The sequence below is a fragment of the Musca autumnalis genome, unplaced genomic scaffold, assembly GCF_047663935.1.
Source record: "Musca autumnalis isolate F117 unplaced genomic scaffold, ASM4766393v1 scaffold_2, whole genome shotgun sequence".
NCBI classification, from domain to species: domain Eukaryota; kingdom Metazoa; phylum Arthropoda; class Insecta; order Diptera; family Muscidae; genus Musca; species Musca autumnalis.
The window spans coordinates 5676188-5812573 of NW_027411755.1; the positions used below are offsets into that span (position 1 = coordinate 5676188).

Genomic DNA, 136386 nt, shown 5'->3' on the forward strand with positions numbered 1-136386 from the left:
TTGACAAAATCACTTTGTAAAAAAAGGGAAGAAGTATAAGTCGGCTTTGCCCACAGAGATATACCCTCATCTTGTGTGAATTGAAACACAATTCCAAAAATGTATGTATTTAGAGGCATTTCAGAATTTTGGGTGTATGAAGTTGCAAAAATATGGATTTGGCTGGTGCGTAGCTGGTGGTAAAATTCGAAGGTGGTGCTTGATGGCCGTAGGTGTTTTTTACAGTTTTCGAATTATTTTGTCAAGAAGTATGGACTTGCCACACAAAAACTTTGTACCATCGTAATAGGGGCCTTAAGTGCACCCTGTTGCACCGACGTAGCCAGAAATGATTTTCGTTTCCATAGGCTATAAGCTTATGTTACACATTTTTTTTAATTTTTGGTTAAAAATTTTAAACTTTTAAATTTTTCATGAAATATGTAAAATATTTACAGGAAGTATTACAGAGAACTATTTAACTACATTGGTATTACTGTCCAACATATTTGAAAGTATAAAAATAATGAACAGTTAGGTTTTTTGAGCAATTTTCTGCATAGTTGTTGTTAAGTTTTATGGTGTTGTTTAAGCATTTAATCGTAATTTTAGGCTGACTGTAAGTGTTACTGGGTAGAATATTACGTCCAATACTTTGGCTTATAAACAAAAACCATTCTTGCGTGTTTTGTTTTTGAAATTTTTGATAAGAGCAATTCAACAATAAAAGATAAAATCTCTTAATATTTGTAGTTTTAAACTTTTGTATACACATCCAAAATTTGGAGACATTATCTGTTACGGTATAGATGCTATATCTCCGGATCAACGCGGAATTTCAGACATTTTTTAGCCTATGTTACTTTCAGGCCATGTAGTGATATACTATGAGAGTTTCAGGAAGATCGGATCAGCTGTTTTTGAGTGCATAAACATTAAACAAACAAACATTTTTCTACCGCAGTGTCGTCCGTTGAGATTATTTGAAACTGGTCTCTTGCTACAAATTAGTAAATGTCTATTGTACAAAAAAGGATTTTTCTGTCGATTACTCTTTAAATTGTATTTTGGAAAGTACTTTCAATGGATGCACATTACTAGAAATGTTCCATTTTCCTTCTACGTCAAAGGACTTTGTGACGGCAGGTGAAATAAAAAAACCGATGGGAAACAGATTCTTCTTCGTCAAAATCTCAACAAGTATCAGTCGGCTTTGCGGACAGGAATATACCCTGAGCCTGTGTGAACTGAAGCTTTCATCTATGGATAGAACGAGTAGTGGCTACACAACCAAAATCCTTTAACCCAAAGCTATGCATTAGGAGATTTTCAGAATTGTGTAGCCATTTTCGGACGTATGAACTTTCGAAAGTTGTCGTGCGCACCAGCCACTACACATGATGGCTCCCAGAGCACTTGTTGCAAAAAAAGGAAAACGTTTCCACAGAGGTATTTTTATTTATTTATTTCATATTTTTACTTATAACTAAATTATTAGCATATTAGTCTTAAGCTTACCCAGGTATATTTACTAATTATCCAGAGACGTCTTAAACTGCACTTCTCTGAAAATTTTTGAAATACTCTGTGGAAGGTTGCCGAAAGAGTGGATCGATATGGTCCATCTTCAAAGTTGATCAAAATTTGGACAAAATATCACGAAGGCCAAATTTTAGACCGCATCGGTTGATCTGTTCCAACTATCGTGTTCTCCAGGCAGCCGCCCAGACGGACAAACATAGCTAAGTCGTCTCCAAGTTTTCTGAAACAGATTACTTCCAAACACACTTTGACTCTAAAATCATTACTTCGATGAGGCACATTTTGACTAATGCTGAGAGTATAAAAGAATGTATACATGTATAGACCTTGGATTGAACGCCAGAAATTCCTTTTAAAAGAATTCAAGACATGTTGCCAGAGTTTTCCTTGTTCCTGATTCATTTATGAGAAGAACCACTATAGGAAACCAGAATTTCTACAAGAGAAGTCAAACGATTGGACGCCAAAATTAGTCTATACCAAGATGCACGATTGGGCGACAGAATTAGTCATTTACATACCCGCGATTGGGTGCTAGAATTTCATGATGGACATCCTCACTATTGCTCAGCATTAGTTCTCTATCAAGAAAATCACTATCGGCCTTCAGAAATTCTTTGTGATAAGATCTATGATTGGACACCAAAATATCTTTACGGAAAAATAATTGGGTTCATTGAACACCTGAATTTCCGAAATTGAAAAATTTACCGCATTCTGACACCGCAGCGTGATAAAAGACCGAAAAAGAAGACAAGCGTCTCGACGTTTTTCCCCTTTATTTATATAACTCCTAAATTCTATAATCAATTATATATCAATTCATAAATCAATTATCTACTAATCCCATTTTCCTTCCAAAAATTCCTCAATAAAATTGGAGTGGAAAATTGGAGCCGTGATTTTGAACCCTTGTGAAGTAGGAAACAAAGGAAAGGTCCTCAACATTCCATGTAAACAAAAAAATTAAATGTTAAGATATTTCTAAGGTTTGTACTCGTATTCTCTTTCTTTTGGTCATACCGAAGTGATATCACTGAATTACATAACATTCACTGTAGTTGTGAGTTATTTGATAAATGATACACCCAAAAATATATGAGATTATTAATATAAACATTGTTTTGAACATATATTAACCCTGATATATTGTCAAAAAAGTTCTGAAAACAGGAGGAAATTGACCAAGAAGTCTTACGTCATTTTAATTAAAAATAGTAATGAAAATTATTTAATCAGTAATATAAGTCTAAAATAAGGTTTACATCATTGCTAACTAAGAAATTTTCGCTAACATGAACTTTCAAAATTTTGGTCAGTTGGCCCAACTCCCCCCCGCCCCCCGAAATGAAATCCTGGCTACGTCCCTGCCCTGTTGCAAGAAAAATCAAAACGATTCAGAAGAAGGTCTAAACTGCACGTTTCCGAAATTTTGTGTGGGAGGTACCCGAAGGAGTGGACCGATATAGCCCATATTTGAACTTGATCTATGTCTGGTAGAAATATTACGATGCTCAAAGTATAGAAGAAATCTGTTGGAGGGTCATTGACAAATAGACGGGCGGACATGGCTTAATCAACTCCAAATTGTCTGAAAAGGATTTCGTCCAAACAAACTTGGGGTTTAAAACCAATATTTCGATAAGCACATTTTGCCCGTATGAAAGTGTGTATACCATCGTTAGCATAAATGCTGAGTGTATAATAATTAATTTGTGAACATTTTCGTCAGATCGATCAAATTGAATCCTTGTATGTAGATAAAGGACAATCCCATAGCACTATGAAAAACTGGTTTAATGAATTCAATCGTGGGCGACAATCGCCAAAAAATGGAAGATCATCATGTTATATACCGTAAGACAGAGACATCCTTGAAGAAGTTTATAAGATGAATCCAGGTTAGGAATCATGGCACTATGCGTATTAGCCCGAAAAATTTGAGCAATCGCCAGAAGATGCAGCGTTCAAAAACCATGTTTTGGAGATGTCTCAATCGCTGTGGAAAAAGTGCTTCAAGAATTGGTTTGAGCACATGAAAATGTGTATGAATTATGCTGGAGACTACTAGAGAAAACAATAAACATATTTTTGATGGTAAATATTCGCGTTTTCATTATTAGGCCGCAAAATTTTCTAGTTTCCCTCATATGATTGCCCGCAAATATTGGCTAACAAACGGCAACGGATCTCCAACTACCAATTAACTCAAGCAATAAAAACAACAACAGAACAATTCAAATAGCAACAATAACAATAACGTATGAATTAAATATTTATACAAAAAATACAACAAATCTTTGCCTCCTTTAAACTGAAAAAAATAAAAAAACGTCGAGGACACCAATTCTGTGGGCAAGTGTGTTTTTATTATTTTGTGTAGGAGTCAGTCAATTTGTGGGTGTTTTGAGAAATTGGTTTCATGTTCCTGCTTTTTCCTGGCAATCCGTTATTTTTCTTGGCTCAGTAGTGCGATCCTCTAAACGTTTTTGGTGCTACGGACAAAAATCTTTAAAACTAGAATGCTTATAATTTCGGTAATTAACGATTAGCGACCAATAAATTTCTACCGATAGCAACGGTGTTGTCAACTTTCATTTGAACTTTTCATTCAGAAATTTGCTTTTAATGTTACCGATTTTTGTCGGTAACTCAAAAATGTGTTAGAGAAACGCACTATAGACCACCTTCGTCTTCGTTAACAAACCACCAGACTTCATAACCTCTGAGCTTCGACGTATGAACCCAAAAAACCAAAGTATCAGTAAACTTCCTCTCGATGTCAACAGTATGTAAACTTAAGCAAAAAAAGTATGATTATGTAAATTTTGAGCAACGGTTTAATTATTCACGAATCCTGGAAAGATAGATGATAGAACGGCTGACAGAGACAAATTCGGAAAGGTGTGTTATTTTTTAACGGCAATTTATAGAACACCCTGAGAGTGATAGGGCACAGAGGATTCTGATACGGAGTATAGAGCGCTCTCAGTGGATGGCTACTCAGTACAAGAGCTCTCTTAGTCGATGAGGTAACACCACACATTACGATGAGCGATATTGCAGATGTCATCCGAAACGTGAAAGCAAACAAAGCGTTGGTCCCCACACGGAATCCCAATGATAATGGATAATCAACAGGATTAACTAGGAATTGAGTATTTGATAAGTGTTCTCAATTTATAGTTAGCCACCCGCATTGTACTAGAAACTAAGCAGGCTGGTCCCGATTATTGAATCCAGACTGGGATGTCAGTAGAAGCTAATCGTACAGACCGATTTCCCTCCTGTATGCAGTAGCAAAGATTCTGGGGCACTACTCTTACCCATCATGAGAAGCTCAGTTGCCCAACATTAATATGGATTCCGGAAAATGCACAATATCACAACAGCAATACACGTCATATCCACACATATCAGAGTAGGACTGAATTATAACAGGTTTTGCGACCGAACAGTTCTGACGGGTCTTGAAATATCGAAGACCTTCGATACCGTCAATTTGGTTGTTCGACGGCACAGACAAGATTCCCCTTCGAGTCGTGTTTGAAACGTTGGATAATCACCTATCTGCTCTTTAGATATTTTTGAGTTTTTGTCGGCTTTGGCATATATATAGTCTCAACTTACCTATCTGAGATGCAGATCATGTGCAATCATTCGCTTTGAAATAGTTTAGGTTAACGAACGGAATGATGTTAACAAGAAAATATAACGAAATGTTTTCATCGTTCATTTGTCTATACTATGACATTTCTCTTTTTTAATGTAAGACCTGAAGGAAGTATATTCACTATTTTAAGCTATTTATCTAAATAGGTTAAAACGAACTGAAAACAAGCAAAAAAGTATCAGTCGGCTTTGCCGACAGAGATACACCATCAGCCTGTATATATTAAAAAAAAAATTCCAAAAAACGTAGGGGTTTTTAAAAATTTTGGGAATTTGAACCGACAAATATGTGCGTTAGGATTAGAGATCAACAGTTTTGCGGAGGAGATACTAAAAGGAATGGATCTACATTGATCATTATGAAAGTGGTTCTCCAGCCACTACATATGGTGCCATAGGGGGATTTTACACCCTTCCCCTGAAAAAACTTTTACCATCGTAATTGAGGCAGCGAATGCAAGTTGCTTCAACAAAAATAAAAGTGATTCGATAGCAGGCCTTAAAGTGAACTTATCCGAAATTTTGTGTGGGAGGTACCGGATGGAGTGGACAAATATAGTCCATATTTAAACCTGATCTATATCTAGTAGATATATTAAGATGTGTAAAGTATGGACCAATGCGGCCACTCCCTTCAAGAGTTACCGTATGAACAAATTTTCCGAGCATTTTTGAACTTTTGTGGGGGAGGTACCTGAAGGAGTGGACCGATAAGGCTTATCTTCAGACTTAAACTATGTTTGGACAAAATATTACTAAGGCCAAATTTTGGAACAAATCGGCAGATCAGTTCTAGAGTTACATTGCGCTCCATCCACCTCACACGGTGTCATAGGGGTTTTTTGCAACTTTCAGGCTATTTTCTCAGGAAGTATGGAATTGCCCCTAATTAAACTTGTGCCGTCGTATGGAGGGCAGTGAATACAAGTTGCTAAAAATTAGGGCGATTCGAGACATGGCCCTAAACTGAACTTTTCCGAAATTTTGTGTGGGAGGTACCCGAAGGAGTGGGCCGATTAAGTCTATATTGAAACATTATCTAAGTCTGGTACATATTTCACGATGGGCAAAGTATGGACAAAATCCGTTACTCCCTTCAAGAGTTATTGTGCCCATAAATTTTCCGAACATTTTGGAACTTTTGTGGGGGAGGTACCGGAAGGAGTGGACCGATATATCTCATCTTCGAACTTAAACTAAGTTTGGACAAAATATTACGAAAGCCAAAATTTGAACCGAATCGGTTCATCCGTTCGAGAGTTATCGTGCGCACCAGCCTGCCAGACAGACAGACAGACGGACGGACATTGCTTAATCAACTCCAAATTGTCTGAAACACATTTCGTCCAAACATACTTGGGGTCTAAAACCATTATTTCGATGAGGCACATTTTGCCCGTATGAAAGTGTATATACATACCCTTTCTAGCCTAAAGGCTGAGGGTATAAAAAGATAACCTTCGAGAGTTTTCGTGTGCATAGTTTTGCAAAAAATTTCGAACTTTTATGGGAGAGGTACCCAAGGGAGTGGACCAATATGGCCCATCTTCGAACTTGATCTATAGTCCGGTCAAAATAGACATTGAAATAGCAAAAATTCCCACAGAGCTGAATTTTGGTGGAGAGCTAGGGTTTGCCATTAGAAGCAATGTCCTAAAAGTCCCCATCGATCCCATGTGTGCAAAAAAATTTATTCGGGGTCAAAGGTCAAATTTTAAGGGTTTTTAGGTTTTCGGAATTATTTTTTGAAAACGGTTGATCTAATCAAAAAGTGACTAAAGTAAATATTGTAGACAGAAAAATTATCTACAAGTTTGACCCTTATAATTTTTTTCTTAGAAGGAACCATTCTTGATATATAGCTGTTCTAAAAAACACATGATTTTATGATTTTATGCACTTATAAGGGAAATATGCACATATTCAGACGAACCGGCTAAAATAAGCGAAGTAATCGGGTCTGTCCCCCAAAAATATATATATTTTCTTGAAGAGCGAAATTATAGCTATCTTCTTAAAAAATTCCAACAAAATCGGAGTGTGTTAAGTACAGTTATTCAATGTTAGAGTCATTTTATGCAAAAATAGCCCATTTAACCCACATGTATAATCGAAAGCCCAACGGGAACGACCCCAACGAAAACTCTCCGATTTTTTTCAAGTTTTGTCCGAAGGTAGGGTTTGTTGCGCTGATTACGGAAATGTATAATTTTTAACGGTTGCGGATCCGGTTCGCCGGTTATTAGACCCGAAATGCCAAATTTAAAAACCGGGTTAGACCCGGTTCTACTGAACCGATTACTGCAAAGTGGATATCGCTTGAAAGCTTACGGAAGTATCTAACACATAGTGTCGTTACTTTAACCGGTTCGCCTCACAATGAACTTACGCGGCTAATTTTTTATTTTTGCCCTTCTATGCTGTTCTATCTATTGCAAAACGATGATGTTTTGAGTCGTGCCAAAATGGGCACACTGAAGATAACCATAACCGTTGTAATTGCTTCCCTCATTTGTTGGACTCGCTATTATATCATTGTAATGTGGTATTGGTTCGACAAGACATCGGTCAGCAAATCCCTATTTATATTTGCCTGCACGAATTCATGCATGAATCCCATAGGTTATGGAGCATTCAATATCCGTCGACGTATTGGAAATAATGCGTTAAGTTAGAAAAATGCAAATTTCCAAAGGGTTTAAGGGAAATAGGGAAAAACCAGCATATCAATCATCATAGTATGTACAGTGAGTGTCAGAAGGGAATACAGGGAGGAACCAATTTTACGATTTTTTCTCTTTAATAAAGCTTCAATTAAAATCCGGAGCTTTTTTGTAAAACCAAGAGGTCTTTAGTTAATAGGAATATTTCCAAGAGGTCTTTATAATTGGATATCCCAAGGACATTTTTATTAGGAATATCATTAAATTATATTGATAAATTGAATACCTCATTTTGTCACTCAGTGTACTTCTACTTCTTATTCAGTTTGATGGATGTGCGTTGACAAGTGTGAACACAGCTTAAAGAGAAATATGATACGCAACCGTTACAAGCTATTCGAAGAGTAAAATATTTCAACTTCCGTATACATATGGGTTGAATTTTAGGACTGCTATTTGATACTTAAACTTTCAAATATTTATTTCTAATGATATTTTAAATCCCTCTTCCAATTTCTTCCTTCATTTCCAGTCAACAATGAGTAGTCGTTATACGTCGCTCTATAGCAGAGATGAACACGTTGAAACACATTGAGAGCATTTGTCTAGAGAATTGTATTTTAAATTTTAAAATATAAAATAAAGGTGCGAACTCATCATGTTCATATTGCTCAACATTAGTGAGAGTAGTGCAAAAACTGGCAGAACACTCATTAATTACTCAGATGTGGCAGTAACGGACACCTCTCTAAATAGCGGTAATTAAAATTTCAGCTAAATTACACTGAAAAGTTCAGAGATTAATACTAAGGTCGATGGGATTACAGGCTCACCACTTATATGCATAATGTATTTATTGTTATATAGCAACAGGTCATCAAGATCATAAGCGATCAAAGCAAATAGTATGCTGCTCACCTATTAATTAACCTATCTATACAAAGTGTCAATACAATTTTAATTAATATGCCGTAATATTATCAAAGATTTATCTAGTTGTCTGCATCTCAATTGATGAAGGTAAGCATAGTGTTTTATGCTGGTAAAGAAAATTTATTGGCGGCACTTGGAACTATTGAGAGATTTTGTCGACTTCTTTCAGGGTCAGTTTTAATATGTGAATGTTGAATAAAATCCATAATCCAGTCCATAAAAAAACAAGTAAGAAAGTATCAGTCAGCTGTGCCGACATAGATATACCCTGTGAAAATTAAAACTTTCATCAATTGACAATATCGAATTTGATACCGGCTACGCAGATTTAGTAGCCCTTTTTGGAAGTATGAACTTGCCGACAAAAATATATTTCGTTTAAAGCTCAGAAGTATTGTGGAGGATGTACTTGAAGGAATGGATCCACATAGTCCATTTTGGAAGTGGATCTAATTTTGGGAGTCATTACTTTCGGTAGATATTGTGCCCGCCAGTCATAACTTAGAGGTTTTGGGCCACTTTGTTAGGAAGCACGAACTTGTCCACGAAGAACTTAATATCGCTTAAACAGGACCACAAGGAGTAACATCGGTATAATTTTCCAAAGGATATTCGAATATAACAGTACTGGAAAGGTCTTCTGTTCAATAGAAAAGGTCTTCTGTTCAACATATTCTATAGATTACCCCTGTGTGGTCTTCCACTTCATAGAAGACCCTTTCAGTGATGTTCTATGCCATGTTCCTCCCCAGCAAAAAAGTCCTCCCAAAATCATGGGTTTTGTAAGGGATTTTTGGCAGCCGTAACTACTCGCAAACCACCTTTCTTCCCCATTATTTTTACAAGGGCATGTCGCACTCAGTTTGTAGTTATTTTATGACCACTAGTTATTCTGTGGCCACTAGAAGTTGAAAAGTAAGTTGAAAAAAAATCAATTTTTAGAATAGTTGATGTGGAGATTTTTTTTTTTCAACACACTTCTTACTTTCATTTTACTTTATTTTAATTCGCTGTCTGCCCGAATTGAACCCACGAACCCTCTGATTTCTGGCCGAAGACACTACACACTGTGCCACGCACACGAACATTAAGGGTTGCTTAAGAACTTAAATGTGCAGTACACATGTGCACCACGAACTGTTATTTTTTAATTAAAAAAAAAAAAACTCGCGTGCCGACAGTGAGCGTTGAACACACAACCCTAGGATTTATAGTCGGACACATACTCACTGTGCCACCGTCCTCATTACTTAGTGAGGAGCAAAGTAAGTAGGTTTGCCTTGTAATTTTTTTAAGAAGTATCCCATTACTTTTCAGATTACTTGTAATGGGAAAAGAAGCTTGTTTACATTACTTTGTAATGGGTTACGTAATGACTACCGGATCCAAATTTTTGCTGGGTCTAGTTGTCTTCTATTCCATAAAGGCCCTCACAGTGGTCTTCTATTACACAGAAGTCCATGCCAGCGATATTCTATTTCATAGAAGATCCTAGAAGAACCCTTGCAGTAGTCTTAAATTTTGTAAAAGCCCTTTTAGTTGTCTTCCATTATAAAGAAGACCCCTCCAGATGCATATAGAAGACCCTTTCGGTTGTATTCTACGGTATTTTCCAATGCTCTTCTAGCGCCCTCTTTGATTCCATAAAAGACACTTTCAGTAACCTTCTACACTTTCGCCTTCTTTCCGTCTTCCATCCTAATGAATACCCTTCCAGTGGTCGTCCGTCCAGCCGTATTTTATTTTACGGAAAGCTATTGCAGTGGTCGTGCCTTTTGTAGAAGACCCTTGTAGTGGTGCAAGACCGGTACAGTGGTCTTTTATTTTAAATACGATACTTCCAGCTGCAATCCATTTTTTCGAAAATATTTTCAGTGGTTTTCAATTGTATAAAATACGCTTTTATAGCAGAACTTTCCAATGGTCAATTATTTATTATACGCGTAAGACTCTGTTAATATTGAGCTATTCTTCCTTGCAGTGGTTCTATGCTTCAGGTCGGAGATGTTCTTTTTTATATGAGAGTCATTTCAACGGACTTCCTTTTTATGGAAGGCCCTTCAAAAGAATATTATTTTACAGTGCTCTTAAATTTCAAAGAAGACGCTGTTTGCTAATTCTATAGCCAAACTTATGTGGAGGCCGCTGAAGCTTTAGATAACCATTCAATATAAGGTGTGTTCGTTTACTCAATAATTTGTACAAATTCGTACAAGTCCAGTAACTTCTAGCAATCGAATAAGCTTTTTGCTTTATACTGTAGAGTAAACAAACAACATCCAGTAACAATTTGTACAAATTTTGAGTAAACGAACACACATATAATATTTTTTCTATAAAATATGGTAAATTCTATTGGGGATCTTTACATACGTTTTCTCTATAGGACTACCTTAATTTTTTTGCACTTTCTATAGAAAACACCTTGTGTTCTATAGAAAACCATTCAGAATTTTTTATTCAGTGGGATAGACTTAAAAAGACATTATATTTATTAAAAAACTCATCTGGATGACTACTACAAGGCACTAGAGTTGCGTCGTTCATGAACGAACCGGCTCAAAGGAACGATTCCGTAAAAAGAACGAACGGATCCGTATCCAGCTCATTCTTTTATATCGTTCATTTAGATACCCGATGGACGAGTCATTGCTACTTACAAAATTAGCAGCATTGGTTTTGCAGTCAAACTCTGCTGCGTTAGCGCAAGCAGCACAAATTTCCACACAAAACAAAAAATTATTCAGAGAGCTACTCTCGCTCAGTAACTCACCTCATTCAGTAGCACATCTCGGTCATAACTTTCTTTTGCATCATTCGTTCATCTGGTTCTTTCATATCAAAACCACCACCACTACGTTCAGAAACAAAACCACCCCCATTAGCACACAAACAAGCACGTAACACAACAGTTGTGTCATTCGTGAACGAACATTTTCAAAAGAACGATTCGGTGAAAAGAACGACGGAGTCATATGCAGCAGAGAACGAACGACTTTAAAACAGGCCTGCTCAGACACATACAAACACATTTTGTAATTGTGTTGGTTTTGAAATACACAAATTTCAATTTTCCTTTGTCTCTCTGTATACTGTGAGAAATATCGTAACAGTTTTTTTTATTTTATATTTCAAAATATAGAGTAGAATAATTATTTTATTTTGACCAAATGTGACTGTTGATGTTATAATTTGTTGCAAATCAAGTTCGTGACAAACCAAAGTGCGTTGACAAACCAAACACTCTAATTTGCCGTAAAAATTTTAGGCAAATAAAAATTCGTATTCAGTATCTTCATTCATTTTTTCAGTGTACGCATATAAATTCATAGACAAATTCGAAAACAGAACCTTCCTCATTGAATGTTCAATAGAGACTGATTTTTAATTTTGAAAATATTCAAAACAAAAACAAAAGCTCTCTTTTTAAATTGTGTGTGTGAGAAAATTGACACACACCGACAGCTCAGGTGCGCACCTTGAGCAGGCCAGCTTTAAAAGAAAATAATACAGTCAAATGTATTGTTGAACGAAAAAGAGCCAACGAACGAAGTAAACGACCCGGATCTTTTTGGTGAACGGAATGAAAAAGATCGATCCGCTCAATGAACGAGATTGCCCAACACTACAAGGCACTTCCGTAGGTAGGTCTTTTGACATACTAAATATTTTTGGGAAAATCTTTCGGAGATCTTCTTCGACTTCTTTTGTTTCTTTTCGAATCACTGTATCCCATCACTTAATTAAGTTATTGATTTGATAACAGATGATGATGTTGATTATTAATTACATTGGTCAAATGCCTAACAAATGTTCAAAATCGTGACTTACGTTGGACGGATGATGTTCTGTTGCCGGTAACGTTTAATTTAATTAATGATGAATGTGTACAACAACAAGTATTAGATAGGCATCATGGAAATGTTTCTGTATGTGTGCTTACTCGTAACACTTTTCATTTTAATCATTTGAGTTTGTTTTCTTTACATTATCAGCTTACGGAAATTGTAATAAGAAAACCAACAGCAACAGCTACAAGACGCCATCAATACTCATTTGGAAAATTACAGCAGCAGCTCAATATCAAAATGTAGCAGTAATAAGATAAGTCGCTGGATTAAGAGGAGATGCCGTAGAGTGTGAAAAAAGAGAGTGACTTACCCAATAAGAGTCTTAAACTTACTTCAATGGCCTTAGTTGGAAATTTCTCTTTCAAAAGAAAAAAAAGGTTTTGAGATACTATTTACATTTATCTTTGGGATTAGACGAATTAAGAAACAAAAATATGACGGCGGCAACAACAATAACATTGGCATTAGTATTAGGAGGAAGAGGGGCTTTATTCGCGTTACTTAATTGAGGCATTCACATACACACAGACATTATATTAAACTATTAAATGTAAATAATATGTAATTATCATAATTTAGATGTATTAACTTGATTATATATCTGCTACTATTTCACCTTCCTTCTTTAGAGCTTTCGCCTCCCTCCATCTCTATGCAAATCATGATTATAGAACTCTTGCCAATGATGCTGTAGCTGCTGCCGCTCGTATCCATGTAGTTTAACGCCGCGGTCCAGTGTTTGAAGGCACACGATTTTGTTTGTTTTCCTTTGTATGTAGTAGTTTTAGTTAAAATCATTCAATATATAATTTTAGATTTATAAGCTTACAACAGCAACAACAGCTAAAACCAAACAACAAAATACTTTTTATATTTCAATAAAACAACAACATAGTACGAACAAACAAGCAGAATGAATGTTTCCATACATGGACATCATGCAAATCACATTAATTAAGCAGTTTTTTTCAGTTGATCGCTTTTTAATTTGTTTATAGATAGTCAATCGTTTCTTTTAGAGATTTGAAATAAAATTATAATTTTTAAGTTTTAGGCCTCTGATCTTATCAGCAGATTCCAGTCGGAGCTGTATACGTTTGCTTTCTGTGAGTTTGTTTTTGGCAAAAATGCATAGTAAATACATATATGAATGTGGTCAATAGCGGTGGCGGTGCGAGATTCTCATCATGAATACAAATTGTTATTTAATTAATGTTTATTGTCGGGTGTCAATGATATTTAAAAACCCTTTTCCATCGATTGACCGCTTCAGGCCACACAGACACCGAAACAAAACTGTCATATTTTAAAAATTTAATTGAGTGGAGATGTTAGTTGCGTGAAGGAACAAACGATGGAGTGAGCCAAGATAGGGGGAAGGGCATGTGCCGTTTGGTGTTTGGAATGATATGCTTCGGACTTGTTGAAAACACCAAGTCACTTTTAATTCAAGTTATGCGATGTTGAATTTCTAAACAAGACAGGTCGTTACATGGGGTTTATTTATATTCTTTAAGGTACAAATATTTTTTATTAATCATTTTAGCACTTTTTGATGTTTTTTAATTTTATTTGAAAAACAATTTGAGATGTAATGTATAAGAATATGAAATATATACACCTTTTGAACATTTTGCTCCCATATTTGTTCTAATGGACCCATTTCTATACATGTTGGTGTTTGGGTAGTCTTTTATGCTATTGGAGGTAAATTGGGTGTAATTATATTGACGACCTGTTATATAAAAGAATCTCCCCAATGCTTCTCTTCTCCAAAATACCAAAGCGAAAAGCTTCTACTCTGCAGAAGGCATATCTGAAAGACTATTTTTTCCTTAATTCTTCTTATCTCAATGTCATTCCGGAGGTATTCTATTGAACATAGATCCGAATGTATTTTATTGTATTCTACTAGATAGACGATTTTTCCGAACTTTCCCTATATCTGAAAACAGAACATTTATGAAGTATGTCTTCTACTTAAAAGAAGACCCGTCAGTCCGGAGGTTCTCTATTATATAAATTAGCCTCCGAAAGTTTTCTATTCTTTAAAATACCTCTAATGAGTCCTTCTGTTCTATTTGATAGAAGTCTCATGGGTATTTTCATTCCACTAGCGAAAAATCCCGGCTTTTTGAAAAAATATTCTAAAACAAATCCACGGTAATTCGAAACAAATTCTTAAAAATATTTACGGTCATTGAATAAATATTCTTAAAAACTCCACGATTTCCGAAAAAAAATATTCTCTTGGAAAAAAAAATATTAAAAAAATCCACGCTTTTTAACAATTATTCTAAAAAAAATTCCGCTATTATTCGAAAAATATTCTTAAAAAAAATCATTGAACAAATATTCTTAAAAATCCACGATTAATGAACAAATATTTGTAAAAATTCCACTATTATTAAAAAATGTTCTTAAGAAATCCACTATCATTGAACAAATATTCTTTAAAAATGCACTATTATTGGACAAATATTCTTTAAAAGTATTCTTAAAAAATCCACGATTTTTGAGAAAAAAACATTCTTTAAGAAATCCACAATTATTAGAAAAAATATTCTTAAAAATCCACGGTTTTTGAATAAATTGATTATTAGGAAAATATTCGTTATAAATCCACGATTTTTGCGAAAACTATTTTTTTTAAACTACGACTTATGAGTAAGCTATTTTTTTTAAAAATCTACGATTTTTGAAAAAAATATTCTTTACATAATCTACAATTTTTGAAAAACTATGTTCTAAAAAATTTATGGTTTTTGAGAAAACAATTTAAAAAAAAAAAATATGATTTTTGAGAAAACTATTTTACGATTTGTAAGAAAACTATTTTTTAAAATCTACGATTTTTCAAAAAAGAAAATTATTCTTTAAAAAATCTGTGATTTTTGAGAAAACAATTTTTTTAAATATATGCGATTTTTGCAAAAATATACTCTTTAAAAAATCTAAGATTTTTGAGAAAAACTATAATTTAAAAAAATCCACGATTTTTGAAAAAAATGTTCTTTAAAAATCTCCGATATTTGAAAAAATTGTTCTTTAAAAAATTTTGAAAAAATTGTTCTTTAAAAAAATACACGATATTTGAAAAAATGGTTATTTAAAAATCTCCGATATTTAAAAAAAATTTTTCTTTAAAAATATACGATATTTGAAAAAATTGTTCTTTAAAAAAATCCACGATATTTGAAAAATTGTTCTTTAAAAAAATCCACGATATTTGAAAAAAAATGTTTCTTTAAAAAATCCACGATATTTGAAAAAAGTGCTCTTTAAAAATCTCCGATATTTGAAAAAAGTGCTCTTTAAAAATCTCCGATATTTGAAAAAATTGTTCTTTAAAAATCTCCGATATTTGAAAAAATTGTTCTTTAAAAATCTCCGATATTTGAAAAAATTGTTCTTTAAAAAATCCACGATATTTGAAAAAACTGTTCTTTAAAAAATCCACGATATTTGAAAAAAGTGCTCTTTAAAAAATCCACGATATTTGAAAAAAGTGCTCTTTAAAAATCTCCGATATTTGAAAAAATTGTTCTTTAAAAATCTCCGATATTTGAAAAATTGTTCTTTAAAAAATCCACGATATTTGAAAAAATTGTTCTTTAAAAAATCCACGATATTTGAAAAAAATTTTCTTTCAAAAATCCTCGATATTTGAAAAAAATGTTCTTTAAAAAATCCACGATATTTGAAAAATTTGTTTTTTAAGAAATCCACGATATTTGAAAAAAATTGTTCTTTAAAAAATCCACGATATTTGAAAAAATATACTTTAAAGAATCCACGGTTTGTGAAAAAAATATTCTTTAAAAAATCCACGATTTTTGAAAAAAATATGCTTTAAAAAAATCCACGATTTTTTAAAAAAAAATGTTCTTTAAAAAGCCGAGGTTTGTGAAAAAATATTCTTTAAAAATCTACGATTTTTTAAGAAAAAAAAAATGCTTTAAAAATACACGATTTTTGAAAAAAATATTCTTTAAAAAATCTACAATTTTTGAAAATATATGCTTTAACAACAGCCATCGGCCCTGCGATTTGTTCGTTGTTTTCGTTTCGTTTGCTCCTTGCGATTCGTTCGCTCTGATACTTAACTGTTCCTTACAGAGTATCATCAATTTATCATCAACGAACCGAATCCCATTCAACCAAACGTCACCCAAACAGCATCATCCATCCGATCGTCACACATCCGAATACCTTTAGTCAGCCAAATACCATGACTCTGCCGACGGTCGCCCAGCCGAATATTGTATACATGACCTTATTCTCTTACTGCTGTAACCTGATCGTCGGCAAGCCAACCACCTAAATACTCCCCTCCTATCATCATGCCCGAACAAACCGATCCGATCACAGAACCTAAAACCATCGCTGTATTGACTGTCAATAATCCCGATTACCAGCAGCAGGATTCCTCGACCACAGCAGAGGCTGTCCCACAAATCAAACCAACACACGCTACAAGTTCACCTAATCTCTAAACCACTTAATACTCTTATTTATGCAATTGCATAAGGTTTGTGGGTCCCTAAGTCGACCCTTGCACAACTGATCCAACCTCAGCCCCTTATAATACCATTCGTTATACGACATATCTAGAATAGAATTTTATAGGTAGAAATTTTCCTACCCGAAAATCTTATTTTCTGTAGAAGACCCTGATGAAGGTCCTTATATTATGATGGCCTTCTATTCGATAGTATGCACTCCCAAAAATATTTTAATCTTTAGATGATCCATCCAAAGGTATTTTATTCTATAGATGATCCATTCTGTTGAAGATACATCCAGAAATTCCTGGAGTCTTATAGTCCCTAGGTGAGCATTCGGTGGTTTTCGATTCTATCGTTACACGTTCGACCGTATTTAATAGGCGATTCCTGCATATGATTTATTCTGAAGGCCTTCTGTTCCATCGAAGATCATTTTGGTGTTCTTCTTTCCCCTCGAAGCCCCTAACGTTGAAGACCCCTTTTTATTCTAAAGGCCTGTTGTGCTATATGTTTCTTGTGTTTACTTTTCTGTAGATGTAAAGAAAACTCTTCCATGGATCTTATAACATTTAAAAGACCCATGCTGAGATTTGCAGATGAACTCTTCCTTGTAATAATGTGTAATATTCTATATAGACCCATTCGGAGATACATATATAGAAAGCTCCTTCGCTGATCTTATTCTGCAGAAGATCCATCTGGAGGTCTTTTATTCTATAGAAAACCCTTCCGGAGGCCTTCTTTTTAATCGAGACCCCTTCCTGAGAGGGAAACCCTTCCATAGAATTTACACTCTGAAAAAATCTATTCTGAAATCGATATAAGACTCTTCCGTCTTACATTCCATAGATATATCCGCCTTACATTCCATAGATATTATATTCTTTAGGAATTGATCTGGAGATCTATCGAAAACTCTTCCGTTGGGTGATCTTATTCTACAGAGGACTCATCTGGAAGTCTTTTGATCAAAAGGAAATCCTTTTGGAGGTATTCTTTTTAATCGAAAAGGATTCCAGCTGTCCTTTATAGAATCGAATCTATTGTAACACCTACCGAAAATCTTCCACTTTATGTAAGACCTTTTCCGATGACTTTTATTCAGCAGAAGACCCATCAGGAATTATTTTATATTGTAGAAGATATATCTGGAGATGAATATACAATTCTTTCGGTAATTTTATTCTATAGGATACTCATCTTGAGGTACTATAGAAAGGATATAGGTATTGTATCCTATTAATAAAACTACGGAGATCTATAGAAAACTGTTCCAGTAATCTTTCTTTACAGAAAACTTATCTAAAGGCCTTTCGTTCTATAGAAAACCTTCCAGATATATTCTATATAACAGGGGACCCTTCCTGGGGTCATGTATGTAATTTAAGACCCTTTTGGATGTCTACTAATCTTTGGAAATCCCTTCGAAAAGTCGTCTATATTATGGAAGACACTTTCAGAGGGCTATTGTTCAACAGAAGACCCTTCAGAAAGTCTTATATTTTGTAGAAAATACATCTGGGAATCAATAGAAGACACTTCTATTCAATGGAAGTCCTTTACGGAGATGAACAAATATATTACAAATTCTTCCGAAGGTCTTCTATTCTATCTAAGACCCTTCCGGAGGCATTCCATTTCAGAAGCCTTTTATTCTATATATATCTGAAATTTCCAGAAATGTTCTAAACCTTCCAGATCTTCTATTCTATAGAATACCCTACCGTTAGAAAGGAAATTACGCTAATTTGAAACAGTTTCTATTGTCTATGTTGGAAGTCAGCTTAAAAGCCAACAAAAGTGAGGGATACAATCAGCTTGAAAGCAGAAAATGTGAATCTGGCCTCTGTAAATCATTGAGTAATGTCTTGACACGATAATTCATGTATTTATTTAAAAATAATGACTATTTATTTATAAAATATAATACGCTTAAGAACATTAAAAGTATGTGTTAAGAAAATGTCTATTGTTGTATTGTTTTATTTTGACCTTAGCTGTCACCATTTCTGTTTTCATCTACGATTAAGAAAGTTGTTGACAGATTTTTTTGTTTATCATTTGACAAATGGCAACATAGTTCTGTTAACTAGGCGTGTGGGACAAAGAGGAAAGATCTTTATGATTTGGTCATTGTAAGTATCTACATGTGTATGTATGTATGTTCATTAATTTAACACAAACTTTATAATCTAGGCCAAAACATCTAGTATTTGGACCCATTTGACCAATAACACGGCATGAGTCATTCAATGATTAGAAAACAACAAAAGTGTGGTTGGATTATTTTTTGCAAAAACGAAAAAGAACGAACATTAATTGCAAATATAAAATGACAATATTTTTTCGATATTAACGCCATGCCATTAGCCACAGAAGAAATTTATTACCCCGTTTATTTCATGGAACTACGCCAATAAGAAAAACAATTAAGTAAATCATTTTGAGGTTAAATGATTTGTTAATTGTTCCTGCTAGACTGCCAACACATGACTGCTGCTGCTATTGCCTCAGACACACCTGTTGTCATTTTTGTTTTGCTTTGGTTTTTAGTGGCAATTCAACAAGTGTCAAGTCTGCACATTAATACATTTGAATTGGTGAGGGGACATTTCTCCACCAGCTACCGCAATTCAGTTGTCTTCCACACGTGTCACCACACACACACACACGCATGCATTTTGTATGCACGCCACAATGCATTTTCCACGCACACCAGAGATGGTCTGTATGACGATTTTTTAGGTTTTCGATGGTAAGAAAGTTGTAAACGTCGAAAACGTCATATACCCGTAGAAAACGTATAAAAAGTAGTAAACGTCATGAACCTCAAAAAATTTATGTTAGCATCATATTTTTTACTTAATATTAATTCTGCAAGCCTGTCTTTGTTATTGAAGAGCGTCCGCACATTTTTTGAAAATTACAGCATATTTTTATTAATATTTTAATTCTAAAAATAACTGAAATAATTGAACAATAAATTGGATTACGCACTTAGCACGCCATCTAGAATATATTCCGAACAGTACCACTACTTTACGTATGATTCAAAGAATTTGCAGGTGAAGTAATAAACAAACATATGTATAATGTCCATATAATATAAAAGATATATATAACATGTAAAGTTTAAGCTCTGTTCCTTTATGAGCAAGAATCATCAAGTTTTACAACTTTTTACTCGAAAAGCGTTCCTTTACTTCAGACACCATACAATTCATATGGAAGTAGATTACAACTTTTGCTACTTTTGCCAGTTTCACCATTTTCAAAAGTAAAGGAACAGACCATTAGAGTGAAATCTTTTTATGCCTGTTTTTTAATAAAATAGGATCTCAAAAAAAAATAAATAAATAATAAAATGAGTTCTATTATTATGAAAAAACATCGTTTTTAGGCTATAAAATTAGTTTGTTTATTCTGTCAAAAACCTCGTTTTGTTTGGCTAGGTTTACGACGTTTCCGACGTATGTAATATACGTCAGAAATGTATGTCAGATACGACATAATTGCAGACAGACCATCTCTGACGCACACACGTTCTCCACCACCTCCTAGAGAGGAAGATTTTTCATCATTATGTCGCATTGTGTCACAAAACGTTTTGCAACTAATCAACAGCTAGTCAAGATTTTCTATATGTTGTTCTTGCTGCTGTTGTTGTTGTTTTTTGGGCAGCATAACTAAAATGCTTAGCATTGGTCGGCTAGAATGGTTGTACTTAAACTAGTATAGCCTTGAATGAGGTAGCATAAAGCATTTTCTTTTACACTTCAAGAAATAAGAGCATAAAACCTTACCCTTTCTTTCAGAAAGGGTCTATAGAAGCACCCTTTATTTTAGAAAGGGTCTTTAGAAGCACCACTTCTTTCAGAAAGGGTCTATAGAGGCACCATTTCTTTCAGAATGGGTCTATACTAGCACCATTTGTTTCAGAAAAGGGTCTATACTAGCACCCTTTGTTTCAGAAAAGGGTCTATAGAAGCACCCTTTGATTCAGAAATGGTCTATAGAAGCACCCTTTTTTCAGAAAGGGTCTATAGAAGCACCCGTTGTTTCAGAAAAAGTCTTTAGAAGCACCCTTTGTTTCAGAAAGGGTCTAAATAGGACACTTTGTTTCAGAAAGGGTCTAAAAAGGACACTTTGTCTCAGAAAGGGTCTAAAAAGGACACTTTGTTTCAGAAAGGGTCTAAAAAGGACACTTTGTTTTCGAAAGGGTCTATAGAAGCACCCTTCGTTTTCGAAAGGGTCTATAGAAGCCCCTTTTTTTGAGAAAGGGTCTATTGAAGCACCCTTTGTTTCAGAAAGTTTCGACAGAAGCACCCTTTATTTCAGAAAGGGTCTATAGAAGCCCCTTTTTTTGAGAAAGGGTCTATTGAAGCACCCTTTGTTTCAGAAAGTTTCGACAGAAGCACCCTTTATTTCAGAAAGGGTCTATAGAAGCACGCTTTGTTTCATAGAGGGTCTATAGAAGCACGCTTTGTTTCATAGAGGGTCTATAGAAGCACCCTTTGTTTCATAGAGGGTCTATAGAAGCACCCTTTGTTTCATAGAGGGTCTATAGAAGCACCCTTTGTTTCATAGAGGGTCTATAGAAGCACCCTTTGTTTCATAGAGGTTCTATAGAAGCACCCTTTGTTTCATAGAGGGTCTATAGAAGCACCCTTTGATTCAGAAAGGCTCTATAGAAGCACCCTTTGATTCAGAAAGGCTCTAAAGAAGCACCCTTTGTTTCAGAAAGAGTCTATAGAAGCACCCTTTGTTTCAGAAAGAGTCTATAGAAGCACCCTTTGTTTCAGAAAGGATCTATAGAAGCACCCTTTGTTTCAGAAAGGTTCTATAGAAGCAACTTTTTTTTCAGAAAGGTTCTATAGAAGCAACTTTTTGTTTCAGAAAGGTTCTCTAGAAGCACCCTTTGTTTCAGAAAGGGTCTATAGAAGCACCCTTTGTTTCAGAAAGGGTCTATAGAAGCACCCTTTGTTTCAGAAAGGTTCTATAGAAGCACCCTTTGTTTCAGAAAGGGTCTATAGAAGCACCCTTTGTTTCAGAAAGGGTCTATAGAAGCACCCTTTGTTTCAGAAAGGGTCTATAGAAGCACCCTTTGTTTCAGAAAGGTTCTATAGAAGCACCCTTTGTTTCAGAAAGGGTCTATAGAAGCACCCTTTGTTTCAGAAAGGTTCTCTAGAAGCACCCTTTGTTTCAAAAAGGGTCTATAGAAGCACACTTTGTTTCAGAAAAGGTTTATAGAAGCACCCTTTGTTTCAGAAAGGTTCTCTAGAAGCACCCTTTGTTTCAGAAAAGGTTTATAGAAGCTCACTTTGTTTCAGAAAAGGTTTATAGAAGCACACTTTGTTTCAAAAAGAATCTATAGAAGCAACCTTTGTTTCAGCATGGGTCTATAAAAGAACCCTTTTTCAGAAAGGTTCTAAAAAGGACACTTCGTTTTCGAAAGGGCCTATAGAAGCACCCTTCGTTTTCTAAAGGGTCTATAGAAGCACCCTTCGTTTTCTAAAGGGTCTATAGAAGCACCCTTCGTTTTCTAAAGGGTCTAAAGAAGCACCCTTCGTTTTCTAGAGGGTCTATAGAGGAACCCTTCGTTTTCGAAAGGGTCTATAGAAGCACCCTTCGTTTCCTAAAGGTTTTATAGAAGCACCCTTTGTTTCAGAAAGGTTCTATAGAAGCACCCTTTGTTTCAGAAGGGTTCTATAGAAGCACCCTTTGTTTCAAAAAGGGTATATAGAAGCGCCCTTTTTTCAGAAAGGGTATATAGAAGCGCCCTTTTTCAGAAAGGGTCTATAAAATCACCCTTTGTTCCTGAAAGAATCTATAGAAGCACCCTTTTTTTGTGAAAGAATCTATAGAAGCACCCTTTGTTTCTGAAATAATCTATAGAAGCACCCTTTGTTTCTGAAATAATCTATAGAAGCACCCTTTGTTTCTGAAAGAATCTATAGAAGCACCCTTTGTTTCAGTAAGGGTCTGTAAAAGCACCCTTTGTTTCAGAAAGGGTATATAGGTGCACCCTTTCTGAATGAAAGAGTCTATAGAACATTCCTTTCTGAATGAAAGGGTCTATAGGTGCACCCTTTCTGAATGAAAGAGTCTATAGAAGCTTGCTTTCTGAATGAAAGGGTCTATAGAAGCACCCTTTTTTTTCAAAAAAAATCTATAGAAGCACCCTTTGTTTCAGAAAGGTTCTATAGACGCACCCTTTCTTTCAGAAATGGTCTATAGAAGCGCCTCCTTTTTCAGAAAGGGCCTTTCTGATAGAAAAGGTAATCCCAAAGATAATATGACGGTAATATCTCGTAAAGGTCTTGTAACGATAAGCCCTTCTAGAGAACACATCCTATCAATCTTCTATCCCGTAATAGACCTCCTATCGGTCTTCTATACCGACATGAGACCTCTTATCTGTTTCTATAATGATAGTATTCCACCTATCGGTCTTCTGTACCGATAAAATTCTATAGTCTTCTATATAGATAGTAGGCCTCCTATTGATCTACTATAGCGCTAGAAGACCTCCTATCGGTCTTTTGTACCGATAGTCTTATGTATAGTATACTGCCTATCTGTCTTCTATACCGATAGTAGATCTCCTATCGGTCTTATATACCGAGAATAAACTTCGTATCGGTCTTCTGTACCGATAGTGGATCTCCTATCGGTCTTCTATACCGATGGTAGACCTCCTAGCGGTCTTATATACCGATAGAAGTCCCTCTATCTGTCTTCTATAGTGATAAAAGTTCTCATGTCGGTCTTCTATACAGAGAAGACCTCAAATAGGCTCTTAATAGATAGAATGCATCATATCCTCTTTGTCATTAGTCTTAAATATACGACTTCTAAGGTCCTACAGTCTGAGACATATTGGTCCCTCTACTGCTGAGATTTTCCATTTTTCCACGTGTATTTCTTGCAAAACTTTGACCATTGTTGATGATGAAAAATGATCATAACGACAGTTTTAGATGCAACACCTCGGACAAACGTTCTTTCTTCAACGGCCAACAAGTTTAATTTCATTCTTTCTTACTTCCTTTTATTCTTGTTTCTCTTATCATAAACAATGATAAATTATGCCCTCGTAGAATGATGATGTGGGTCTGTGAGTGAGTGAGTGTGCGTGTGCATGGTGGAAAATCGTTTAAGCGTTTAATTAACATCAGTGATTTGCTAAACTATACAACTTTGGCCCATTGTCAGAAGACAATAACAACGACAGCAACGAAAAGAAAAAATAAATAATGAAAAATATACAATTTACGTAAAAAGAACAGTCTATAAGAATAATACGACACATGTTTGTCAATCATACTTATCCAGCGTGGAGAGGTGAAACATTGGCAACGTTCTGTTTGATGTCTTTATCATCATCACCATAGCCACCAACAATAACAACAACAATGTGGCTGTCATTACAAAAACCACTTGTTACCCTTACAACCCCACCCCATGCCATATCTTTCTTCATATATCCCCATTACCCATTCCCATTGTGTGTAAGAAACAATACGGCACGATTTATAACAGCAAGCCTGCCGCCCACAAAATGCCACACTCTATGGCTCTATGTGACGGAACTTCATTGCATTATACGCTCACTCATCACAGGCTGTCATTATTCATCATTGCCAGCAATAGCCGCAGTACCAGCACCACCACCAATCACCCGGTAATATTTTCATTCATTCATCCACTGCCTCAACAAGTCACGGCATAGCCTACCGAGAATCAGTGACTTTAAGGTGACACGGGTTGTTTGTCTTTTTGCCTTTGTGTTTTTTCTACCGCGTTTATACCAAAAAAGATCGTGATTTAATTTGTTTATGGAATGGCATTCCACATTTGATATGATATGATTTTATTTGATTGGATTATTAAGTTATTTTTTCTTTTCGTTGTTTTTGTTGTTATTAATTTTGTGTGGAGTTTGAATCACCCAAAAGAAAAAAAGAGGTTGACATTTAATTTAAGAATGAATGCATGGCCGCCAAAATTGGAAAATCAAGCCATAGATCCCACCTCAAAAAACGAAAAAAGATGAGGGAGATCATTTGAATAATTTTCTCTTTTTTGATATTAAAGAGACAGTTTTGTAGAGACCATAAACGTGATTTTATTTAATTAACCCGCTTGCTTTTGGGAGCAACAACAAATTCAAATTCAATTTGAAACAATAACCGATCTATCCAGCAACGGAGTTGCCAGCCAGCAACCAACCACCATCACCACCTGGGGTGAAATATAGGTGAAATACTGTCATTAAATGGAGCAGTGGGGGTCGCCCACTTGTTGTCAATGTCATCAAAATGCCAATGTGACATTTTATTGATGAAAAGCAGCAGCAGTCTTTCGTAAACTCCGCACCCACGAAAGGATATAAAATAAATTAAACCACTTTTTCTAAGAAAAAGACAGTTATTGAAAGTTGGATTTGAAAGAGCTAAGAAATTAGGCAATTTTCAATGACAATAATGTGTAAGTGGTATTTTAGAGATCTTTTATAAAAAGAAGAAGATGCTTGAGGTCTTACAAGTATAATTTAATTTATAATGTACTCGTAATAAGGCTGTGTTCAAAATATGGAGATAAAAGCATCTAATAAACATAGCACATTTTAAGATGTTTTAAAGGGGCTAGAATTACCGGATCTTCGGGGTAAAAAAGAACTTAGGAAGCCTTGCGAACACATAGAACTTTTAAAATTCAATAGTGAGAATACCTCAGACAGAATATTTAGCAGAGTGAAGGTAATTTAAACGTACCTCAATAAAACAAATTTATTTGATCTTCTATTTCTGGAAGAGCCCTATACTCTTTGTAGTGCATAGAGTAGAGTCCATGTATAAAGTTATTGCAAAAATATAAGGTAAGATACTCTAAAAATAGGAGAACACTTATAGGTCTCCCATAGATATGTATAAGACAATTTTAAGGCTGTCTTAGAAGATATATATAGGGTTTTTATATCTGGAATATGATTTTTAAGAGTTTTCGGTCGCTAATTTGGCCTTAAGAGCTGTTCACGACCCATTCATAAACAGAACAACATCTCAATAAGACCCATCAGACCCATTTGGCTATACAAATTAGAATACCTTTAAGAGTTCTTCTATAGATAGAATGTCCTGGTTCCTTGAGGTCGCATATGTCTTCTACATATAAAAAAAATATTTTACAGTTTTTTGCCCATGATATCAGTAGTTGACAAATCATTTAAGATAATACCTTTATTAACATTAATCTACACAGACACAATATAAATGAAGGCTCATTTATCTCTAGCATACACTTATCTTGCTTCTTCACTTTAAGCTGCGCTTAAATTAATTTGTGTGTGGGGAGATATCCATTAACTCATAATTAAATATTCACGAAGTGAGGTTTAAAACTAATTCAATTCTTGTTTTGATCAATAAAAAAATAAATATTTGTTTAATTGAGAATATCTGAGTTTTTGTTGCAATAACGCTAATCAAAACATACTATTGTTGTAATGGCAATGAATTCTCGAAATTTTAATGAAAAAACTTAACAAAGTCCACTGTCAATGGTACATTTCAACTACACTGGGTTCAATAGACATTTAAGGGTGGAGCTTAGTGCGTTTGGCTTTCTAAAATGTGGACTAGTAGTGCTTTATTCATTTACAATTTTAAGCATCCGATGGTTTATGTTCAAATCAATACCTTGGCACCTAGGTGTTAAAAAAGCCTAGGTTGAGCGAAATAAGTTGGTACGGGTAAAATTGATATGTGATGAAGGTATGGGACCCACTAAATCTTTCTATAGTAAGGACTAGTGTGGGTAAACCCACAACTGAATGTGTGAATATGTCATGTTTTGTTTTACTCTGATACTTGCGCAATCCATCCGTAATATCATAAATACCTCACGGGTATTTTCTATTCTATTTCGGAAAATATTTACTGGACTCCTAAAATGGACCTTGTGGTCTACTTTGAGAAATCCTACTGATCTTCAATAAGAAGACCAACTCGTCTTCTTCAAAAGTTGAACCAATTTTTAAAAAAAGTTCCATTGGTATCTAAGAGAGAAGAGCTTCTACATGGAGACCTTTTTATCAATGAGAAATTTTTGGTCTTATTTTATAAGAAAGACATGTAATTTCCCTACTGAATTTCCTACTGAGCTATTCTACTATAAGAAATCCGGCTGTTCATCAATATTAGTCCTCTATATAAATGTTACAGAATTAACATGTCCGTCTTGGTATCAGGTGATGTCATCTTTCAAAGCAGAAAGAGCTTTGCGGGAATACTAGAGTCAGACATAGCGTTAAATGGGGAACATGTTCCTCTTGCCATATAGTGCCGACTAGTTGATGCGTACTAGTTGATGCATATTAGCGGGTAGCTTTCAGTCTTGAATAGCCATCGGCCTTATTATACTCTACACCACACTATTTGGGCAGGGTATTATAAGTTGGTTTTGGCCAAAGAGGTTTAACATATCGAAATATCGAAAATGAATGCATCGACGAGCTAAGTCAATGTTTGTCCGCTGTCCCTCTGTCCATCTAAACCAGCATCCGGCAAAAAGGGGCACACGTGCCCTTGATGAGAATAACAACAGAACAACCACCACTCAGTCTTCGTTAAGAAGTCAATGAAGAAGGTTCTATTGTATTAGTGCCGATAACTGATCTAAACCTTGTAATCACGCTACAGGTCGCAATTTTGATCTGATCGTCACCAAATTTTGGTTGATGATGGTGGTCTATTCATTTTAGTGGTGGTCGGATAACATTCCGGGGTCGGAATGGGAAAATAGCTTATTTGGAGAAAAAGTCAACGTTTTATTTCAAAGCGTAGAGAGGAAGAAACTTATGTGGAGAAAATTCAACGTTTTATTCTTATGCGAATATCTCCGCTTTAAGTAGGAGTATTCCCAAAGCAAAGTCCGACAATGGAAATGATCTCGTTTGCATCGATGCAAAGTAGGTTGGCGTAGGTGGTCTAACAACGGAAATATCTCAATAGTCGGTAAAGCATTCAGTTTTTTAATTTTTTGTAATTTCGCTACATGCCGCAAGTCTGATCGGATCATCTCAAAATTTTATAGTCTAATGGGGTCCAAGGGAGGAAGAAGCATATTGTGTTTTGTGATGGATATTCAGGGGCCGTAATGGGCAAAATCCTTTTTTGGTTAAACATTTAAAGTTTTATTCCTATGCAAATATCTCCGCTTCTAATGGGGGTATTCCAATGGAAGAATTAAAGGTCACCTTTAAAATGGTGCAAAATAGGTTGGCGTACATCCCACTGTTCCATTTTTTTTTTTTTTTTGAATTGTACTCACGAATATCCCAGCTTTGATTGGATGCATTTCAGCAAAAGTGACCTAAATGGAATGAAATCAAGAAGCTTGCAATCAGTACCAAGTGGATTATCGACAGTAGTAAAATATAAATAAATATAAAATATTGGTTCAGTTAGCCTTAAGTCACCTGGTATATAAACCAGGGTGACCGACAACTTTAGTATGTTCCTAAAATAATTTTTTCCATAAAAAAGCTTATGCACATGGGTAGTGGTGTAGGGTATTACCTAGTGCCGACTGTAGCCTTTGCTCACTTGTTATTCTTCAGCCGTTCTATTAGACTCTCTATCATATTCTGGTAGTGCGGTTAACACTCATACCATCTTGCATCACAGAGGTATTTTCGCCGTTTTCGTTAGCATTGAACTACAACAGTTTGGCAAAATGCACTTTCAATAACCTGAATACACTATCTATATCTGTTACCAGATTGCCTTGTTTGTTTCTACAGGAGGATGTGCCTGCACCAAAGCCACATACCTATACCACATTATTCCCTTCGAGCAGCCCGACACTTCTGGTCATACCATGGGTTCATTGGTGAAGGACTCTGGTACCCAAGTATGAGTTTTGTGGCTGTTTGAATGAAATGGACAATACTTTGTCACTTCCGGAACGAGGAGTACTTTCATTCAGAAATTGGGCCAGTTGAATAATTTGTAATTACAACATTTCGCTATTCATTTTTCGCGTCGTGTCTGTTCGTACTTTATATGCTGCGTTTAATCGGGTACGTACCTTTGCTGCAACAAGATAGTGATTCGAGCCAATGTTTGCTAATCGGATCGGGTGTACTTCCAACAAACTCGATGAATGTCTTTCATCTATCACTACGTGATCAATTTGTTTTCCAGTTTTTCGATCTGATAATATGTGTCGAGATGCTTAATTCTGGTGCTGCAATCTATCAATCTCAGTCAGATATTTCATTACCAAAGATATTCTCCTATCCGATTTCGTAATTAAAATCGCATAGAATAATTTAAATGTCATAGACAGGACACCGGTAGAGTTGTGCCAAAGGAACTATATGGAACTTTCTAGTTCACTTCGCAGTTCCAATGGCCCACATTTTTTCTTGGAACAAACTGCGTATACTTAATACCACAATTTACATTTCATGATGTTACTCATACATTTTGGAACTAGTACAAGGAACTAGGAAATAGATTACTCAACTCTATACACCGGTCAGCTAGAGTTGTGCCAAAGGAACTATATGAAACTATCTAGTTCACTTCGCAGTTCCAATGGCCCACATTTTTTCTTTAAACAAACTGCGTATACTTACTATCACACGTTATATTTCATGATGTTACTTATACGTTTTGGAACTGGTACAAGGAACTAGGAACTAGATTACTCAACTCTACGGTCAGCTAGATGTTTAACTCCGACTAACTACAAATCTGCAACAAAACTCGTGCTTTATATAATGACAGCTAGATACAGCGACCTTTAGGTGTGTCAGTTATCTTGGGTTTGTACTTTGCAAGTACATCCGAAAGTTCGTTAACTGCACCTGCTCTAAATGGACTGCAGATTTCTAAATGGACTATGATCCAATTTTAGCGAAGGCGTCAACTTAGAATGAGGTTTTTTCATAGTAGGGTGTTTTTTGTAGGGGTAGGATCTACACCGACGTCCAATCAAAGTTTTTATCATTATCAAGAGTGAAAGCGCGACACTCGTTAGCTCACTACCTGGTGTCTCTGGGAGACATGCTGTATGCCACACTGGCGCCGTATAGCTTACTGCTTTAGCCTGTATAACCACTTCTTCCGTTTGAGATCGCTACGAGACTGTTGACTTAAAGGGTAAGTTCCAAAACTAATGAATCTTCAGTTTCCATACGACGATGCATATCACGCTATTTTGTTACTGCAGTCGTATCTGCTGGGAAATTTTGTAGTACTTTGAGGTATTCGAACATCAGGTATATAGCGAGAGAATACATGCATAATGATGTCCTGCAATATTCTACCATCAAATCAAGGATATTAGGAACTAAACAGTTGTATTTTTCCAGCTTTTCATGGATGATAAAAGTACGACGTTCAGAGGTTACGAGTCGTATGATATGTTGACAGAAATGATGATAAGAAGATTGTTGAGCCAAGAAACGAAATGGTTTATCAAGGCACATTAGACCAAATGTCAAAATAGTGATGTCTGGCGAAATATTGGAAATTGTTTATAATCTTTTTGTGATAGGGTCGGCTCATCGTGGTGGAGCTATAAGCTCGTACAGCCCTGTACCCCCTGGTTATTACCTAAGCATGCGTATTAAAATTCAAAAGTTCCAGGCAGTTATTGAAAAGTATTTTCCGGCGGCATGTACACATCAATCATGCCTACCTCGACAGTTCGAAACATGGCAGATATCTCCATATACATATTGTTACGAATGTAACTGATAGGTTTAAGTTAATTTAGTTCAATTTCCGTTAATTTAAAAATTTTTAATTGTAACGTAAAATTTTATTACGCAGTTGCTTTATTTAAGCAACACAACAACCATGTAGAATTCTCTTCATCATTCTAGTTCTTACGTTACCTTTCATTAATGTGCTTTTGTTTTGCCATAATCATGTAATTATCGTTTAGTTTGCTACTTCTTTATTTCTTGCATTTGTTTGTTGTTGTAATCATTAGTGTCCTTGTCCACTTGTATTGATCTTCGCTCATGTATGTGAGTCTGGTTGTTCGCTTAGTGCGAATGTGCGTCTGTGTGTTCGTTGCACAGATTCGAGGTGTTGCCAGACGAATTGAACAGATCGGTTAAAGAATAGCTGCGTGCTTACTAGAGACAAGCTGTGTGCTTAGTAATTAAAGTCGGTTCCGAATAAGTGTAATAAAGTAAATAATGCATTGTAGAAACGTAATCTAAAATGAACCCTGTTTTATTTGGTACAAATCGTACTGGGGAATGAAACAACGTCTACACGGAGATTAGTTAAATCTAATTCCGTAACAATATTTTCCAATCCGCCACTCTAGTTTCCAGTTCCAGACATACATATTTTTCTGAATCGTTCGCCAATGTCTCGTCTCTAACTCGTTATTATAGCAAGAACCGAAATATGCGGATATACTGTATAGTACTGTACTGTTATACTTGCAGAATCTATTCAGGGTAGGATAAATATCTCAAGGATTATTTCTTTATGCGGCTGTCGATAGCTTGAGAACATAGTGAGATACCCGACTCTTTGTCCATCTGACTGTTTTAAAGTTTATAAAGCGACAATATAAAGATTGTAAAGGACATCTTATGACGGCACTCTTTTTATAGAAGTCCTATAGCATATGATATACATACATACATACATACATATGTATATAAAAACTTATTTGAATTCGTTTTAAATTGCTTTAATTTATCACTTAACATGTGCCTGTCTTCTAACCTGTTCAGTGATTTGATTTTTCTGTTTTTGCATGGTTTTCTATCTGATCTTAGACACCAGACATATCAAACAACCCGATTAAATAAATTGAAATATTTATTTGGATTACATAAAAAATCAATAGATAACAATCTGTCAATATCTTGTAGCACTTTACTCTGATTCGGACAGACGTCGACGGGCACTTCAGAGCAATTTAAATATAACAAATAAAAAATATTGAATTGCTTCCGTTTTGGACTCGTTGATGAAAAACAGACCAACATTGTTGATAAGATTGACAAATATGGATAAGAGTTAATTTCCTGTGTGTTGGGGTTTTTTTTGGAAAGACGCCACTCAATCAACTGTTAATCAACCTTAAGGTAAACAACAATTGTCTGTTGTTATACAAATGTATTGCAAGTTTCTTTCAAATAAATATTTATAAAATTTAGTTTTATTGAGGAAACAAGAAGGATTATGACTCAACGTTCTTATTACAAGTTAAAAGGTTCAAGCAAACTGATATTTTAATGGGATTAGGAGTTTCTATTTCCAAAATTCCCTCTAAATGCTTCATTACGTGCTGATCTGCTTCATTTCCTTTGTGGATATGAATTAGATCTGTAATTGCGTTAGGGTTTTAACCTTATACAAGGAACACTTGTGTCAGTTTGTTTACATGTCTCACAAAATTTCCCAACAGCAACAACAGCAATGTGACATAAAACACCTACCTTTATTTTATATTATTATTCTGACCTCCAAGTTATTTTTTACGCCTTTCCACCTTAACAACACCTTTTTCTTTTTCTAAGGTGACAGACAATTTTCATAAATAAATTTCATTATTGTTTCCCGCACAACTTGGCGGAGCATTCATTAACATCATCGTCATTAGCATCAACATCATAATGAGCATCATCATGTTGTTGTGTGTTGAAGTGACGCGTTGTTGCACGACGTTGAATGCCACTGATTGGCGCAACAAATTTGATTAGTCGGTAAACCGGCAGTAATCCAAAATCATAACACACAGATACACGCACACCACCAAGGCCCCCATATTCACGCATGCAACCAAGAATCTCAAGTGGGTACGTAAGTGCGAGTGTGTATGTATTAGCTTCCGCCGTAACTTAAAAGTTGGTTGACATTGCTTGCATTTTGCCTTATAAAATGACATACGACAGCCTGTCAGAGGATCTAGTTTTTTATTGTTGTTGTTTTTTTGCAATGCAATTATTTTACAGCCTCAACCTCTGCATAGGTGTGTGCTGCAGCATAAGAGTACTTAGTGTAGCTTAAGACTGGTTGTTGTCACGGGTTCGCTTCATTTAGGGCCATAGGAGCATAGTGCTTTGGAGTATAACAAAATGCGTCAAGAGAGCTAAGGAGGTATTCTATGTATAGAATTCTGATACCAATTCTTCTCTTTGTAGGGCAGATGGGACAGAAGAGCTTCCTGCAACCAGTCTTCCACAGATAAAATATGTCCAAAGACCTTTCAACGGTCCTTTATGGAACTCTATAGACACAAGACCTCCAACGATCTCCTACATATAGGAGAACCCTAAACGATGTTCTATAGGCTGAATACTCCCTTTCGGTATTTTTTGGTGCTCTAGAAGGCATCCGGTTTGCTCCTCAAATTATAGAAGACCTCTTACCGGTCCTCTAAACATGGAAGATACACTATTCTATACTCTATAGGAGACTTCCTATCAGTCTTCCACATCCTATCTGTCCCCTACATAGAGAAGACCTCATATGGGTCTTCTATCAACAGAAGACCATCTGTCGGCCATCTAAAGATAGTAGCATATACAGGTCTTTTATTCTATGGAATACCCTTTCAAGGGATTCATATTTTAAAGAAGAGCTTTGCAAGATTCTTATATACTATAAATAACCCTTCCAAGGGTCTTATAGAAGACGCTTCCACGGGTCTTCCATTCTATAAGAAACCATTCCAAGGGAATTATATTCTATATCAAACCTTCCGAAAGGTTATATATTCAGTAAAAGACGTTTCCAAGGGTCTTATATTCTATAGAAAACCCCTCCAAGGGTTTTTCTTAAAAAGAAGGTCCTCTCAAGGGTCCTTTATTCTAGAAAGGACCCAAGACCTTTCAAGGGTCTTATATCCGATAGAAGATCCTTCAGAGGGTTTTATATTCTTCCAAGAATCTAATATCCAACAGAAGACCCTTTCAAAGATCTTATATCCTATAGAAGACTCTTCAAAGGACTTTATATTCTACGGGAGACCCTTTCAAATTTTTTTTCTATAAAAGACCCTTTCAAGGTTTTTACATTCTACAGAAGACTCATACTAGGTTTATACATTCTACAGAATACCCTTCCATGGGTCCTATATCCAATATAATACCCTTCCAAATGTCATATTCCATATATTCCATAGAAGACCATTCCTAGGGTTTTGTATTGCATAGAAGACCATTCCCTGGGTCTTGTATACTACAGAAGACCCTTCCAAAGGTCTTATATTCTATAGAACATCCTTCCAAGTGTCTTCTATTCTATCGAAGACCCTTCCGAGTGTCTTATATTCTATAGAAAACCCTACCGAGGGTCTTATATTCCATAGAAGACCCTTCCATGGGTCTTATATTTTAAAGACGTCCCTTCAAAGGGGCCTTATATTATATAGAAGACCCTTCCAAAGGTCTTATATCCTATAGAAGACCCTTTCCAGGGCCTTATATTCTACAGAAGACCTTTCCAAAGGCATTATATTCTACAGAAGACCCTTTCGAGGGTATTATACACCAAAGAAGGCCCTTCCAAGGGTCTTATATTCTATAGAATAACCTTCCAAGGGTCTTACATTCTATCGAAAGCCCTTCTATGGGTCCTATATTCTATAGAAGACCCTTCCATAGGTCTTACATTTTAGAGAAGACCCTTCCATGGGTCTTATATTTTATAGAAGTCCCTTCCAATGGGTATTATGTTCTATAGAAGATCCTTCAAAGGTCTTAATTTCTATCGAAGACCCTTCCGAGGGTCGTATATTCTATAGAAGACCCTTCCATGGGTCTTATATTTTATAGAAGTCCCTTCCAAGGGGTCTTATATTATATAGAAGACCCTGCCAAAGGTCTTATATCCTATAGAAGACCCTTTCCAGGGCCTGTAGGGCCTATGTTCTACAGAAGACCCTTCCAAATTATATTCTACAGAAGACCCTTTCGAGGGTATTATACACCAAAGAAGGCCCTTCCAATGATTTTATATTCTATAGAATAACCTTCTAAGGTTCTTTCATTCTATCGAAGACCCTTCCGAGGGTCTTATATTCATTAAAGGACTCTTAGATAAGTATTATATTCAAGAAGACTCCTCCAAGCATCTTATACTCTATAGAAGACCCTTTCCAGGGCCTTACATTCTATCTTCTTATATTGCATAGAAGATCCTTCAAAGGGTCTTATATTCTGTTGAAGACCCTTCCGAAGGTCTTAAATTCTACAGAAGATCCTTCCAAGGATCCCTGGGTCTTGTATACTACACAAGGCTCTTCCAAAAATCCTATAATCTATGGAAGACCTTCCAAAGGTATTATATTCCATAGAACATCCTTTCAAGGGTCTTATATTCTATAGAACCTCCTTCTATGGGTTTTTATTCTCTAGAAGCCCCTTCAGAGGGTCTTATATTCTATAGAAGATCCTTCAAAGGGTCTTAAATTCTATCGAATACCCTTCCGAGGGTCTTATATTCTATAGAAGACCCCTCCATGGGTCTTATATTTTATAGAAGTCCCTTGCAAGGGGTCTTATATTATATAGAAGACAATTCCAAAGGTCTTATATCCTATAAAAGACCATTTCCAGGGCCTTTAGGGCCTATGTTCTACAGAAGACCTTTCCAAAGGCATTATATTCCACAGAAGACCCTTTCGAGGGTATTATACACCAAAGAAGGTCCTTCCAAGGGTCTTATATTCTATAGAATAACCTTTCAAGGTTCTTACATTCTATCGAAGACCCTTCCGAGGGTCTTATATTCTATAAAGGACCCTTACATAAGTATTATATTCAAGAAGACTCTTCCAAACACCTTATACTCTATAGAAGACCCTTTCCAGGGTCATACATTCTATCGTCTTATATTGCATAGAAGATCCTTCAAAGGGTCTTATATTATGTTGAAGACTCTTCCGAAGGTCTTAAATTCTACAGAAGGTCCTTCCAAGGGTCTTATATTCATAATATCCCATAGAAGACCCTTTCTAGGGTCTTATATTCAAAATAAGACTCTTGCCTCTGGTCGTCTGTAGATAGAAGACCTCCTATCGATCCTCAGAATCTTAGAAAGAAAGTATTTATCGGTCCTCTACAGATAGAAAAGCACCTACCTAGACATATAACTTTATATCGGTCCTCTACAGATAATACCTCCCATTAGTTTGTGGATAGAAGACTTGCTATTAGCCTTATATTTATGGAAGACTTCATATCGGTCCTCGTGTGGGTCCTCTATAAATAAAAGAGCTTTATATCTTAGAAGACCGCTATGCGAACTGAACTTCTCCCATGTGTCTTCTATAGATAGAAGGTCCTCTACAGAGAGAAGACAATTTATGGGAATTCAATTGACAGAAGTCGTCCTATTGCCTGTCTATAGACAGAAAACCTCCTTAGGGTCTTCTATGTACAGAAAACCTCCTTCGGGTCTTCTACTATGTACAGAAGACCTCCTATCGATCCACCTAACCTCATGTGGCTCTTCCATGGATAGAAGATTTTCAATGGGTCTTCTATTGATAAAAGACTTCCACTATCGGACCTACAAAGATGAAAGGTCCACCTTCATTTCTTCTTTAGGTAAAAGACTTCCCACCGGAAGACCACATATTTGTCTTTTATTGGCTGCAGACCTTCTATACCTCTTTTATGGTAGGTTGTCTTCTATGGATGGAATACCGCTTACGGGTCTTCTATTGATAGAAAACTTCCTATCGGTTATCTAAAGATGGAAGGTCCAACTGTAGGCCCTCTATAACTGAGTCTTCTTTTAATGGAAGATCTTTGTGGGTCTTTTATGAACAGATCATCTTGTGTGGGTCATTTATCGTCTTTCTATATATATAAGACCTCCTATTGATCCTGTAAAGATATGTATTCTATAGTATAGAGACCTCCCACCGGTCCTCTACAATAGAAGACTACATATGGGTCTTCTATAGACAAAAAACCTCGTATGGCACTTTTTTGGAGAGAACACATCTTATGGGTCTTCTATGGATGAAAGACATCCTATGAGTCTTCTATTTATAGAAGGCCTTCTATCAGTCTTCTGAAGATGGAAGGTTGACTTGTAGGTCTTCTATAGGCAAAAAACTTCCCACCGATCCTCTACAGAGAAAATACCACGTCCTTTATGGATAGAAGATCTCCAATAGAATAGAAGCCCTCATATCGGTTCTTTTATAGAAAGAAGATCTCCTATCTGTCTTTTAAAAATATAAGACTTTCTTTGGGTCATATTTGGAGACAAGACCTCCTAATCGAATTCTATATATAGAGTGGCTCCTGAAGGGGTTTCTTTGGATATAATATCTCAAATCGGGCTTGTATATAAAGAAGAGATCTCCAATCATTCTTAGGTAGTATACCTAAGGTCTATTCTCTCCTATACATATGTACACTAGCGGTCATCTGAATAGGTTTGATTTTTTTTCTTTTTATATGTTAAGGTATCTTCTGATGTGTTCGTATTACAGATCCATACTATTTAGTTTTTGAGAGTCCTATACTATATACAAAAAAATATAAATTTTCCGGATTCCTTACTGTATGTCGCTTGCCCCCAATAACCCAATTCCAAAGCACTGTGCCGCATATTTATTTGCTAAGTGATAAACAACAACATACAACAACATAAAAACTCAAATCAACAACACACACCGGAGTTAGGTAGTTTTGGCAGCAACAGAAGCCAAGAGTCTGCAACAGTAAATAGCACGTGGGCGTATGAAAATGTGTGCGTTGCTCTGAGAAACTGCAACTCTGATGAGAGAAATTTGTATCCAAAGAGGCTGTTGAAGATACTCAGAGACCAACAGAAATACAATGGAGCAACAAGTGTGCTCCAAAGAGCCAACTCTTGGACCAATACTTGGATCCATTGGAGTCAGCAGCAACAACCACATCTTGTTTGCGATCTCATGTTATTATCCCCACTCACATACACTCTCTCGCACTCACGAAGAAATAACTGTGACTGTTACATTTGATGTTTGCCAACTGCCGTTGTTCGTTGCTGTTCGTTCGTGTGTTTCGGGCACCTACCTTATTTCGCTAGGCCCTGAGTGTGCTGCTGTTACACCGTGTGTATGTCTGAGAGTGTAGTGGTGTGCTGTGTGTTCTTTTCGTTGGTTAGTTGATGTTGCTCTGTTTTGATTATTTGGCCGTAGAGCAAATCGTCAGTCAACGTTTGCACCTTGACCAAAGCAGTCCGGGTTCTGGTGGTGTCGTAAAAGATGAAGAAATAGAAAAAAGAAACGATTCTGGAAATTTGAATATCGAAGTAAATCAAAGAGTTATTAAAACACTTATTTTCTTGCTCGTACGTGTGTTTATGGCTTCTAAAGACTGTGATTTATAGAAAAAATAGACAAATTGACATTTATAAATTGCGTTTAATTACAACATTGTTGCAACACAACCAAACTGCAATGCCATCAATCAAATGAGAAGTGTATGAGTGACCACCCAAAATGTGACATCCCAGCAATTCTGTTGTGATAGCTATCATCAAAAGTCTATTTCATAGTACTTGGATGTCGTGTGACAATTTTAACAAATACCTTTCTGGCGATTTGGGTTAGACGACTCCTTATGTGGTTGTTGTTTTTATGTGTGTTTTTTTGCATGCGATGAGTGATGTTGCAATTGTCGCTGGTGCTGTGTGTGCGCCTCTTTAAAGTGCGTGAGTTTGGTGGGGTTGCCTTCTGGTTTTTAATGGCCCCCAACTCATCACAAGTGTCAAATGAAGAACAACAAAAACATAAAAGGTGCGTGCTTGCCATGCCGCTGCTGCTGTTGCCTCTTCTGGCCATTGACTAATGGAATATTATTTTAATTTTTATTGTTCTTTTAACGGATGGCTGGTGGTTGGATGGTTGCTGGTCAGATAGGCAGACAGTTGAGCGTCTAAAGATTTCACAAATCACTTTTGGCACTTTAAATAGGATCATCAGCATTAACATCAGCATCAGCTCTCATCGCATGGCAAGTATCCGACACAAAGAGTGGGTTGGTTGGTTTGGTTGCTCATCTCCATCCGTCCAGTCATTTGAAGTTCTGGTTCCGGCATTGAATGACGCGTGATTTGTGTGTGATATTTCTTCGATTCGAATAAAATAAAATTCCAAACACTAAACCAACGATATTTTATGTTGTCAAATTGCGAAATTCAAGAAAAATTGTGAAAAATTGGATAACAAAAAAAAAAAACAACAAAAAACTGATGTCAATGCCAATTAATAAAAATATCACCGGCCGCCAATCTATACAAATTTATAATAAACCAATAAGCCATGCAAAACATTTAATGTCGGTATCTGTGTGTGTGTGAAATTTGTGCAATAAAATCCAAAATAAAAATGGAAATAAAAATAAAATCACAAAACCAAAAAAACGATCTATAAAATATACTCTTCGTGTGATTTTTAACGGTTTAATGTTTTTGTATTTTTTTAGCAGAGTTGTTCACAGTTAATGACAATTGCATTGCGTGTGTGGAAGGCATTTTTTTAAGAAGCAGAAGAAGTGTTAACGAAGAAAATACATTTAATAAAAAAACCTCTTCAAATTAAAAGAACGCCACAATCGAAGGACATTCACAGTTAAAAACAACAACAGCAGCAGCAACACCAACAAATGTTGTCGGCAATTTACGAACTTGTCATTTAAAAAGGGTAAGTCAGCAGCAGCATGCATGCAAAACTTGTATCAAAATTTGATTTCTTCTTGATTAAATTCCATGGAAAAAATGAAAAGTGATTTTTGATGTTTGTTATGGAAGAATGTGTGTTGAAGGAAAGATATTGGAGGGTGAGGGTTTGAGGAACAATTTACGAATATGTGATATTTTATGTTTATTGGAGATCAAAAACATTATCACGGAATTATTGCTCAAAGGTTTTATGCACATACAACATCTTGTAAGGATTTGAGTAAATTTAGAAGTGAAAACTGCAAAGTGTTGCTTCTAATACACGGATAACTCTATAGTGATTTATTCTATGGGACGAATTCGAAGTCGTAGGAAATGGTGTAATTAAGTGTTTGAGCCTTGTATTACATAAGTTTATTCCGCGGCTTTGCAAATATTAGAATTTTTGTACAAATTGCTCATTGGGAAATTGTTGAATTTTTGCATGTGGTAAAAACTAAAAATGTTTTACAATCAATCAATCCGAGTTTCACCCTTACAAAATTCGCGAACTATTAACATATTCTATATAGTATGACTGTAATTCTTTAAAATTAAGTGTTTTAGGAGGGATCCCATAATGTCGACCATTAAAATTCATTTTCGTGGAAGCTGTGTTTGCATCAATGTAGAAAAATGGGTTGAAGCCACAAGTATTTTTTATGTTCCCTTCCGATTTATGGCTTAAGCTTGCAGTTCATAGACCTATGCCAAAAGAAAGACTGAAATAATACTACAGGGCAATATGATACTATCGTATGATTTTTCGACATATCCACTGCATCCACCTAAAATTTATGCTGACATTTTGAAGCCGCAATTTCGGGGTTATTTGAATGTTTATAATAATCCGGACGCGCAACAAGATAATATTTAGAATTCTTAACAGGATTGCAGAACTCGTGATTTTACATCGTATAATGTATATCTCATGAGTGTGCTCCATACAACATCCTAGTAATTGGAGTCTAAAGACCAAAATTTTATGTCTTTTTAATTTTCAAATATTTTGAATGCTTGTAATTTCAATATTACTCTTAATTTCCTATCCTTATAAGTTATCACAGTAAGCAACTAAGCTTTCACGATGGTAAACCATAATTCTTGATCAAGTTGTAGCAGTACACATTAATTATTGTATGGGATTTTAGCGAAATAGTTGGAGAACTCCTAAATATTTATACCCTACCCTATACACATAATGGTCGTAGACCCTTACTTATATATACCAATGAATGTCTCGACGAGCAGAGTCGATCTGGCTATGTGTGTCCGTCCGTCCGTCTGTCCATCTAAACCTTGTAATCACGCTACAGGTCACAATTTTGATCGGATCGTCACGAAATTTTGGATATTGGTAGGCCCGGAGGGGAAGAAGCCCATTGATTTTGGTGATGGTCGGATAATATTTATGGACCGGAATGGGCAAAAAACTTATTTGGATAAAAAGACAACGTTTTTTTCCAAAGCGAATATCACAGCTTCTATAAGGGGTATACCAAAAGCAAAACCTGACTGAGAAAGTAGAAAATCTTTAAAATTATGCAATTGGCGTAGGTGATAAAATAATAGAGATATCGCAATAGTCGGTAATACATCCCTTTTTCCACTTTTTCTGAAATCACACTACAGGTCGGAATTTTGATCGGATCATCACGAAATTTTCTCACAGAGATAGAAGCCTATTGATGTTGGTGATGTCGATAGTAGTCAAATATAAAATTAAATATTAATTATTTTGGTTCAGTTCACCTTAAGTCATTTGGTATAAAAGCCAGATAGGTGAAAACTTTCGTATCTCCCTAAAAGAAATGGTTTCGAGTGAAAAGATTATGCACAGAGGTAGTGGTGTAGGGTATCACATAGTCGGCCTCGTACTGACTATAGCCTTTTCTCACTTGTTTTATTATTTGTTAATTTTCCGCGAAAGTAATAATAAATTTAATAAATATTTGAACGTCTACGAATAGATATCGAATGCTGTTCACGATTTATGCATAAATTTTCTCATGACATCAAATAAGAAATTTTTAAATATTTTTTCTTTATATGAGGCTAAAAACCGTAATAACTTTTGCGCGCATCGTCCAATTTTGTGAACGCGTACAGATTTGAAACCAGAATTTTTTCCTTAACCTCTATATCAAAAATTGTAGATGTGATCGCAAAAAAAAATTTTAATTTTTTCAAATGTAATTGCAAACGAAATTTGGTTTTTACCATATGCAAGTTTTTTTTTTTAAATATGAAAACAAATATTTTACATATGCGAAATGAATCCATAAATTTGAACTAAAACTTAACCCTTCGACCAAATTAGACCACAATCGTAGAAAATAAGGACTGGATATTTGCATAAATCGAATATATGGAAAATATATAGTAATCATTTGACCTCAATTGGATCAAAAATACGAGTTCATAAAATTCCGCTATATATTGAGGAGAATATGACCGAAGGAAGGGTTGTTGTAAACCTCTATTACAATTCACCATTTGCTTAAAAATCTGTTTGTCTTCAAGGTCTGAAAATATTTTCGATCTTTTCCAGTAAAGTAGGTCACGTAGATTTATATGGGAAAAGTCTCCAAATGTTTATTCTGAGATATTGGAGGGAATTTTAAAATTTGTTCATCAAATTTTCGTGTTCACTTTATTCCACATAACCACTCCATTCCAAGAGGCGTTAATTATTATTCTTTTACTATGTACATCTAAAGACAAATATGATATGTATTTTGTATAAAAAAATATTTCCCACGAAAAGAAGATTTTTCTCATATCAACCGATTATATATTTAACTCAATGATATGGAAGCTCAATTTTATTGCCAATTTTATTGTGTGTCTAACGACTTGAAGAGAAACTTTACATGGTTGGAATTAAGCCAAATGGGTTGCTAAAAGTTTACTTGAAATTTTCCCAGTGGAATATAATGACGAACTCACTCTGGTATCCACAGCTCGATGACAAGAGGAATTCATACTTATTGTCGTAAATCCAACTGACACTAAGTTTTCCGATGATGGCCTTCACCATAGTGTTTTCATTATAAGTTTAGGTTTCAATTTTCGCATGCATCCTTATCCGTGATTTTTAGCCTCTTTCAATGGTGACTGTTACCGTTGGTAAAGTTTGAGATGATATCGATAGACTCATGTGTTATTATACACTCAGCCTTTAGGCTAACGAGGGGATATGCACTTTGATACGATCAAAAATTTGCCTCATCAAAATAGTGGCTTTAGACCAGGGTCGCGCTGTCTTTGCAAAGAAGTATAGTGAGGGCGCCCACTGAGTTGTTTTTGCATTTGCTTCTCTCTCTCACGTACAGTGTACGTGTAAATAAACAAACGATGAATATCACGTGGTTGTTGTTATACCCTCAGCATTTATGCTAACGAGGGTATATACACTTTCATACGGGCAAAATGTGCCTCATCGAAATAATGGATTTAGACCCTAAGTATGTTTGGACGAAATGTGTTTCAGACAATTTGGAGTCGATTGAGCAATGTCCGTCCGTCTGTCTGTCTGTCTGTCTGCCTGTCTGGCTGGCTGGAGCGCACGATAACTCTCGAACGGATGAACCGATTCGGTTCAAATTTTGGCTTTCGTAATATTTGCCCAAACTTAGTTTAAGTTCGAAGATGAGCTATATCGGTCCACTCCTTCCGGTACCTCCCCCACAAAAGTTCGAAAATGTTCGGAAAATTTGTGCGCACGATAACTCTTGAAGGGAGTAACCGATTTAGTCCACACTTTGCCCATCATGGAGCGTGTACCAGACTTATATCAGGTTTTAATATGGACTCAATCGGTCCATCCCGTCGGGTAACTCCCACATAAAAATTTGGAAAAGTTCAGTTTAGGACCATCTCTCGAATCGCTTTGATTTTTGCTTTAGCAACTTGTATTCACTGCCCTTCATACGACGGTATAAGTTTCATCAGGGGCAAGTCCATACTTCCTGAGAAAATAGCCTGAAAGTTGCAAAAAAACCCTATGACACCGTGTGAGAAGGTTGGAGCGCAAAATAACTCTCGAACAGGTCTGCCGATTCGGTCCAAAGTTTGGCCTTAGTAATATTTTGTCCAAACATAGTTTAAGTTCGAAGATAAGCCTTATCGGTCCACTCCTTCAGGTACCTCCCCCACAAAAGTTCAAAAATGTTCGGAAAATTTGTTCATACGGTAACTCTTGAAGGGAGTGGCCGAATTGGTCCATACTTTACACATCCAAATATATCTACCAGATATAGATCAGGTTCAAATATGGACTATATTTGTCCACTCAATCCGGTGCCTCCCACACAAAATTTAGGATACATGTTCACTTTAAGACCTGCTCTCGAATCACTCTGATTTTTGTTGAAGTAACTTGCATTCGCTGCCTCAATTGCGATGGTAAAAGTTGTTTCAGGGGCAAGTCCATACTTTTTGAGCAAACATCCCTGAAGTTGTAAAAAACCCCTATGGTACCATATGTAGTGGCTGGAGATCCATTCTTTTTAGTATCTCCTCCGCAAAACTTTTGATCTTCAATCCTAATCAACATTTTTGTCAGTTCAAACGCCCAACATTTTAAAAACTCCCTAAATAAATGCGTTTTTTGGGAAAAATTTGTTTCAATATACACGGGCTGAGGGTATATCTCTGTCGGCAAAGCCGACTGATACTTTTTTACTTGTTTTTTTCACCCATGCATACACATATGCTATAGTATTGATGGTAATATTATGGGCGACGCTGCTAAAGTATGTTTGGACGAAATCTGTTTCAGACTGTCTGTATGTCTAGCTGGCTGATGCGCACGATAACTCTCGAACCATCCGATTCATTCAAAAATGTGGCATTTGTAATATTTTGTCCAAACTTAATTAAATTCGAAGATGGGCCATATATGTTTACCCCTTCGGGTACCTACCCCACAAAAGTTCAAAATTTTTCGGTAAACTGATGGCCACGATAACTATCGAAGGGATTAAGCGATTTGGACCATACTTTGCACATCTTAATATTTCCAACAGACATAGATCCCGTTCGAATATGGACTTCCCACACAAAACTTCGGAAAAGAGCAGTTTAAGATCTCCTCTCCCATCGCTTTGTTTTTTTTTCCAACATATTGCCCTAGAAGCCCTTTTTACGAAGGTACAAGTTTTTTCAGGAGCAAGAAAATGAGGAATCACCGGAATGATGTAAAAAAACCTCTACGGCCGCCGTATGTAGTGACTAGTGTGCACGACAACTCTTGAATGGGATACCGCGTTAGTCCAAATTTTGCATATTTTAAGATGTTCCTTCCAATTTTAGATAATATTCAAAGATAGTGTTTATTGGTCCCCCCTTTCGGTATCTCCTTCACAACAGTTCAAAATTATTGTCAAAAATAGTACTCGTTATATTTCTTAAACAGAACAACTGATTTGGTCCAAAGTTTGGAACTGATAATACTTTGCCCAAACTTATTTTATGTTTAACCAGTAAGGAAAGGATCAAAGGCTGACTACATGACACCCTACATCACCACGATTTCAATATAATCTAGGTTAATTGCGTCGAATTTTCCAATTTTAATCAACATGTCTGTCCAATTTTGTATTTGGCCGAAAATATATACGGGATCTATATCCAAATCTGAACCGATTTCCATATAATTTGGAACATTTATTTCTAGACCAAATTCCGTCACTCATTCCAAATTTCATTGAAATCGGTGATATATAGCGTGTTTTGTAAGTAAAATACCTCAAATAGAGTGAAAATACATATGGGAGCTACATATATCCAAATCTGAACCGATTTCAATTTAATTTGGTAAACTTTTTTCTAGTGCAAATTCCGTCACAAATTGGACACACATAGTGTGATTGGTGCACCAAATATCTCGAATCAGGAGAAAATATATATTGGAGCTATATCTAAATCTGAACCGGTTTGCACCAAAGGCAATAGCGTTCTTAATAAGGGTAAAAAATCATCTTCCCGAATTTCCAGCTGAATCGGATAATAAATGCGACCTGTACGTTGCAAAGAAAAATACATGGACAGATACGACTCAGAAAGTGATTTAATGTATATCTCCAAAGGAAACTATAGGTCTGTCTCGCTTTTTTGCATGTTACATACAAATGCACAAATAAATAATACAAATAATACAATGTGGTGTAGGTTATAAAAATTGGACACATTGGTCCACTTTTTAGGCTTCCTCCCTCACGAAAGTTCAACATTTTTGTTTAAGTGTCGTTTAAAGTCTCTTCTGGCATCCTTTGGAAATTTTTACCGAAGGTACTGCTTGTGGTCCTGTTCACGGCGACAATTCCATGCTTCCTGATATGAGGTTCCAAAGCTCTAAATTTTACGGTGAAATGGTTGGTGGATGCGATATCTAACGCGGAGAAGGCGGTCCGTTCCTTCAGGTACCTTCTCCACAACACCTTTGAACTTTAATCCAAATCCAAAACAAATCTGAAAACCCCTTGAATACATTGCTTTGGTTTTGGTTTCGTAGCCGATATTCGGCTATTTATAGATGAAAGATTCAATTCACACAGGCTGAGGGTATATCTCTGTCGACAAAACAGACTGATACATGTTTGTTTGTTGTTCTTGTTGTAGCAGCATAGCAAATTACGTTGAAGCATAGGTTTGATGCTGGGTTTGCCACTGGGTTGGCCGCTGGCCGAAACACTATAGTTGCGGGTCAATCCGTTACGAAAGGATCCGCTGCGGTGGGATTGAATTTGATCTTGTGACTTGATCGGTTGACGGACTCTCGTTCTTATGAATATAGAGGTGTCTACATCTGATGCTGCAATGTTTATTTGGAACAGCCAAGCTTAATTCTCTTGTAGGAAGTATGTGGAAGCTAGTTTTGCCATGGTTGTGCCACAGAAATTTCACAGATATGTACGATCTTGTCGGGTGCACTTTCACATATAGAGACAGTGAGAAAGCTACTATCACGTAATTACACTTTTTTATTCTAAGTGAGCATAAAATACATTGAAATTTACTCTCACTGAGAGCAAAGTGCACACACTCTTTGTATTACTTGTGTTATATTCTCTCTATTCCAGCATCGCAAGATTGGGCGGACGTGTGCGCTCAGTGAATGTTTCTCTCTCCACATACAATTATAATATAATAATTGTTCCACAAACATCCCAGGACAAGGGAGACTTCTCTCATATCATTTAGTGCACCCCGATTCATATTAAGCTCAATGATATGGGACCTACAGTTTATCGCCGAGTCCGAACGCCGTGTCCTAAGACACCACTTGACAAGACACCACCACTTTACAGGAAATGTCACCAACATTACTGAGAGGTATTTTGCCACACTTGAAATTTTTGATGTTGCCTGGTCGGGCAATCGAACAAACGACATTCTGCGTGCAAGGCGGATGTGCATACCATTCAATTAATTAAAAAAGCATGCACTCCCACAATGACACCTTGCAAAGTATGCAAAAGAATAATATGGTGGTCATCCCTACCCTATTCACTGATCGTGCATATCGTATTGGCCACCAGTCTGGTAGTAGTGTCGACTACGAAATCCGACCTGCGACCTTTTTCTGGTGTAAGATAGACCTTATTCGCCTTACCAAGAGGATAGTGACCTGGAAACTCTTTGGAGCACAACAACTGTTTAGGAGCACTCTAAGTAGTAATCCAAAAGGAAAAATGCATCTGCGAATTAATATGGAGCCGATCGAGTGTTTGACTGTAAAGTTCTATTCCAGGAGTCACATATCCACTGGAAGAATTTTTCCTACATCAGTTGTATTTTATTTCGGAAGATCGATCAGTTAATAGTGGCTTAAAACGCTTAGGCGTTGGTAACATTTTCCCTTTTTTGAAGAGGATTTTGCTTCATACCCGAGATAGGGATGTAATCAGAGCTAAAATTAGATAGGAACAATTTTGCCAAGTTTAAGCATAGTTATTGGGTAGATATTCATCATTGAATACCTCAGTCGCTCTTAAGCAAAAATGCTCTGGAAATACCCCAAAATACCCCATTTTTTTGTATTTGTCCGCTGATGATGTTCCTTTTGGAATTCTGACACTACTCTAAAGCATTGGTGCTCAAATATTTTGTACATTAGCCTCTCTAAGAAAGTCTTTCCTTTGCTAAACAACGACAGAAGAGGGTGTGTTCTTGTTTATCCGATTACGTATATGGATGGCTGACCATAGCCGCTCTAAAGTCTGAAAAGCAAAAGTCGGTTTTCGCTATTTTGAATGTTGGCGAATGCGCAATACATTAAAAACATTGCTTATACGCCTAGAGACCAAAGCTTTAAACGACTTTTTTAAATGTTTTTAACCGTTTCTTTACTCTCTTAAATATAGTCAATCCCGATTAAGATACGAAGAGTACTGCCGCGAAATATATTTTCTATACTGAACCACGTCATTGTTAAATTATCACCTTATTCATGTAAAAAGTTGTAGTCCGGAATGACTAACACTTATAATTCAACTAATTTTTTGGTATCGAACAATTAACACTCATTATCCGGACGAAGTTTATTTTTAATATTTATTTTAATGTTCAGTTTAGAGACTCTTCCTGACATCTTACAACTTTATCACTACCCCATAGTAAGCAACCGTTAATAACATCAATATCCAAAGAATTCTCTTAATTAAAGAAATCGCATTTTATATCCACTTTCGAAATAAAAACGGAGATAGATCATTGAGTTATAATAAGGATGCAAACGTATTTCCTATACCTAATTGATTACATTACAAATTATTCCTGAAATATGTTTGTTTTTCTAACATTCTAATTAATGGCTTGCATATCCGCTATCTTTTCTATCCCCCTCATCTCCTATAATTCATGGCCATACCAACAACTCCTGCCCCACCCACAAATATTTGATAATGAAGTTCAAATTTATAGCCACCTATCAACACAATGCCTATTTATCTAACTAACCAAGCAGCCATATGAATTATTACCTTTATAATTTGAAAAAAGATTTTTTTCTGGGTGAGCTTTACATTCAACCAAAAAATATCAACACTAATTTATGCACATTAAATTAACTGGATCACTTCGTTTCCAGACCAACCATCAATAAATGGCCCTTATTCAAATCTTTTTTGTTAACCTTTACCCAGATACAACAACAACCAAATATAAATTAAGTTATAAATGTAATCTTGAAAGTTATCTCTCATATCAGGCGTTATTCTATAAAAAATATTTTTTAATTATACACTGATCTGGTGGTAAGCTTTTTCCAAGTGATTGGGGGGCCGCAACTTAAGTAGGTAGTGAGTGGAACCTCCTCTTGTTGTTTTGCTTGGCTTTGCCTTAATACTAAACAGTGACCCAACACAAACATGATCGATTTCAATATCAAATACGCCCTCTTGTTTATATAACTTTCCTTAGCCGTGGCGGCAGCAGCAGCCTGCCACAACAAATCCGCCGTATTCAAATTAATTAATGGCCAAATGAGATAATACAGCGTTGGAGAATAACAAAGATTTTGATTTGTTATACGAACGGAAATACCAAATTGATTGCTTGTTTGCTTGGCTGCTACCGCCGTTGTATATGATACACCTAAGCCTTATTCGAAAAACCGCAAAACCGCCAACCAACTCATTAACAATTAAATTGACTTTTAGAAAATATTCTAATATGTTATTTCTAAATTAATTTGTTCTGCTGCTTAATAAACAATCCAATAAATACTCAATTCAAACTAACTGGAAATTAAAGTGCGTGGGGGCAGGAATATTTAAATTATTTATTGGAAATAATATAAAAAATAAATATTCTGCTATATTAGTAGACGTTTATGAGGTGCGCTCATCAACATACATATGTATGTACATATGTGTGTGTGTGTGATAAACAAAGACAGTACTTGCTCTCTGTGGGCTGCTAGTAAAAAATTTGAAATGTATTTTTTCACATAAATATTTATCTTTTTATAGAAGAAAGTCTATAAAAATTCGTAAGAAATTGCAATGAAGTGGAATATGACGATTCAAGTTGTGAAGGCTGAGTAACGTAGCAGAAATGGACAGGTGTAACTTATATTGAAATGAAGTTAAAAATTTTGCCAAATCTTGCCGAAATCTAGATCTTCGCTTGACATGAAAAGACTTCTAAAGTAAAAATGTTACCTTTCCAACTTTTCTTCAAATGTAAATTGTTAGTACAACAACAAAACCAAACCTTACCAGGGTACCTCTCAAGATCACTTTGTTATGTTTGTTGTTCTTCTCAGCCTCATAAAGAAAATTCACCTGTCCCAACCTTAAGCCAGTGGGAGAAAAAATGTTACAAAAACCCATTGGGAATAAAACCTAAAATAAGATATTTTATTTGACATTGTCATAGAGGAAAGCAGCACCTCAGCACACATTAGATGGCCATGTTTATTATTGACTTGTCAAAATACTCTACACAAAACGACAAAAAGGCCTTAACCTAAAACATCAATTTTGACATAACGTTTTGTTGCAACATTCAAGGTCTCCGCCACCCCACCCCCAATGAAAGACAAGAGTCCCTTCCACTTTTCTAACAAAGAAAATATTAACAAACATGTGTACATACATATAAACATAATTACACATGTTATGAGATGTTGTTATAAATGTAGCTGGGCTTTTGGCCCGACCATTATACCGGAAGTTTATTGTTCACAAGGTGTAAAAAATAGACTGGCGGCAAAAAACTCACTGAAAGATGACCAAGAAACTTGAGATTCCAAGAAAGCGCCACCCATTTTGTTCAATATAAGTAAAAGCGTTTCATTTCTTTCATCTCCTCTCTCCACAAAATATGGTAATTATTATTTCAAAGTTATTTTTTTGGTTTGTTTTTGACACCAAGATCATGATTTTCTTCTTTTACAACAGCAAACAGAAACAATAAATAAGAAATCCATAGAAATTCAAAATATTTGTAAATTTCACAAAGCAATCCAAACCCACCACTTCTTCCACGATGAAGATTAAAAGAAAATCTTGTAAAGAATTTGAATTTTGTTCGCTTTGGCTGCCTTCGTTAAAGAAATGTTGAAATGCTGTCTAAACACATTTTACAGCGAAACAAAACGAGAGATTGGCGTGCGTAGGCGCCAAAATCTTTACAACTTGTATTTGGAGTCAAGTTATTTGATTAACAACGGCTTTAAATGAAATCAACTGGCTTCAGCAGCAGCTGCTGGCTGCCCGTGTGAGCGCAACATTTAGTTAGTGAGTGAATGCTGTTGTGCCTTTAGGCCAAAAAATGCTTGATACTACAACATTACTGACAAATGTTTTGCATGTATTTTATTTGTGTTATTGTTGTTGATCGGGGGGTTTCTGTGTGGAAATTGTAAAATTCTGTTATATTGGGCGCCTTGACCAATTCTAAAGTGAGAATATTACTTTGAATTGGTAAGGGTATGTTCATACTCCATGAAACTTTGTCATGCCTTTTTGATGACCCAATCCACCATCTTTGACAATTCGATTTGTCATCTCGTACTTGCAGTAGACAGACTATGATGTCATAGATAATAGATTCTACAATTCCCGGTCCACTATTTAATAATGGGGAACCCGATAATGTGCCTCATCGAAAAAATTGTTTTAGACCCCAAGCATGTTTGAACGAAATGTGTTTCAGACAATTTGGAGTCGATTGAGCAATGTCCGTCCGTCCGTCCGTCTGTCTGTCTGGCTGGCTGGCTGGTGCGCACGATAACTCTCGAACGGATGAACCGCTTTGGTCCAAAATTTGGCTCTCGCAATATTTTGTCCAAACTTAGTTTAAGTTCGAAGATGGGTTATATCGGTCCACTCCTTCCGGTACCTCCCCCACAAAAGTTCGAAAATGTTTGGATAATTTGTGCGCAAGATAACTCTTGAAGGGAGTAACCGATTTGGTCCCTACTTTGCACATCGTGAAATTTCTACCAAACTCAGATGAGGTTTCAATAACGACTCAATCGGTCCACGCCTTCGGGTACCTCCCACACAAAATTTCGGATAAGTTCACTTTAGGACCTGCTCTCGAATCGTTTTGATTTTTGTTGTAGCAACTTGTATTCACGGTCCCCCATACGGCGGTACAAGTTGCATCAGGGGCAAAACCATAGTTCTTGAGAAAATAACCTGAAAGATTCAAAAAACCCCTTTAACACCGTGTGTAGTGGTTGGAGCGCAAGATAACTCTCGAACGGATCTGCCGATTCGGTCCAAATTGTAGCCTTAGTAATATTTTGTCCAAACATAGTGTAAGTTCGAAGATAAGCCATATCGGTCCAATCCTACAGGCACCTCCCCCACAAAAGTTAAAAAATGATCGGAAATTTTTTTTGTTCGGTAACTCTCGAAGAGAGTTGCCGAATTGGTCCATACTTTACACATCCTAATATATCTACTAGATATAGATCAGGTTCAAATACGGCCTATATTTGTCCACTCCACCCGGTACCTCCCACACAAAACTTCGGATAAGTTCACTTTAATACCTGCTCTTGAATCAATTTGATTTTTGTTGGAGCAACTTGCATTCGCTGCCTCAATACGATGGGGCAAGTCAGGGGCAAGTCCATACTTCTTGAGCAAACAACCCGAAGTGTGTAAAAACCCCCTATGGCACCATATATAGTATGCAAAACTTTTGATATTTAATCCTAATCAACATTTTTGTCGGTTCAAACGCCCAACATTTTTAAAAACCCCTAAATACATACGTTTTTTGAGAAAAAATTGTTTCAATATACACAGGCTGAGGGTATATCTCTGTCGGCAAAGCCGACTTTTTTTTTCTTTATTTAAGTATTTATAAATTTCAATACTTAAACTAATGCTACGACTAGTCGCCTGGACTAACTAGTAACTTTACTTTAATTTGCATTTAATTTAATTTTAGACAGACTACATTATTAACATAATTAAGTTTGCCGGGAAAATCGATCAATGAGATCATGTGGTTTATACCTGTTCAGTATTCTGTGCATGTTTTCTGTGTTGAGAATTGGCAGCATTAGGCTATTTCGATGAGCTTGAAGTCTATGTTGGTGTTTTTTTGATTGATTAGCAATTTCTTCCTTGACTGAGGGCATTGCGAGGTCTCTTTGGAGGTCGCTATCTCTTATGTACCACGGTGCATTAACAATGTTCCGCAAAACTTTGTTTTGAAATTTTTGAATTTTATTTATCACACTACTTCTTGCACATCCCCATATTTGAGCTCCATATAGCCAAACAGGTTTCAGAATCTGATTATATATTAGAATTTTATTATGAATTGATAGGTTGGAATTCTTTCCAATCAGCCAGTTAATTTTCGAGTATTTTAAATCAAGCTCTTTTCTTTTGATCTTAACATGCTCCTTCCATTTTAACTTGGTGTCTAGTGTCATACCTAGGTATTTAGCTGTATTACATATGGGCACATTGACGTTGTCAATGTATATGTGTTTGTGGATTACATTTTTGTTTGTGAAGTATATAACGTTTGACTTTTGACTGTTGAGAGTTATCTTCCATTTCTTGGTCCAATTCACTATATTATTTAGTGATGATTGCAAATTTGTTGCTGATGCTTCTACAGTTTTTCCTGTGGAGAGTATCACTGTATCATCGGCAAATGTTCCAAAAACGCATGTTCGGTCAGTTGGCATATCCATCGTAAACAGCAAGTATAGTACAGGGCCCAGTATACTCCAAAGCCGACTGATACTTTTTTTACTTGATAATTGATTTTTTTGCCGATAAAAATAATTTCGATATTGACAATCGTCGATAAAAAAAATTAGTATCCGTTAAAAATGATTTTGATAAAGCAATTCTCATATTAACTGAGAATTTTGTTGAATTTTATTTTATTCAATCGATAAAATATTTTTCATATTAACAAAATGGTTTATCGATTTTTTCATTTTGTTGTTTTTAAAAATATTTGCTCTGTTCCAGAACCTGCAAGAAGCTACTGTTTTTTACTACAATAGCAATTTTTCCTTTATGTTATCGAAGAAATAGTAAAAATTAGTAGATTCTTGCAGTTCTGGAACAGATAAATTATTACATATACAACAATGTTTATCGATTTTTTAATTTAATTTTTTTAAGCAGTTACTTTTGTTTAAATTTAAGTTTAAAACTCCAGCCCATTTCTTCTTACTTTCCATGTTATTGATGTACATTTATTTACATTAGTTTGCTATTGTTTTTGTTGCACCCTTTCATTGTTTTCATTGCTCAGTGACGTCATTGCTGTCCTTTCGATTCTCTTGTATTTGTGGCCGTCTCGCCCGTATATGTGTGTGTTGTTGTTTGCATAGGCGGGTTGTGAGTCTGTGTGTTTGTTTGTTGCACTGTTGGTTTCGAGATGTTACCAGATCTTCTCGAAACATTGGCAGCTAGAAGCGATCGGACATAAATACCGGGGTATTGAGAGGCGGCCAGTCAGTAGTAAATTAGATCGCAAAATAAAAACGTCAGTAAAGGAAATCTGTGTGCTTAGGAATTATAGTCGGTTTAGAATAAGTGACGTAAAATAAATAAAACATTGTAGAACCGTAATGTAAACCAGTGTTAATCACCACTGGGCTCGCGAGCCGTGTCTGTGTGAACACACACAATCTAAATTGGGGTGAGTTTCTACGTTACTCTCACCACCGATCATCTTCTTTGTTTTAGCAAAGACACGAGATTATCTATCCCTCTCTAGATAAACACCTTGTGCGTTAATTCATTGCTAAAACAAAGAAGATGATCGGTGGTGAGAGCAACGTTCAAACTCACCACAATTGAGATTGTGTGTGTTCACACAGACACGGCTCGCGAGCCCAGTGGTGATTAACACTGATCTAAACCAACCCTGTTTTATGTGGTACACATCGTATCATGGAATAGGACAACAATTAATCCGTAACACTACTAAGTATTAAGTACAGTCATCTACTCCAATTTATTTGCTTTCTTGGATCAATTATATCTTCTATTTCAGAGTTGATGGTCTCCTGAACCACATAATTCACAGAAGATGGCTTCTTTGACCATCAACCATATAGTGAATAAGTTATTGAACCATCTACTATACCTTACAAATACCTTGGTCCATATATTCGTCTATTCTCTCGGTACGATATTCTATAGCATGGCCTGGGTGTATTTCTTATTCTGTCAATATTACTATAAATGAATATGCAACACAACAGGTTGCTATGCCCTGCCTTGTAGTGATTGCACCGTGGTCTATTTCCTATTCATTACTTTACAATAACCGTTAAATTGGATTAGGCCGCCTAAAGTAGACGAAATATTTGATCATTTATTTTCAGATTCCTCAGACCATCTACCTATAATCACTGGGACCCATACAAGACGTTAGGAGTATCTACACCACCGTGAAAGTTTCCTTGGTCCGTGGGGTGGCCTTAGGATCATCTATTTCATAGTTCGTTCTTTAATTGTTCCTTTGATGATCTTTCGATCTATGCTTAGTGATCTATCAAAGGAATGATTAAAGAGGGAACGATTACCAATCTAGAGCATTGTCGTTCTTTGGTATTGTTAAAGTTACGAAGTTTTTCGGCAATTCACACACACACGACCCGAACGCAACAAAAGAGCACACAAATGTTTTGATTTGTTTTTGTTTTGCAGCATGCGTGCATACAACGTTACTAACACACTGTCAAAAGTTGAAAATATTGAGAATTTTGTGTGCCCTCCTCTTGGTCGGCTGTGATCTAGAGAAGCAGGTCACGTGAATAATGGGAAGCCGTCGTTTCAGTTGAAAGATGCCTTTTTAAATATAATGAGTTTTTGATTATGTTTATGTCGACTGTTCTAGTTCATACGTTCTTTTCAAGGAATCGTTCAAATGAACTAGTTCGTTCAGAACTATATAAATTTACTTTAGGCGATTTGTCCAACAATAGATTGTATAAATAATCACCTATTCGAAAGTGGATGATCTTTTGAACCATCTATTCCAAACTAGATGAAGTTTTGACTGTTTACTCTGTAATAGGCGATCACTTACTTGTAGCACCTATTGATTTTAGTCCACAATAGATGACGCCATGAGCTATCGAACCCCAAAAAGTTGAAACAATGGCCTATTTATAAGACTATAGGTTCCCAATAAAGCCAGACACAGTATTTAGACCCATGATTCGTTCCATAGCAAAAACCCCTTGCACCATCTGATCTACGGTGGATGGTACTTTGGACCCTTGGTCCACAAGATATGTTCTTTTGGATCATCTTAACATCAATAGATGAATCAATCCATGGAGTATCTTCACAATCATATATTCCATACTATTTGAAGCTTGAAACTTCTATTCCATAGTAGATGTCCCTTGGTCAATCTGATTCATGACTCCTAATTATCTTTTTTTTGGTATTTGACAAACGGGTCATTCATTTCATTGTGGATATCGCTTGGTCCATAAAGTTCACAATAGATGGCGCTATGGACCATGTATACGACATACTCGGTCCGCGGGTAATTATAGAACTAGACAGCGGTAATTATAGAACATTGATGGCCAAAAACACACATTTGCAGATTATACATTGTGCCTGTGTGAGTATAAAAATCCGAACGACCACCATTAGTATTACACTAACAAACCAACGTTCTTCTCATCGACTGATTTGCAAAATGTAAACAACACCCCAATCTAACGAAGCCACACGAAGATGTTTACTCTATACGTGTGAGTACGATCGCTTTGCCTATGTCGGCGGGCGTATGAAATTTGTTGTTGCTGGCCATCTCCGTTATAGAACTTTAAGCACCTATTGCTATAAAACTTTGATAAATGATTCTACGTAATGCATATTATCTTTATAATATAGCATTCCTACTTCTTAGATCTTTCTCCATTACACTGTGCAACATTTTTAAGGTGATCTTGTGCAAACAATTCGAACTGAGGAGTTTTTGAAAGTACAGACCCAAACTACAAGAAACCCTAGTTGGGTTTTGTTGTGTCAGATCCAGCACGGATTTTATGGCCCCATCTAAACGTGGTTAAATATTGAGTTTTAAAAGAAATTCGGGGCTATATCTCTGAAACCAATGCGAATCTTCTTCTGACCTCTGAAGCAAATTTGTAGATAAAGACAAGAATACAATATTTGGAGCAATAATGAACTCGAGAAACTACATTTATTGCCTCAAATTTCAAAATATATGCAAAAATACCACAATTTTTATACATTTCGCACCGTATCTCCAAAACCGTTAATTTTTTCTGAATATTTTCCCTGGAATGTAATACGCATCTCTTCACAACATGTCATTGTTGTAAAATGCCTCTATCCCGTTGTTTTCAGTACATTTTTCAGCGTCGATTTAATAAAAATGTCAATAATGTAGTGAAATCCGAAATGCGAGAATAAATTGTTGGTGTAAACTGTGTTTGAAATACGTGCTGTAAAAGATATGATACAAAATACCGCAGAAACAACATGAAGTAGTCATTTTAGAGTTTCAGAATGTTCTAAAGAATTGTTGAGAACTTTATTTGGAAGATTTTTGCAAATTTTATAGATTTTGATGCCTTAGATGGAGTTTTTCTTATGTGGTTTCTTCAAAAGATAAGTTCTACTAGTTTAGGGCTACAATATTGCTAAAGACAGCAAGGCCAAATTCCTATTCTTTTCTGAGATAAAGGCCTGATAAATGCAAAAAAGTGTAGATTTAGCCCGGTTTAGATGAGGCCATAAAATCCGATGTGGATCTGACAGGACAAAACCCAACTAGGGTTTTTGTAGTCTAAATATGTACTTTCAAAAAATTCATACTAGAAGTTGTTTGCATTTTCAGTGTTGCATAGTGTTAGAAACCGATCAATAAAAAATGTTTATGGCTCTGAAACTTTCCATCAAATGAAAGAATTTAATGTGATTCGCTCTTTCGCCGCCGCTTTATTTGCCACAAATAACTTGGCTTTTATGCTTTCGAATTTCAGTTTGGGCGATTTAAAGTGGCGTAAAACAAAGAAACAAGCTTAAACACACAAACTGTATTGGAAAACCTATAAAAAACTCGTCTTCCTACACACTTTTTTAGCGTTAACGTTCGTTCGTTTCATGAAACTAAATCGTAACGTAACGCCGTCATATTGCCACGGTATAGCTCAACATTGTTTTTGCAAAAAAACGCGACAACCAATGAAGAAAAAATTGAGGTATGGAAAGTAGGAGACAAAAGAGCTAGCCTAGTAGTTGATCATGAATGTCAGTTTGTGTTTTCTATAGCGGCGTCAAAATGCACATAGCCGCCAGCCAGCTGCCGCTATGCAACAGAGTATTGGAAGCCCCAACCATCACCATTGACAACGCTCACACATTTCCGATGCTATGCAAAAAAAAAAAATGGAATGCATGTTATGTGTAGTTTCTTTCCATTTCTTGGCTTTTTGGTTGTATAGCGTTACAATGATACCGTGTAATGTCCGAAATAAAAGCTTCTGTCTTTTGGGATAGAGACCTAGCCTCCTAGTCTCTGGTGTTGGATTGCCTGGCTTGGCAGGCCACTCAATCATTTCGCCTGACAAATAATGAAAACATTTAACGACAGATTTTCCCCCCCTTCAGAGAGGATGATGGGAGATTACTGGTTTGGGAATACACAGAGAAGTTGAAGGGAGAAAATGATTGAAAATTGCAGAAAATCTAACTCTGTGGAAAATTTATTTAGTTAGGATAAAGCAATCTACGTTATCTCTATAATATTTAACTTATCTATAACATCCAATTTTCCAAATAAAGCGGATAATGTATTAATGATAACTTAAGAACGTGGATAAAAGGTCCTTGGTATTCCTTGGTTAAATGGTAGCCCAATTTTGGGGATTCCAATAATGCTATCTCAATAACGTGGATAATTTATCTGTGTTGCCTCAATAAAGTGGATAATTTATCTAATGAAATATGTATATATGACAATCATGTGTTGTGGATAATCCATTTATAGTGTAAAAATAAGATGGATTAGGTATTCACCTTAAAATGTAGCCTCTTCGATATCCCAAAAACTTGACTAATGTATCTATGACATTCCAAGAACTTGGATAATGTATATATGGTATGCCAAGAGCGAGATAGCGAATTTATGGCATCCAAAGAAGGTGGATGATATTTTAATAACTTCGGCAATGTGTTTATCCCAAGAACGCGGGTAATGTATCTGTGGTATCCCAAAAACTTGGCTAATCTGTCTATGGCATTCAAAGAACGTATAAATGTTTTGATAACTTAGATAATGTACCTGTGTTATCCATATAACGAAAGAAAGAGCATCTATGGTATCTAAAGACCGTTGATTATGTTTGGTAGGTTAGATAATGTATTTGTGGTATCCTAAGAACGTGGATAATGTATCAGTGTTATCCAAAGAACTTAGACAATGTGTCTATGTTATCCAAAGAACGTGGATAATGCATATATGTTATCCAAAGAACGTGGATAGTGTGTCTATGTTATCCAAAGAACATGGATAATGTATCTATGTTATCCAAAGAACGTAGATAATGTATCTATGTTATCCAAAGAACGTAGATAATGTATCTATGTTATTCAAAGAACGTGGATAATGTATCAATGTTATCCACAAAATTTAGATAATGTGTCTATGTTATGCAAAGAACGTGGATAATGTATCTATGTTATCCAAGGAACGTGGATAATGTATCTATGTTATCCAAAGAATGTGGATAATGTATCTATGTTATCCAAAGAACGTGGATAATGTATCAACGTTATCCACAAAACTTAGATAATGTGTCTATGTTATCCAAAGAACGTGGATAATGTATCTATGTTATCCAAAGAACGTGGATAATGTATCTATGTTATCCAAAGAACGTAGATAATTTATCAATGTTATCCAAAGAACGTGGATAATGCATCTATGTTATCCAAAGAACGTGGATAATGTATCTGTGTTATCCAAAGAACGTGGATAATGTATCTATGTATGTTATCCAAAGAACGTAGATAATGTATCTATGTTACCCAAAGAATGTAGATAATGTATCTATGTTATCCAAAGAACGTGGATAATGTATCCATGTTATCCAAAGAACTTAGATAATGTGTCTATGTTATCCAAAGAACATGGATAATGTATCTATGTTATCCGAAGAACGTAGATATTGTATCTATGTTATCCAAAGAACGTGGATAATGTATCTATGTTATCCAAAGAACGTAGATAATGTATCTATACTATCCAAAGGACGTAGATAATGATTCTATGTTATCCAAAGAACGTGGATAATGTATCAATGTTATCCAAAGAACGTAGATAATGTATCTATGTTATCCAAAGAACGTGGATAACGTATCAATGTTATCCAAAGAACTTAGATAATGTATCTATGTTATAAAAAGGACGTGGATAATGTATCTATGTTATCCAAAGAACTTAAATAATGTAATGTAATAATGTTCTTTGGATAGTATATACATCCAAAGAACATGGATAATGTATCTATGTTATCCAAATAACGTAGATGTTTCTATGTTATCCAAAGAACGTGGATAATGTATTAATGTTATCCAAAGAACGTAGATAATGTATCTATGTTATCCAAATAACGTGGATAATGTATCTATGTTATCCAAAGAACGTGGATAACGTATCAATGTTATCCAAAGGACGTAGATAATGTATCTATGTTATCAAAAGAACGTGGATAATGTATCAATGTTATCCAAAGAACTTAGATAATGTTTCTATGTTATCCAAAGAACGTGGATAATGTATCAATGTTATCCAAAGAACATAGATAATGTGTCTATGTTATCCGAAGAACGTGGATAATGTATCTATGTTATCCAAAGAACGTGGATAATGTATCCATGTTATCCAAAGAACGTGGATAATATATCTATGTTATCCAAAGAACGTAGATAATGTACCTATGTTATCCAAATAACGTGGATAATGTATCTGTGTTATCCAAAGAACTTAGATAATGTGTCTATGTTATCCAAAGAACTTAGATAATGTGTCTATGTTATCCAAAGAACGTGGATAATGTATCTATGTTATCCAATGAACGTTGGTAATGTATTTATGTTATCCGAATAACGTGGGTAATGTATTTATGTTATCCAAAGAACTTAGATAATGTCTCTATGTTATCCAAAGAACGTGGATACTGTATCTATGTTATCCAAAGAACGTTGGTAATGTATCTATGTTATCCAAAGAACGTGGATACTGTATCTATGTTATCCAAAGAACTTAGATAATGTGTCTATGTTATCCAAAGAACGTGGATAATGTATCTATGTTATTCCAAAAACGTATAAAGAGTATCTAGATATGTTATCCCAAGAACGTGGACAATGTGTCTATGGTATCCCAAGAACTTGGATAATCTCTCTATGGTATGCAAAGAACTTGGATTATGTTTCGATAACATACATAATATGTCTATGGTTTCACAAGAATGGGGATACTGTTAGCCCATGTTATGTTACACCAAGAAATGTATCTAAGATTTCTAAATAATATGATCATAATATTCTCTTAATGTAAATTATTTCACTACCGTATTTATCTCCATGGCCAAAAAGCATGACATTTCTCTCAGTGTAATTATTATTAATCTTTGTTTAAAAATTTCGCAATACAACAATCATTATATATTTGTCTTCTTGCTTGAAATTTTCAATAATTTTAAATTTTTTGGGGAGTTGGACTTGTGGTCTTTAAAAATTTACTTCACTACTGTAAAACAGACTGTGTGTGCAGACGTTTGTTTGTGTTAGTGTGCAGACAACTTTAACACTTCAAACTGACAAAATATTTAAAATTCGATTGATTGAAGACTCTTTAATAGGTGGTAGGCAAGCAGAGCCCATCCTCAAACTTGTGTGGTGCTGCAGTAGAGATGTTGATGCTGATGATGATATAATGTAAGATTGGTGTTTTTGGTGGGGGTGCGGGGGGTACAAAATAAGCGCCAATATAAACATATCATTCTTCAACAACAATCATGATGGACATCCATCATTACATTTCTTGAGGGTGTTGTGTTAAATTTTATTTACTTGATGAAGTATTCAATCAACAAAGTTTTGAGATGACCAAAGGTCTCTTCTTTCTTTCATTGTTGCTATTGAGTAAATTATAATTTTATGCCTGTTTTGGAATTTGGATCATAGCTTTGGAAATCAATTGTCCAGTAAATTGTTTCCCTTTTTCTCTATTGATTGATTGTTTGTTGACTTTTTGTCGTGTTTCAATCCGTTTTTCTTTCAATTGCCGCCAATATCGTATCAAATAGTATCAAAGCTTTTAATCTTGCAGTCCAAGTTATCATTTGTTCGCTTGTTTGTAAGACTTGTGTGTTTCCTTAAATTTTATTTAAGTTATCGCCTTAAAATAGCAGAATCTGAGCAAGTTTAGAACAGCATTAGCCTGTCTGTCATTGGCCACCATACCTGTTTCGTTTTGTCTGTCATTACTTTATGCTGTGTAAGTAAGTTTTTTGTTTTATTTGAATAAAAACAACAAATCTCATTCACAAAGTCGACAAAAGTCTCCGTTCCATGTGGGTGTTTCGGTTGGTGCCATGTTTCTATTTGCCGGTTTGACTGTCTGTCTGCCTGTCATATAAGTTGCTGCTATTAATTGCTTTGCGGTTGTTGAAAGCGTTTGCTTTTATGACCACTTGTATCAATCTGTACGTCTGACCGATCGAATCTCGCTCGCTATCGTTTAAATAGTTGTGATTTCGAGATTTTAACAATGATCTCGTTTTTTGTTCTTAACATCGACAATTGTTGAATATTGTTTCAATTATTGAATGAATATCCGCACAATGGTAATGAAGACCTTAATACCGCCATATATGTCGAAGAGACCTGTTCCACTTGTGCGCCTGCTTACATTTGAGATTGGATTTTAAACGTCAATTGAAAGGTAGCTGAGATGTGAAACGGTCATGAGAAGCAAATATATGTTTGTATTTCTGATATGCAATATTTTTGATAGCTTAATTTGAAAGCTATATTTTTATGTTCGAATCTGATATACCATTAAATATGATGTGCAGATTTCAATCATGTCGACAAAATAAAGTGTTGTGTATAGTGTTGAGTGCGACATGAGACTTTGTTGAGCCTTCTCTGATTTTGATACTTAGAATTGTGAAGATAATCTAGGACATCTCTTCAATAAAATGGTGATGGACATCTTCTTGCAGAATACTTAGTCAATGATGCAATGTCATTATAAGACTCCGCAATATGCCTAAGAGATCAGAAAGGACTGTCAAAGACAGTCATCTCTCGACCAAGCAAAATTTAAGTGGGCAGCAAACCCAACTATTTGCTTAGTCATTGTTAGGCATCTCTTGATGCGATTGACAAGGAAAGATAAGAATTAGGGATAGAATATTCTCATTCCACATAACATATGGCGTTTCATTACCATGCTAACGTTTCTATCTACCGTTTCTTTTCTAGTTTGCAAGGGAATTCTATAGACAAAATGTCATCTAAAGATCTTCTGTGAGTAGAAGCTCTTCCAAAGAACTTCAATTAAAATAAAAACCTCCAACATAGTCATTGTTAGGCACTTCATAATGTGATTTACAAGGAAAGATATGAATTAAGGAACCGAAATATCTAATTCCGGACCATACCCTAAAGCCACAAATCGATGTGCCTATTATAATTGATGTTAGGGAAAAGTAATATCCAATGATTACTTTATAGCTCGTAAAATCTTGTCCAAGAATATTTTGCGAGTAGAAGCCGTACCATAGACCTTCTATGAACAGAAAATCTTCCAATAATTTTTAATCATAGTGGACTTTCATAGAAAAACAGAAAAAAACATTTCAAAGATATTATCTAGATGGAATCTCCTCTAATAATTTTCGGCAGGAAATGTACCTCATAACGATAAATAAATGCAATAAATACAGATTGGCACGTAGAGTCTTCTGTAAGCGACAAAACAATGGTAGGGGTCGAACTACATATCTTGGATCTTTTCCAGGACTTGCAGTTGGTAAAGATCTGGTCAATTATGAAGTTGCCAAGTCTAAAGCCGCGCTGATATTGTCCAGTTATTTCATTGACCATGGGCTTCAGTCGTTTACACAGTATTCCGGACTCTATGTCAAGGCACTAAGTAGCAGACCCTATAATTTGAGCACATCATCTGCTTCGTGGACGGGACGTAAGATGCTTACGATTCAAACAACGGATACGCGTTCCTCCTTCCAGATGGTGGTAACAAGCTAATATATTCATTAGCTTCAACCTAAACCGCTCGGATGGTAAACCATCGACTCCTGCAGTCTTACTTTTCTTCAGTGTGTTTATTGCCGACTCATCCTGGTTCGGCGGTATGCACTCAATACCATCTTCTGGGATTGGATCTGTTGTATCTTCTTCTTTGTTTCTGTTTAACTCGGCTCTGGCTCTATTACCAGGTCTAGGAATGTGGCAACTTCTATAGGTTGTAACCACAGAACTACTGGAGTTAGTTAAGTAAGTTTGATAGGTCATTTGGAAAGATGCAGTGCGGGCCTGCCTTGCCTATAAGAATTAAGGGCATACCGAACGTAGTTGAACAAAAACTACTCTGGTTTGTCGTGACAGCAGACGTTCTTCAGATGCGATAGATGGTGGATCTACTACTAGGACCTCATTCATACGATAGTTGTTTATGGCATCTGCGACTAAATATGTGTGAATGTTATCCAAACCTGCTTAATAAGCTGGCTGATCTAGATCATGAAAATCACTCCCGACATGCCTGGGTAGAGGGAGTTCAATCCAAGATACGGTAAATGGGAGAACTCTCACAATAACACCAGAGCAAGTATTGAAACGAGAACATGTCATTGTATTGCCGTACTGGAAGGATCTTCCACTCTTTATGCAGATGATCCATGAGGACATGCAAAGGCAACCTGTTGAGTTCTCATTCTGAGGTATTTGAATACTGTTCTATCGCGTTGCACTTATGTTCGCGAACCAAACTGACACAGCTTACCACAGTCCAACATATCGCGTTATATGTGGTCAACAAGGTTTCTTTGTATACACCTCAAGTGCTACTGGCTAGGGACTTGATGCCCTTGTTTCTACATTTCAGCTTGTCGCAGATAACTGTGGAATGCGCGGACGACGTGAACGTACTGTCGAATGGTCAGATTTCTGTTATCATCGACCTGAAAATTCAAATGTATTCTCATATCCGCAGTCCATGTGGTGAACAGAGTGGCCATAGACTTAGAGGCCCATATTTTCATATTTCTCGCGTGGAAAAACTTGGTAAATTCGATCAAATAGGAGTTCAGCCTATCACAAATGCATTCAGGGAAGGTATCTAACAATTATCCGCATACGTAAAGATATCAATAATATATGGATGGGGTAGAATAGAGGAAGTGATATATGGATGGAGCAGAATAGAGGAAGGTAAAGGTTAAATAATTCCGGAAATATCACCTCACCTTGAGGAACTCCCTGGTTTACTCTACGGGGCTTCGACATCCTGAGTTCAACGTACGACTGACTGGCTTCCACAACATACATACAGTTGATTATCCAACGTTCTAATTTTGGCGGCAGGGTAGTCTGTTCGATGTTTTCAAACAGATTAACAGTATCGAAAGCTTTTGATAAGTCGGGCGCCACCAACACTGTCCTGTCGCATGTTCAAGTTGAGTCCTCGGCTAATATGTGTGGAGATGGCTTGCAGCGTTGCTTACGAAAGATCTATTGCATATCACCAAGTTTGAGTGTGGTGGTTGCGGTAGTGGCAAACGGAGCACGATCCAAATTGGTCTGGGGTTTTTCTCAGTCCCGACATGGAACAAACGAAGCCGGATCTGGCATTCCAGGATAGGCTGCTACCAACACAGAAAAACGATACAAATACAAACGTGTATGCTGTGGTGGCAGCCGCTGATGAAGTGTGGCTTCAGATCAATTTGGTATCGAACAACCAGCCGCCATCGTCTTGCATCTCGTGCACTGCGTGTTTCTACTGTTTTCAGAGTATTGCTATTTATTCTTCTCTTCGATAGCAGAATAACACTGTGGGTCATACCATAGGTACCTTAGAGGATGGTGCATGGAATGGACAAAACTGATATGCAATCGGAACGATTGGGCAAACTGAGTGGAGTAATGTTTGGAGACCAATCTTAAAAGTTCTTCAACCAATCCCATAGCTTACAAAGGCCAGATAGTTTTCTCATATAAGTTCAGAAGATCTTCTGATAAAAAGATGAAGCTAAATTATCTTTTACCCCATAATTTGTATTTTTAAGGAATTGGTTAAATTGGTTGAATTTAGATTTTTTTCTCCTCAAACGATTTTTTCTTCAACCCAAAATTTATCGTTGCTCATCGAATTTGTACATCTGGTCTGCATCTGGTCTGGATTTAGCATATACAATGTTTTCAACGTTTGGTGTATCATCAAATCGGCTTCTGATATTGTGAAAAAAAGCTCCAATGCTGTGTTGTGTTGTAAATTTTTCTCTTGGAATACTTCCGTGATGTATCTTATGTATGAAGCAAAATTATATTTTCCGTCATAATTTGAATTTTTTAAGGAATTGGTAAAATTAGATAAAAAAAATCACCACTGTGCTCTTGAACCAACACGATTTTGCTGGGAAACCGCAAGTCCTATCGAAATGGTCTTAGATAAAATATTATAGCTGTGAAAATTCTCTACAAGATTGAGCTTTATGATATTTTCGTAGGTTTTACCGTTATTGAGATATAGAATATCAAATTGGGACAAAGCACTGACTCTTTTGTATTTTTGTATTTTTAAGGAATTTGTAAAATTAGATTAAAAATCTGAAGATATTTTTATACTAGAAGACCGGAATGAATCATAGAATGTCAGAATCTTTTCTCAAAGCAGTTCCAAAGAAATTCTATTGTTACTCCCATATATTACAAATGTGGAACATCAGAGTCATTTCAATACGATCAATCAAGTTCCAAATTACTATAAAATTTCTATACAAAAGTTCAAACTTAATTCATTTCCGATTGACATTGACATCGATCCATAATCCGCCTCTTTGATATTTACCGCCCTCAAAAGATCTTCCGCTTTTCTGTTTGTTGTAATCATTAATTTTTCGTGTATAAAAGCGTTTTTTATATTACATCAAATATTGTCTTATCTTCAAATTTAATCCTTAATCAACTTCCCATTTTTCTGTGTGGTGGTGGGATTATGTTTTCAAGAATGCCAACCAAGACGCACGACGCATAACTCTGCATCTACCTAACCCCAAATCCGAATCACAATTTATGAATGCGTTCCGCAACCATTATCGATGCGGCGCTGTTGTTATTACAAAAACTCCAAATCTCCTCATAAACAGCAATCAAATGTGATCGTAAAACTTGGCTTTAAGCCATTTGGGGTTTGTCTCTCTCTCCCCAAAAAGACACTTCCAAAGCTTAATTAGATTAGATATTATCTTCGTTGTTGTGGTCGTCGTGGAAAATAGACGGGAGAAGACGCCAACTAAGAACGAAACTCAATACACATATAAAAGCTATAATCTTCAGCAAAAGATTCTTAGAAGAAGCAGCTGAGAATTTATGAGATTTTAATGTAACCTTGATGGGTGTGCGTGCATGAGTGCCTGAGTGAAGCATATCCATTGACACCTTGCCGGATTATGTTTTATACTTAAATCGAAAAGCAATAAGGGATCATCATCGAAGAATATTCCATGGACCCTTCTTATGTTCTAAGCTGAATGACAAAAATATTGTATTAATTTCAATATTTAACTAACTGTCAGCTAAACGACACTGAACTTCAATTGGAAAAAGGTGTCACGTTAACCATGACACTGATAATAAGATACCAATGTCGTTGATGATGGGGATCTTCTAAAGCAGATTAAAGCCATTTCAAGAGATGTGTGTGTCAATGTGTGTTTGGAAATTAGAAATTCAATAAATTTGACAGTTTTTGTGTAAGTTATAGGCGTAGAAATGCAACAAGAAAGAACAACAGCAGCAGCAACAACAAGAATGTCAACATTGCATTAAGGAATGCCGGTCACATTTTATAAGTCAGTGGTTTTTTGAGATGTGGTTGCCCGGCATCACTGGCTAAAACTTGATATTAGATTCTCAATTGTTGTTGGCGTTGTTGTTAATGTGGTTTTGCTTTTCATGATGAACAGTTGCATCGCCCAATATGGTGAACACCAGACAGATGATGATGATGTTGTTGTTAGAATAAAATCTTAGGCCTGGCTTATTGCTTAGACGACAACTACTTTATATGGTGGGCTTTCAACGAAGTTGTCGCCGTACTTGTCATCGTTTTGTTTTACAGTAGTATTAAATGACACATTATCCAGAGATTTAAACAAGCAAACAAACATATTATTTACAAAAAGAAGTGAAATTTAAAAGTTTTAAATTTCTTTGGAAGCTGCATTAAAAACCATTAATCTTAAATTTGAAAACTGGGTAATTTACACGATAAGATTTTTCCTAGTATTTTCCAAGGACTAATGGAAGGTTTAAAGATTATCTTGGAATCTTCAAAACCGCTGTGTCCCATTTTGTCATAATTTTTTATTTGGGATTGCCTATTGATATATCGTTAAAATTGTCGTTTATCAGTTTGTGTGCAACAACATCCATACGTACAAGTGTATGTAGGTATGTCTGTATGCACGCATTCGTGTCTTTGTGATTATCGTGTTCTTTAAGTATGTTGCCTGGATTTATATGGTCTAGGCTAATTTTGGCATTAACCACATTGTTCAGCCAACCAACATCCACATCAACCACCGACAATACCGGCTCAATAAAACAACAATTGGAAAAAATCCACAAAAACAACAATAATAATAACAAGAACATAACAACTCTTACCTCATTGTTTTGAAATCATAGATAGGCTGTGGAGTCATCAGAGTACTATGTCGCCGGTAGATAGATATCGATCTCGTTCGTCTCTCACTGCCATTGCGTTTCGTTTTTTATTTTGTTTTTCATATCAAAAGGAAGATTCATCCATCCAACCATAGTTTGTGGCTGCCACACCACATAGAGGTGTGATTTATTATCAACTGGGAAATTTGCCATAATACATATTTTTTTATCTCTTGGCATTTATTTTGTTTAAATTTCCTGAAAATAAAGGTGTTAACAATAAATATTTACTTTTAATTGTTTTTGTTGTAGTTGATGATTTAAAAATGGAATAAAAACAATTATTTTTTTTTTTGCTCGTGTACAAATGTGTTTATGTGTTATAGATCGATAATTATGTTGGAACCTAGCAATGGACGACTGACTATAACATCAGAAACATGTGTTAATCTAAAGGAAGTATCGAGTGTGTTTGTTTTTTTTAGTGTTGTCGTGATGGATTTTTCCTAAGAAAATTATCGGTAATTTATTGGAAAGGGGTTAAAATTTTTTTCTTGTTTTTGTTTTTTTTGTTTTTTTTTAAACAGAACACCAGAATTACTTATAATAAAAGAGGACTAGAACAAATTTTTAGAGAAATTCAGAAGAACTCATTAGCCATCGAAAGGTCTTCATATAGAAGGCAAAAAGGCCTTATAGAAAACAAGAAAAGACCAGAAGACTTCTTGAGGTCTTCTGTAGACAGCAGACGACCTCTTGAGATCGTTTTATAGGCAATAGAAAATCTCTTGAGGTCTGATCAGAAGACCAGAAGGTGTTCTTATAAAATGCCAAAAGGTTTTGTTATAGGAGACCAGAAGGTCTAATTATATAAGGCTACAAGATCTTTACAGTGAAGACGATAAGGTCTTACTACACTATGTAACACTGAAAATGCAAACAACTTATAGTATGAATTTTTTGAAAGTATGTACATATTTAGACTACAAAAACCCTAGTAGGGTTTTGTACTGTCAGATCCAGTTCGGATTTTTTGACCTCATCTAAACCGGGCTAAATCTTCACTTTTTTGCATTTATCAGTCCTTTATCTCAGAAACGAATAGGAATTTGGCCTTGCTGTCTTTAGCAATATTGTAGCCCTAAACTAGTAGAACTTATCTTTGGAAAAAACCACATAAGAAAAACTCCGTCTAAGGCATCAAAACCTACAAAATATAGAAAATTGTACATAATTGCCGAAGTTCTGGTCAGTATCGGCTACAGTATTGGGAGTTGAACCCAAGTAACCAAATAAAGTTCACAACAATTCTTTAGAACATTCTGAAACTCTAAAATGTTTATTTCATGTTGTTTCAGCGGTATTTTGCATCATATCTTTTACAATACGTATTTCAAACAAAGTTCACACCAACAGTTTATTCTCGCATTTCAGATTTCACTACATTATTGACATTTTTATTAAATCGTAGTTGAGAAATGTACTGAAAACAACGGGATAGAGGCATTTTACAACAATGACATGTATTGCTTTCCGGGGAATATTTTTCCAAAAGAAAATATTCAGAAAAAATCAACGGTTTTGGAGATACGGTGCGAAATGTATAAAAATTGTGGAATTTTTGCATATGTTTTGAAATTTGAGGCAATAAATGTAGTTTTTCGAGTTCATTATTTCTCCAAGTAGTTTATTCTTGTCCTTATCTACAAATTTGCTTCAGATGTCAGAAGAAGATTCGCATTGGTTTCAGAGATATAGCCTCGAATTTCTTTAAAAACTCAATATTTAAACATGTTTAGATGGGGCCATAAAATGCGAGCTGGATCTGACATAACAAAACCCAACTAGAGTCTCTTGTCGTTTGGGTCTGTACTTTCAAAAAAACCCACAGTTCGAATTGTTTGCACAAGATCACCTCAAAAATGTTGCACAGTGTTATAGAAGACAAGGGCCTCTCCTACAACAGACAAGGAGTTTTTCCTGTAGATGACAAGAGGGTATATAGGTATAAATGGCTTCTTTTAGAAGACAAGAATATTATAAAACATGACCTGAAGGTCAGAGTACGTAAAAATACTTTAAATAACACTTCCAATCGTTTCGTTTCGTATTTTCCATAGGAACAATACAAAACGAAACATAACCCTCGTTGGCCGAGCTCGCTGTTTAGTTTTGTTTTGTTTATATTCGTGAGTGCGAACAAAACGAAAAGCGAAAAGTACTCAACTCCACAAGAGCAGATAGAAAACGGAATAGTACTAAACACATGTGAATAAATCAAAAACGTTTGGTGGTTGATAAAATTCACTGTGGTATGCTGATTGGTGGTTGATAAAATTCACTGTGGTATGCTGATGCTATCTTATAGGGTTGTTAAGCAATCACATGTGTGTGTGGCTCAGTGTGTTATTGACAATACGCACGGCAAACGTTTCCCAAAAATACTTCTTGTTTCGGTGGTGAATGAAACAACTCGGCAAAGCATAACCGAAGTTACATTTCCGCAATCGTACGGTTTCCATCTTTTTACATTGAAAAGTTTGTGTTTTTGTTTTGGTTGTGAGAATGAAACGATTCAGAGAGGCTGAAAAGTTTGTGGCTTTGTGTGATTGGTTCGGGAATCGTTTTGTTTTTTTCCGTTCATTGCTGAAGGTATTTTTATAGAAGACCATAAAGTCGTCTAGTTGAAAAGGAAGTTCTCCAAAGAGGTCTTCTTACACGCAGAGAAGAGATATTGTAGGAGCAATCATATTTTAAGAACAAAATAATGTATTTTAAAAATCTGAAAATATATATTGTTGACCCAACAATATACTTTGTGTCAATATGGTTCCCGACACAAAATATATGGTTGAAACAACCAACTAATAGAAGAAAATGGGGTCTTCTTATAGAAGACATATGGATATAGATGTCTTCTACTTGAAGACTACAATAAACAAAACAGGAAGGAATTTTTATAGAAGACCTCAAGGCCGTCTAATAGATGAAAGGAGGTCTCCTTATAAAGACCAGAAGGTCTTCCCATACAAGACCAAAATGTCTTCTCATACAATACCTGAACACCAGAAGGACTTCTCATAGAAAACCATGGTTGGAGTGTTGTTCTATGAACATTGAAAAAGAAAAAATATGTTATTTTTGATTTTCATTGAAGCACAAATGGAAGACAGGAAGTCATAATAGACCAGGAGGTTCAAAATACACCAAATCAGAAGTTCTTTTTATAGGCGACCAGAAGACCAAAAGGTATTCTCATAGAAGTCCAGAAGGTTTTCTCATAGAAGAATAAGGTTTTCTTATAGATGACCACAATGTCTTGTTCTGGGAGATCACAAGACCTTATAGTAGAGGACTACAAGGTCTTCTCACACAAGGCCAGAAGGTATTTTCATAGAAGACTAAATGTTCTTTATGTACAAGACCAGAAGGTCTTCTCATAGAAGACCAAAAGGTTTTCACATAGACGTCCAAAGAGTCTTCTTATAGACAACCAACATGTCGTCACATAGAAGACAAGAAGGTCTTCTGATAAGCAAGGTCTTCTTCTAGGGGATCACGTGGTCTTCTCATAGAATACAATAAGGATTTATCATAGAACACCAGAAGGTCTCCTCATAGAAGGAGGTCTTCTACTAGAAAACCAGGAGGCCATCTCATAGAGGACCAAAAGGTGAAGCAAAACTTTCTCTTCCGTCATAATTTGTGTTTTCAAGGTATTGGTAAAATTGGTTCAATTTCGATTTTTTCTCCTCAAAAAAATTTCTTCTCTTCACTTTTCTTCAATCTAAAATAGATTGTTGCTTATTGAATTTCTAAATTCTATTGATCCATCCATAGAAGACCTGGAAGTCTTTTTATAGCAGACCAGAAGATTTTTTTATTGAATTATTTTTCTATTGAATTATTTCCGTGATTTTTCGGGTAGTTATCACACTGATCTTATCGATGAAGCAAAATTATATTTTCCGTCATAATTTGTACAGTCGAACTTCTCTATAACGAACTTCCCTGTAACAAATTTTTCTCTATAACGAATGAAAATTTAAAACACGACTTTTTTCAATCTATTTTCACCTATTTTAATCTCCCTATAACGAACTTCGCTACATATAACGAATGCTTCTCTATAACGAAATTTACACAACAAACGAGAAACAAATCACATCACCAACGTTATTTTTTTTTTAAATAAATTCTTTTAAAAAAGAATAAAAATGGATTCAAAATACAATAATTTTCTAATGACTTACTTAGCGGTATTTTACACTATATATCAATGTCATATGACACGAAATAAACACATTCCATATCTACCCACGCAGGCAATGTGGATACGTAATTTTATTACAATTTTTCTGGTGTGGACGCACAAAGTAAATGGCGTAAGGAAAATCCCCAATATTGCACATATTAGCGACTTTATAATGATGGGAAATTTCATGTCATATGACATTTACATATAGTGTAAACTACCCCTTAATCGAATATTAGACATCTAATGGGAAACAACAGACCATTGTTTTAAATGGCTGGTCTTTCTTAGTAAAGCTAGGAACTTCTGATACTGTAGAAAATAATATTTGTAAGACATAAACAGAATACAAATGTGGAGATGATAATAACATAGAATTCTATTTAAATAATTGATTCCGACATTTTAACAATGAATTGTACCTTTTTTGGTGTCTTTAAAAACTGCCCTTATCGTATTTGTTTTCCCATTGCTTATTGCGACGATTTTTTTTTTTTTTTGTTAAAGATATGTAATTGGCGAAATTAAAAACACTTTTTATTTCACTTTCAAATAAAAATTCAATTTCGGTTTATTCATCCACACACATTTGTTTCTTTTTCACTTATATTGACCTACATTTACCCATTTTGTCTAGGGTTCTCTATAACGTAATAATTTCTTGGTCCCCAACTGCTACGTTATAGAGAAGTTCGACTGCATATTTAACGAATCGGTAAAAGTGCATAAAAATCCAGAATATACTGTTACGAATGTAGCTGATAGATTTAGGTAAATTTAAATGAATTTTTGCTAATTTAAGAATTTGAATTGTAACGCAAATTTTTATTAAGCATTTCGTTTATTTGGATTAGCTTTGCAACAACAACTAATGTATTGAATTTACTACAATCATAAAAGTATCACCTATTCTTAATTGACACTGTTTACATAGCTAATTGTTTTCGTACTCTCATTTGTTTTGACAATGCAGTTATGCTTCTACATTGTGACGTCGTGCGTTGCAACTGCTCCTACTCCCTCTCTGTTATTACCTCTATCTCATTAGTTGTTTAAATGCATTTGTCTGTTTGTATACGAGTATGTGTGTTTGTGCATCTGGATCTCGTTTGAACATTGAAGAACTTCCCATATGAAGGATACTAGAACAGCCTACGCATACGCAAGCGTGTATAGATATGGGTCTGGTGAGCGAGTGAGTTGCAGTTCAGACCGCGACTTAAAACCGTCAGTGTAAGCTTAGTCAAGAATAATCTGAATAGAGTGCTTGGTACAGAAACAAAGAAGTAACTCAATAAAGCATTGTAGAATCATAATCTAGAACAACACCTTGTTTTATTTGGTACAAATCGTATCGGGGAAGAACATAACGTCTACACTGGTTTAACCCTAAGTCCGTAACAATATTTTTATAGAAGATAAGGAAGCCTCATAGAAGGCCAGAATATTTTCTCAAAGTAGCTGAGATGGTAATCCAATAGAATGTATTTTTATAAAAGACAGAAGTTGTGCTTGCACTAATCGAGAAGTTGTTTTATAGAAGATCAAAGCTTGACATAAGAAGACCTTGTATCTTTAGAAAAATCTAAGAATACAACACTTTTTTTAAGAAGAGTTTCTTAAGATGATGGTTTTCCATGGAAGATCTTTATAATAATAAGAAGGCAGCTGGTCTTGTTATAGAGGCACTCTCGTAAGTATTTGCATGAGATATTATTTATGATGAAGAGAAACTTCTTAAGAAGATTATGTATCAAAAAAAGAGCTTCTTAAGAAAATCTCCCATCTATAAAAAAGCTAAATTAAAAGATATACTATCTATATACGTTTTTAAGTAGATCATATATCGTGTAGAAGAGCTTAATAAGACAAACATATTTTTGGCTATGCACACCTAACAATACCTTGTTTAGATATTCGTTTATCTTTTCCTCCGTTCATCCAATTCGACCGACAACCCTATTTCGCTTTTCTTTGATTTTTTCCATCACAAATCAGGTCGTCTACAGTTGTTAAATAAATAAATTGAAATGTTCAATGAGAAAAAAATATGTTTTATTTATTTCTTTTTTCTTTAATGTTTTCTTTGCAGTTTTCGACGAGTAGATTATGTGGTGGTGGCCAACAACAACAACAGCTACATTAATAATAAACACCGCAACAAAATTATAAGCAGTTACGATTTATTTGCCATTGACGACTTGACGACGTTTAGCGAGTGCTGTGGTATTTTGCCGGCAAAATATAATTCGAGTGCGCCTTGGGACACACCATTTATAAATAAAAGCGAAAAGAAATAACAGCTTCAAAAATCATTATGAATTGGTTATGTTTTGGCATATTAACGGCACTGCTATGCCTCAGCCAAGTGGCGTCACTGTCTTTAGATCCAGGTAAGTCAAAGACCACGAAATAAAAAAACAAACAAATAAATGCAGAAACCCAGCATGACATGAGTCAATGTACAAAAAAAAACTCTGAGCTAAGGGTACTTGAGAATAAGAAATACTGAACCCATTTTCAACACCAAAAAAAGTCCCCACATGGGTGACGCCCGCTTTTGTGTGTGAAAATATTTCTTCAATTCTTATTTGCTGGTACAAAATTCGATTACATGAAAGATAGCAATGCCATTTAAATATTTATTTCCTTTGCTTTTTTCTCTGAGATGTAGAAAGATCAACATGTTTAACATTTAACGGTTTCTCCCATTTTTTTCTTTGCAGTGGCCTCAGCCGAATTGGAGCAACACATCAAGAAGGGCGACTGTGTAATCTCCATGCGTCACATAAGGTTAGTAATCCGGCCATAATATCAACGTTTAGTTGGCAATTTATTTTTGCAAGGGACAGGTTTTTAAGTTCAGTGTTATATGGGCGGAGGTTTCGCCACTTAGCACTCAATTTAAAACGATTAAATGGTTAAAAATTGCAGTGGGAAAATTATAAAATATTGAAGTAAAAACCGCTTCTTTATGTTTCCTAAAATATTAACAATGAAGGAAATTACTTTTTTATTAAAAAATAAATATTTCTTTTCCCTCTTTCGTAAGGCCCCGACGCAAATTACACATCCCCATTGAAGCCCTTTTCATGATTGATTTTCCCACGCTGAAACATAAAATGTCATTTTTCCTGGATCGCAAACAGCAACGTGTAACCTTGGATATCAGCGCTGGTGGTTCATTGAATTCGTTGCATTTCGAAATACCCCAGATTAATGAGACCAGTACCATCCGTTCATTGGCCCTACATTTCCATAAGAATCGTATCTCTCTATTGGTCGATTGCAAGGAGACTTCAGCCCATGAAATCGAAATGAATCTCACAAAATTATATACGCAGATGGATGATCCCATGGTGAAGTTGGTAAGTTTTGAACTCTTAAAAACATCTACTATTCATAGGAGACGTCTTAAGAGAATCTCCTTTAATAGAAACAAGGCCTCATAAGGGATTTGTAACAGAGAAAATTATAACATAAATGGGTATAATCAATAGAATGTACAAATTCAATAAGCAATGATCTATTTTAGATTGAAGAAAAGCGGTCTCGTATTTTCTATGGAGAGAAAAACTCTTAAGAAAATCTTCTACAGATAGAAGACAATTTAAAACAAATCTATAGATAGAATATCTTAAGAAATGATTTTCTTGAAATATAAATCCACCTAAGAGGATCTTCTATCATAGAAGACCTATTACGATAATCTCCCACGAAAATATGATATCTTAAGAGGATCTTATTTAAATAAACTTATGTCACCTATGAAGATAGACCATTTCTTTAGAGGATATTCAAGGAGTTTATACTATAGTTAGAAAACATTAGAAAGACACCTTAAAAAGACCTGAAGACTTCTGAAAAGAAATAACCTATCTACTAAATTATGAATTATATTATTTATATTACATTTATTTTCAGTTCCGTGAACGTAAATATCCTTTACATTTTGATGGCAATGTTGATGGAGCTTTGCAGAGAGCAAATTGTCAAAAAGGCTTGACTCGACGAGGCAATCGTCGCATGTTGAAAAACAAAATTTCGGAAAGAGGTAAGTAAACCCCTTGTATAGAAAAAATATTCCCTTCAAGCAAATCAAATGCTCTCAGAAGAATTTGATATTGACGAAATATTCCCCTTACTCGATTTTTTTATTTTTTTTTCTTGTTTTTCCAGAGAAGAACAAAAAACGTGATGTTCGCAATTGGTATAATCAAGAACCAGGCACCAGTGTTGAACATTATCGCCAGCAGGAGATACCCTTGGACATGGATCGTCGTGGTGACATACCCATAATGAGTGGTGATTGTGAAGGTATGTAGAAACATAAAACAACACCCAAACCCTTTACTCTTTATTAAAAAATAAAAGCTAATCAAGGCGATTCAAAATCATGGTGACACATAAAATGCAAAATAAATATGTATAGATGGGAATATGAAAAGAACGAAAAAACGACAGTAAATAGCAAACCAAGCCAGGTTAAGAGGAGCCCACAACTGTGTTGTATGCTGTTGCGTGTGGTGTTTTGCTTGAAATGAAAATGAATCAGCTTAAAATGTACCTTCAGATTAGCTTTACAATCAGCAACAACAACTAAACATCAGCATCAACATTATCATCGTCATCATCATAATCGTTGAGGTTTGAGCGCCGCCAAACATTGCCCCACACAACCTCACTCACAAATGCCACACGTTCATAACGATATCCATAACACTGCCACTAAACAATAATCAGCAATAACGACAAGCGAGTGCTAAAACCCCAGCCAAGAAAAACAAGAACTTAACATTGTGCGATAAATATTTATCCAGATGTGTAAGAGACATAGTTGTGTTGAGGTTATTGTGTATAATAGAGAGGGTCGCAGAAGAAATTTTTAAAAATTTAAAACTTCTTAGGGAGATTGTAGTTTTTTTAGAATGTTCATAAGATAAAAAACCTTCCTATAAAATAATACGTACAGTCGAACTTTTTTATAACGTAGTTCTTGTGGACCGACCGAATTACTACGTTATAGAGAAAATTCGTTATAGGAGATTATTTTGCGTGAAAACAACGTGCCTTAAAAACAACTTCGTTACAGCATAGACTAATAAATGTATAGACAAAGAAATCGTCTCAGTGAGAATGTTCGAATTGAGTCTGCTTAATATGCACTCAATTTTTAAAATAACGATAACTATAAATTTTTGAACTATTTATTCTAGTAAAATACAATATTTGGGTAGCCTTTGGCCGGATCTACATCCACATACAAAAATATGGTACAAAATCTTAATTAGCTCGCAAAAATTGTCTTCGAAAAATGTTGAGTTATTATGTTTGGTTTACATTCGGCGTCGTTTCGTGATTTCCAAGGCGTTTCGTGATTCCGCGCGAAATCAAGCAAAATTTATCATACAAAAATGAAATCATCTCATTTCGTGATTTCAGCGAAATCAACATCGAAATCACAGTACACAACCCTGTTTTTGCCTAAAAAAGTACCAGAAGTTGCAACACTTTTCACGTATCAGAATAAACAAGGTAGATGGTCAATTGCTGCAACAAAAAGTTTTAGTATCAAAATTTAAAAACAATGTGAAAAAAATAGTAAATTACCTTGTTACAATGCTATTTTTCATTGTGTTCCCGTATTTTTAATGGAATTGTCAAAAATTGCTTTCCCATACAAATTTCTTAAAAAATACGGGAACGGAAAAATGACGGAAATTGCAAAAACTTCAGCAGAAATTAGATGCCAATGAACATTCTGCTAGTTTCTACTACGCCAAATTTGTATGGCTAAAAACAGGAGACGAGGGCGTTATTCGGCGCAATTTTTTTAAAGAGAAGTGCAAGTCTTGCTGGATTTCGGAGTACGGGAACGCATTTTTTACACTAAACGGAAAAACTGCTGCAAGTAGTAATATTCTGCAAGTTCTGAACACAACTTTTATCTATCAAAATTTATTATTATGATGTCTCAAGGATAAAATCATTTTTTTATTTTTTCCTTTGTTAGTACTATAGACAATTAATACGATATATAGATCATTTTACATTAATTTTCGAAATAAAGTTGCAAAGTTCTATATTGTCATATATTTTTGGTTACTAATTCAATTTACAACTTGTTTTGAAAATTCCTGTTCGATCAGCTGCGCATATGCATCTACCTTGATTATTGTGATATGTTTGAAATCAACAAAAAAATAAGTGTAAACACCGGGATGTATTTCAGGATTTCGTGAAATCCAGTGGATTTTAGAGCACAAGTGTAAACTTGGCATTAGTATATGATTACAGGGAAGTTCGTTATTCTTCCATGTGTAAACATATTGAGGTCTTTTGAACTGACATAGAGGCAGAGCTCCGATTTACTCGCGAAGGAAAATTTGTGGGGAGGTGGTAATTTGTTTTGGGTGCAATATTTTTGGTTGGTTTGGGGCAAGTTTATTTGAGGGTGGGATAAGTTTTTGTTTGCCGCTGGGGAGGGGGCAAGTTGCCCCCCCTCAACTTGTTCAAATTCGAGAAGAATTTTCCTCGCGATTGAAATTCGAGCGAGTATTCGGAGCTCTGCATAGAGGAGTCGATTCTCATTGAAAGACCTTTCATATAGAAAATATATTTTGAACCTTTTTTAATTTTTGCCGATTAGGCCGAAAATGATTAAAAATTTATAATAGTTCCCAACTTCAATATAAAGAATTCCTTGCTCATATGTGATGTTTTGTTTTTGTATGGAAATCCCATCCGATCTTCTTCAAATACATAAAAATTGTTTAAGATTGTCTTCTATAAAAACAATGTTCGCTTTTATATGTTAAGAATATCTGGACATTTGTGGACCGATATTAAAAGACTATCAGCAATGAGAAGAATTTTTTATGCAACGATCTGGTCCTCTAGTGAAGACTTTCTGGCTTTGTATGAGAATATATATCTTCTGATTTCCTATGGACGGACATATAGGTATTTATTCCTGTAAGGTGCTAAGGCTAGTAGTATGGCAGGACTACAAGGTAGGTTAGGCTAAGATGACCGCTTTACTCAGATACATTTGGTCCATTGTGTCCACCCTGGATAGGTTTGAAGATTATGATTAAAATATTGTTTATTGCTTATTGAATTGAGGGTAAAGATTAAGAGATTTTCGAGATATTGATGTGCTCTTGATAGATAGTTTGTATTAGAACAGATAAGTGGCAAAAGAGAAATGGAGTAGTTAAGTGTTTTTGCCAAGCAAGACAAGGATTTTGTCAAAAAAGGATAATGGAGTCTATGTCTGATAACAAAGTGAGAGTATTTATTTTTTTATCTATGTATCTTCTGCATTCTCATTTAATCTATAGTATTCGAAACCTCTGCCATCCCATCTAGAGGTTAGATCCGTAATAAGTCTCATAGAGACCTATACATATTTTATCGATTGGGAGAAGGGAAGTGGATCTACGCTGAGAGATTCCAGATAGCTTTGAAACAGTCAGCGGGGCGCCTTGTTCTCAAGGTAAATCTCACGGAGTTTTCCGACTACAACGTAAATAAGGAGAATAACCGTGGATATTTAGAATAGACTTTCGGATTTTTGACGACAACAAAATCTTCTCTTGTATGAGAAAAAGGTTCGATGCTATGGAAGGAACAAATGGTGATGAGAACATGCCTTCCATGTCCTTAGAAAACGACGGTCTTCAATCTGAAGGTCTTCTGCGATGCCATATACTCTTTTTGGTTTCTTTTATATGCTACTCCGTCCTCTAAAGAAGTAATTTTAGGTTTCTGTGGAAAAACATAACACTAAATGAATAACTCTGATGTGCTACTCTTCTACCAGTGGTGGATAGACCTATTTCTTGTAAAATACTTCCTTCCCCCCTCCTATGAAAATCTTGTTGTCCACTGAAATTTTAAAGAATAACATGTAGGATTGATGTTCAAAGGGAATATATCTTCGCATTTAATGGGAAAACTTTCAAGTATCCTATTGGCCTCTGATCTTCTTCGGAACACTCTGTTTTCTGTAAACAAACGCCTGATCTTCAAATGTACGATCTCCTGATCTCTAAATTGTTTTCAATTTTACACCTTCTCCTTTTGGAAAGCTTGTGATTTTCTTTAGAATGGCCTATGGTTTTCTATAAAAATACTTTATACAGTCTTGTCAACTACGGGACAAACTTCTGGTACTTTACCTTTTAAAGATGATATCCTCCTGGTTGGAAGGTCTCTGATTTTCTCCATTTACTATTCAAAATCCTTCATATCTTCAAACGTTCTCTTATTTAAGTGTACTACCTTCTAGTTTTCTGATCGGAAAGAAAACTTCCTTGTCGTTAAGGGGAAAACTTCCTATATTCTAACATGTCTACAAAGTCCACGTCTTCCATCTGAAAAACTACTACGTCGACCTGGTCATCTATAGAGCGAACTCCTAGTGTTCGAAGTGAAGGAGACTTGATTTTTTTATAAAAAATCTAGCGATCGATATGAACGTATCCTCATCAGAAGACTTCTCTGGTATTCAAAAAGAAGACCTCTGATCTTCAAAAAACCAAGTTTTCCACAGAAGCCTTGAAATTCTGATACTTTTTGATTTTATGTAGAAGAAATTGCTGTTTATATGGTAGACTTCGTTACTTCTGGACAACCAAAGGGGCACACTTCTACTACTTATTGTCTATTTTAACTTAAAATTTTATCTCACATTTGTTAATTTCTTAATGAAGACATTTTGGTCCTCCATAGAAACAATTTAATAGAAGACCCTTGTCCCTTCGGGGATCTATGTGAGGACATGCTGGACCTCTTTATGAAAGCACTTTATCATCAATGAAAATCCATCTGATTTTCTGTTCTGTCCTCCAAAAATTTTAAAGACCAGTACTGCATCTTTGCCAAATAGAATTTAGGATGGTGCAGATCGTAGTTGAGCTAAAACTACTCTGCAGAGGCAACTGACGTTCTTCACCTACGTTAGATGGAAGATGTACATACTATAGCTATGGCATCAGCAACTGCATCCTGCCCTGTACGTTTGTTGATCTAGGGATTACATCTTGTAACTTCCTGACGCCCCTGCGGTAGGTCCAACTGTCACTTATGATGATTAGACTGACTGTCCAATGAGATACTGCGTCGAAACATATTATTTTGCTAAAGTTCCAGTATAATCTTCGTGTCCTTCTGTAAATGACGTTTTGATCTTCGGTAAACGACCGTATATTTGTATATTCCTAACGCAGAATAAGGAAAAAATGGCGATTAAATAGCAATTTATCGTTTCACAAATGTCATCAACATAGGAACCGACGCAAAGACCCTGCAATATCTATGGTGAAAATATTAATCTTACATAGAAAACTCCCTTTTTTTCAATCTTATTGTGGTTTATTCGATATTCTCCAACAGAGGGCATATTTGAAAAAGGAAACCTCCGATCTGTAAGAAACGCCCTATGTTATAATAAGAAACAGCTTCAATAAGAAACAACTTTGGTCTCTTCATTAGAAGTATTCGCATAATGTTTCTACAGTATCTTCCAAGACAAGATATCCACTTTCGGCTTATTGTTCCTTAAACAATCGTTTCAAACTAAGATTGGGGATGGTTTGCTCGATATCCTCCAAGAGATTGGAGTGGTTGAGGATATTGGCATCATCCGTTCTGGTTAAGTCGAGATGGCGGGCAGTGCTCTTGTTGTACTGTGCTGATATATTTAGAGTCCTTTATTGGTGGACTCAGTCCATGTCTCTCAGGGCAATATTGGCTTCTATTACCTTAGTATTTCAGTCAAATATAACTTTTTGACAATTGGTGTCGTAGTACGAGTATGTCATACACAACGTATTGACTGAGCGATAAAAAAGATCCGAAATCATTGAGCTTAAAACATAATTGGGCTTCAGTCATTAAAATAAAGGAACTCTACCAAGTCCCCTCGTTTCTCTCCCAAAAAAGTTTAATTCTTCGTTTTCTATTTATTTACTTTGTATCTTCAAGAAGGGGAAGTATAAAAATTATATTTAAAGACCCACTCTAATATGCATATTCTATTGTATTTGTATATAAAACTTGACCTTAATCTTGTCAGATTATCTCCGTATTTGTTTTAAGTGTCCTTCCACACTCATAAAATCTCATATTTACTCTCTTTCATTTGGGAGTATAAATTGTTCATCATTTTGAATGTTTCTTTAATTATCACACTTTCAGTTTGTAGTTATTTTAAGAAATGTAAAAGATGTATGTACGTCGGTATTTTCGTACCTCAGATAGTAGGTAGGCCGAAAGGTAGCATATGCTACCAACAACAATAAACACCACTATTTACTATTTTGTATTAATGTTGTTAGATGATTCGATGTTGTTCGGCATACAATTCAACTCAACCTACAAGTAAGGGGACCATTTTTTGTCACTGTTGCTAGTGGTGTTGCTGCAACTCTTGTCATTTGTCACCCAGGGATTGAACACAACATAATAGTGATTTTTTGGTTGTTTGTGGTACATAATGCAACAACCATATTCTAAACATAGATACGAGTATGTTTTCGGGTAGTCTATTCCTTTGCAATGCATTTACTAATCCTATCTTCTATTCACATCTGTGTTGAAATATTTACCAGCATATGTGTGCGTTTTTTGTTTATATAAATTTATTATTTTTGTTTCGTTTCAGACGCCCTCGCAAAATCCCTAAGCGATTTAATGGCTTTGGTAAAACTGCTACGTGAAGATATCGCCCACCAGCGCCAAGAAATTGCCTATCTGCGAATGCTGTTGGAGAATTGTGCCGGCTGTAAGGAAACCAAAGGTGACAATGATATACAACCAACATGCCGTACCTCAAATCCTTGCTATCCAGGTGAGTAAATGATAAATTAAATGTGGTAAATGGCCGATGTTGGGATTGTGTTTTTAATGAAAACAACATGTGTGTGATTTTCATGGGGGTTTCATTACAAAAATAAATAGCAAAACGAGATATTTTCTAGATCAGATATTATTAAAAATTTTGACAAATTCTTGGGTCTGGATTTGCTAATATAGCCAAAACTTACAAATTTACTCCTAAAATTGCTCCTAAATCAGCAATTTTCAATTAAAAATCTCAGAGATATTAGTGTATAAGTATTGAAAATTTATCAAAATATATTATTTCGGACATAACGTCAAAAATCTATGACATGACCTCACTCAATGGGTTAATCTTATTCAAAATTATTTATTTCAATGTTAATTTCATAATCGACCGCATTCGAATTTATTTCATAATTCTGCTCCAAATTGGGACAATTTATTTATTTCAATTTTTCCACCTTTCAAAAATTGGCCAAAAAGAACAACACATTCATTTATTAATGAATGTATGGCTGGTGACATTTACGCTGTGTTAGGAAATAGATTTGGTTGGGCGTTTGTAAAAATTTCAAATGTTATTGCCACTACATCATCGTTGAGCTACGGCGTGTGGTATTGTTCGTTGGTCACAACAGCGGCACAAGGTGATGATTTATGCCAAGATTAATTTGGTGCCCCACCATCGATGTACCCTTATGTGGGGATCATTGTCTTCGTGCATAATTAAAATTAAAAAAAAAAAGATTTATGATCTTCACTCCCAAAATGGATCATTATCAATGATTATCTTGAAATCCGTTCTGTCTTCGGGAGATAAACCCCTCTACGAAACAGTTATAAAATGGATTTTCAAGGCAAAGGTAAAAAGATGACTAATCTACGTGAAGAGATTTAAGTTTGTACAAGAAAGTGTAATTAAATGTTTTTGGGTAAAAGTTAACTATAAAACGAAATTGAATGAAATGAATAATAATTTGACATATATTAATGGTAAAATTTACGTTTTTATGGTCACATGAAATGGCCTTATAATCTCCTAAAGGAAAAATGCGAGATTAGTTGGTGATTAGTAGATGCTATAAAATCTCTCTCTATATATCTTAATATTCTAGAAGAGTACAGTATTTATGTTGAATAATCCCCAGATTTTAATGATTCAGCCGTTATGAAAATGCAAGTATAAAACAGTTGAAGTGAAATCTCAACGGTTTCTAAATGGTTTCAAAGCTTAAATGTAAATGGCTCTGAATTTTCAAGAGTTCAATATTTTTAAACTAAAATCATATATCCATCTGGGTAGAGATTTTGTAGTCTATTAACTTACGAGAAGATTTTGAAAAATTTATAATTTGAGTTTTAAAACATAGTTTATAACTTGAAATTAAATTAAAAATTGTTTTAAAAGTCAGGTTCTAACCCACATTCATTGTGTTAATATTTTATTAAAACAATTTTAGTTTCTTTGTGGGGAAAATTTGGCTAAAGAGAAGGGCACGACATACTAAAATTCGGAACTCGTCACAGATTTTCATCCGTTCCCTTTTTTTTTTAACAAAGACAATTACAGTTTTTATACCCAAGTGTCTATTGTTCGTCGAATAGATAAGTGTTCAAAGAAATAATCTCTTTGAGAATTTTTGGCACTAACTAAACTCAAGCAACTCCATTTGTAAACAAGGCAAATATAAATATATATCATAGCACGTGGAAGGCTAAACTAAACTGACCAAAAATTTAAAATAAAGGCGTGATCTGATTTTGGGAGAGGTTTTCTTAAATATGACAGACTGGTTTTCTAAAAAAATATACAGTTTTTCAATAAACATTTTTTTCTGAAAATTAGAGACCATTTTACTATCATAACGAAAGAAGCCTAACTTTACTATATTTTATGAAAAATAATATGATCTTTTCTATGGGTTTTCTTCTTTCGAAAAGACTGGGTTCAAGTCCTGTTTGGAAAAAATCTTCAAGTATTCAATGGTCTTCGCTCTAGTATTATATGAAAATATCAACTGTTGTACCATGAGCTGATTTCCAGTGAATCTATAAGAAAAACCGAATGTCAGGGTTCTGCATGAATGGTCAAGAAGGCACAATCATGTTTTTTTTTCCAAAAATTGAAAGACTTCGTGCCATAATAAGCACGCTGGAAAAACATGACAAAACCTACAAAATGATTTGATGTTAAGTGCTTATCGTTCGTTACTTGTTTTTTGTGGAGGTTATTCACATCATTCGCACATGCAGCGAATGATTCATACTATTCGCCACAAAATCTTTCCACTCGCTAAGAGAACCCCGTTTGAAGAATATAGCTAGTTCAAGGAGCTGATCAATTATTCTCGTTCTTTTTCTTAAAATGAACTAGCTCCTTAATATAGTTTCTTCGTTCCAAATTGGTCCAAGACATATATAGTTTAAAGAATCTTTTTCTTTCACCGTTCCTTTGGTTTCCTTCGTTTTAAATAGTTCCGACATCGGTATAGTTCAATGAATCGTTCCTAATTGTGTTCATCCATCAGATCTACCGTTTTGATACATGAAAGGTTGTGTCAGAATCTGAAAAATGAACGTAACGAACGAGAAAAAACTACGTAACTGCAAAATAAAAGGAACAAATAGAACCATATACACGGAAGTCTGGATATAGTTCCAGTAGTTCCTTTGACCTACTTCGTTCCGGAAATTCAGTGAATATTTGTATCGTGCAATTGAGCAAACTACTGCAATGCTAGCCATTTCACCAAAGGGACGAGTGCTAGCAATACAATTGTATCCCAAACCTATGAGAAGTTGTTATGAACTGTAGTGTTGGGCAATCTCGTTCATTCAGCGGATTCATCTACCTCACTCTGTTCACCAAATGGAACCAGATCGCTAATTTTATTCGTTGGCTCATTTTCGTTCAATATTACATTTCATTAAATGTGGGCTATCTCATTCATTGAACGGATCGATCCTCTTCATTCCGTTTACCTATAAGTATGTAGGTTATTTATAGTCCCTATGAAAAGAAATTCAGTAATTCTACTAGAGAAGTGGTTTTGAACTGAAGTGTTGGACATTCTAATTCATTGAGCGGATCGATCTTCCCCATTCTGTTCACCAAAAGGAACCAGATCGTTAATTTTGTTCGCTGGCTCATTTTCGTTCAATATTACATTTCAGTATTATTGGGCAATCTCGTGCATTGAGCGGAACTATTTTCTTCATTCTGTTTACCAAATATTAGTTTCTGTCGTTGTCTCATTTACGTTCAATATTACATTTCAGTCTTTAATTTCTATACGAATATCATCCTTCTCGAAAATATAATTAGAAAAATATCAATATTATATTAAAAGAAGATCTACAGATCTTCTGTGGGAAGATCTACAGATCTTCTATGGGAAGATCTACAGATCTTCTATGGCAAAATCTACAGATCTTCTATGAGACGATCTACAGATCTTCTATTAGAAGATCTACCGAACAGAATGAGTTTTACAGATCGTCTATGGGAAGATCTACAGATCTTCTATGAGGAGATCTATCGATCGCCTATGGGAAGATCTACAGATCGATCTTCTATGAAAAGATCTACACATCTTCTGGGAGAAGAGCTACCGATCTTCTATGAGAAAACTGCGGATCTTCTATGAAAAGATCTACCGATCTTATATGAAAATATGTACAGATCTTCTATGAGAAGATCTACATCTACAAAATCTACAGATCTTCTATGAGACGATCTACAGATCTTCTATTAGAAGATCTACCGAACAGAATGAGTTTTACAGATCGTCTATGGGAAGATCTACAGATCTTCTATGAGGAGATCTATCGATCGTCTATGGGAAGATCTACAGATCGATCTTCTATGAAAAGATCTACACATCTTCTGGGAGAAGAGCTACCGATCTTCTATGAGAAAACTACGGATCTTCTACGAAAAGATCTACCGATCTTATATGAAAAGTTCTACAGATCTTCTATGAGAAGATGTACAGATCTTCTATGAGAAGATGTACAGATCTTCCATGAGAAGATCTACAGATGTTATTTGACAAGATCTACATCGTTTCTATGGATCTTTTAGGAGATGATCGACAGATCTTCTATGGAAAGAACTACAAATATTCTATAAGATCTAAAGGTATTCTATGAAAAGATCTACAGATCTTATATGAAAAGTTCTGTAATTCCACTATGAGAAGATCTACGTATAGAATATGTAGAATAACTAAAGATCTTCTGTGAGAAATCTACAGACCGCCTAAGAGAAGATTTGCTGATCTTCCAAGAAATTACATACTTCTCCGATTTTAGAAGACTTAGGACAGATTTGCAGTTTAATCTGTTGCGTTGAGTTTTACGACACACCACTTTGTTTTGGTATAACACTGTGTTGATACCAATGAAACAAATCGAATCGTTTCTTACCAGATGTAGAAAGCCATAGTACCAAGGTCTCATAATTTTTTTAGATTTTTACAAAATCGGTATTTCATTTCGACTTTTTGCATAAACCATTATATTGTTTTGACTCACGAAGGTGACTCTTACGTACACTTTACATGAGGTCTTCTACCGAAATACATTATTGCCATTTTTAAGACACCGTCTGGTTTACTACTCAAGCTCTTCTGTAGATATTTGATAGATTCTAACTAACCTTATTTTTTCTTTTACAGGTGTTGAATGCTATGACAACTTATCCGGACCCAGGTGTGGCCGCTGTCCGTTGGGTATGGTGGGTGATGGTAAAATATGCAAACCAGGCGTAACCTGTGCCGATCGTCCCTGTTATATGTAAGTAAATATGCATGCATTTTGTCCATTTTATTTGTTGTTTATTTAAGAATTATGTTTAATATTCGATTTCACAAGAATCGAAGACAACAGTCAGTCACTCGGGCACTCCACTCCAAGCTCCATTAATTATCGAGAATAGATTAAAAGACAATAGCACAAAGACCACAAAGAAATATGAAAGGATTTCTTTGTAGATAAAAGGTTGTTTTAATATTTGTTTTTCAGGGCTGGCCAAAAGAAGCCGCCACCACCGCCCTAGGATATGTGCCTTTATAATTGTGGTTAAGAGTTGTCTTTTAATGGCTTTGCGGGGGTTTCTCTGTTAAACGTTTAATGAATAACCATTGTTTTGGCCAAATCTAAATGGCCCATAAATTCGTTAAAAAGTCAAAATATTAACAAAAAGAAGACAGACCGAGCAACCAACCAACAATAGTGGTGGCGGTCATAAAAAGAAATGAAATCTCAAAGAGTTCTGCGCTACAATGTTGTCATTGTTGTTCTTCTTCTTGGTGTTTAGATAATGAAAGGATCAACAGGTGATCCCGTTCCATTGTTTGTGATGAGTTGACATTCTTTTTCAAGTGAGGGTTCTTATTCTTTAAAAGGGTGTCCACGTGGTGTGTGTGAGTGGTGTTTGTTTTTATGGGAAATCATGTCCCATTGTTGTTTTCTTAAGTGTTTTGATAATTTAATGGCCATTGGGGCTAATAAAATGTCTTTTAAGACGCCTTTACAAATCTTAAATCAATTTGAAAGAATTTGTGAGATAAGCCAAAGGGAAATTCAGCGTGTTCATTCAAATGTGTGGAGTTGCATGCTGAGCGGAACTTTTCCCTTTATGTTCTATTTAATGTTAAATGCTTGAACAGGCAGGCATACACTTGCTTGGCGGCTGTCATAGTTCACTAGTTCGAACACAAGTTATTGACATCACTTTTTGGTGTTGTTGTTTTTGTATTTTAGAATATAAATTATATTTTTGTTGTTTTGTTATGAAGGGCTTTCCCCGGCCGTTAGGGCAGCAGTGCACTTTATTTTTATTTTTGTTTTCTTCCCTGTTGAGAGTAGGAGGGGCAGAATTGAACTGCAGTTGTTGTAAAGAATTTATGGAATGACAGGCCCAGCCAACCAGCCAGCGAGTGAAACATTTTAGGCAGATCTTTAAATATTTTTGATGCGATAATGAAAGATGACATTAACGACATGCCGGTGCAACAATAATAACATACCAGAATAGGATAATCAGTTGGCCGAAGAGATAGATGGCCAAAGAAAAAACTCTCTCACACCATGAATTCTCTATGCCCTGCCATAGCGATTATGTTGACAACTTGGGGTCGTTCCGCAGAGCAAATACGAAGAACTTTTCACATATGTCTGTCCATACGCAGGCCGGTGCATCTATATGTCTGTCCATCCATATTTAACAGCATTCATTTAACATTTTATGCAAATCAATTCAGTGTTAAGAGTTAAAAAACTCTACATAATATAAAGTGGCTTGGCATTTGGGATGCAGGGACTGTGGTCAGTGGAAGAATGTAAAAAAAAACAGAATAAAAGGGTTGGGGGAAATGATACTGACTTTTATATAGCCTACAGTATTGTATATTTTAGAGGCCAGGGAAGTTTTATATAGTAAATTTCCTATAGAAGAAAAAAAGATCTTCATTTAGGAGTCCTTTAATTCCTTCTTATAGAAGACCAACAGTTTTCTTATAGAATATCAACGACATTTTAATGGAGAGAAGATCAACCCTCTTGTAGAAGATCAACGATCTTCTTATAGGAGATCAACGATATTTTTATAGGCGATCAACGATCTTCTTATAGAGGATCAACAATCTTCTCATAGCAGGTCAACGGTCTTCTTATAGAGGATCAACGATCTTCTTATAGTTGATCAACAATCTTCTCATAGAAGGTCAACGATCTTCTTATAGAAGATCAACGATCTTTTTATAGGCGATCAACGATCTTCTTATAGAGGATCAACGATCTCCTTATAGATCAACGATCTTCATATAGTTGATCAACAATCTTCTCATAGAAGGTCAACGATCTTCTTATAGTTGATCAACAATCTTCTCATAGAAGGTCAACGGTATTCTTATAGTGGATCAACGATCTTCATATAGTTGATCAACAATCTTCTCATAGCAGGTCAACGGTCTTATAGCGGATCAACGATCTTCTTATGGTTGATCAACGATCTTCTTATAGTTGATCAACAATCTTATCATAGAAGGTCAACGATCGTCTTATAGAAGGTCAACGATCTTCTTATAGAAGATCAACAGTCTACTTATAGAAGATCAACAATCTTCTTATAGAAGATCAACCATCTTCTTATAGAAGATCAACGATCCTCTTATAGAAGATCAACGATCTTCTTATAGAAGATCAACGACCTCTTAGAGAAGATCAACGATCTTCTTATAGAAGATCAACGATCTTCTTATAGAAGATCAACGATCTTCTTATAGAAGATCAACGATCTTCTTATAGAAGATCAACGATCTTCTTATAGAAGATCAACGATCTTCTTATAGAAGATTAACGATCTTCTTATAGAGGAGCAACGAATAGAAGATCAATTTTTTTCTTATTGACAACAAATTTCTTATTGAAGATCAACGATCTTCTTATAAAAAATCAACGATCTTCTTATAGAAAATCAACGGACTTCTTTTAGGAGATCAACGATCTTCTTAGAGAATATCAAGAATCTTCTTATTAAAGGTCAACGATCTTCTTATAGAAGATGAACGATCTCCTCATCGGAGATCAACGATCTTCTTATAGAGGTTGAACGATCTTCTTATAGAAGATCAACAATCGTCTTCCTCTTGTAGTAGAAGACTGATACGGTTTCTAATAGAAGAAAACTTCGGCTTATATCGTCTTCTTACTGAATATCACTTCGTATTCTAACAAAAGACCACTTCCTCTTCTAATAGAAGACTTCATCGTTTTTTAACATAAGAACACCTGGAGCCTCTATAGAGGCCGCTAGATTATCTCATAAAACACCAGTGGCTCATCTTATAGAAGACCAGACGGTAAGTAGGTCATATGCTGCAGTTTATAGGGCATCACAGAAAAAAAAAAACCTGGCAACAAGGCGCACCTTGTTGCAGTATTTTGTGAAACATTCTGTTCCCATTGTCATCAACAATGTCTGTCCGCCTGTCCGTGTGTTTATTGAAGCTGCTGTTGATGAAGCTCCAGCCATATCTTGTCTCTTGGTTTGGTGTCAAACCGTAATAAAAAAGGGAGATATCCATAACAGCATTCCCTGTGCCACAATAAAGTCCATGATGATGATGGTGATGCTCGAAAAGAAGAACACCTACAACTATTAACGCCATCTCAAGCACTTACTTAAAGTGGTGCAAGCCACAGTGTCTTTGGCTGCCTCCACCAAACCCAAGCCCATGTCATATCAATTTCATTCACATGTTTTTATGGTGCGTAAATATTTAAAGAGCTTGCCCAATGGCGGGTTGGTAGTTATCTCTCTACGATGTAAATATGCTTACGGACAAAAGAAGATGAAGATGAAATGGAAAAGCCTAAAACGTCTTGTCTGATATACGAGTAAAGTGTTAATTTAAATCGATTTTTTATTTATTTTCAAAAGAAAATGAAATGAAATGCACTTGATATTCAAACTAGCAGAGGCACACGCTTATAAGCAAGCTTCCACTCGGGCTGGGAAGCCTAAAAGCCATTTGGGAATTTCTCATATCACCATTACATGTTCCATTAGCTGCCAATACAAAGTTCCGGAGTGATAGTTTGTTGGTGGGCAGCGGTTAGGGAGGGTGTGTGTGTGTTATTGGCCATTGTGAACCATCTTTTGACATTTATGTACCATCAAGCCATTGTTATGGGTCATTTTTATGAGTTTGAATTATCTTTATGGACGATTTATATACTTTTCTTTAAAAAATGAATGGATGACAACCTTTCTGCATTTTTATTTATTGCAATCCATCCAAGGGTGCCACATTCTCAACTCTTTGGTAAATGTTTGAAGTTTTTACGAAATCTCCATCATTTTGTTCATCATTTTTGTCATTGATTTTAAATAAATAAATTTTCTCACTCACTCGCCGATATCTCTTTGTCCCGGTCTTTTGTATGACAAATTGTAATTTATGCCAAAATGCTTGAAAGCTGTTTTGTTTTAAATTTTCGTTGTTTTGTCCATGCAAATGTTATGAGCGAACGATCGGCCGAGTGTGGGAGTTTTTTCGTTTATTAAATTTTAAATTTCTTTTTCGGCGGTGAGAAATTCGTTGGGAAGAAATATTTCTTCATCTGTGGGCAGTTGATGCCGTTATAAAATTAATTCATTTTTTCTGTTCAATGCATGGATTGGTAATTTTATTCATTGCCTCTTACAACAGCACCGCCAACATGTTGAGACTTTTTGGTCGGCTGCGTGAGAGCGTTATTGATACGCATGCGCGCCGCATTTCGTATAATTGAGAATCTTTATATTATAAGACAGTTGAACCAGTCAGCCAGCTTTTTCAAAAATGTCTTCTATGGATAGATGACCTCATAAAGGTATTCTACGGATAGGCGACCTTATAAAGGTCTTCTATGGATAGACGACCTTATATATCTCTTCCATGGATAGACGACCATATATAGCTCTTCTATGGATAGACGTCCTTATAAAGGTCTTCTACTCGTATAGATAGACGACCTTATAAATATCTTCTATGAATAGACGACCCTATATAGGTATTCTATGGATAAACGGCCTTATAAATGTCTTCTATAAATAACCGACCTTATGAAGGTCTTCTTTGGATAACCGACCTTATGAAGGTCTTCTTTGGATAGACGACCTTATAAAGGTCTTCTATGAATAGACGACCTTATAAATGTCTTCTATGGATAGACGACCTTATAAACGTATTCTATAGATAGACGACCTTATAAAGGTCTTCTATGGGTAGACAACCTTATATAACTCTTCTATGGATAGACGACCTTACAAAGGTATTCTCGACCTTATAAAGTTCTTCTATGGATAGACAACCTTAAAAAGGTCTTCTATGGATAGACGACCTTATAACGGTCGCCTATGGATAGACGACCTTATAATGGTCTTCTATAAATAGGCGACCTTATAACTCTTATATGGCTAGACAACTTTATAAAGTTTTTCTATGAATAGAAAACCTTATAAAGGTTTTCTATGGATAGACGACCCCATAAAAGGCTTCTATGGATAGACGACCTTATAAAGGGTTCTATGGATAGACGGTCTTAAAAAGGTCTTCTATGAATAGACGACCTTATAAAAGTCTTGTATGATTAGGCCACCTTATTAGGTCTTTAATGGATCGATGACCCTATGAAGGTCTTCTATGGATAGACAACCTTATAAAAGTCTCGTATGGTTAGACGACCTCATAAAGGTCTTCTACGGACAGACGACCTTATAAAGGTCTTCTATGGATAAACGCCTTATAAAGATATTCTATGGATAGACGACATTATAAAAGTCTTCTATGGATAGATGGCCTTATAAAGGTCTTCTACGGATAGACGACCTTATAAAGGTTTCTATGGATAGACGACCTTATAAAGGTCTTTTAGGAATAGACGACCTAATAAAGGTCTTCTAGGGATAGATGACCTAATAAAGGTCTTCTGTGGATAGACGACCTTATAAAGGCTTTAATTGGATAGACGACCTTATAAAGGTATTCTATGGATAGACGACCTTATAAAGGTATTCTATGGATAGACGACCTTATAAAGGTATTCTATGGATAGACGACCGTATAAAGGTATTCTATGGATAGACGACCTTATAAAGGTATTCTATGGATAGACGACCTTATAAAGGTATTCTATGGATAGACGACCTTATAAAAGTCTCCTATGGATAGACGACCTTATAAAGGTCTTCTAGGGATAGGCGACCTTATAAAGGTCTTCTAGGGATAGGCGACCTTATAAAGGTCTTCTAGGGATAGACGACCTTATAAAGGTCTTCTAGGGATAGACGACCTTATAAAGGTCTTCTAGGGATAGGCGACCTTATAAAGGTCTCCTATGGATAGACGACCTTATAAAGGTCTTCTAGGGATAGGCGACCTTATAAAAGTCTCCTATGGCTAAACGACCTTATAAAGAGGTTCTATGGATAGACGACCTTATAAAGGTATTCTAGGGATAGACGACCTTATAAAAGTCTCCTATGGATAAACGACCTTATAAAGGTCTTCTGTGGATAGACGACCTTACAAAGGCTTTAATTGGATAGACGACCTTATAAAGGTATTCTATGGATAGACGACCTTACAAAGGTCTTTTATGGATAGACGACCTTATAAAGGTCTTAATTGGATAGACGACCTTTTAAAGGTCTTCTGGGATAGACGACCTTATAAAGTTCATCTGGTATAGACGACCTTATAAGCGTCTTCTAGGGATAGACGACCTTATAAAGGTCTGTTAGGAATAGACGACCTAATAAAGGTCTTCTCTTATAGGGATAGACGACCTTACAGAGGTCTTCCTTCTATGGATAGACGACCTTATAAAGGTCTTCTGTGGACAGACGACCGTATTAAGGTCTTCCATGGATAGACGACCTCTTAAAGGACTTTTATAGATAGAAGACCTTATAAAAGTGTGGGTATAATACCTCATAAAGGTGTTCTGAGGAGAGAATAACTACTAAAGGTCTTCTATACATAGATGGTCTCTTTAAGATCTTCCTGATTGAAGTCCCCATAGTGGTATTTGCAGAGCCCAAAAACTTCTCCATTTTCAAATTCGTTTGCTATTTCCATTTCCCACCAATTTTAATTGCCTCAGGTCATGCAAATATCTAAGATAAAAAACTCCAACAAATTGAATTACAAATGATTTCATAATCAAACCTAAGAGGTTGATGGTGGTCTTGCGATTCAAATCTAACATTTTGCTTTTGACATGCCTTGACAAAACGACAACAAATATGGGGGTGGATTTGATTGTCATTCCAGACCATTAAGTGGAGAATTATGCTTTGATTTCTATTCCGTTTTGTTTAGTTTGCAGACAAGACAATAGCAAATTAATTGATGGGAAACGAATGGCTTCGACAAAGAGTTTATCTTGTGATAGACATTGTCAAATGGTTTGGTGGGCTAAAATGACAACAACAACTACTTTGGTAAGACAAGAGAACACTTGTTAAAAGTCAATGAGGCTAAAAGCATTTCAAGAAAATGATAAATAAACACATAACATTCGGGCTTCTGTTTCATAAGAGCAAAAAACGGAATTCTTGTACCTACTTCTTTTCTTGGAACCCATTGAGCCCAGTAATAATGGTTGCTGGCTACTTTTATTCCACAATGTCTTCAAACATGTGTTCGTTCTTGCCAACAAAAGCCCAAAGCCTTAGAAGTCGGCTTCGGCTTTGTCAATTTGCCTTGGGAACTTGGTATTAATTGTTTACTTTTCCTTGCTTGAGTGCAAATATTTTATAAACTTAAGAGGAAGACTACAGGGAACTTTCCTTCGAACTTATTGTCGTGGCCATACATTATTGTCAGAGTCAGGGTTTGGTTCTCATACATTTTGCAATGAATGCATCGATGCCTGCTTTTCGTTGTTGTTGGTACTTAAATGGCGTTCAACATTTGCATTTGCCCATAGAATTTATCCAAACAAGATCCCAAGATGAAGTGGTAGAAATTCGTATTTTTACTTAGCCTCCTATATTATTTTTGTTTTTATTGTCCTTACACATCCATATTTCATAATACCAATTTGCCAATGCCAGTTTTTTTCTACTTCGTTTTTGTCGTTTTAAGTTTGGGTTGGGCCTTTTTGGTTCTGTGGTTTTTTGGTGTTTGTCAGCCATGCGAATGACTCAGTTCCCGCCTTTTCAGCCTAATGTTTTGGTTCAGAAGATGCAGCCACAGTTTTTCGTTTCGCGTTTTTTTTTTCTTTTGGTTGCAGCATAAGTTGAGCCTACACTTTCAAGTTTTTATTATTATTTTTATTTTATTTTTGTGGTACGCTTCAAGCTTGGCTAAATAACGTGTGAACAAAATGTAAATGCGTATAAAAAACGAAAACCATTTGGAAATTCTTTTTGTATGACCGTCAAAGAAACTTCGAGGGTAGGATAGAATAATTTGGGGAATGCCGTGAGTGATATAGTTCATTAGGCTTAAAGCTCATTTTGGTTCAATTCTTTTGAGTGAACTGGGTCGTTCTTTTAGTTCACTAGTTCAATCGCATTTTAAACGAAATTGAGCTACATTAGAGTTTCGTGGTACATTGTTCAAACAGCTGATATGAGTAAGATGAACTACTTTTAATGAACTAGTTTGGTCGCTCTTTTCAGTGAATCCTTTAACTGAACTAGCTCGTTCGTGAACTATGCCCTATTATATCCTTATGAATGATTTTCAAAAATGATTTCAATTTTATGTCTATAAGGAATATGATCTCATTACTTCATACCCAAAATTCTAATCCCTGCTTTCTAAAATAACACTGTGCAACACTGGAAATGCAAACAACTTCTAATGGGCATTTTCTGAAAGTACATATTGAGACTACAAAAACCTTAATTGGGTTTTGTCTTCTTAGATCGGGTTTAGATTTTATGGCCTCATCTAAACCGACCTAAAATGAGCCTTTTTTCCAGTGATAGGACCTTTATCTCCAAAACTAATAAGAATTTTGCTTTGCAGTCTTCAGCAATATTGTAGCCCTAAAGTAGTAGAACTTATGTGTCAAACAGATGAACTAGGAAAAGCTGCATCTAGTGCATCGAACTCGTTAAAATATAGAAAAGTTTACATAATTTGTGAAATCCTGGTCAGTAACAACTAAACTGTTGGGAGTTGAAACAAGTAACCATTCTAAAAATTTTCCAAATAATGTGACCATCAATTCTTCAGAACATTCTGAAACTCTAAAATTGTTATTTCACGTTGTTTAAGGGGTATTTCATAACATACCTTTTACAAAACTTATTTCAAACAATGTTCACACAGGCTGTTTATTCGGATGTTGGGGATTTCAATGAATTATTGAAATATTTTCCAAATTTTTGTTGAAAAATTTGCTATAAACAAGGCGATAGAGGTATTTTACAACAATATAATGTTCTGAAGAGTTGTGTATTACATTCCAGAGAATATTTTCCCAAAAGGTAACATTAAGAAAAATTTACAATTTTGGAGATACGCTGCAAAATATACACAAATTATAGAATTTTTACATATATTATAAAATTTGAGGCAATAAATGCAGTTTTTCGAGTTCACTATTCCTCCAAATATTTTCTTCTTACTCTTATCTACAAGTTTGCTGCAGATGTCACAACAAGATTCGTATTGGTTTCAGAGATACAACCCCGATTTGTTTTAAAAATTCGATTTTTAACCATGTTTAGATGAGGCCATAAAAACCGAACCCGATCTAAGAAAACAAAACCCAAATATGGTTTTTGCCTATTGGTCCTCTACTTCCATAAAATTCTGGAAATAAGTTGTTTGCACGCGATTGGCTCAAAAATGTTGCACAGTGTAATTATAGTTTTAATTTCTACTTATTAGGTGGTGTTTATAAAGAGACGATTTTTGATTTACCGCCTCATTGCACTGTGGTCGAACTTGTATGGGAAGAGCGGACAAAAATACTTCCTGAACTGGGTCCACGTTTTGATAGGGTCCCCATGTAATTGTATCGCCCGACTTTCGGAATTTTGAGGGTTTCATACAAGTTATTAAATCGAAATGGCCGAAATGCCACTTAATATTTCGTGGATGTAGGCCACCCCCAGAAAAATTTCGATTAATGTATGTCCACCCTTTGATTTTGTCCCCATAAATAGGTACCGCCCAATATTCGGTATTTTTAGGGTTCTAGCCGTAATAATCAATCAAAATGGCTGAATTTTTCAAATTTTACATTGAGGACCACATTTTAACGTATCCTTCATATAACTGAACCTCACAATGCCTCTTCTATATATTTAAAAAACTTAAATGTATCACCTGCACATTTGAAAAAATGACAAAAACACCCTGAAATGTACCCTTAGTATTTTGGGAACCAGTTCCAAAGATGCGGAAAGATGCAGCTGAAAGTTTGAAAAATATAATCCTTAGACTACTACTGATCTTTTAAAAAAAATTTCGTTAGGGGGAAAGAGGGGGAACATAACTAAAACTTTACATGAAATTGAATTATATTGAAGAAATGACATTACAAACGTCCTGTAGTCAACTCACGTATTCAATAATGAATCCCAAATATTTACAAACACAAAACTGCATAAAAATTAAGTTAATACATTGTTTTTCAATATTCGATTAAAGGTTGGTCAATATAGAGTTCATTTAGTTTGATATTGATATTTTACTTTCACCTAACTTTTGCACTGAATTCACCTAGAAATCCAATCTGTTAAATTTTCTCTTTTTTGGTGCCATTCCCAAAGAGTACAGTAAGAAGTAATCCATAACAAATTTTTTTTAGAGAAATTTAACATGTAAGTAGTAGATATGAACACATTTGGTACCAAAAATTAGACTTTCATTTTTTAATTTTGGCCAATGGCAGCGACCACTGTGCATTGTGGGACATGGGCGAACTTAACACAAGAAACGACCTCTGGAGGTAAAAAACTGTGTTAGTGTCTTTTCTAATTTTTAGTGTTGTCGTTGTTTCAGAGAGAAAGAGATATAATACCAGAGGAAGTTCGTAATGATTTCAGCTCTGATAACCTACGAAAATGCCGGAAGGGACAGGAGGAGACTTCTGTGGTATCAGTCAAAGTAATGCGTTCTTAGTGAAGGTGTCATCTTCTTATAACCTAGTTCAGCCGACTTGTCCTATATATTATGACACCATTTTAGATACGATTTACATGACTAAAATATTAAGGGAAATCTATGTCCATACTGTAATGATGGGATCAATCACCGTACCGTGGAGAAAAAAATGTGATCTAGTCATTCCGGAGACTCGAACTCTGCTGGAATCGACAAAGCATTTATGTAATTGTGTAACGGTTAAAATATTAGATTATTTCATAATGGTATTTTCCCAGTAGATGGCGGTTTCTGATTCCAATTTTGATAATGTCAGATCTTCTTTTTTGATTTTATGGAATAACTGTCGATAGTATGTGTGTGTATCTTCGATAATTTTATTCTTGCCATAGGTGGCGTTTCGATAGTCCATTATATAAAACTGGTTGCCACTGGCAACATGTTTGAATCGTGTCCAGAGCATCTTTTGATATTATCGTAAATTCGATATTTTTAATTGACCCTCAAGACTGAATCAAGAATGAATAAAGATCTTTAATCATTAGTTAGGAAGTGTTGAAGTGATTTTTATATTCAAAATAATGTACGTACTTAGATGACCCTCTATAGAACATTTCTCCTATAAGCCGAACTAAGAAAAAGTTTTCATTCCTCTCTATTTGTTGCTTTTTTCTCCAATTTTCCAGTTTCAAAATAATAATCTTAAATATTTTCCAAAAGAATAAGTAATTAATAGGCCGGGGCGATTTGTAGGGAAGGGAAAAAGTGATAGTGGGCGCCTGGAGTTTCTGATTCTTGGGATTGTACTGAGCAAAAAAGTCCACTATACCATATGTCTACGGTGAAAATCTCGCCCCCGGATTTTCACTTGAAATTTTTTTGGCCAAACCATATCTCAGAAACTTGACCTATCCTGAAAATTTCCTTTTGCGTTCTTAGTACACTCACCAAGGGCTTTCATCTCCAAAAGGAAATTTCCACCCACTGACTTTGAGTCAAATTTTGTAGCACAGTGTAATTTATCGATATTTTCCGAAAAATGTGCACATTATCGGGGCCATAACTGCCTGAAGGAGCGTTCCAATGCTTTTCATGTGTACTAGAGAGTTCTTAATTATTGTCTTGGCTACAATTTTTGTCTTTGTGTTGGATCGAAATCTCAGTGGTTTGGCTGTTACATATATGCCAAAATATCCAAAAAACCTTGAAAAAACTTCAAGTCAAAATCCGGGGGCTCACCGTAGACATATGGTCTATTGGACTTTTTTGTTCAGTACAATCCCAATAATCAGAAAATCCAGGCGCCCGTGTTGGTGTTCAAATCGCCCCACCCTAGTAATTAATTAGTGCAATTTGTAGGTGATGGTGGCCAGTGTCATAGATTGCTTTATTGTCGCCATTCGCCCCATTCGACAATCCTTCCTTTTATATTTGTTTCTGTCTGACTTCTTAAATTTTTGGGGTCTGGAAGAATGAAGGTTGTGCTACCAAACTGAAAGAGTTTATAAAAAAGCCTCGATGAAAAATATGATCTGGTCATTCGGATACCTAAACTCTGCTGGAAACGACAAATCATTACTGTAATTGTGTGGTGGTTAAGATATAAAATTATTTTAGTATTAAAGTTTTTCTATTAGGGGGCGTTTTCAGATCACTTCTTGTAGTGTTCTTAGTTAACAGTGGTGAGTGCCTTCGATACTTTTATTGTTGACATAGGTGGCGTTTTGATAATCGATTTTAATAAAATTTGTTGTCGATGTCAAGATTTTTTCAGAGCATCTTGATTCTTTTCTTGTAAGCTATGGTGAACTATATTATAATTTTTTATAGTTGTGTGATGGTGAAGATTTTTGATAATTTTAGTAAGGAAATTTTCCCTATTTGGTAATGAATTTTTCCAAAAGGTTATTACATACCTTAATGACATTTGTAGTTGATGGTTGTGAGCGTCTTCGATAATTTATTGTTTCCATTTTCACCACTAGATGGCGTTTTACGGGAATGTTTCATTTTATACTTGTTTTGGCAGACTTCTTGGGTTTTTGGGATTCATAATAGCAAATAGATATGTCGTGGTCTGAGGTATTTGATTATTTTAGTATTGAGATTATCCTAATATGGGGCGTTTTTTATTTCATAGAATATTTGTCGATAGTGTTTGTAATTAACAGTAGTGAGTGTCTTCGATACGTTTATTGTTGCCATAGGTGGCGTTTTGATAAATTGATTGTCGCTGAAAAGATTCTTCAATGGATATGCCAGGGTGTAAAGGATCTTGTTTTTATTATTCTAGGATTTAAAAAAAAAATTAATTATTTTTGAGTTTTCTTCGACCTTTTCATTTGGTTGATAAATGAAGTTTATTCGAGCTTGAGGTCTATAAATTTGGTTTATTTATTTAATGTCTCCAATATTTCGAAATTGTATGAATTTCATTTTCAGGGAGTATTTTAGATATGTAAAAATAATAATCAAACTTAAAAACTAGTGCAGTGTGACTACCATCGTCGAATGTTTTTATTGCAATAAAAACTAAAAGTTTTTATAGTTATAGATGGTGAAGATCTTTGATCATTTTAGTAATGAAATGTTTCCCAGTAGATGGCGTTTCCTGATTACCAATTTAAGACTCTAGAAGGTTTGGTAGTTAATTTTTCCATCACCAGTTAATGGCGGTGAGTGTCTTCGATAATTTGTTGTTTCTATTCTCACCACTAGGTGTTGTTTTTACTGGAATCCTTCATTTTATACTTGCTTTGGAGACATATGGAATAAAATTGTCTGGGTTTGGAAGAATGAAGAATTCAGTATAAAATTGAAAGGGTTCATGTGGATAGTTTAGTTATTTTGGTTTGGGTATGTAGGAGGTTGAAATTGTTGTGGTTAGGGTCTTTGATATTTTCATTGTTATTATGGTCTTAGTAGAGATTTCTAGAATGTCGGAAATAGTTTGCAGAAAAATTGTTTAATGAAGAAGTTTGCAACTTTATTGCGATGATGTATCATGTGGCGTATTTTTGTTAATATTGAAATATTCTATTTCGCCTGATACATTCTAGAAGACATTCCGATCGTATTTTATAGCTAAGAAAAGGAAGGCCCTTAGATGGTGTTCTGTAAATAGAAGGCGATTAGAAGTTCTTCTGTCTATAGAAAACCTTCAGAAGGTATCCTGCCTATAGAAGACTTTTTTCGAGAAGGACTTTTGCTCTTTAGAAGACCTTTTTCTTCTGTCAATAGAAAATTGAATGCATTCTAAAAATACAGCTAAATCACATTCTGAGGGCCTTCTAAAACTAGAAGCCGTTCTGGTGGTCCTTTATAGCTAGAAGACCTTTTGGCGTAATACTATAAGTAAAAGACCTTCTGTCTATAGAAGAATTATAAAAGATATTTTGTCTACGCAGATTCCTGAAACCCAGAGCAAACTTTTAAATTATTTGTCTGTAAGAGAAGTGTAACCCTTTCGGATGACATAGGCTGCTTGTGAATATATTTTCTGAAGTGAAATGGATCTTGTGAATTGATTTTCCTAAAATCTTAATTAGCAGTGCAGTAGACAATGTGTTCCGATTATTCCAATAATAGTTGAATTTAGTTGTGGCTCGTTTCAGAAAAATGTTATAAAGACATTTTACATGTTTATTTATAAAGAAAATTTGGATTAAATTGAAATATATTGCCCCTGATTATAGCAAAGATTTTCTGTTACTCTAATTATTTTTATTATATGTTTTCATTTACTATTGGATGGATCCGAAATGGCAAAATAAATCAATTTGGAGTACTTTAAGATATATTGTTCATTTTAAAAGTAAATGCTAAGAAGGTCCGTCTTGAAATTTAATGAATACTTTTAAGTTTAAGTTTACCGAGACTCTTTAAACTCTCCGAAAAATCCAAAAATAACAAAAGACGACTTATAATAACGATTTTTACTGGGACTCTTGAAACCTAGAGGAAAACATTGAATATTTGTTTCCAATTCAGACAGGTGAAGTAAAATTTAAATTACTGAATATCTTATTCAGCAGTGGTGAGTAACTTTGCTATAATTTGAGTTTCCATTTCTTCCAGTAGGTGGCGTTTCCTGGTAGTCTTAAGATACCAGCCACATTCATGTGTCTGAATTCCGAGGGAAGAGTTTCAAAATGAAAATTATGAAATTTTTGAAGCATACCTAATGCATCTCAGCAGTAGCTTCAAAACGCTGAGAGAATATCATTTAAATTCTATACTCCCTTGTTACCGGAGAGATTTTCAAAACTCAGAATAAGAGAATGAAATTAATTTTTCGTGATAGAACTAAAGAATATTTTCGACTACCCTTTACGAAGACAGAGATTATTTATGGCTGGATTTTCTGAAAGGAAATGAGGTCTGTGAATTCTAGTTATGAAAGTCTTATAAGCAGTGCTGAGGATATCGGCTATTTTTTGTACTTGCCATTTTTTCAGTAGATGACGTTTTCCGATAATTCATAAGATACTAGAATGATATTGTGGCTGGGAGTCAAGGAAATTTTTGTGAAGGAAAAGTGTAGGACATTTTGAATTGAAGTTCATGAATTTCGATACACTTTGAATTTCTTTTCCCTTCAGATTACAATTTAAATCCTATATTTGTCCTAAACATCCTACATTTGTTTGGTACTGGTGGGATTCTCAAGCCCTAGTAGAATGCAATATATTTTTTTGTGAGAGAGTTGTAGGGTATTCCGATAACCCTTTAAAATCACAGAGGTTGCAAGTGGATAGATTTTTTTGAATTGAAGTTGGATTTGAGAATTTTTTATTTGTGAAGGTGAAGATCTTTGCTATATTTCCCGTTGTCATTTCTCTCAGAAGGCGGAGTTTTCCAATAATTCATAAGATACCCGAATAAAGTTGTGGTTGCGAGTCAAAGAAAGTTTTTGGAGGACATTTTTTAAAAGATAACAGAAGGACGTTTTGAATGGAAATTCATAAACTGAAATACTCTTTTAATACCATTACCTAGATGGATTATATTTTTTCTTTGTCTGTTACTGGAGGGAAGACTTGAGGACAATATAAGGATAGCTCTTCACTTAAATCTACGCGCAATCATAGTGGGCTATAGATTGTAATGGCAACTGAAGAATTCGACTATTTTTGTAAATTTTCTAAACTCTCGAGAGATTTCTCTTAGAGTGTTCTCTAAAATGGTCCCATTAGTTCCTTCTCAATCTGGTAGGGCTTAGAATAATGACCTAAAGTCGATTCTCAAGGCCTAGTAGAATGCAATATATTTTTTGTGAGATAGTTGTAGGGTATTCCGATAACCCCTTAAAATCACAGAAGTTGCAAATGGATGGAGTTTTTGAATTGAAGTTGGATTTGAGAATTTTATATTTGTGAAGGTGAAGATCTTTGCTATATTTCGAGTTGTCATTTTTCTCAGAAGGGGGCGTTTTCCAATAATTCATAAGATACAAGAATAAAGTTGTGGTTGCGTGTCAAAAAAAAGTTTTTGTAGGAAATTTTTTACAGGATAACAGAAGGACGTTTTGAATGTCCTAGATGGATTATATTTTTTCTTTGTCTGTTACTGGAAGGAAGACTTAAGGACAGCATAAGGATAGCTCTTCACTTAAATCTACACGCAATTATAATGGGCTATAGATTGTAATGGTAACTGAAGAATTCGACTATTTTTGTAAATTTTGTAAACAATGGAGACATTTCTCTTAGAGTGTTTTCTAAAATAATACCATTAGTTCCTTCTCAATTAGGTAGGGCTTAGAATAATGACCTAAGGTCGACGCAAAGCTAAACGCAATACCAAAGATGAAAAGATGCCTCGAACTTTGCTCTTCAAGGCAGTCAGTCATCTAGCCCCACACCTTAGCGTATTTTCAGCTTTTAAAAAAGTTCCTAACATTTGCTGAATTTATCATACCACCCCTCTTATTGAATTCCCATCTATATAATTTTAAGTAACAATAAAACAATGCCTTTGAAAAAATATTCCTCAAATCCAAAAGTCCTTAACTCAGTCGCTTTTTTGCATTTGGAAATAGATGCAGCCAAAAGAGTAACTGCCATGGATGAGGCGATGTCAATTCTGCAAAAAGGTGGCAAGTGAGACTAGTGCTGGTGGTGTGGTGCTTGTTGTTATTATTGTTGTTTTGGAATACACCTAAGGTATTTTAGCGTTATAAGCACGCGCAGTCTCCGTTGCCGTCATCGTCTTAGATATTAGTTTAAATTCAAGCAGTCAAACCACACTGATGGGTGTTTGATGGCACACAGGAGGGAAACCGCTTTTAAATTGTGCTGCAGCGGCTACAGCTTGCAACATGGGAGTAAAAACATAAGGCAACTTGGTTTCTTTGCAAGATGTGAGTTTTGAGTATTCATAACAAAAATGCGTAGGCGAACTCGTTCAAGACAGTTACCTTAGCTAAAAGACAGTCAGATACAATAGATAGCTGGGATACAACATGGTTCGGAAGACTTACTGAACATAGTTGAGTGACTGACTGTGGGCTGTTGGTTTTGTCTTGACATGCTTTTGGTTGGAGATCTAGTGAGAGAGAGGAGAAAGCTAACAGATGTAATAACACGATCAACATTTGAGCAGCACACAGCTAGAGCAATTGCATTGCATGTGCTGCCTGCAGATTTTGCTTACCAGCTAAATACATATGTAGCTATATCGACATCTCCAAATAATAGTATGCTAAGTCTAAAAAGTGAGTTTTGCAGGAGAAGCTCTCAAAGTTTGGAACTTTTTTTGAACTTCAGTACTATGCTAAGTCAATATTTCTTTATAACTTCTGTTCGGATTGACCGATCATTACCAAAATTAGACAGAATTTAAGTTAAAGGGCGTTCGACACCTCCAAATAATAGTTTGCTAATTCTGAAAAGCGAGTTTTGCAGGACAATCTCTAAAAGTTTGGAAATTTCTTTGACCTTCAGTACTATGCTAAGTAAATATTTGTTTATAACTTCTGTTTGGATTGTCCGATCATTACCAAAATTTGACAGAATTTAAGTTAAAGGACGTTAAATATAAAAATGTAAAGAACTTGAAAACATGCTAAGTCGACTTAGCATACTATTGTTTGGAGGCGTCGATATGTAGATTGCATACATAGCTACATTGTGTAGTTATTTATGTACGGATTCATGAGCTAGGATCACTTCTTTTTTGTTTTTACTCTTTTTTGTGATCAATTGATCATAACATCTTTGGGATATTTTGGTTATTGTTGGTTGGCGAGTGGTAGTGGTGGCTTGAGGCCTTAAAAAACATGTCCATGTGGCGGCGATTTGACTAAAAGTGTGGGAAAGTTGTGAACAACAAAGCCAGGCGAACTGTTAACGATCTTTGATGTGATAACCACACATCACACACTCTGCCACATACCAGCCATCATGCAGCAACTTATCTGAAGTATCTACGAAATGTGGACATGCTTGATAAACGCCGTGATCTCTGGCTAATATCCATGAGCGCATGCCCATTGAAGCGAAACAGTTTTTCACAAGAAAAACCATTTTATTTTCCTCTTGTTTCTTTGATTTTGTTTCTCTGATTTTTCCAATATCCGATTTTGTCAGAGATTTTGGTCTATAGCAGCGACGACCACAGAAATACAACCAAAGCGAAGACATGTATGAAGGTATGAGTGAAAAAAGCAACAACCACATTATGTTTTTGTTTGTTTTCATTTATTTACACTGTACGTGAGAGAGAGAAGCAAATGCAAAAACAACTCAGTGGGCGCCCTCACTATACGATCTAAGCAAAGAAGCTCGTCCCTGGTCTATAGATTGCTTTTGTTTGTTTGCTTTTAGGGAAGTTGTTGTTTGGGATGGGGTGGCAGTTGTTGTTGTATTTGATTTAAGATTATTGACAAATTTAGTTGTCTATTTGTTAAAACTGGTTACAGGTGGCATTCTTCTGTGTGCTTCGGTTTTTAAAGCCTTTAATCTTTGTTTTGATGCTTTCATCCAGGAATCTATCATTTGTGGGTATCTTAGTGATGGTGTGTGGTTGTGTTGTGTGTGGTTGTGTTGTGTGTTTATGGTGGGCCCAAGGGCATTTATCTTCTTCCTTTTAATTTTGTTTACTACAGGCCTCGGCTCAATTGTGGCTGTCATCTGCCTACACAATCCAAACACACAAACATGCACATGCCAGGGACTCCTCTCTCCACTTTAAATATTAAATGATTCCACGTATCGGTTTGTAAGGAAATTGGCCTCTTAATAAGATTTTCTTGTAATTGTTGTTTGGTGTGACCATGTCAAGCATTGAACAACAATATCAACAAAAGAACTTCAATGACAATGACAAGTTATTGTAAACAAATTTGTCTTGCTTTCTGCCCCTTTCTTTTCATGGCAGCTAAAGCCGAAGTGCAGCATACACAAATGGGCTGAACTGAGAGATACACCGATTTCCTTTGTTCTTTACAATAAAAGACAGAGATGCAGAGGGGATAGGGTGAAGGGCTTACATGAATTAGTTTTTATGAAGATCTTATTCAACATTGGTGAAGAACTTTGCTATATTCGGAGGTTCCATTTTTTCCTGTAGGGGGCGTATTTCTTTCATTCTTAAAATACGAACTACGAACAAATTGCTGCCATGGGTGCCAATGGAAGATTGAGGAGCAAGTTTTCTGAATGAAAACTGTAGGACTTTGTGTAAGACTCTTAGCCCTAAAGCATTTAGTAGAAATTTTTCATTACTCTGACCAGTGATGCCAGATTTGCCGATTTATCGGCATTTTGCCGATTTTTAGTCCAAAAAAATAGAAATGCCGATTTGCCGATTTTTACCCCTAAAATGCCGATTTTTAGTTAAGGCAACTTGTTCACATAAAATTTCCGTTCTGTATGAAAATTGTGGTTGCTAGAACTAATTTGGTACAATAACAAAGGCAACTATATAATCAAGAGTAGTTTGATTAATAATAATAACATTTTTTTACATATTAAAAAAACAGTTTGAATTTTCTTGATTACACTATGCAGCAGCAATTTTGGGGGGGTGGAAAATTTCATTTTGAGATTAAAGCCCTTGATGAATATACTAAGAACCCAAAAGGAAATTTTCGCCATAGGTCAAGTTTCTGAGATATCGCGCGATGAAGTTTTTGATTTTGCCCTATAATACTTGGGAAAATAGCTCCATATCTCTGTTTGGCGTTGTTTTAGCTTCGTTTTGAGGTATCATGTCTTCAGTCAAATCGATTGGCGAATCTTTTTGTAGAACATTTCATTCTTCTAACTCAATGCCTTTCATGTCCTTTTCGTCCTTTATTTCTTGAACCGTAGTGAAATTACCACAAGACAAGATTTTTCAGCATCCAAATATTCTACAACTAATCGATTTTGTCCCGTTTCGTGGTTATTTTTGATATTTATTCGGACTTGGTTAAGAATTAAACTATGTTTTGTTTTTCTGTATATTCGTTATTGGTTATGTATAGGTATGTAGACATAACAGTTGGTTATTGCTTATGTAGACATCTGGGATGCTTCCGAAATATTGAACACGTTAATAACAAATTTTCTTGGAGGATAGATCCGGTTATCTCAGTTTTTGAACCGGATATTCCGACATTAAAACCGATATTTTAACCGGTTTTAAGTAACCGATTAAACTTATATGTATACCATTAAAAAGCTTATAGAGTTGTCAATCAAATTAAATTAATTCGCTTATGAAAACTTTGCTAGTTGCAGTTCTGGAACAAAAAAACCGTTTTCTTAAACCGTTTTTAAGGAAAAATATCAATACGCCCAAATATGGGGATCAAAGGCTGGGGGTGAAAAATTCTTATTGGCGATGAATGTCGATGAAGGTAATATGATTAACCCGGAAGGACAGTTTTGCCATAGGTCGGCTTTGCTTATAGAGGTATACCTTCAGCCTATGTGAATTGAAACTTTCTTCCACTGACAGATCAAATATTTTTCAGAATTATTGCGGCCATTTTTAGACATTTGAACTTGCCGAAAAATATGGATTAAAATTTAAATTCAAAAGTGTTGTGGAGGTGGTACTTAAAGGAATGGACCGACATGAGAGTTATATCTTTTCGATAGATATCGCGCCCACTAGTCATTTCAGTGGGTCATCGTATAACTTTTGGAATCGGTTGATCAGTTCGAGTTGTTACACCTCTCGGGCTATATTCTCAAGAAGTATGGAAAAAGCATTTACCGTCATAATGGAGGCAGCGTATACAAATTGTTGCAACAAAAACCAAAGCGGTTCGAGAGCAGGCCCTAAACTGAACTTATCCGAAATTTTGTGTGGAAGGTTCCCGAAGGAGTGGACCGATTGAGTGCGTATTGGAACCTCATCTAAGTCTGGTAGACATTTCACGATGTGCAAAGTATGGACCAAATAGGTTACACTCTACAAGAGTTCTCGTACGTAAAAATGTTCCGAACTTTTTTTCGAACTTTTGTGGGAGAGGTACCTGAAGGAGTGGACCGATATTGCCCATCTTCGAACTTAAACTAAGTTTGGAGAAAATATTACGAATGTCAAACTTTGGAAAAAATAGGCTCATCCGTTCGAGAGTTATCGTGCGCACCAATCAGCCAGACAGACAGACGGGCGACTCCAAATTGTCTGAAACACATTTCGTCCAAACATACTTGGGGTTTAAAACCATTATTTCGATGAGGCACATTTTGCCCGTATGAAAGTTTATATACCCTCGTTAGCATAAATGCTGAGGTTATAAAAACAATCACCTTATTAATTAACCTCTTAAGACAATATTTGTATACGTTTTTTAGCTTGACTGAATTGAAAATATATTGATCTCATATATACACGTACTTATACATAAATATATGCTTCATATGCATATGGTAAAACCATTTATTTTCATACATATTTTGAATTATTGCCTTGATTTATGAATTTTGAATTATTGCCTTGTTTTATGAATTGTTAATTGTTTTGTTGCACTTAAAATGTTATTTTTTAAACTTATGCTTATTAAATAAAGCGATAATTTGAACTGAAATAAATGTTTATTAATTTGCCGATTTTTTTCCGATTTTGAAAATTTTTTGCCGATTTTGGCACCCGAAAAGTGCCGATTTTCTACCAAACTTATCTGGCATCCCTGACTCTGACAGACAATCATTTAAACTCTTTAACTGGAGAGATTTTTAAAACCCAAAATATAAAAATGAGGAGCATTTTTCTCAGAAAACTGTAGAGTTCACCCATTAGGATGCCTTAGGTTGATAGGGCATGATTTGTTTGTATTGAATTTAAATTTCTGAGGGAAGTATTGAACATAATTTCATGAAATTTTCAGAAAATGTTCAGGAATGTCTCATGGCCGGGAAATGATATATATTTTTCTTGATGAATTTCGGGGCATATTGTTTTATAATCGCTATAATTGCTAAACGTATGAATGCATCTGCTTGCAAATTAATTTTCGAGACAACGGTCGTTGCGCCCCCGATCTTTCTTGGTGCCTGAAGTCCCGACCACGGCCACTTTTAAGTGTGTTATATCTTGAATTCTAACGAACCGAGTTTCATGAAATTTTGTGGAATGTGCCGTGGTACATGTAGGCATGAATTTCGGAGGTGGCGTGGTATCTCAACTATTTAGAAAAACAATACATTTACACATTTTCTTTAAATGGTGAAGTTCACCTCCCTTCAACCATGAAAAAATAATCTTTACCATTTTTAATTATATCGCTTTAGGATAAAGATGGGGGCCACGCACGATAATAAATCCTTAACAATATCAATGGGCAAAAAATCCAAGAACATCCGTAAGGGAAATAAAGGTTACATACAAAATCTGTTGATAAATTTAAAATCCTCAATGAATAGCTCGGTTTGACAAAGGACCCGAAGAAATGAGGTAGAAAATACCTATCTTTGAAATGTAAAGCATAAAGTCCGTAAAAAGTAGGCATTACAACTCAATACGATGGGCCAGTAATGCGGACCCGGGTCTGCTAGTATGTCAATATTTAAAATATCGAACTATTTTTTACGAAGCCACCCACATTCATGCAACTTTCTTCTTTACAGGCCCAATGTGTATTGACTCTAAGATTCCGCCATACTATCGTTGTGTCCCGTGCGCCCATTCATATCAATGAATGGCAATTGTACACGCCCTGTGATATATTGCCAATCTAAGTCTAGGCTTCCGTTTTGAACCATGTCCATTGGGCTATGAAGGTTATTGGTCAGTGATCTTTAAGATCAACAAATATTTTCAAATTTTAATATATTGTCTGCTTCCAGGTTACATTGCTAAATATTGGACAAATACCTTTCAACGTCAAACCTGTGTGGATATTAGTGAAAGCCAAAGTGTTGTGGCTAGGTGTTGAGAGAATTCCGTGTGTGTTAATACCATTGTAAGTCTTGTATTTAGTTTTTTAGAATATCTTTCGATTGAAGATTGTTAATTTTCCGCAGGGTTCCTATCAATGCAACTGCCGTGAAGGATTTACACACAATGGCACCTATAGTACACCAGTCCAGTGATTAGCATTGTTGATCAATTGGTTGCGGATGGTGATGGAAAGTAAGTATGTGAAAAAAGATTACTGTATTTTCCCGTTTTGATATAACCTTATCCACGTTATTTAAAAAAACGTAGATACTTCATTCATGCCACAATCTTTTGTTGAGAATCGATAGTAAAAATATGGACTTAATCAAAAATTCCAAAATCAGAATCGGTTCTAAATGTCAATATTCCTTTCTTATAGGGGCGATGCTTGTGATGATGACATGGATGGTGATGACATACCAAATGTCCGCGACAATTGTCCCTGGGCCAAAAATCGAAATCATGTGGATCCTCTCTTAATTGTTAAATCCCTTCCTATCATTCTTAAAGCTAACGATTGGCAGTGGATCTTGGTGCATTTGATGTTTCCAGTTTTACCACTTTTTTATTTTACCCACCTAAATAAATCTTTCATTATAAAAATTTATATATGTAAATCCAATCAGATGATTCTGAATCACCTAAGAGTGAAGTTTTTAATATCGTTAATTTAATTGATATATAAGTCTAAGAATACTTTACATGTTTGAAACCAATTTAATTGAATTTCAATATACAACTTATTGTTAACGTTTCCTATTTTTAAGTCAATTATGTAAAATAAAATGAATGAAATGAATTTCAAAAGTAAAATAAAACTAATTTTTGTAATTATTTGTTAGACCCAGTCTACTCTAGAATGATTTCATTGAAAAAAAAAAAACGGGAAATTAGGCCTTCTTAGATCGAGTTTCCAACTATTGCAACTTCATGCCATTACTCTACTATGGAGCTCGATCTAGGGGCGCATAATATCATGAAAATTTTCAATGAAATCACTCTAGTGTGGGCCGGAACTTAAGAAATGTTTGAGGATTTTTTTTTTTGGGGAATTTCAATAACATCCGGGCGTTTTTAGGGAAATTTTGTTGAGAATTTGGAGAAAAGAAAATACTGGCAAACCAAATTGACATCTGAAAGAGAGAAGAAAAAATAGGAGTGTTGTCAATACTTGAAAAGTGTGACAATACTTGAAAAGTGTGACAAAATAACGCAATGACATTTTATGGGAGGGATATTAATGGCGGAAATTATAAACGTGTTAAGAAAAGGTAAGTAATTTTAATGTTTTATAAAGGATCGGAATTAAATAGAATTTTAATCATTCGAGCTTATTGAAGACGCAAGTTTGTGAAACGTCATCAACGAAGAGAACAACATTAACAAATCTTAAAGGGAATTCATAGTGAAATTAAACAAAGAAAGCATACTAAATTATTAACAAAATTACATGCTATTAAGGCCGTTCCAGTAGTGGCATGTTATTTTATCCATTCCGATTCTGGGGTACACGAAAAGATGTGCCTTTCATAATAGTTTTTTGCCCACCTGCGATTACCACCCGCTAAGCAACAGAACATTAGAGTTTAAATAATTAACTTAAAATAAACCAAACAATCTTGTGGAAATTTAATTAAATTAAATTTTTAAAACTTTGACAATCTGCAAACAAAAAATAATTTACAAGCAAAAACATAAATTCCAAATCAAAGCAACTAACAAATAGTGTTATCAGACGCCTTTTGAATTTTTTTTTTGGAAATTTGATAGTTTTTAGCCTAAACGTACTCGGGACAGTTTGACATATGACCATGTGTTGTGTTGTTTACAGTGACTTGACAAAATCACTTTGTAAAAAAAGGGAAAAAGTGTCAGTCGGCTTTGCCTACAGAGTTATACCCTCATCTAGAGTTGGACAATCTCGTTCAATTGAACGATACGGATCACTGTCCTCGTTCAAAGACGAATGAATAACATAATAAAAATCAACGTGTGAAATAAAGTATACGCAGTTTTGTCAAAGAAATTACCGGTGTCCATTGAACGAGATAGTGATCCGGATCGTTCAATTGAAGATGATTGCCCAACTCTACCCTCATCTTGTTTGAATTGAAACACATTTTTCTTCCAAAAAATGTATGTAGTTAGAGGCATTTCAGAATTTTCGGTGTATGAACTTGCAAAAATATGGATTTGGCTGGTGCGTGGCTGGTGGTGAAATTCGAGGTGGTTCTTGCTGGCCGTAGGTGTTGTTTAAAGTTTTCGAATTATTTTCTCAAGAAGTATGGACTTGCCACACGAAAACCTTGAACCATCGTAATAGGGGCCATCAGTGCAACCTGTTGCAAGAAAAATCAAAACGATTCGGAAAAAAGTTCTAAACTGCACTTTTCCGAAATTTTGTGTGGGAGGTACCCGCAGGAGTTGACATATACAGTTCATATTCTCGTAGAAATATGACGATGTGCAAAATATGGAGCAAATCGGTTACTGCCTCCGAGAATTATCGTGCGCACCATTTTTAAGAAAAGTTTTTAAATTCTGTGAACCCAAAAGAGTGGGCCGATATAGCCCATCTTAGAACATAATTAAAGTTTGCGCAAATATTACCACTGCCAAATTTTAAACAGATTCGGTTTATCCGCTCGAGAATTATCGTGCGCTCCATCAAAATACACATGGTGCCATAGCGGGTTTTTATAGCTTTCGGACCATAGCGGGTTTTTATAGCTTTCGGGCCATTTTCTCAGGAAGTATGAACATTACCATCGTAATGGCGGGAGCGAATATAAATTGTTACAACAGAAATCAAAACGATTCGGAAGGAGGTCCTAAACTGCACTTTTTGAAATTTTGTGTGGGAGGTACCCTAAGGAGTGGGCCGATATAGTCCATATTCGAACTTGATCTATGTCTGGTAGAAATATTATGATAGACGAAATCGGTTGTGCCTTCGAGAGTTATCGTGCACATAGCTTTTGCGAAACATGTATAACATGTATATAGGCCTAATAATGATTAATTTTTGTATACCCTCCACCATAGTATGGCGGCTAAATTAAGTTTGTTTTTCTATTTGTAACACATTGAACTAATCATTTGCGACCATAAAAAAGTGGTCCGAGTGTTTTTTTGCCATAGGCAGGTCAAGTTCAAAGATGGCAATATCGGATGGGCTATATCTTGATCAGAATTTTATACTGATCAAGAATATATATATATATATATATATATATAAATATATAGTATAGTCTCGATAATCCGGCCACTCGTTAATCCGGACAACGCGGTAGTCCGGAGTCCGGACACTAAAAATATTTACACTTTAGACTCGGTAATCCGGACATACGGCAATTTTTTACCTCAATAATCTGGACACTGTTTCATTTTCTTCTACATTGAGTTATTTCTGCTATTCATTTTATTGTTTGAAGTGGTAAATTGGTAAACATCCCATACGGGACAAGGGAGACTTCTCTCATATCAATGAGTGCACCCCGATGCATATTAGCTCAATGATAAGGGGCCTACTGTTTATTGTCGAGTCCGAACGGCGTGTCCTAAGACACCACTTGTAGAGAAGTTTTATTATTATCTCAATGAGAAGGGACCTACTTTTTATAGAAGAGTCCCAGCAGCGAGTCTTACGACACCACTTGTAGATAAATTGCAAGTTTTCTGAGAAAATTTCGCCAGCATCACATTCAGCAGTATTTTTGCCACCATTGAAAATGTGATGTTTTCTCACCAGGAAATTGAACCCAGGCATAAAATCTTAACACACGGTATATTTAATGTTAAATAAAATGTTTATATTTATTAAATGTAGCATTATTTATAGTTTAAACACAAAATTGAGTGTTTTTCGTAACTACCCGGTAATCCGGACAATTCGATAATCCGGACACCGCCAAAACATGTGGTGTCCGGATTATCGATATTATACTGTATATATATGGGCAATATTATTGAAAATTTAACATCGTTGAAGCCAAGGTTTACCCGTTTATAACTCGCGAATAGTGGTTGTATATTGTACAATTTACATGCTTTCGGATAAAATGAAATGTTTTTAGACTTGGCAAAAAATATTGGCCTTCAAAGTTGATTTGCGTGGAAGCTGTGGCTATATTTATGTTAAAAAATGGGTAAAAATGGGTTGAAGCCAACGTGTCTTTTTTTGTTTTCTCTCGATTTGTGATTAAACCACACTTTTCACGATTTTCCCGTTAAAGTAAAAGTAGAAGGCAACTAAATAAGGATCATCTCACTAGTGTATAACTTCTCAAAATTTGATCTGCGTCTACCATTAAATGATGCTGACATTTTGAAGCCAGATTTTAAGTGTTTTTTGAAATTTTCTTATAATTTCGTTCCGCAAACAGGTTTTTCAAAAAATCATATATAGGAATGAAGAACTCACGATTCTGATTTATTTGATATATGTGTCGTGAATGTAGCCTACACAGCTTCAGAGAAATCTGTATCCAAATACGAAAATTTTGTGCGAACAAATTTCTAAAAATCATATATTTCGGGTCTAATTTGTACAATTGGCATTCGATTTACTCGTGCATGATTGCAAATTTTGGATTTTTACGTTGCGGATCTAATAAATCATTATTCGTTAAAATCCATCTACTAAAACGCGAGATAGGAGAAATTCCAAGGTAGGAAAATCACCTAATATTGTTTTTGAAAATATCGCGCATTTTATCGCGTATTCTGTCGGCCGCTTGCACTACTATGAAAAAACTAGTGCAGCATCTTCCTTTTTGCGGAAACAGAGATTTAAAAACTTCACTGATAAGGGAACTACATTCATTTTATCCCAAAAATAGTGTGTGATGCTACATCCACGGTTCTTGACTGATTGCCTTGAAATAGGTATATATAGATGCAGATTTTCATGGTGACACTAAAACCGGATGCGGAACGAAATTGTATGAACTTTGTGCAAATTAGCGATGTTTTATAGGTTTTTTAATGCTAAGATGCAGCCGATGCTACATCTTAGCGTCCAAATTATATTTCGAAAAATATATACAAATTAAAAGATAAGGTCTTGCTGTACATGAAAATCACATGCGGACAAAACGATTTTCATAATTACGCGATTTACACATATTTTAATAATGCATATAAGTTAAAGCGGTTTATTTGAATTCTATTTCCGTTTAAGAAGTCTAATGATTTATTTCAACAACCCGATAACTTTCCTCAATGGGAAACCTTCTATGTGAATGTAGATAAAGCAAAATCCGCCAATTTCCTTGGGAGTTTCAAAAAAAATAAAAGAAGTACTCCTATAGAATTTTTCCAATATTTTCGACTCTAGAATGCATGTGAAAACCATTATTCCAAACCAAAATTAGTTTTTTGTAACACAAATATGTGCTTATTTTGGCTATAATATCCTAACTACTATCCCGATGATTATAAGTTTGGTCTCATTTGATTCCCCGTTAAGTCTTTCTTTAAAACTGTTACTTTTTTGTAATATTTGACGGGTAAATGCACCTATATTTTCAAAAAATTCGGATTACATTTAACATTTTGTCGATTTTTTGTAAATTCCGCGAATGCTGAGTAACATTTTACAAATATTATGCAATCTACTTAATGACGTCACTTCGTGATAACTTTTTAGTGACAATTGTGCTCAATAAAATAATTAGCGTTTTTATAATAATTTTTTCTTAAAAGCAAAAGTAAAACCGCGATAACATTTGTCCGCAACAACCAAAAATTTGCTCGCGAGCGGATTTATACTGGGGAATTTTTTCTTAACCTATGTACCAAAAATCGTTAATGTAGCGCGAAAAGAAAAAATTCAATTTTTTGGAAATGGAATATGAAATAATTGGCAGTTTTGCCCATATATATTCTTGATCAGTATAAAATTCTAACACGTTCCGTCTGTTGTAATCACTCTAGCGTTCGCAATAATTGAGCTAGAGCGCTATATTTTTGCACCCGAGTGTATTTTTGCCATAGGCAGGTCAAGTTCGAAGTTGGGCTATATCGGACCACTTTTTGGTATAGCCCCCTTTATAACGGTACCTCCCGATTTTCGGTATTTTGGGGATTTTAGCTAAATTTTTTAACCAAACTACCTGTAATTTCACGTTTGGGGTTCCCAGTGGTCACAAATTATCTCCACTAAACACCGTCAATATAGGTCCATGTTTTGGTATAGCCCACATATAATGGTACCTCCCGATTTTCGGTATTTTGAAGATTTTTTGACCAAACTACGTGAAATTTGACAGTTGAGGTTCCTAGTAATCACAAAACATCTCCACTTAAAACTGTCAACATATGTCCATGTTTTGGTGTAGCCTCCATATAACGGTACCTCTCTATTTTTGGTATTTTGTGGATTTTATCTACATTTTATGACCGAACTACCTATAATTTCATCTTTGGGGTTCCCAGTAATCACAAAGTATATCCACTAAAAACCGTCATTTTGATAATTATAACACAACAACACAATACTGGCTACCACTAAATACTCTGCATATAGAACAACAAGACAATACCAGCTACCACCCAATACACTGCAGACATACTGCACAGCCATTCAATAGGCAGCAGTCGCTACATTACATCTGTTTACATGTTCTGTTTAACATGCAACCCGACGGAGAATTCAATTCCAGGGTAATTTCGTAGTTACAATTTTAACGCACCCTGCGAATAATTCTCATTCACTCTGTACTCCAGGCCACTAAAGTATTTCAGATTTAATTGAGAAAGGGGGGGGGGGCTTACTACTGCAGGGAGTTTGCTACACGGGCTGGAACAAACGGTTGCTCTAAGTCCGCCAACTTACACCTGGTGTAACAGTGTTGGAAATTATTTTTGGAAGCTACCACATTAAGTTGTGGTGGTTGATACATTTCACAGGTCCTTCGGGTCATCTGTTCAACAGGGAATTCATGCCAGCTGTTCCACAGGGCCTTCGGGTCATCTGTTCCACAGGGCATTCGTGCCAGCTGTTACACAGGTCCTTCGGGTCATCTGTTTCACAGTGCATTCGTGCCGGCTGTTCCACAGGGCCTTCGGGTCATCTGTTCCACAGGGCATTCGTGCCAGCTGTTCCACAGGGCATTTGTGTCGGCTGTTCCACAGGGCCTTCGGGTCATCTGTTCCACAGGGCATTCGTGCCACCTGTTCCACAGGGCATTCGTGCCAGCTGTTCCACAGGGCCTTCGGGTCATCTGTTCCACAGGGCATTCGTGCCAGGTGTTCCACAGGGCCTTCGGGTCAGCTGTTTCGTACTTAGCACACAGTAGCGTACAGTAGACACTAGATCGTAGCCTAGACTAACACCCGAACATCGACAGCCGAACTCCGAACACCTCGTGGTCCCAAACATTTGCAGCCGAACCCTGAATACATCGTGGGCCCGAACATCAACAGCAGAACTCCGAATACATCGTGGTCCCTAACATCTGCAGCCGAACTCCGAATACATCGTGGTCCCGAACATCTGCAGCCGAACTCCGAATACATCGTGGTCCCGAACATCTGCAGCCGAACCCCGAGTACATCGTGGTCCCGAACATCTGCAGCCGAACCCTGAATACATCGGGGTCTCGAACATCTACAAACAGCCATTCCGATTAACTACGAGTATTGTCAACTTACCTGATTCCCGATCATATACGAACCGACAGTTTCCGATTAATCACCAGCGAACCATAGCATCTAGCAGAGGGCACGCCACGAAGTCCCCAACTGCCAAAACTTCCGCAGTAACGCCGAAGCGGCCATAATCAACCCCAACGAATCCAACCCATATACATTAAATGTAGTTATCGCATTTAATCACGAGTAGATTGTAAACTAGTTTTAATCAATAAAGATCTGAATTAAACCCCCAGGAAAGGGAGAATACTAGTCTTCTCATTTCGTAAGGTTTAGGAGGTCCTTATGGAGAACCTGGACGCGACTGAGCTTACCCCAGCCGACGACAAAACCTCGTTACAAGGTCCATGTTTTTGTATAGTCCCCGTTGTCGGTATTTTGAAGATTTTAGCTACAAATTTCGACCGAACTATTTGTAAGTCGACATTTGAGGTTCCCAGTGGACACACAACATCTCCACCAAAAACTATCAGCATAGGTCCAAGTTTTTGTAGTTTGGTGGAGGCTATAAAAACTGGAGGGTATAAAACTCGGGCCGGCCGAACTTAACACGTTTTTACTTGTTTTAAACTGAGGTTATCTCCGCCGTTACCAGGAGTGGCTTTAGGACCCATAAACTTTAAGTAAGAAAAACGATTAAACGTCTCATTTATACAATTGTGTGAGTGTTAAATGTTTTTTTACATTAGGAGAAGTAGTTAACTGATGGTAAGTGGGGTGGAGTCGTGCTAATCTGGTTGGTATCGAGTTTCTGGTAATCGGCTTCTACTGGATCTGATTGGTTGTTTAAAAGTAATCAAGTTGTGATGTTTAGAGAGTCCACAGTGCTTGGCTTGAGGACGATCGGGCTGCGTCAGCGGTTTAACGATCTGTCTTCTTCCGCACTGAATGAAGACGGGCATCGGGTCGTATCGGCTCGTTAACATTCGGCTGCTTTATCGTGTTTATCTGGATGATGATTTGATTGGAAATTATTTCAGAATATAGTTTGAAGTTTTACTTTAGTATCACTTCCTGTTAAGTATAGACAATAGTCTTGCATGTAATAATAAGGTAGGGCTTGTATCTAATACAATGTGTATCCAGGTGTCACGTTACTTTTAATAACGTGTAGAATTCAAAAAGGAGTTCTACTAATTGATTTTCCTCTTCTGTTTTCACAGACTGCATTGCATTTCTATGTTATTATCATGTGAAGTTTTAGGTTAATTTAAATTTTAATTTTTTAAATAAATTTTAAATTTTTTAAAAATTTTAAATAAATGTTCAAAAAATAACAACATTATGTTCAACTTTCACGATCTCCATCACCCAATTACTTAATTACATCGATTGACATTTTACTTGTTAACTCTCCCTCTCACATGTTACTCAAAATCATCATCTGTTTTGCCGTACCGTTAAAGTATTCTTTTTGTTATCTCAGCCATTGGCGATTCAACGGTGTTTTATCTGCTGACCAAACGACGTTTGCGTGGTCCATCGCGTATCGACATCATGCTGATGCATTTGGCATTAGTGACGTTTTTGCTGTGATGCCATTGGAAATCGCTTGGGCCTATACGGTGCAATGGAAATCAGCCGCTTTACATGTGTCGCCTTATGAGTTTCTTTCGAGTGTTTGGCCTGTATTTGTTGGGTATCGTCTTGGTATGCATATCAATTTAGATTTAGAGCATGAGGGGGTTATCTCTTTATCCTTGGTAGTAGAGCAGATAATGTTGTTCTTGTTTGAAGTTTTAAAGTTTATTTGTGATGTCGTTTTGTTGTCATGTTTTGTTAGATATTATGCCATACTGAAACCTTTGAAACTCTCCACCAATCGTGGTCCCATTATGTTGGTCATTGCCTGGTGTGGTTCTGTAGTGGGTAGCCTATCTGAAGTAAGTATGATGATGATGACGTTCAATTTGCATGTCTTTAAGACGTCCATCTTTCGTTTGCAAAAACAACAGTGAAGCATGCGGTTTTGTGTTCGCTTTACAGGCATATTTGTTCCACTTGGAGGAGTATCCCAACGTTAGCGTCTATTTCCAGTGTGTGCCGTTTTACTCATTTCACCAGTGAATTCACATTATGTACCAAATTGCCACTATGTGTGCCATGTAGGCCTGTCCGCAGACCATCTTTATCTACTGATATGGTTCCATATATTTGGAGATCTAACGCAGGACCAAGCGTATAGTTTAAGGCATTGGTAAGAAGCAAACGTAGCTACACACAAGTGGTGAGCTAAATATGCGTGTAAGGTGCCAAGTGATTTACATGAAGTCTATCCCAAAACGTCGGCTGCTGTGTTCCGCCGTTCCGTTTACAAGAATAACATTTCATTTTTATTTTTGTCTTTCTATGCTGTTCTATCTGTTGCAAAACGATGATGTTTTGAGCCGTGCCAAAATGGGCACACTGAAGATAACCATAACCATTGTAATTGCTTTCCTCATTTGTTGGACTCGCTATTATATCATTCTAATGTGGTATTGGTTCGACAAGACATCGGTTGGATAATGTCAGTTCCCTTGTCAGTAAATCCCTGTTTATATTTGCCTGCACGAATTCATGCATGAATCCCATAGTTTATGGAACATTCAATATCCGTCGACGTATTGGAAGTAATGCGTTAGGTTAGAAAAATTCAAATTTCCAAAGGGTTTAAGGGAAATATGGAAAACAATAGCATATCAATCATCATAGAATGTACAGTGAGTGTCAGAAGGGAATACAGGGAGGAATCAATTTTAAGATTTTTTCTCTTTAATAAAGCTTCAATTCAAATCCGGAGCTTTTTTGTAAAACCTAGAGGTCTTTAGTTAATAGGAATATTTCCAAGATGTCTTTATATTTGGATATCCCAAGGACATTTTTATTATTATCATTAAATTATATTGATAAATTGAATACCTCATTTTTTCACTCAGTGTACTTCTACTTCTCATTCAGTTTGATGGATTTGCGTTGACAAGTGTGAACACAGCTTAAAGAGAAATATGATACGCAACCGTTACAAGCTATTCGAAGAGTAAAAGATTTCAACTTCCGTATACATATGGGTTGAATTTTAGGACTGCTATTTGATACTTAAACTTTCAAATATTTATTTCTAATAATATTTTAAATCCCTCTTCCAATTTCTTCCTTGATTTCCAGTCAACAATGAGTAATCGTCATACGTCGCTCTACAGTAGTAATGAACACGTTGAAACACATTGAGAGCATTTGTCTAGAGAATTGTATTTTAAAATTTAAAATAAAGGTGCGAGGTCATCATGTTCATATTGCTCAACATTAGTGAGAGTAGTGCAAAAACTGGCATTACACTCATTAATTACTCAGATGTGGCAGTAACGGACACCTCTCTAAATAGCGGTAATTAAAAATTCAGCTAAATTACACTGAAAAGTTCAGAGATTAATACTAAGGTCGATGGGATTACAGGCTCACCACTTATATGCATAACGTATTTATTACACGCAAAAAAAATCGGCCTCTCTAACATATGTCCCAAACATATTTTGCAGCAAACATATATATGTTTTCAACAGTCCCAAACATAATATATGTTTGGGTCTGCAAACAAATATATGTTTGGGTGGAAACAAATATATGTTTGGGTGCAAACATATATATGTTTGGGTGCAAACATATATATGTTTGGGTGCAAAGATATTTATGTTTGGGTGCAAACAATTTTATGTTTGGGTGGAAACAATTTTATGTTTGGGTGCAAACATTTTATATGTTTGGGTGCAAAAAATACAAACCCAAAAGGCACAAAAAAAAAAAACAAACACATGCACCAGTGAGCGCTTACTAAGAGCAAGGGAGCGTAAAATTCAATGTAAAACACTTTAAAATGTGTGCTCACTTGCTCTCAGTAAGAACTCACTGGCTATCTCCATAGTATACACACAAATGTTGAGGTTGTTTATTGGAAGGCAAAAGAACAACAAACACATAGGTACATACAAAATTCCAAAGAAATACATAACACAATTTAATAAAAGAAAAACTGATTGAAATAATTTGTAAATAGTCACACTTTTAAAAAGAAAAAATATATAGAAACGTAGTTGAACGCTTCTCCTTTGTTGTGAAATAAAATAAATTGTCCTCATAGTTGAAATCATCAGCGGGGAATCGGCATCTAGAATCAAATGATTATGTAATGTAATAAATAAATATGGATATGCCATATTTCAAATATACATACATAAGTATGTATGTAATTACCAATATTAAATGCGATTTCTTCCTTGTCCAATAAAATAATTCCATTCAAATTTCCGATTCAATTATAAAATGTATTGGGCATTTAATTTACTAAAAAGCACAATTTCTTTAAGAAAACACAAAACACTGATTTATTCACTCACTTTATCGTCTTGACTCTACAAAGGCATCTAAAACACTGAAGAAAGAAAAAAATATAATTCATATCATTTCTTCTTTTCTTCTTCTCCTCCTAAGTTGGTTAACAACAACAAAACAAGAAACACACGAGTTTGTCGCATACACGCCACCAAAGCCCCCTTCTTCGCTTCTACATCTTCTTTTATACAATACACACAACTCTTCATTATAAAACAGCAATCCACAGCCGCGAGAGCACTGTAATTACTCTCGTTGACAAACATCCTCTCTCCACCCATGAAAAAAATGTTCTAACATAAAAAATATGTTGGTACCCAAACATATCAAATTGAGATATGTTACAAAATGTTGCAAACATATATTTGTTTGGACCCAAACATATTATGTTTGGATCCAAACATTAATTCGTTTGCAACCGGTCCCAAACATATATTTGTTTGGATCCAAACATATTTCTAACATAAATTTTTCTGCGTGTAGCAGCAATAGCAACAGGTCATCAAGATCATAAGCGATTAAAGCAAATAGTATGCTTCTCACCTATTAATTAACCTATCTATGCCAAGTATCAATACAATTTTAATTGATATGCCGTAATATCAAAGATTTATCTAGTTGTCTGCATCTCAATTGATGAAGGTAAGCACAGTGTTTTATGCTGGTAAAGAAAATTTATTGGCGGCACTTGGAACTATTGAGAGCTTTTGTTGACTTCTTTCAGGGTCAGTTTTTATATGTGAATGTTGAATAAAATCCATAATCCAGTCCATAAAAAACAAGTAAGATTATATCTGTCGGCACAGCTGACTGATATTTTTCCTCATCCTGTGAAAATTGAAACTTTCATCTATTAACACTATAGAATTTAATACCGGCTACGCAGATTTAGTAGCCCTTTTTGGAAGTATGAACTTGCCGACAAAAAATATATTTGGTTTAAAGCTCAGAAGTATTGTGAAGGATGTACTTGAAGGAATGGATCGACATAGTCCATTTTGGAAGTGGATCTTATTTTGGGGTTATTAGTTTCGATAGATATTGTGCCCACCAGTCATAATTTAGAGGTTTTGGGCCACTATATTAGGAAGCACGGACTTGCCCACGAAAAACTTAATATCGCTTAAACAGGACCACAAGCAGTAGCATCGGTATAATTTTCCAAAGATATTCGAATATAACAGTACTGGAAAGGTCTTCTATTGAACAGAAGACCTTTCCAGTACCGTTATATTCTTTAGATGACCCCGTATGGTTTTCCAGTTCATAGAAGACCCTTTCACTGATGTTCTATGCCATGTTCCTCTAGTTGTCTTCTATTCCATAAAGGCCCTCACAGTGGTCTTCTATTCCACAGAAGTCCATGCCAGCGATATTCTATTCTATAGAAGATCCTAGAAGGACCCTTGCTTACTTACTTAGCAGGCTCATTACAGAACATTTGCCGAACTAAGAAAACATTTCCAAATCTCTCTGTTTAGTGCTTCGCTTTCTGGAATACCCCGCTTTGTATCACTTCATCCACTTGTTTGCGCCATCTATTCTTTGGCCTGTCAATTCTGTGTGCACCGCCATGCGTCCCGAATTTATACGCCTTTTTAGAGGGTTCATCATCGTTTATTCTTATTATATGGTCTAGCCATCGCAATCGTTGCATCTCGATACGTTTATCTATGCTGATGTCGTTGTATAACAGATACAGCTAGTGGTGCATACGACGTCGATATTCGCCGTCAACGCAGGTTGCTCTATAGATCTTTCGAAGAATTTTTCTCTCAAACACACCCAGCATTGTCTTGTCTGCTTGCGCAAGTACCCATGCTTCTGAACCATACATCAGCACGGGTAGTATCAGTGTTTTGTAAAGCGTTGTTTTTGTTTGACGAGATGTGGCTTTATTCCTAAACTATTTACTCAGCCTGAAGTAGCATCTGTTGGCCAACACTACTCTTTTTCGTATTTCACAACTGATGTGGTTGGTTGTGTTTACGGCGGTGCCGAGGTAGACGAAGTCCCTTACTACCTCAATATTATGGGAACCAACGTCAACAGTTGGCCCGATCTCTATGGACGCATTGCGCGGCGACACCATTAACTTTGTATTCTCGCCGTTTACCGCCAGACCCACTTTAGCAGATTCCCTTTCGACTTTTTCAAAGGTATCAGTTACTTCCTAATAATATATTCGGTTCGAGCTTCAACAAAAATCAAAGTGATTCGAGAGCAGGTCTTAAAGTGAATTTATCCAAAATTTTATGTGGGAGGTAACCGAAGGAGTGCCCAAATCTAGACCATATTCGAACCTGATCTATATCTGGTAGATATTCTAGGATGTGTAAAGTATGGACCAAATCGGTCACTCCCATAAAGAGTTATCGTGTGCACAATTTTTCCGAACATTTTTGAACTTTTGTGGGGGAGGTACCTGAAGGAGTGGACCGATATGGATTATCTTCGAACTTAAACTAAGTTTGCACAAAATATTACAAAGACCAAATTGTGGACCGAATCGGCAGATCCGTTCGAGAGTTATCTTGCGCTCCAACCACTACACACGGTGTCATAGGGCTTTTTGGTAACTTTCAGGCTATTTTCTCAGGAAGTATGGACTTGCCCCTGATGAAGCTTATACCGTTATATGGGGGGCAGTGAATGCAAGTTGCGACAACAAAAATCAAAGCGATTAGTGAACAGGTCCTAAACTGAACTTTTCCGAAGTTTTGTGGGGGAGGTACCGGAAGGAGTGGACCTATATAACCCATCTTCGAACTTAAACTAAGTTTGGACAAAATATTGCGAAAGCCAAGTTTTGGACCAAATCGGTTCATCCGTTCGAGAGTTATCGTGCGCAATAGCCAGACATACGGACGGACGTTGCTAAATCGACTCCAAATTGTCTGAAACACATTTCGTCCAAACATACTTGGGGTCTAAAACCATTATTTCGATGAGGCACATTTTGCCCGTATGAAAGTGTATATACCCTCGTTAGCGTAAATGGTGAGGGTATAGAAAGGTGATAAGTGTCGATCTGCATCTCTTGGGTCTTCTCCAGGATTTGCCGCAGGGTAAATATCTGGTCAATGGTGAATTTGCCAGGTCTAAAGGCTTTAGAAGAACCCTTGCAGTAGTCTTAAATTTTGTAAAAGCCCTTTCCAGTAGACTTCTGTTCTGCAGAAGGCCGTTTCAGTTGTCTTCCATTATAAAGAAGACCCCTCCAGATGCAATCTATAGAAACCCAATTTATTGGTCTTCTATTCTAAGAAGACCCTTCTATTCTATAGAAAACCCTTTCGGTTGTATGCTAGGGTATTTTCCATTGCTCTTCTAGGATTCTCTTTTATTCCATAAAATACAATTTCGGTAACCTTTTATGCTGCAGAATCCCTTTCAGTGGTCTTCTATCCTAGAGAAGACCATTCTAGTGATATTTTACTCTATAGAAAAACTTTCGCCTTCTTTCCTTCTTCCATCCTAATGAATACCCTTCCAGTGGTCGTCCGTCCAAAGGAACTCTTCCAGCAGTATTTTATTTTACGGAAACCTATTACGGTGGTCGTGCCTTTTGTAGAAGACCCTTGTAGTGGTGGAAGTCCGGTACAGTGTTCTTTTATTTTAAATACGACAATACATTTTTTCGAAATAATTTTCAGTGATTTTCAATTGTATAAAATACGCTTTTATTGCAGAACTTTCCAATGGTCAATTATTTATTATAAGACTCTGTTAACATTCAGATATTCTTCCTTGCAGTGGTTCTATGCTTCAGGTTCGCAGATGTTCTTTTTTATATGACAGTCATTTCAACGGACTTCCATTTTATGGAAGGCCCTTCAAAAGAATATTATTTTACAGTGCTCTTAAATGCCAAAGAAGACGTTGTTTGATAATTCAATAACCAAACTTATGTGGAGGCCGCTGCCGCTTTAGAAAACCATTCAATATATTTGCTGTCTTCTAAATAAATGTTTTTCTAGTGATCTTCCTTTTTATGGTAAATTCTATTGAGGGTCTTCTATTCTATTGGGGAACTTTACATACGTTTTCTCTATAGGACTACCTTATTTTTTGCAGTTTCTATAAAAAACACCTCTATGGACCTTGTGTTCTATAAAAAACCATTCAGAATTTATTATTCAGGAGGATAGACTTAAAAAGATATTATAACAATTGTTCCACAAACATCCCAGATGGGACAAGGGAGACTTCTCTCATATCAATGAGTGCACCCCGATTTACATTACCTCAATGATATGGGACCTACTGTTTATCGCTGAGTCCGAACGGCGTGTCTTAAAACAACATTTTGTAGAGAAGTTTTACATGGTTGAAATACTCAGGAAATGTTGCCAACATTACTGAGGGGTATTTTGCCACCGTTGAAAATTTTGATGTTGACTTGCCGGGGAATCGAACCCATGACCTTCAGCGTGCAAGGCGGGTGTGCATACCATTGCCCCACGGTGGTATATATTCATTAAAAAACTCATCTGCATGACTACTACTCCATGGAAAGCACTTCCGTTGGTAGGTCTTTTGACCCATTAAATATTTTTAGGAAACTCTTTCGGAGATCTTCTTCGACTTCTTTTTTTTTCTTTTCGAATCACTGTATCCCATCTCTTAATTGAGTTATTGATTTGATAACAGATGATGATGTTGTTGATTATCGATTACATGGGTCAAATGCCTAACAAATGTTCAAAATCGTGACTTACATTGGACGGATGTTGGCCTTTTGCCGGTAACGTTTAATTTAATTAATGATAAATGTGTACAACAACAAATATTAGATAGGTATCATGCAAATATCCCTGTGTTTGTGCTTAAAACTTTTCATTTTAATTATTTGAGTTTGTTTTCTTCTTTACATTTTCAGTTTACGGAAATTGTAATTAGAAACCAAACAGCTACAAGAACCCATCAATACTCATTTGGAAAACTACAGCAGCTCAATATCAAAATGTAGCAGTAATAAGATAAGTCGCTGGATTAAGAGGAGATGCCGGAGAGTTTGAAAAAAGAGAATGACTTACCCAATAAGAGTCTTAAGCTTACTTCAATGGCCTTAGTTGGAAATGTCTCTTTCAAAAGGAAAAAAAATGTTTTGAAATACAGTTTACATTTATCTTTGGGATTAGACAAATTAAGAAACAAAAATATGACGGCGGCAACAACAATAACATTGGCATTAGTATTAGGAGGAAGAGGGGCTTTATTCGTGCTACTTAATTGAGGCATTCACATACACACAGACATAATAGTAAACTATTAAATGTAAATAATATGTAATTATCATAATTTTGTTGTATTAACTTGATTATACATCTGCTACTATTTCACCTTCCTTCTTTAGAGCTTTCGCCTCCCTCCCTCTCTATGCAAATCATGATTATAGTACTCTTGCCAATGATGCTGTAGCTGCTGCCGCTCGTATCCATGTAGTTTAACGCCGCAGTCCAGTGTTTGAAGGTGCACGATTCTGTTTGTTTTCCTTTGTATGCAGTAGTTTTAGTTAAAATCGTTCAATATATAATTTTAGATTTATAAGCGTACAACAGCAACAACAGCTAAAACCAAACAACAAAATACTTTTTATTTATGTCAATAAAACAACAACATACGAACAAACAAGCAGAATAAATGCTTCCATACATGGACATCATGCAAATCACATTAACTAGGCAGTTTTTTTCAGTTGATCGCTTTTTAATTTGTTTTTAGATAGTCAATAGTTTCTTTTAGAGATTTAAATTAAAATTATAATTTTTGAAATGAGTTTTAGGCCTCTGATCTTATCAGCAGATTCCAGTCGGAGCTGTATACGTTTGCTTTCTGTGAGTTTGTTTTTGGCAAAAATTCATAGTAAATACATATATGAATGTGGTCAATAGCGGTGGCGGTGCGAGATTCTCATCATGAATACAAATTGTTATTTAATTAATGTTTATTGTCGGGTGTCAATGATATTTAAAAATCCCGTTCCATTGATTGACCGCTTCAGGCCACACAGACAATGAAACAAAACTGTCATATTTTAAAAATTTAATTGAGTGGAGACGATAGTTCCGTGAAGGAACAAACGAGCGAACGAGCCAGTGTAGGGGGACGGCATGTGTCAATTGGTGTTTGGAATTTTATGTTTCGGACTTGTTGAAAACACCAAGTCACTTTCAATTACAGTTATGCGATGTTGAATTTCTAAACAAAACAGGTCGTTATAAGGGTTTTATTTATATTCTTTAAGGTTCAAATAGGTTTTATTAATCATTTTACCACTTTTTGATGTTTTTTAATTCTGTTTTTCAAAATAGTCAGCTTTTTAATACTAGTTGAAAAACAATTTGAGATGTAATGTATAGGAATATGAAATATAAACACCTTTTGAACATTTTGCGTCCATATTTGGGGTAATGGACCCATTTCTATACATGTTGGTGTTTGAAAGACTGCAAGCGATGAGCGAGTGGATCGAAAGAGACCACCAAACATACAACCAAAGCATACTACGGGTCACAACGGGTGAATCTATAAATCAAATAGTATCGGACCGGATACCTGAATAAAGTGAAGTAGCTCTATGTGAAGTTCTAATACCGGACAGAGATATGTGGATCGATGGAACCCTTCCCGCTGGAAGATGCGGGTTTACGGACGGGGCTGTGTTAGGGGTGAGAACGGGACTGGGTCTTTATATCGTAGACACGGAAACGAGGATCTCCCTTCGGCTGCCGGATCACAACATGATCCTCCAGGCCGAAATCCGAGCGGTTACAAAATGTCTGAACTGGTTTAAAACAAATACAAGGCCACTCATAGTTAACATCCTGACGGATAGTAAAGCAGCAATTAGAGCTATAACAAGTAAGGCAACAACATCGAAAACTGCCTTAGAATGTAAAAATTCAATTAACGACTTTTCCCATTATGGCTCGGTAAACATTATATGGGTACCAGGACACATAGGGATTACGGGAAACGAAGTAGCAAACTCCTTAGCAAAACATGCCAGGGAGCTACAGTAAGTCTAGACAATGCCAAGCCTTTAAAGGCGGCGCGTATAGAACTAAAAGCTTGGGGAAAGAATGCTCATGTATCCCTATGGAATAACCAAGAAAAGGGAAAAACTACAAAAATCCTATGAAGAAACCCAGACCAGGACAAAACAAGTGACCTCCTAGTGATGAGTAAAAAAAGATATCAGTAGACTGATTGGTGTCCTTACAGGGCATCTAGGACTACAAGCGCATCTGCACAGGATAGGCTGTGCAGAGAATAGTGAATCCAGGGCATGTGGCGAGGACGACGAAAGGTTGGAACACTATCTCTGCCACTGCCAAGCTTTCACAAACTTGAGAACTCAACTAATGGGAAACGACATAATTACAGGACTCGACCATATCAAGGACATCGGGTTCAAAAACTTGAGGGACTACATCAATGGGACGGAACTTCTAAATTAATAAAAATGTTTAAACAAACAACAACAACTTCCAGGACACATAAAATTAGAGCGCACAACAGGCCTCTTTTGGCTTAAATATTATAATATTCTTAAAAATTCCACGATTCCTGAAAAAATATTCTTTTGAAAAAAGATGTTTAAAAAAGCTACGCTGTTTAACAATTATTCTAAAACAATTCCACGATTATTCGAAAAATATTCTTAAAAACCACTGAGCAAATATTCTTAAAAATCCACTATTATCGAAAAATTTTCTTAAAACATCCCATATCATTGAACAAATATTCTTCAAAAATTCACTATTATTGGAAACATATTCTTAAAACATCCACTATTAGTGAACAAATTGTCCTAAAAAAAGCACTATTATTTGAAAAATATTCTTAAACAAGTAAAAAGTGTCAGTCGGCTTTGCCGACAGATATATGCCCTCAGCCAATGTGAAGCGAAACTTTCACCTCCGGACAGATCGAATGTATCTAAGGCGTCTTTAGAATTTTGTGGCACTTTTTGGACATTTGAACTTGCCGACAAAAATGTGGAATAGGAATTAACTGCACTAAGACACAAATGTTGAACTTTTGTAGGGCAGATACCCTTAGGGAGGACCGATATGGACCTATTTAGAAGTTAAACTAAATTTTGATAAAATATTAGGAGATCCAAAGTTTGGACCAAATTCGTTGCCCCATTCAAGTGATATCGTCCTAGCATTTTAGGGACTGGTATTGGCCATGAAACAAAGTTTGGACATAATTTGACGAAGACCAAATCTTGGACCAAATCGGTTGAACAGTTCGAGAGTAATCGTGCTCTCCGATCGCCACATATGGTGACATAGGGGTTTTTTACACCTTTCGGGCTGTTTCCCAAGAAATATGGACTTGCCCCCGAAAAAACTTTTACCGTCGTAATGGAGGTAACGAATGCAAATCGCTTCAACAAAAATCAAAGTGATTCGAGAGCAGGTCTTAAAGTGAACTTATCCGAAACTTTGTGTGAGAGGTACCAGAAGGAGTAGAAAAATATAGTCCATATACGAACCTGATCTATATCTGGAAGATATATTAGGATGTGCAAAGTATAGATTTCATCGGTCACTCCCTTCAAGAGTTATCGTGCGCAAAATTTTTCCGAACATTTTTGAAGTTTTGTGGGGGAGGTACTTGAAGGAGTGGACCGATATAGCCCATCTTCGAATTTAAACTATGTTTTGATAAAATATTACGAAGGCCAAATTTTGGACTGAATCGACAGATCCGTTCGAGAGTTATTATGCGCTCCAACCACTACACAAGGTGTCATAGGGGCTTTTTGCACCATTCCGGCCATTTTCTCAGGAAGTATGGACTTGCCCCTGGCCCGGGCCCCCCCCGAAATGATATTCGTTCCCATAGGATATTAGCTTATGTTACACATTTTTTTAATTTTTGAGTAAAATTTTAAACTGTTTTAAATTTTTCAAGAAATATGTAAAGTATTTGGTGGAAGTATTACAGAGAATTATTTATCTACATTGGTATACATATTGACCAACATATTTGATAGTATAAAAATAATGAACACGTTAGGCTTTTTGAGCAATTTTCTGCATAGTTGTTGTTACGTTTTAAGGTGTTGTTTAATCGTAATTTTAGGCTGACTGTAAGTAAATGAGTTCAGAGCAAGACGTTTATTTGTATATATTGAACGTTTGTGGCATATTACGTCCAATACTTTTTCTTATAAACAACACCTAGATAAGAGCAATTCAACAATAAAAGATGAAAACGTTGCTTAAACTTTGTGGTTTTAAATTTTTGTATATAGTCTCTAACACCTTTTTGTAATGAACTATTTTGAACATCATAACAATTACAAATTCTTTATTATGTTTGAAATTTGGGAAAAAAAACTATGTCAACCCTTTTTTGTGATATAATTTCTGTTCGACCGAAGTGTCGTCCGTTGAGATTATTTGAAACTGGTCCCTTGCTACAAATTAGTAAATGTTTATTGTACAAAAAAGGATTATCCTGTCGCACTTTTATGTTTTGTTAGACCTTTCGAATGTTAATAAAATCAAGATTATTGAGATTGAGGTCAATGTTTATATTTTATTTATTGCATATTACTTCCAATATTTCGAAATTACATTGAATTTCATCTTCAGGTTTTTTTCTGTCGATTGCTCTTTGAATTGTATTTTGGGAAGTACTTTCATTGGATGCACATTTCTAGAAATGTTCCTTTTTCCTTCTTCGACAAAGGACTTTGTGACGACAAACGAAATAAAAAAATTGATCGGAAACATATTCTTCTTCGTCAAAATCTCCACAAGTATCAGTGGACTTTGCGGACAGGAATATACCCTGAGCCTGTGTGAACTGCAACTTTCATCTATGGACAGATGGAATATCGCTATACAACCAAAATCCTTTAACCCAAAGATATCTATTAGGAGATTTTAAGAATTGTGTATACATTTTCGGAAGTATGAACTTGCCAACAAAATATGGATTTTTTATGGAGATATCTAAAGAAATAGACCGGGCCGATATATTTCATTTTGGAAGTAGATTTCATTGTGGGACTCATTCCTTTTAATAGATATTGCGTCCACCAGTCATTTCAGTTCGTCACAGTACCAACAAAGTATACGGTAGGAAAGTTGTCGTGTGCAGCAGCCACTACACAATATGGCCGTAGGTGTTCTTTACAGCTTTCGGGCCATTCTCTCTTGCCCCTGAAAAACCTTCTACTGTAGTAATAGGAGAACCGAGAACACTTGTTGCCAAAAAGTAAAGCGTTTCCAGAGAGGTATTTTTATTTATTAATTCATTTTATATTTTTATTTATAACTAAATTATTACCAAAAAAGAAGTGAAACCATGACTACTGAGGTCTTAATCTTACATATATATAACTAATTATCCAGAGAGGTCTTAAACTGCACTTCTCTGAAAATTTTTGAAATCTCTGTGGAAGGTTACCGAAAGAGTGGATCGATAAAGTCCATCTTCGAATTTGATCAAAATTTGGACAAAATATCACGAATGCCAAATTTTGGACCGAGTCGGTTGATCTTAGCTGAGTTAAACCCAAGTTTGCTGAAACAGATTTCTTCCAAACACACTTTGGCCCTAAAACCATTATTTCGATAAGGCACATTTTGGCTAAAGTCTGAGAGTATAAAAAATGTAGATTGGGAAAAATTGTGTTTATGGATTTTTGCTAAAATAATGTATACTTGTATAGACCATGGATTGGGCTCCAGCGAGTTTTCCTAGTTCCTGATCAATTTATGAGAAGATCCACGATAGGAAAGCAGAATTTTTTTTAGATTCACTTTGGCAGTTTTGTTGAGATGTGTGTTTTACTTACTATTTGTAGGTAAGTCAAGCTTAATCTCATATTTGTTATTTTCAAATTTAAAAGCAAAAAGTTTAAAGTGGGGTGTAGTTAAAATGGATTACTTTAGGGTATGGCAGAGAAGACTAGTTTCGCCACTTGGACTCATCAGTTCTCTTAGTTCTTTGTATTGAAACAAAGAACGAATTCATCAGTCACACTTATTCTTGAGCTCGAGTCGTCATAAAATTGGGGAAGGGTTCTTTGTTTAATACAAAGAACTAAGAGAACTGATGAGTCCAAGTGGCGTTGGACGAAACTAGTCTTCTCTGCCATCCCCTAAAGTAATCAATTTTAACTATATCCCACTTTAAACTTGTTGTTTTTTGAATTTGAAAGCAACAAATATGAGATTAAGCTTGACTTATCTACAAATAGTAAGGAAACCAGAATTTCTATTAGAGAAGTCCGACGATTGGACGCCAAAATTTGTCCATTGGCAGATGCAGGATTGGGCGACAGATGTTGTCATTTACATACCCGCGATTGGGTGCTAGAATTTCATCATGGATATACTCACTATTGCTCAGCATTAGTTATCTATCAAGAAAACCACTATCGGCCTTCATAAATTCTTTGTGATGAGATCTACGATTGGACACCAAAATACCTTTAGAGAAATAACTACAATTGGTTTCTTTATGACAATAACAACGATTGGACACCTGAATTTCGGTAATTGAAAATTTGGCCATATTCTGGCACAGCAGCGTGCCAGACACATGTCTCGGCGTTGTTTGCTTTATTTATATAAATCCTAAATTGTACCTGTAAATATAAAAATACTAGTGGATAACGCCATGATATCCAAACGTTCCCTCTGCATAAATCAATTCTCCACTAATCTCATTTTCCTTCCATAAATTACTCAATAAAATTGGAGTGGAAAATTGAAACCGTGATTTTGAACTTTTGTCAAGTAGGAAACAAAGCAAAGGTCCTCAACATTCCATGTAAAAAAAATAAATGTTAAGATATTTCTAAGGTTTTCTGATTGTATACTCTTTCTTTGGCCTTACCGAAGTGATATCACTGAATTACATAACATTCACTATAGTTGTGAGTAATTTGATAAATGATACACCTAAAATATATGCGATTATTAATATATCCATTGTTTTGAATAGATAGTAACTCTGATATTTTGTCAAAAAAGTTCTGAAATCAAGGGGAAATTGGCCAAGAAGTCTTACGTCATTTTAATCAAGAAATATTAATAAAAAGTAAGGTTTACATCATTGCTAAATAAGAAAATTTCGCTAACATGAACTTTCAAAATTTTGGTTAGGTGGGCCCCCCCCCCCCCCGAAATGAAATCCTGGCTACGTCCCTGCCTTCAAGAGTAATCGTGCCCACAAATTTTCCGAACATTTTCAAGGTACCGGAAGGAGTGGACCGATATAGCTCATCTTCGCACTTAAACTAAGTTTGGACAAAATATTACGAAAGCCAAAATTTGAACCTAATCGGTTCATCCGTTCGAGAGCTATCGTGCGCACCAGCCAGCCAGACAGACAGACGGGCGGACATTGCTAAATCAACTCCAAATTGTCTGAAACACATTTCGTCCAAACATACTTGGGGTCTAAAACCATTATTTCGATGAGGCACA

General features: G+C 35.6%; 1 protein-coding gene, 1 long non-coding RNA gene and 1 pseudogene across 11 annotated transcripts; all 3 read left to right on the forward strand.

Annotated features, from left to right (window-relative positions):
- The first annotated feature begins 12312 nt into the window (after window positions 1-12312).
- LOC141392118 (uncharacterized) lies at window positions 12313-13529 on the forward strand. The gene is made up of 3 exons (XR_012409783.1): window positions 12313-12433; window positions 12556-12718; window positions 12785-13529. It is a non-coding gene; the product is annotated as an uncharacterized lncRNA (long non-coding RNA).
- Window positions 13530-38178: 24649 nt separating this feature from the next.
- Window positions 38179-112713, forward strand: LOC141393585 (uncharacterized). 10 transcript variants are annotated; one of them, XM_073966744.1, is made up of 13 exons: window positions 38179-38453; window positions 39629-39846; window positions 75139-75439; window positions 75773-75839; window positions 76099-76414; window positions 76971-77100; window positions 77226-77363; window positions 83716-83901; window positions 88574-88691; window positions 111583-111742; window positions 111802-111917; window positions 111979-112087; window positions 112275-112713. In XM_073966744.1, exons 3-10 carry the CDS (start codon window positions 75364-75366, stop codon window positions 111596-111598), a joined length of 1047 nt encoding a protein of 348 aa, XP_073822845.1. In that variant the 5' UTR covers window positions 38179-38453; window positions 39629-39846; window positions 75139-75363; the 3' UTR covers window positions 111599-111742; window positions 111802-111917; window positions 111979-112087; window positions 112275-112713. The 10 variants fall into 10 exon arrangements, with proteins under 10 accessions (XP_073822845.1, XP_073822847.1, XP_073822846.1 ...); XM_073966746.1 differs by having other exon boundaries at window positions 38325-38453; window positions 39632-39846; XM_073966745.1 differs by having other exon boundaries at window positions 38339-38492.
- A 397-nt stretch (window positions 112714-113110) lies between these two features.
- On the forward strand, window positions 113111-121618 carry LOC141395345 (adipokinetic hormone/corazonin-related peptide receptor variant I-like; annotated as a pseudogene).
- The last annotated feature ends 14768 nt before the right edge of the window (window positions 121619-136386 follow it).

Excerpts from the sequence above, each read along its gene's own strand:
- LOC141393585 (XM_073966744.1), top strand. The coding sequence starts at position 75,364 with ATGAATTGGTTATGTTTTGGCATATTAACGGCACTGCTATGCCTCAGC. Across the intron at positions 76,415-76,970 it reads ATGATCCCATGGTGAAGTTG|TTCCGTGAACGTAAATATCC; the intron begins GTAAGTTTTGAA and ends ATTTATTTTCAG. Across the intron at positions 77,364-83,715 it reads AATGAGTGGTGATTGTGAAG|ACGCCCTCGCAAAATCCCTA; the intron begins GTATGTAGAAAC and ends GTTTCGTTTCAG.